Source organism: Pristiophorus japonicus, chromosome 1, assembly GCF_044704955.1.
Source record: "Pristiophorus japonicus isolate sPriJap1 chromosome 1, sPriJap1.hap1, whole genome shotgun sequence".
Classification (NCBI taxonomy): Eukaryota; Metazoa; Chordata; class Chondrichthyes; family Pristiophoridae; genus Pristiophorus; species Pristiophorus japonicus.
Genome location: NC_091977.1, coordinates 279,685,119 through 279,829,297, shown reverse-complemented (window position 1 = coordinate 279,829,297; position 144,179 = coordinate 279,685,119). Strand labels below are relative to the sequence as shown.

The window sequence follows — 144,179 nt, the reverse complement described above, 5'->3', positions numbered from 1 at the left end:
CCACTCATTTAGCTTGTCTATGTCCTTTTGCGGGTTTTTTGTGTCCTCCTCACACATTGCTTTTCCTCCCATCTTTGTATCGTCAGCAAACTTGGCTACGTTACACTCAGTCCCTTCATCCAAGTCGTTAATATACATTGTAAATAGTTGGGGTCCCAGCACTAATCTCTACGGCACCCCACTAGTTCCTGATTGCCAACCCGAGAATGAACCAAGTATTTTTCTGTTTCTGTTGGTTAGCCAATCCTCTATCCATGCTAATATATTACCCCCAAACCCATTAACTTTTATCTTGTGCAGTAAACTTTTATGTGGCATCTTGTGAAATGCCTTCTGGAAGTCCAAATACACCGCATCCACTGGTTCCCCTTTATCCATGCTGTTCATTACATCCTCAAAGAGTTTCAGCAAATTTGTCAAACATGACTTCCCCTTCATAAATCCATGCTGATTCTGCCTGACCAAATTTTGCTTTTCCAAATGTCCTGCTACTGCTTCTTTAATAATGGACTTCAACATTTTCCCAAACACAGATGTTAAGCTAACTAGTCTATAGTTTCCTGCTTTTTGTCTGCCTCCTTTTTTAAATAGGGGCGTTACATTTGCAGTTTTCCAATCCGCTGGGTTCTCTCTAGAAACCGGGGAATTTTGGTAAATTACAACCAATGCATCTACTATCCCTGCAGTTACTTCTCTTAAGACTCTAGGATGTAAGCCATCATGTGCAGGGTATTTATCCGCCTTTAGTCCCATTATCTTACTGAGTACCACCTCCTTAGTGATTGTGATTGTGTTTAATTCCTCCACCCCCCTATAGCCCCTTGACAACCACTGTTCAGACATTGTTAGTGTTCTCTACCCGTAAAGACTGATACAAAATATTTGTTCAGAGTTTCTGGCATCTCCATATTCCCCATCACAAATTCCCCGGTCTCGTCCTTAAGGGACCAACATTTACTTTAGTCACTCTTTTCCTTTTTATATATCTGTAGAAACTCTTGCTATCTGTTTTTAGATTTTGTGCTAGTTTACTTTCACAGTCTATTTTCCCTTTCTTAATCATTTTTTTAGTCATTCTTTGCGGGCTTTTAAAAGCTTCCCAATTTTCTGACCTGCCACTAGTTTTGGCCACTTTGTATGCCCTTGTTTTTAATTGATACCATCCTTTATTTCTTTAGTTAGCCACGGATGACCTCACCAATACCTTGTACAGTTGTAGCAAGACTTTGCTGCTTTTATACTCTATCCCCCTTGCAATAAAGGCCAACATTCCATTTGTCTTCCTGATTACTTGCTTGTGTTTCATGCACAAGGATGCCCAGGTCTCTCTGTACTGCAGCACTTTGCAATTTTTCTACGTTTAAATTATAAATTGCTTTTTTATTATTTCTGCCAAAGTGGATAACCTCACATTTGCCCACACACTTAGCCTGTCTATATCCCTTTGCAGTTTTTGTGTCCTCCTCACAATTTGCTTTCCCACCAATCTTTGTATCATGAGCAAACTTGGCTACATTACACTCGGTTCCTTCATCCAAGTCATTAAAATAGATTGTAAATAGTTGAGACCGCAATACCGATCCCTGCGGCACCCCACTATTTACTGTTTGCCAACCGGAAAATGACCCATTTATCCCGACTCTCTGTTTTGTGTTAGTTAGCCAATCCTCTATCCATGCTAATATATTATCCCCAACCACGTGAACTTTTATCTTGTGTAGTAACCTTTTATGTGGCACCTTATCAAATGCCTTCTGGAAATCCAAATACACCTTATCCACCCTGCGCGTTACATCCTTAAAGAACTCCAGCAAATTTGTCAAACATGATTTCCCTTTCATAAAACCATGCTGACTCTGCTTGATTGAATTATGCTTTTCCAAATGGCCTGCTATTGCTTCCTTAATAATGGACTCCAGCATTTCCCAATGACAGATGTTAGGCTAACTGGTCTATGGTTTCCTGCTTTTTGTCTGCCTCCTTTTTTAAATAGGGGTCGTACATTTGCAGTTTTCCAATCTGCTAGGACGGCCCCAGAATCCAGGGAATTTTGGTAAATTATAACCAATGCATCCATTATTTCTGCAGCCACTTCTATTAAGACCCTAGGATGTAAGCCAGCATCCGGGGACTTGTCTGCCTTTAGTCCCATTATTTTACCAACTACTACTTCTTTAGTGATTGTGATTGTATTAAGTTCCTCCCTCCCTATAGCCCCTTGATTGTTCACTATTGGGATGTTTTAAGGTCTTCTACCTTGAAGACCGATACAAAATATTTGTTCAACTTCTCTGCCATTTCCCTGTTCTCCATTATTAATTCCCCAGTTTCATCCTCTAAGGGACCAACATTTACTTTAGCCACTCTTTTCCTTTTGATGTACTTGTAGAAACCCTTAATATCTGTTATTATATTCTGTGCTAGTTTATCTATCTTCCTGCTCTTTATCATTCTTTTTAGTCATTCTTTGCTGGCTTTTAAAAGTTTTCCAATTCTCTGGCCTCCCACTAGTCTTGGCCACATTGTATGTCCTTGTTTTCAATTTGATACCATTCCTTATTTCCTTAGTTAGCCACGGATGGTTATCCCTTCACTTGCAGTCTTTCCTTCTCATTGGGATATATTGTTGTTGAGAGTTATGAAATATCTCCTTAAATGTCTGCCACTGCTCATCAACCATCTCATATTTTAATCTATTTTCCCAGTCCATTTTAGCCAACTCTGCCTTCATACCTTTATTGTCTCCTGTATTTAAGCTTAGGACACTGGTTTGAGATCCAACTTTCTCATCCTCCAACTGAATTTGAAACTCAACCACCTTATGGTCACTCATTCCTAGAGGATCCTTTACTAGCAGATCATTTATTAATCCTGTCTCATTACACAGTACCAATTGTAAGATAGCCTGCTCTCTGATTGGTTCCGCAAAGAGTAGGAATAAATGGGTCCTTTTCAGAATGGCAGGCAGTGTCTAGTGGGGTACCGCAAGGTTCAGTGCTGGGACCCCAGCTATTTACAATATACATTAATGACTTAGACGAAGAAATTGAATGTAATATCTCGAAGTTTGCAGATGACACAAAGCTGGGTGACAGCGTGAGCTGTGAGGAGGATGCTAAGAGGCTACAGGGTGACTTGGACAGGTTAGGTGAGTGGGCAAATGCATGGCAGATGCAGTATAATGTAGATAACTGTGAGGTTATCCACTTTGGTGGCAAAACAGGAAGGCAGAATATTATCTGAATGGTGACAGCTTAGGAAAAGGGGAGGTGCAATGAGACCTGGGTGCCATGCTACATCAGTCATTGAAAATTGGCATGCAGGTACAGCAGGTGGTGAAGAAGGCAAATGGCATGTTGGCCTTCATAGCGAGAGGAATTGAGTATAGGAGCAGGGAGGTCTTACTGCAGTTGTACAGAGCCTTGGTGAGGCCACACCTTGAATATTGTGTACAGTTTTGGTCTCCTAATCTGAGGAAGGACATTATTGCTATTGAGGGAGTACAACGAAGATTCACCAGACCCGGGATGGCAGGACTGACATATGAAGAAAGACTGGATCGACTAGGCTTATATCCACTGGAGTTTAGAAGCATGAGAGGGGATCTCATAGAAACATATAAAATTCTGACAGGATTGGACAGGTTAGATGCAGGAAAAATGTTCTCGATGTTGGGGAAGTCCGCAACCAGGGGTCACAGTCTAAGGATAAAGGGGAAGCCATTTAGGACCGAGATGAGGAGAAACTTCTTCACTCAGAGAGTTGTTAGCCTGTGGAATTCTCTATCACAGAAAGTTGTTGAGGCCAGTTCGTTAGATATATTCAAAAGGGAGTTAGATGCGGCCCTTTCAGCTAAAGGGATCAAGGGGTATGGAGAGAAAGCAGGAACGGGGTACTGAAGTTGCATGATCAGCCATGATCATATTGAATGGTGGTGCAGGCTTGAAGGGCCGAATGGCCTACTCCTGCACCTATTTTCTATGTTTCTATGTACTGTTCAAGGAAACTATCCTGGATACACTCTATGAAGGCAATAATAAAGTATTCATGTCTGTTGCAACTTTCCAAAGAGTTACAACACTCACACTTAGGATTTGTTGATCTACAATCTGCTTTTGTTTTTGCACAATGATCTGTGCAGTTTGTGCAATGATAATACCATTATTTTGAACTGAAGTAGGCAATCAAGAGATTACGGTGCGTGGGAGAGAGTAATAACTCTTAATGGCTCACTGCTGTAATTCACCTCACAAATCACAAGTCAGGATTCATTTGCACAGATGACATAATGCAGTGATATCTGAATTAGTATTACACCCTACACTACCGGCATAGGATCACATAGGATATACTGTACAGAAACAGACCATTCGGCCCAACCAGTCCCTGCCCGTGTTTCTGCTCCACTCAAGCCTCCTCCCATCTTTCCTCATCTAAATCTATCAGCATATTTCCTCATAAGCTCTATAAGCATAACCCTCCATTCCCTTCTCCCTCATATGCCCTTAAATGCATCTATACTATTAGCTTCAACCATTCCCTGTGGTAGCGAGTTCCACATTCTCACCACTCTCTGGGTAAAGAAGTTTCTTCTATTTGATTTCTTGGTGACTATCTTATATTGATGGCCTCTAGTTTTGAGTGGAAACACTCTCTCTGTATCTACTCTATCAACATGATTTTAAAGACCTCTATTAGATCTTCTTTTTTCAAGAGAAAAGAGACCTATCCTGTTCATCCTTTCGTGATAGGTGTACCTTCGCATTTCTGGTATCATCCTTTTAAGTTTACTCTGCCCCCTCTCCAGTGCCTCTATATCCTTTTTATAATATGGTGATATAAATTGTACGCAGTATTCCAAGTGCGGTCGAACCAAGATTCGATACAAGTTTAGCATAACTTCACTAATTTTCAACTCTGTCCCTCTAGAAATAAACCCTAGTTCTTGGTTTGCTTTCTTTATGGCCTTCTTAACCTGTGTCGATACATTTAGTGATTTGTGTATTTGTACTCCAAGATCCCTTTATTCCTCTACCCCATTTAGAATCGTATTTTCCAACTAATATGAGACCTCCCTGCTTTTTTTATCAAAATGTAATACTTCACATTCATCTGTGATGAATTTCATTTGCCAATGATATACCCGTTCTGCAAGTTAATTAATGTCTTCTTGTAATTTGTTGCAGCCTTCCTCAGTATTGACTGCTCCCCACCCCTCCCGCCCCCCATTTGGACATGTACGAAGAAGGCGTGATTACTCCCACTAACTAAACAAATACCACGTCTAATTAATGGTTTAGATTAGAAATTGCGGTTTTGATTCCAAAATCTAAATCGTTTATATAAATTGTGAACAACAGTGGTCCCAGCATTGATCCTCGTGGAACACCACTTCCCACCTTCTGCCACTCTGAATTTTACCCCCTACTCTCAGCTTTCTGTCTTGAAGCCAGCTAGCTATCCATTCTGATACTTGTCCCCTGACTCCGCATTCCCTGATTTTACAACGCAGGATTGTTTTTCTATATTCTTATTGTTTAGACTTGCTGTTTGTTTGGGAGATTTTCAAGCGTTATTTCGAAACTGTTTAGTCACCAGTCAAGCTGCTGCTGCAGTTCCATTGGTGTGCATTTAGCAGATAAAATTTGAATGTGAAAATTCAATATTTGAAAATAATACTGATAAGAACTCTGTTATTATGCACCTAAAAATATCAGTTTATATTTCACTAACATATTGCTTGGAATTTTAACCCCTAACAACGTTTGGGGTCAGTGTTAGAAATCTGAATCCCGACACCCAACCCATCTCCAACACGTCCACTTCTGGTTTTAACGGAGCCGGGATGGTGGGATGGGCAGCCAACCCATTCCCAAGAGGCATGTTGGCACTTTAAATATGACAATGGGTCTTGAAGCCTCGGTTTCAACCTGCTGTGCAGGTTTAACTGTGGCTGGTTGGGTTTCCGGAGGCTCGGGATTCCCGGCAGCAGCAGCGAGGCGTGGACAGCCTCAGGGAGCAATCCTCGTAGGCCAGAAGGACCAGGAGTGCTTCCTCCCGATACCCCAAGCTCACCCACCAGCAGCCTGCCCCATACAAACACCCCCACCCCTGGTTTGTGATCAGATCCCCTCCTGAGATCAGACCACCGCCCCCCCCCCCCCCACCCACGCCCTCCCCAGTTCGGAGGTCGGATCATGTCACCCCAGGATCAGACCTCCCCCCACCCCCACCCTCCCCATCACCTCTGGATCAGACCCCCCCCCCCCCCCCACCCACCAGTTCAGAGATCAGACCCCCACCCTGGGATCGGATTCCCCACCCCGGGATCGAGGTCCCGTCCCTGCCAGGTCGGGGCTCTTCTCCAGTGTTCCCGCCCATATGGAAATCAAGCCTGTCAATCAGACTGACTTCCGGGCAGCGAACCGGTCAGTGACATCGCGGGCGTGCTGTGGCGTTAAAACTCAACAGCGGTGGGGAGCCCCAGAGTTCTGGGTTTCCCGCGATTTACCGGGAACCTCCTCCCCCACCCCCGGTCCCAGTGGATCCAAAAATTAAATACCCCCGTTGTTGTGATAAACATGGTTAATGATTATAACCTGCATAAAACAAACATTTTCAACCCATATTGCTGTTATGTTGTTTTATATGTCAATGTCACAAAAGTTTTGTTGGCTTTTGAGGCATCTTAAAAATTCACTCATGGGATGTGGGCATCACTGGAAAGGCTGGCATTTGTTGCCCTTGAGAAGGTAATGCTGAGCCGCCTTCTTGAACCGCAAAAGATAGTTAAGAGTCAACCATATTGCTGTAGGTCTGGAGTCACATATAGGCCAGGCCAGACAGGGTAAGAACGGTAGATTTCCTTCCATAAAGGACATCAGTAAACCAGATGGGTTTTTACGACAATGCAGTAGTTTTATGGTCACCATGACTGATACTCCAGATTTTTATTTAATTAACTGAATTTAAATTTCCCAGCTGCTGTGGTGGGATTTAAACTCATGTCTCCAGATCATTAGTCCATGCCTCTGGATTACTAGTCCAATAACATTCCCATTATGCTAACGTACCCCTCTTAACAGGACTGGAAAGTAACAGCCTGTAACAGAACTATCGAAACTGGTCGAAGGCTACCAAGAACATCTGCAACTTTACTATAAATCTTGTTCCTAATGTAAGAATAGTAAATATTATCAAAAATTAAAAGATTGCAGAGGCTGGAAATCTGACAAAAACAGAAAATGTTGGAAGCACTCAGCAGGTCAGGCAGGATCTGTGGAGAGAGAGAGACAGAGGAGTTAATATTTCAGCTGTAAACCTTGGTCAGAAGTGAATAGATGTTGTTTTCCGCACTATAAGGTTGTGGTTGTGTTCAGTGAGTTGTGGGAAATATGTCACTTATCCAATAGCATTATTTCTCAAAGTATGTCCGTGCTGTCAGTAAACAACAATGTCAAATTTCAGAGATATCCATTCCCATTATGATTGCCTCTGGCCGCATGTTGCTTTTATGCTAGCCAGTACATAAAAATATATACTACAGCATGTGTCTCATCATTAGAGGGCACTACAGTACAATAATTTGAGTTTTGATTCTATCTCATTCAAACTACAAGAGTTGGAATTGTCTGCAAGTACAGCCACTGGATGCATTCTTTTGTTCTCAAGAATGTTCCAAACCTTAGTAGATACACAATATAAAAATACTGTTGCATGATCAGCCATGAGCATATTGAATGGTGGTGCAGGCTCGAATGGCCTGCTCCTGCACCTATTTTCTAAGTTTCTATGTTTCTATTAGAAAAGGATGTTCAATAGGTCTGTGGCATCATGACTCATATTCAGTAATCTTCATCAAGGACATTGCTTTCTCGAAATTAAAGTTTTGGATCATTCAAGAACTGTACCAAAATGCATCAGCAACTGATAATTTTCACACTTAAATAAAAAGAAAAAAGAAAGACTTGCATTTATATAGCGCCTTTCATGACCACTGGACATCTCAAAGTGCTTTACAGCCAATGAAGTACTTTAGGAGTGTAGACACTGTTGTGGGAAACGCGGCAGCCGATTTGCACACAAGCAAGCTCCCAAAAACAGCAATGTGATAAAAATCAGATAATCTGTTTTTGTTATGTTGATTGAGGGATAAATATTGGCCAGGACACCAGAAGTAACACCCTTGCTCTTCTTTGAAATAATGCCATGGGATCTTTTGCGGCTACCTGAGAGAGCAGACAGGATCTCAGTTTAATGTCTCATCTGAAAAACATCACACCTGACTGTTATGTCTTGGATAAAGAGTCAGACTAGATACTGCAAGCTCAAAGTAGGTGTGACCGTAGTCCATTATTACAGATCTCAGAGTGCCTCTCCAGCCTGTGAGGCCGCCTTATATACAGGTGCTCCCAAGGGATTGTGGGATCCCTTGGGATTCCAGGGGATAAACCTTCTGGTGGTTAGACATGGTAATTACAGGCTTACATACATAACAACGCTCTCCCCCCAAAGTCAATAGTGTAACTATTTACAATGTGAGTCAATCTGGGGCCTTCCTTTCTCTGGTTGATCGTCTCAGTGCAAATGCTGGTGTTGGTGAGTGTTTGTTGGGTCTTCGCTGGGCTAATGCGCAGCTGGCCTTGCTGGGCTGCTGGGGGTGATGGGTTCTGCTTTGTGGTCAACTGCTGGGTCGGTTGCACTTGTGTGTGTGTTGGAGGGTTGAAGAAGGTAGAATCTATTGTGGGTTGTTCTGGATAGTCCATAAATTTGAGTTTGGTTTGGTCCAAGTGTTTTCTGCAGGTGAGTCCATTTGCGAGTTTGACCACAAACACCCTACTCCCCTATTTGGCCAAAACAATGCCAGAAATCCACTTGGGACCTTGTCCATAGTTCAACACAAATACAGGATCATTTACTTCAATTTCACGTTACACATTTGCGCGATCATGATATGTATTCTGTTGAAGCCGCCTGCTCTCTACCTGTTCGTGTAGATCAGGGTGGACTAACGAGAGCCTTGTCTTAAGTGCCCTTATCATGAGCAGTTCAGTGGGAGGGACCCCGGTGAGCGAGTGGGGTCTTGTGCGGTAACTAAGTAGGACTCGGGATAGGCAAGTCTGCAGTGAGCCTTCAGTTACCCTCTTCAAGCTCTGCTTGATTGTTTGAACTGCTCGTTCTGTTTGACTGTTGGAAGCTGGCTTAAACAGGGCAGATGTAACATGCTTAACCACATTGCGGGTCATGAATTCCTTGAATTCGGCACTGGTAAAGCACGACCCATTGTCACTTACAAGGACATCAGGCCACGGTGCGCAGGACCGACTTCAGCAAGCTTTCCATGTTACTCTGGAATATCACCGCGGCCAATCAAATCCCAAACGGGCATCTGTTGTAAACGAAGAGACCTTTGTGCGTGTTGATGCAGGTGAGGCCTTTCGAAGATTCCACCAGCTCCTGTGTCATGTAGGCCGAGGTGAAGTCCAGCTTTGTGAACATTTCTCCTCCTGCCAGCGTCACAAATCGGTCATCTGCCTTTGGTAGCGGGTATTGATCCTGTAGTGAGAAGCGATTGATAGTTACTTTGTAATCACCACTGATTCTGACGGTGCCATCTCCCTTGAAGACTGGAACAACCAGACTGGCCCACTCATTGAATTCGATCGGCGAAATGATGCCCTCTTGTTGCAACCTGTCCAGCTCAATCTCAATCTCCCCTCTCTCTCATCATGTAAGGTACCGCTCTCGCCTTGTGATGGATGGGTCGCGGCCCCGGAATCAAATGGATCTGCACTTTTGCTCCTTGGAACTTCCCGATGCCTGGTTCGAACAGTGAGGGGAACTTGCTTAGGACCTGGGCACATGAGGTGTCATCGACGGACGAAAGCGCTTGGACGTCGTCCCAGTTTCAGCGTATCTTTCCCAGCCAGCTCCTGCCGAACAGCATGGGGCCATTGCCCGGTACCACCCGGAGTGGTAAATCGTGCACCACTCCATCATAGGAGACCTTTACGGTAGCACTGCCAATTACAGGAATCAGTTCCTTTGTGTTCATTCTAAGTTTGGTACGAATGGGAGTCAGGTCTGGCCTTGAAGCCTTGTTGTACCACAACTTATCGAAATTCTTTTTGCTCATTATGGACTGGCTTGAGCCTGTGTCCAGCTCCATGGACACCGGGAGTTCATTTAAGTCAACCTTCAGCATTATCGGGGGATACTTTGTGGTAAATGTGTGCACCCCGTATACCTCTGCCTCCTCGGTCTGAGGCTCTGGTTCGTCATGATCCACCGTGGATCTGTCCTCCACTGCAACATGGTGGTTTGCAGGATTAGCAGGGTACTTTGGAGGTGTCCCATTGTTCCACAGCCTTTGCAAATGTATCCTTTGAAGCGGCATGAATGTTAATTGCCTTGTATTCTCCACCCTTGATGGCGGACTCTGAGTCATCTGCGGTCGTGCAGCTACAGGCGTGTAAGTCCTGCCATGTACATTTCGATTCGAAAACAACATTACTTTGTTCACAGTACTTACAGCAGCATTAGTGTGCTGGGAAATTTGTTTGGTATTGTCACTGGTGAAGATAAACGCCTGGGCTATCGCTATGGCTTTACTCAAGGTTGGGGTCTCTATAGTCAAAAGTTTGCGAAGTATTACTTCATGGCCAATGCCAAGTACAAAGAAGTCCCTGAGCATATGCTCCAAGTGTCCTTCAAATTCGCAATATCTTGCAAGGCGCCTTAGCTCAGCGACGCAGCTCGCCACTTCCTGGCCTTCAGACCTCTTGTATATGTAGAACCGATATCTGGCCAGCAGAATGCTTTCCTTCGGGTTTGGATGCTCCTGGACCAGTGTGCAGAACTCATCGTACAACTTGTCTGTGGGTTTTGCTGGAGCAAGCAGGTTTTTCATGAGGCCATACATTGATGCCCCGCAAACGGTGAGGAGTTTCGCCCTTCGTTAGGCAGCGTTCGCTTCTCCTTCCAGCTCGTTGGCCACGAAGTATTGGTCAAGTCGCTCCACGAAGGTTTCCCAATCATCTCCCTCCGAAAATTTCTCCAGGCTACCCACAGTTCTCTGCATTGTTGCGTTGGGGTTCGTTATCTGTATCTCGTCGCCAGTTGTTATGTCTTGGATATAGAGTCAGACTAGATACTGCAAGCTCAAAGTAGGTGTGACCGTAGTCCTTTATTACAGATCTCAGAGTGCCTCTCCAGCCTGTGAGGCCTCCTTATATACAGGTGCTCCCAAGGGATTGTGGGATCCCTTGGGATTCCAGGGGATAAACCCTCTGGTGTTTAGACATGGTAATTACAGGTTTACACACATAACACTGACTCTACAGCATTCTTTAGATTTTTGTGTGCAAGTCCCTGGAGTGGGACTTGAACCCACAACCTTCTGACTCAGAGGCAAGTGCGCTACCCACTGAGCCACAGCTGACACTATAATGTAGCACATTGAATAGTAATATTTATAATCTTCTGATGGAATTTTTCTCTGTGTTACTCTCTATGTCAGAAAGATGAGAGAGGGACCATGTGTGTTGGAGTAAAACAGAGACATCGAGGAAGCTGTTGCAGGCAGACTGGTTAGGTTAAGTTATTAATTTGTCACTATAAGCCCAAAGATTTCTGTTGCCGTTATTAAGAGACATTGATATGACAATCCTATGTCCAATATTTGGGGCTGGATTTTTGGCTTTTAAGATTTCGGGGCCTAAATGACGACGGGGCAGTCCTGATAACAGTTTGCGCCTTTGTCCGTAAAATTCAGCCGAAAGTGAGGTTCAATGATCAGAGGCGCAAAATCAGGCATTACACACCTGAGTTTTTCCGCCCAGCCGAAAATCGCAGTGTTAAAAGACCTCTACATTTTTTCATGCACAGACGCATTCGAATCTTCCCGGGTGTAGACAAAATTTTAGGATATGCCGATTTACTTTGCACACGCGCAGATGCATCGGACCACTTCCCTCATATCGGGAGACATGGCGCAGCAGTAGGAAAGACAGAGAGCACACCGCTTCTCTGCAGCAGGCGCTGAGGTGTTAGTGCAGGCCATAGAAAGGAGGTGGCCTGCACTGCATCTAGTGGGTGGAAGGAGGCCCATGCCCAGTGTGTTTAAAAGGATATGGCAGGAGCTAGCCCTGGAGGTGTCAACGGCAGACACAGTGCCTAGAACTGCCACCCAATGTCGCAAGAAGTTTAATGACTTCACGAGGGTCGTCGGTGAATACCCTTCACATTTATGTAGCCCTGACATGTTTGCAAGATCAATGACTCGCACAATGTTAAGTCTTTGGTGGAGCTGCCCCTTTCTCTATGTGTTCCAGGCCATGGTGTGGGTTGCTGAAGCCACCTGAAAGCTGCAGGCTCATTTCTCCAGCCATGCTCTCTGCATTCAGGAATCACATACCCTCTTGCCCCCTAATCATTGTCAACCCTCCTCACACTCGCCTTCCACTTTGATATGCGTTGTCCAAACGTAACCCTCCGCCGCTATGCTAACTGGCTCTCACCTCCTCCCAGTCTTTCAACTTCCTCAGTCACTAGCCACACAGATTGAACTGTGCCAACTATTCCACTATGGAAGGCACATGTGACACGAGAGGAGATGCACATTTACTCAACCCTTCTTCATGCTCTTATTGCAGGCAAAGTTATCGCATAATCAGAGGGAGCAGCAGCGCACCAGGGGCAGACAGCCTGATCTACAGAAGCTGATCAAGGTGGAGCAGAGAGTGTCGGCCCTCATGGGCACCCCAGTTCGCGTGATGGCCGGTGACGAGCCTGAGCCCCCTTTGGGTAGTGAGGGTATGTGAATGGTTTTTGTGATTGATGTGACTTCTTTGACCCCTAATATCAAGTGGCCTAGCCCTTTTACATATACATGTCCAATGCCACCCTCCTCTTATTTGCCTGACCCCTCCCCTGCTGCTAACCACACATCTGTTGTTTTGTGCTTACAGATGACCAGCCAGAAGCGCAGCAGCCTTTCCCCAGATCTAACATCTGGCCGCGGGGGAGATGACGAGGGAGGGGAGGTCAGTGTGCTGCCTGAGCATGAGACCCCCCATCAGTCCCACCATGTGGAGACACAACCTCGGGGGAAGAGGGTGATTTCAAGTGGTTTGAGGACTCTGAGGCTCCTGGCCCCAGTGGCCTACAGCAACGCCGAGCGGGAGGGGAAGCTCGGAAGCCAGCTCCCCGGAGGGTGAGTCTGCACAGTAATCCTGCTCAGAGACAAGCATATGTGGACCTGGACTTGGTGGCAATGTTCAGGGAGGATATGGAAATGCACCGCGAGCTCATGGGTGCATTGGGGAGGAACCCCGAGAGCATCGACAAACTTGCTTTGAGTGTGGCGGAGGCCGCCTCATGCATTGTACATGCATCTGAGGACTCCAGGCTCCTCTTCACCATCCTCCTCCTCCTGAGCTGGGCCTGCAATCCCCACTGGCAATCCTGGCTCCTCATGATGGCCAAGCTGTGCAGCATGCAGCACACCACAATGAAAACTTGTTGAGGGGACTATTGAAGGCCGCCTCCAGAGTGTGCCAAGCATTGGAATCGCTGAGTGAGAGCCCCAATTGTCTGTTCAATAATGTTGTGGGTGGTTGCATGGCTCTCATTGAAGTGCTGCTCCGCTTCTGTGGTAGAGTTGCAGAGGGGGGGGTCATGAGCCAGGTGACTAGGCGGTATCTTTTGTCCCCAACCAGCCAGCCGTGCTGTTCCCTTGGTGGCTGAAACAATTGTGAGACAGTGCTCACACGCAGGTTGAAAGCATCGTGTGCGCTCCCTGGATAGCGGGCATTCACTGCGAGGATGTGCTGCATGTGGTCACACATCAGCATTTAGGGAGTGGTATTCCTTTTGGTTTCTGAATACCTCTGCGTTGTGTAATGGTGCTCGCAATGCTACGTGTGAGCAGTCAATGGCTCTTTGAATCCTCGGGAAGCCGGCAATTCTGCCAACCCCACTTGCCATTCATTCTGGCTCTCCCTGCTCATTGGGAACTTTATGAAGTCCATTCTGCGGGCGTACAGAGCCTTTGTGATGTCGCGAATGCAGCGATTCAGCATAAGTCCCCTGCTGCAGCCGGGAAGGAGCCGGAGGCATAGAAGGCCAGCGCCACAGTCACCTTCACTGCAACGGGCAGCACAGTCCTGGTGCTGATGTGAGGCTGTAGGTCTGCCTATAGGAGATGGCATATCTCTGTCAGCACTTCCTTTTGGAAGTGCAGCCTTCTCACACACTGCTCCACAGAGAGCTGGAGGCATGAGCGTTGGTCCTTGTAAACCCATGGGGGAGGGGGGTAAGCCCTCCGCCCTAGACATCTTTGGCCTCTCCTCATCCATGGGCCGACATGGCCAAGAGCCTTTCTTCTATCCCAATGCAGCCTAGCAATAGCATGGAGCATGATATAACCTTCCGGAAATACTAGGGGACCGAGGGTCTAGTGAGAAGGAAGAACTGAAGGAAATCCTTATTAGTCAGGAAATTGTGTTCGGGAAATTGATGGGATTTAAGGCCAATAAATCCCCAGGGCCTGATAGTCTGCACCCCAGAATATTAAGGAAGTGGCCCGAGAAATAGTGGATGCATCGGTGAACATTTTCCAACAGTCTATCGACTCTGGATCAGTTCCTATGGACTGGAGGGTAGCTAATGTAACACCACTTTTTTACATTACCCTCAATACCATGTGCTTTAATTTTGCACACTAATCTCTTGTGTGGGACCTTGTCAAAAGCCTTTTGAAAGTCCAAATACATCACATCCTCTGGTCCTCCCTTGTCCACTCTACGAGTTACATCCTCAAAAAATTGCAGAAGACTTGTCAAGCATGATTTCCCTTTCATAAATCCATGCTGACTTGGACCGATCCTGTCACTGCTTTCCAAATGCGCTGCTGTTACATCTTTAATAATTGATTCCAACATTTTCCCCCACTGCCGATGTCAGGCTAACCGGTCTATAATTACCCGCCTTCTCTCTCCCTCCTTTTTTAAAAAGTGGGGTTACATTAGCTACCCTCAAATCGATAGGAACTGATCCATAGTCTGTAGAATGTTGGAAAATGACCACCAATGCATCCACTATTTCTAGGGCCACTTCCTTAAGTACCCTGGGATGCAGACTATCAGGCCCTGGAGATGTATTGGCCTTCAATCCCATCAATTTCCCTCACACAATGTCCTGACTAATGAGAACTTCCTTCGGTTCCTCCTTCTCGCTAGACCCTCGGTCCCCTAGCATTTCCAGAACGTTATTTGTGTCTTCCTTCGTGAAGGCAAAACCAAAGAATTTGTTCAACTGGTCTGCCATTTCTTTGTTCCCCATTATAACTTCAACTGATTCTGACTGCAAGGGACCTACTAATCTTTTTCTCTTCACATACCTAGAGAAGCTTTTGCAGTCAGTTTTTATGTTCCCTGCAAGCTTACTCTCATACTCTATTTTCCCCCTGCGAATTGAACCCTTTGTCCTCCTCTGCTGAATTCTAAAGTTCCCCCAGTCCGCAGGTTTTCTGATTTTTCTAGCCAATTTTCTGCCTTTTCCTTGGATTTAACACTATCTTTAATTTCTCTTGTTAGCCACGGTTGAGCCACCTTCCCCGTTTTATTTTTACGCCAGACAGGGATGTACAATTGTTGAAATTCATCCATGTGATCTTTAAATGTCTGCCATTGCCTATCCACTGTCAACCCGTTGAATATCACTCGCCAGTCCACCTTCACCAATTCTCATCTCATACCATCGAAGTTACCTTTCTTTAAGTTCAGGAACCCTTGTCTCTGAATTAACTGTGTCACTCTCCATCTTAATAAAAAATTCTACCATATTATGGTCACTCTTCCCCAAGGGGTCACATACAACACGATTGCTAATTAATCCTCTCTCATTACACATCACCCAGTCTAGGATGGCCAGCCCTCTAGTTGGTTCTTCGACATATTGATCTAGAAAACCATCCCTTATACACTCCAGGAAATCGTCCTCCACCGTATTGCTACCAGTTTGGTTAGCTCAATCTATATGTAGATTAAAGTCACCCTTGATAACTTCTGTGGTTTTATTGCACCTCATCCCTCAATTTAAATCGCGCAAATACCAAATTCTGGACCGTGGGACCACCTGGTTTTTCAGGCGTCTCTTCGGCGAGCGTAGAATGAGGATTGAGACTAATTTTGCAGCCAGGGTGCTAGCGGATCATTGCACAATGATTGACGTCATGATCTCAGTGAAACTAGTGGGCGGGCGGTAAGCTTTTGTACCGCCGCAAACCCTGAGCCAAATTTGCCGGTCGGGCGCTAAGAACTAGCCGCCCGTCGTTATGCCTTCAGACATCCTTTACCGCCCCGACGGGGCGCTACAAGAGGTGCAAGTGAGCTGAAAATCCAGCTCTTGAACATTTATTTAAAATATGTGGCACCTCCACTAAAACAGAGAAATGTCATTCAGTTATCTCTAGGGTGTAGTATCTTACATAATCATGAATGGAGTAAGCTGACTGCATCTTTCCCACTTTATAAAATATGCTGATCCCACCAAGTTATGTCACTATGTAACAAATAGAAGGTAAATAAACAGTATTCTGAGAGATCTGGAATACTTAAGCAGGAGAACCAAGGAATTGCAAGATATATCTTAATACACTGTACAGCTAAATGTATGACAAAGTATGCTGTAACAGGAAAATATGCACATACAAATAGAATTAAAGCTGGGCAATAGCAATTAGGCCTATCAAAGCTCATTCAGCTGATATGCTAACTCTCCCATTATAACATCTGGCTAGAGCTGATCAAGGGGTCCGTCTGCGCCGCCGTTAAAACCTTGGCCGCGGGCGGGGCCTTGACAAAGGCGCAACACCTTGAGCTGCGCGAGCTCGAGGGACTCCTCGCTGGGCTGCGGAGGGAGCGGAGTTCAACAAAAGACTCCGCTCCCTCCCCCACAATAGGTTAAGGTAGAGGTTGCACTATGCTTTTGCCATGAAGATAACCATAGCCAGCCTCAACATCAACGGCGGCAGAGGGGCACGCCGTAGATTTGACAATTTTTCGCTCCTGCGGGAGGGGAAATATGCGGTGTGCTTCCTGCAAGAAACCCACAGCGTTCCGGGAGACGAAGCCACGTGGCTCCTGGAATGGCAAGGAGAGGTCCGCATGAGCCACCTCACCGCCATTTCTAGTGGGGTGGCCATCTTGCTGGGCCCGCATTTTCAGCCGGAGATCTTGGGGGTCGAGGAGCCCGTGCCAGGCCGCTTGCTGCACGTAACGGTTCGCCTGGGGGACGTGCCGCTCCATCTCGTGAACGTGTACGCCCCTCAGCCCGGCCTGCAGCAAACGCGCTTCTTTGAAGAGGTGTCCGCTCTTCTTGGCTCCGTCGACGTCGGCGACTGCATTGTCCTCGGGGGGGATTTTAACTGCACCCTCGAGGCGAGGGACCGCTCCGGTGCCCCGCAGTGCATGACGACGATGGAGAAGTTGAGGGACCTGGTCGGGTCCTTCGACTTGGTGGACGTCTGGCGAAATCTCCACCCCGACTCCAGCGCCTTTACTTGGGTGAAGCCTGGAGTTGGATGGTCTAGAGTCGACCGCCTTTACGTGTCTCGGGCGTACGTTTCCTGCGTCCCGGCGGCCTCCATGCGGCCGGTGCCGTGTTCGGACCACCACCTGGTGTGGGCGGAGCTCGCTTCGCTCCGCGCGAGGACGGGGTCCGCGTACTGTCACTTTAACAACCGGCTGCTGGAGGACGTGCGGTTCCAGGACTCGTTCCGTCGATTCTGGTCCGACTGGAGAAGGAAGCAGGGGGGCTTCCCCTCCTTGAGGCTATGGTGGGACGTGGGCAAGGCTCACGTCCGCGTCTTCTGTCAAGAGTACGCGAGGGGGTCGACCAAGAGGCGGGCGGCCAGAGTCGGGCGCCTAGAAAAAGAGGTGCTCGACCTGGAAGCCCGTCTCAGTCAAGTCGTCCAGGACCCGGCCCTGCGGACGGTGTACGAAGCGAAGAAGGCCGCGCTGAAGGACCTGCAGCTCGTCGGGTCCCGAGGCGCGTTCGTGAGGTCGCGGATCCGGTTCCTGCGGGATCTGGACCGCGGCTCCCCCTTCTTCTACTCGCTGGAAAAAAGGGAGAGTGTCCGTAAGCAGCTCTTGACGCTGCTGGCCGACGACGGCTCTCTCGTCTCGGATCCGGAGGGCGTCAACAACAGGGCCCGTGAATATTACGGGGCTCTGTTCTCTCCGGATCCGTCCAGCGAGGAAGCGCGTAGAGTTTTGTGGGAGGACCTGCTGAAGGTCAGCCCGGAGGGCGCCGAAAATCTGGAAGCTCCGCTAAGCCTGGCGGAGCTGACCGGTGCCCTCGCCCGGCTCTCGAGGGGAAAATCCCCGGGGCTGGACGGGCTGACCGTGGAGTTCCACAGGGCGTTCTGGAACGTCCTGGGGGGCGACTACGTGCGGGTCCTGGGGGAAAGTCTGGCGACCGGGGAGATGCCCCTCTCTTGGCGCAGGGCAGTCATCGTCCTGCTGCGTAAGAAGGGCGATCTCCGCCTCCTTAAGAACTGGCGCCCGGTCTCCCTCCTCAGCACGGACTACAAAATCTTCGCCAGGGCGATGTCTGCTCGCCTTGGTGCCGTGCTGGACCACATGATCCACCCCGACCAGTCCTACACGGTCCCGGGCCGGACAATCCACGATAACATCCATCTGGTCCGGGACCTCATCCATTGTTCCCAGGAGGCTGGTCTGTCGGTCGCCTTCCTATCCCTCGACCAAGAGAAGGCGTTCGACAGGGTGGATCACGACTATCTGCTCGGAACTCTGCGCGCTTTTGGGTTCGGGACGCATTTCGTCGCCCGGATCCGACTTTTGTACGCCGCCGCGGAGTGTCTGATTAAGGTTAACGGGTCCTTGACGGCGCCCCTTCGCTTTAGGAGAGGGGTGCGCCAGGGATGCCCCATGTCCGGCCAGTTATACGCCGTTTGCGTGGAGCCTTTCCTGCGCCTCTTGCGGACGAGGTTGACGGGACTGGCTCTGCAAGGGCCGGGCATGGAGGTCGTCCTCTCGGCTTACGCCGATGACGTGCTCCTCGCGGTAGAGGATCCTGCTGACCTGCGGAGGATGCGTGAGTGCCAGGAGATTTACTCGGCCGCGTCCTCCGCCAGGATCAACTGGGAGAAATGTTCCGGACTCCTGGTGGGTCAGTGGCGGGTGGACTCCCTGCCGGAAGAGCTCAGGCCTTTTGCCTGGAGCACGACCCATCTCCTCTATCTGGGAGTCTACCTTAGCCCCGACGAGGGAGCCTGGCCGGCGAACTGGCAGGAGCTGGAGGCCAAGGTCACCGCTCGCCTAGGGCGCTGGACAGGACTGCTCCGAGTGCTGTCCTACAGGGGTCGAGCGCTAGTCATAAACCAGCTGGTGGCCGCAATGTTGTGGTACCGGCTGGTCACTTTGACCCCTCCCCCTGCGTTTGTCGCCAAGATACAGAAGAAGCTGGTGGACTTCTTCTGGAACAACAGGAAGCACTGGGTCTCTGCCGCGGTCTTAAGTCTCCCGCTTGAGGAGGGCGGTCAGTCGTTGGTGTGCGTCAGCGCCCAGCTCGCAACTTTCCATCTTCAGACCCTGCAGAGATACCTTTACGTCGAGCCCCCTCCTAGGTGGTGCGCTCTGGCGAGGTATTTCTTCCGCCAGCAGCGCGACCTCAATTATGACACGCAGCTCCTGTTTGTGAACTTGGGGGGTGCCAGGACCGCCCTCCGGGAGCTGCCTGTCTTTTACAGGGAACTCATCAGGGTCTGGAACAAAGTCTCCACCAAGCGCAGCTCTCCGCCGGCTGGAGTGGCGGCCGTCCTGCAGGAACCGCTGCTCGGGAATCCGTACCTCCACGACCGAGGTTTTATGTGGCGGTCGGAAGAGAGGGCTGTGGCTGGTGAGGTGACCAGGGTCAGGGACCTTCTCGATGGCGGAGGAGCGGGCTGGATGGCGCCAGACACGCTGGCGCGGCGCCTAAACTCTGCCAACGTCCGCCACGCGGCCGATGCCATCGAGTCGCTAAAAACAGCTCTGGGCCCTGACTCCGTTAGGTGCATCAAGGAGGCTCAAGCACGTGGGGAGATCCCGTCCGAACTGACCCCCGTCCGGACGGAATTCCTCATCGGCGCCAAACCCCGGAACCTCCCTCGGGGGCCGGCGCCCCACAACTTGAGTCGCCTCGGGGAAATCCCCTCCGTGCCTTTCAATTCCGCGCGGAGGGGTTTCCTGTACGGGCTGCTCCTGCACACTCTCAACTTTGCCATCCTCGCCGGCCGTCCGGACACGCCATGGCGTACCATCTTGCCGTCCGGAGGAGGCGGGGGTCCCCGATGGAGGGCACTCTACGCAGGGGTCCTCCCACTATTCATCGGGGACTTGGCCTGGAGGGTGGTGCACGGAGCAGTGCCGTGCAATAAATTTTTAAGCCGGTTCACGGACTCCCAGGCCGCCTGCAATTTCTGCGGTCTGGAGGAGTCCGTGTTCCATGTTTTTATGGAATGCACAAGGTTGCAGCCCCTGTTTTATTATTTGAAGGGGCTGCTCCTGAAATTCTGGCTGCACTTCAGTCCCACTCTCCTGATCTTTGGGCACCCTGTGCGGAGGGGAGCGGGTAGGTCCGAAGGCCTCCTCGTAGGACTGCTCCTGGGCACGGCCAAGGGTGCCATCAGCCGGTCCAGGCAGCGGGCGGTCGAGGGGGTCATTCAACCTGACTGCCTGCCTCTCTTCCGCTCTTACATCCGGTCCAGGGTGTCCTTGGAGATGGAGCACGCGGTGTCCACCGGTACGCTCGCGGCCTTCCGCGAGAGGTGGGCACCGGAGGGACTGGAGTGCATCATCACGCCCAGCAACCAAATTTTAATTTGATTTTACGTTTTAAAGTTTAATTTGTTTTAATTGCCGGTGCTTTTAGTGTCCCCTTCCCTTTTATAGGGGGCACTGGAAAAATTTGATTTTAGCGCCCAAAAAAAACCACAAAAAAAATGAAAAACACAAAAAAAAAACCAAAAAAAGGAAAAAAGGGCCTTGTAAATGTCTGGTGTGTCACCCAGGTCGGGTGGCACGGTTTAATGTTTTATGTTTTTGCAGGTGAACTCCAAAAAGAGTTTATAACATCTGGCTACATTTTGAGGACTAATAATATTTTACCTGCACTATTCTTCCAAACTCTTAACATTCTTTGAATGAAGAAGTTCTTCCTTACAACTTATCTAAAACCATTTCGCATTGAATTAAATCTAAACCCTCTGGTCTTGCTTTTGTGATTTAATTTGAATATTCTCAGTTTACTCCAGACCATTTAATATTTTGTACACCTCAGTGAGGTTCCCCTTTCATTTCCTTCTTTCAAGACTGAACAACTTCTCCAAACTTTCCTTATGGCTCAACCCATTTATACTTAGCATTAATCTTCTTGCTCTTCTCTGCTGCACCCTCTCCATTCCTTGTCTGTGTTTTTGTGGCACAGTGAACAGAAAACAACACAATATTCGAAATATGGGCTCACCAGTGCTCTGTAGAGCTCTAGAAACTTGGGGAGAAATTCTCTTGGCTCATGACAGAAAATACAAGTGGTGGGGCCTATTGCCACCTCAGTGCCCTGACCAAGGCTTCCTTGTTCTCATCTCCACTGAGACCGCTGCTGGCCACTCCATCCCCACCCACTGCATGCAAATGGCAGGGGAGGGGGAACAAGGTCTGGAAGAGAATTCACTCCTGTCTGCCCAACTATCACAGCTTCCCAGTGCCAACATGTGGAAAGTGGCAGTTAAAGATCCAGGGTCTCTCAGTAGAAGGAAAGGGCCTGATCGCAGCTTCCTCTCCCTCCAGGTCAGGCTCAGCACATACCTGCTGGAAGCTCCAATCTCGGCCGTGGCTCTTGCTGCCATGTTTGAGGTGCTTCGGCCTTTTCAAGGCCCCTTACCATCTCTTCTGCCATTGTGATGATATTCCTGCTGCAGCATTGGCAGGACTCTCCACCCTCGCACTGGTGCAGGATTCCTCTCGATCATGGGAACGCCACCAGGAGCCCGCTGTGCATATGGGATAAACTCTGACCCAAAAAAATGGGTCAGGGCTGGGGCGGGCATTGATGGTGTGTGGAAAACTGTCCTTGCCAGAACTCTAACCCGAAGAAGAAAATCATCCCCTTGTACTCTGCTGCTCTGCCTATATATTCCAGTGAATGACAAGGTATCTATTAGCAAATGAAAAAGAGGAAATGAAGGATTTGGTTACATAAGAACATAAGAACATAAGAAATAGGAGCAGGAGTAGGCCATTTGGCCCCTCAAGCCTGCTCCGCCATTTAATAAGATCATGGCTGATCTAATCACGGACTCAGCTCTACTTCCCTGCCTGCTCCCCATAACCCTTTATTCCCTTATCGCTCAAAAATCTGTCTGTCTCCGCCTTAAATATATTCAATGACTCAGCTGCCACAGCTCTCTGGGGCAAAGAATTGCACAGATTTACAACCCTCTGAGAGAAGAAATTCCTCCTTATCTTAGTTTTAAATGGGTGGCCCCTTATTCTGAGACTATGTCCCCTAGTTTTAGTTTCCCCCCTGAGTGGAAATATCCTCTCTGCATCCACCTTGTCGAGCCCCCTCATTATCTTATGTTTTTGATAAGATCACCTCTCATTCTTCTGAACTCCAATGAGTTTAGGCCCAACCTGCTCAACCTATCTTCATAAGTCAACCCCCTCATCTCCGGAATCAGCCTAGTGAACCTTCTCTGAATAGCCTCCAATGCAAGTATATCTTTCCTTAAATACGGAGACCAAAACTGTATGCAGCACTCTAGGTGTGGCCTCATCAATACCCTGTACAGTTGTAACAGGACTTCTCTGCTTTTATCCCCCTTCCCCCATGAAAGCCCAGCATTCCATTTGCCTTCCTGATTACTTGCTTTACCTGCATACTAACTTTCTGTATTTCATGCACAAGGACCGCCAGGTCCCTGTGAACTGCAGCACTTTGCAATTTTTCTCTAATTAACTTATAATTTTCTTTTCTATTTTTTCTGCCAAATTTGCTTTTCTATTTTTTCCATATTATACTCCATCTGGTTGTGATTATTGATCATTCATTGAAATTATCTAATCGATGTAAAGCTGTTAACTGGCATGCATTTTGAGGAAATAAAGGTTAATTAAAGGCCATGGTATATCTGAGGGCATTTGCCTGTAATCAATATAATTTAAATATTGTAAATATCTGTGTTGTAATTGTGCACAAATCTAATCTTCAAAAAAGACATTGGCCCCGAATGTCCTTGTACTGTTTGCTGCTGTGCCGCCGTAATTTATATATGTTTATAAAGTAATGTATATATGAAACAAATTTCCGTTGATGCTGTATTCAATTAACTCTTTCAAAGCAGAGCTAATTAGCAACTAGTAAAGAATGAAATTGAAGTGATAGGGAAATATATAGATTGAGATGATCAAATATGCCATGTAACATATTGACACCGTGTTGCTGGGGCAGGTCTGGGAGTGTCATCTGTCCTCCTCAAATTCAGCTGCACTTAAAAGTTTGTCACTATCCTTCGCCTGCTTCATGATGACATGCAAGCCATGATTCTGACCAACAGATCCACCACAGACCCAATTCACATTTGGACTGGGGTCAAGTAAGGCTGTGTCATTGCACCAACGCTATTCACCATTTTCTTTGCTGCAATGTTCCAGCTCACCCTCAGTAAGCTCCCCGCTGGAGTGGAGTTACTCTACAGAACAAATGGGAAACTGTTCAACCTCTGCCACATCCAGGCCAGATCCAAGGTCGTCCCATCCTCTGACATTGAATTACAGTACGCAGACGACGCGCACACTCGGTGGCCGAACTCCAAGCTATCGTTAACACCTTCACCGACGCGTACAAGAGCATGGGCCTTACACTAAACATCCATAAGACACAGGTCCTCAACTAACCTACCTACAGCACTGCCCCCCGGTTATCAAAATCCATGACGAGACATTGGACAACGTGGACCATTTTCCATACATCAGGAGCCTACTGTCAACAAGGGCTGACATTGATGATGAAGTCCAGTGTGCCAGTGCAGCCTTCAGTCACCTGAGGAAGAGAGTGTTCAAAGACCAGGACCTTAAAGCCGGCACCAAGCTCATGGTCTACACCATGATAGCCGCCCTCCTGTATGGTTCAGAGACATGGACTATATACAGCAAGCACCTCAAAACACTGGAGAAGTACCACCAGCGCTGCCTCCGCAAGATTCTGCAAATCCATTGGCAAGATAGGCGCACCAACATCAGTGTTCTCGCTCAGGCTAACAACCCCAGCATAGAAGCATTGACCACGCTCGAACAGCTCCTTTGGACAGGCCACATCGTCAGCATGCCCGATATGAGGCTCTCAAAACAAGCGCTCTACTCAGAGCTTCGACACTGCAAGCAAGCCCCAGGTGGGCAGAGAAAACACTTCAAAGACCCCCACAAAACCTCCTTGAAAAAGTGCAACATCCTCACTGACACCTGGGAATCCCTGGCCCAAGACCAAAGTGGAAAAAAAGTATCCGGGAAGGCGTCGAACACCTCGAGTCTCATTGCCACGAGCAAGCTGAAGCCAAGCACAGACAGTGGAAGGAGGGCACGGCAACCCATGCACCCCACACAGCCGTATCTTCAATACCGTCTGCCACACCTGTGACAGAGACTGTAGGTCCCGCATTGGAATCATCAGTCACCTGAGAACTCATTTTTAGTGTGGAAGCAAGTCATCCTCGATTCCGAGGGATTGCTTAAGAAGAAGAAGTTGAACAGTAGAGATGCAGGCTGGACAGACAGATATTCTAGCATTTCAGTTGATAACCTTTATTGGATCAAACGGCATTTATAATTAACTTTTCCTCAGGAATCTAAATATGTGGCACAGAACAGGGGTTCTCAACATTTTCTGTTCTGAGGGCCCCTCTCCTAGTGTTATAAGAATTCCACTGACCCCCTGTTTGTGTTGGGGGGGGGGGTGTGAGAGAAGCAGGTGTGTGAGGAGCAGGGCAGGGGGTTCATCTCACATGGTTGATGTCATGTATCCAGACATGTTTACTGCTTGTACTATTACATAAGATGTGCCACCAGAGGGCACTACGATGGGATGCTTGTACACCAGCTGTATGGTCACTAAAGTGTGCCACCAGAGGGCACTGCAGTGGGAGACATGTAGGTTACCTGTACAGGTGTGCCTGGCCTAGTATAAAAGGCAGGCCACCATGTGTGATCCTCACTCTGGAGTTATATTAAATGGACTAAGGTCACTGCAGTTCAAGTGCAATACATTGCCTTGTGGAGTCATTATCCGAGCATCCAAAGACATAACAGTTGCCATTAACAACCGTCACAGTTCACTAGGCCTTGGCCCCTCAACGCAAACTTTCCACCTAGTTAACGGCGTCCGGAGGCACTCACGTCCAGGCCTGAGGCCTCACTCACCTTCCGATGCATTCGAAGCTGATCTTGAACTGAAACTATCACCCCTGGAACAGAGGGGTGCTGCCTTGCTGAGTCGCACCTGCAGGAAAAGAATCAGCTCTGCACAAGCTGGACTCACACGCGAGGGTGAGGGTGAGTCATTAAAATGAATCATTGCCCTTCAAATCAACCTGCTGACTGGCCTGCTACGCATGAGATTACTCATGCCATCCATCCTGCCCCCTCCTGTGCTGCTAACCATTTGACTGTTCTGTTGTATTTTGCAGAAGAAGAAGACAATCCTGAAGATCCTGAGGATCCACCAGAAGATCCAGATGCGTTCGCTCCAGATCAAGGCAGGTGGGTGGGGGGGGCGGGTGGTTGGGGTGGGTGAGGGGTCCATAGAAATGTGTTCACGGGAGAATGCTGATCATGATATGGATCAGTCCAGAGTACAGGGCATCACACTGCCAGAAACCTCCATGAGCTCCGCGGTGACATTCCATGGTTTCACACCTTCCCGAGGTTGCGGGTCCCAATGGCGGTGGTGAAATGCATCTTGGGACACCCAGTGCCCCTCCGTCCCAGCCTGCGCCTCGCACTGGAGGGGTGCCACTAGGCAGACCCACGGCGAGGGGAAGGAGAAGCTGACCAGTCTCTCCTGAGATGCAGCCATCATCAGATGTACATCAGGTTATGACAATGGGTGAGGAGACCAATGCCCTTACCCGATCACTCGTGGCGATTGTCAGTGGGGTGCATGATGAGTTGGCGACACTGTCGGGAGAAATATCAGCACTGAGACGGGAACTGAGGGCGGGCATTTCAGAGAGAGTGCAAACTATGGCAGAGGCCATGAGGGAGCTAGCTGCTGCAATAAGGGCACAAAGGCCGGATACTCAAATGCCACTCCCACTTCATTCCACACACCAGCCACCGGTGAGATCCAAGCCGGGCCCCCAACCGCCCCACCACCATCACCGATCCTATGAGGAAGTGCACATTCCTCGAGATGTGGGTGAGAGATGGGTGCAGCCTTTCTTTGCTGTTGTTCTTGTTGTTGTTCTTGTTGTTGTGGAAGTGCATTGTAAACTTTCCAATAAAAGATTTTTTGCATTAAAACTGAATCATGTTCCATTATCACCACACAACATTTAGGAACAACTGTAAAAGAAAACATCCCTCACTCCTACAGTCATGCGTGCTTGCCGCCCCTAGCCCTGGCCGGACGGCTAGCCGGTGCGTTCTGTAGTCGGCAAGGCAGGACTGCTCTATTTTCAGTAGCTGATTTATCTTTCATTTATTTTTGATGATGTCGTGAAGATGTTGTGCTGAAGTTGTTTTGATTTTGTGCTGATGCTGTGAAGGTGTTGACTGCTTTAGAATCCTCTAACTCACCTCCCCCCACCACCATCTCTGGCTACCTACGCTGATTACTTAAATGTAATTAAGATTTTTCTGTGCCTACAAAAGTGGCCACATACACTCGCCTAAGTTAGTTTGGAGTAACTTTCAGCTGGCCAAATTTGCGTCTATGTCCAAAAGAGATGTAAGTGGCTGGTCGCGCCCCCTTTTGGAGAAATAAAACTAAACTAAAAAAAAACCTAACTAACTGACTTACACTGGAGCAAGTTAAATGGGGAAATTTGCGATTTTTAAGTTAGTCCAAAAAAAGTTACTTGCTCCAAAAAAAGCAGGGTAATTCCTGAGGAAATTTGAGCCCTATGTGTGTAAAGGCTGCAGCACAAAGGGCCATCTCCAGCGAATGTGTAAAATAAATATGACTCACTGTGTTGATGAAGGGTCTGCAGATGGCCATGAATCCAGCGCGGATTATGAAGCGATAGTCAGAGAGGCAGCTCAGCCCCACGATCAAGTGTATGGCACGTTTACCTGCACCACAGAATGTTCCCCTTTGAGGACGGAAGTCGAGATAAACGGCGTTCCAGTCTTCATGGAAGTGGACACGGGGGAGAGTCAGTCAGTAATGAATCAAGAAGCCTTTGAGAGGCTATGGGACAATCAAGCTGAACAACCCAAGTTGGTCCCGGTTCAGGCAAAGCTGCGCACCTACACCAATGAACTTATCCCAGTCGTTGGTAGTGCGAATGTAAAGGTACCACATGAAGTGGTGGTACATCAGTTACCCCTGTGGATTGTTGCAGGTGATGGACCAACACTACTCGGAAGAAGATGATGAAGAAGTTCCATTGGAGCTGAGAAGATATCGTCCCTCCAGCGATCGACGTGCCCCGCGCTCAGAGACAAAGCAAGCCCCCACCTGAGGTTGGATCCGGCACCAGAGAGCAGGCCAGCACAGCACCCGAGGCACAGACCGCTCAGCACGACTGCGTGGAGATGTTCCAGCTGAGACGACCCGAACGCACCTTCCAGGCTCCAGTGGCAGGACTCCGGAGGAAGAAAATCGGATCCAAAGGTGACTTCCCAGCCTCGGTGGCAAAACCCGGGGAGAAGAGGATCACAGCAGTCGACATCATGGATGGAAGAAAGATGGCGCCCAAACCACGAGGTGAAGCGCCGAAGAAAAAGATGGCAGCGGCCAGACCACGAGGTGCAGCGCTGATGGAGCAACACGTGGTACCAAGTGAAGAAGAGGATTGGGGTCAAGATAGCAAGGCTCTCTTAAAGGAGGCCAGCAACCCACCACACTTAAAGGGACAGTCCCACATTCTCAATCAATGTAACAGCAACCGTGAGTTAAATGTAAAGCTCATAACTGATGATCAGAGTTGTATACATGTAATAAGCAAAGAAAAGTCGTGCGACTGCGATCGGAGCTACAGTTTATCTACAATGGGTAATGAAACGTTGTGCGATGTAGGATTTCAACTGTATGCAGATAATGTAGCAGGCAAACAACCATCGGGAGCACACAGGTCCAGCGGGCTAGCTGATGCTGTAACCTGCGTCCCTGGGACCAGAGTGATGCACCACGGAGTGTGGCCATAAGCAGCTGATATAGACAAGCTGCAGAGCAAGCGATCTCAGGAGGGAAACAGCACCAGTATCAATACCCTGCCCCTGATCTGCTCCACTTCTCAGGCACCCGGTGGCACCAACCGCCATGAGCCAGAAAGAGCAGACTGCGCGAAGGCGCAGCCTCCAGACCCTATTGCCACCAAGGCTACATCCGAAAACGAAGGGTCACCTGCAACGGTTCTCCAAAATGGGACTGGGACCAGCCAGGATCCCATACCAAATAACGCCCAGGCAAGCGAGTCAGCAGTTCCGTGCGCAGTGCCAGAGGACTACTTCTCAGGGAGCAGCAGTGACCCGGGGCGTAAGGAAAGGACAGGGAGGTCACAGGCTCTATCTGGTTGACCCTCCAAGGGTCAACCAGATAGAGCTAAGCCTAAAGCACAGTCACTGTATGAAGGCGATTTGCACTAAGGACTTGGGGGAGAGTAATGCGAGGAGTATTCGAAACCCAGTAGAGGGCTCTGAGCTAGTTAGAATGGGTGAGAGCGCAGATGAACAGGACCCCAAGAAAGAATGCAAAAGGCAGGAGGCAACAGAGCAGAGCAGCACTGGGGTAAGTGTAAACCACAAGGTGATAGGAAGGGACAATATGTATGAATATAAAGGGGCTGCAGGAGGGGTCAAAACTAAAAAATCATGGTTTAAAAACTAGTATTAAAACACTCTACCTAAACGCATGCAGTATTCGAAATAAAGTAAATGAGTTGACAGCACAAATCATTACAAATGGGTATGATTTGATGGCCATTACAGAAACGTGGTTGCAGGGTGGCCAAGACTGGGAACTAAACATACAGGGGTATCTGACAATTCAGAAGGATAGACAAGAAGGGAAAGGAGGTGGGGTAGCTCTGTTAATAAAGGATGATATCAGGGCAGTTGTGAGAGATGATATTGGCTCTAATGAACAAAATGTTGAATCATTGTGGGTGGAGATTAGAGATAGTAAAGGGAAAAAGTCACTGGTGGGCGTAGTTTATAGGCCCCCAAATAATAACTTCACAGTGGGGCGGACAATAATCAAGGGAATAATGGAGGCATGTGAAAAAGGAACAGCAGTAATCATGGGGGATTTTCACCTACATATCGATTGGTCAAATCAAATCGCACGGGGTAGCCTGGAGGAGGAATTCATAGAATGCATACGGGATTGTTTCTTAGAACAGTATGTTACAGAGCCTACAAGGGAGCAAGCTATCTTAGATCTGGTCCTGTGTAATGAGACAGGTATAATAAACGATCTCCCAGTAAAAGATCCTCACGGAATGAGTGATCACAGTATGGTTGAATTTGTAATACAGATTGAGCGTGAGGAAGTAGTGTCTCAAACAAGCGTACTATGCTTAAACAAAGGGGACTACAGTGGGATGAGGGCAGAGTTAGCTAAAGTAGACTGGAAACAAGGACTAAACGGTGGCACAATTGAGGAGCAATGGAGGACTTTTAAGGAGCTCTTTCATAGTGCGCAACAAAAATATATCCAAGTGAAAAAGAAGGGCGGTAAGAGAAGGGATAACCAGCCGCAGATAACCAAGGAAATAAAGGAGAGTATCAAATTAAAAACCAATGTGTATAAGATGGCCAAGTTTAGTGGGAAACTAGAAGATTGGGAAAACTTTAAACGACAGCAAAGAATGACTAAGAAAGCAATAAAGAAAGGAAAGATAGATTATGAAAGTAAACTTGCGCAAAACATAAAAACAGATAGTAAAAGCTTTTACCAATATATAAAATGGAAGAGAGTGACTAAAGTAAATGTTGGTCCCTTAGAAGATGAGAAGGGGGATTTAATAATGGGAAATGTGGAAATGGCTGAGACCGTAAACAATTAATTTGCTTCAGGCTTCACAGTGGAAGACACAAAAACCATGCCAAAAATTGCTGGTCACGGGAATGTGGGAAGGGAGGACCTTGAGAAAATCACTATCACTAGGGAGGTAGTGCTGGACAGACTAATGGGACTCAAGGTAGACAAGTCCCCTGGTCCTGATGAAATGCATCCCAGGGTATTAAAAGAGATGGCGGAAGTTATAGCAGATGCATTCGTTATAATCTACCAAAATTCTCTGGATTCTGGGGAGGTACCAGCGGATTGGAAAGCAGCTAATGTAATGCCTCTGTTTAAAAAAGGGGGCAGACAAAAGGCAGGTAACTATAGGCCAGTTAGTTTAACATCTGCAGTGGGGAAAATGCTTGAAGCTATCATTAAGGAAGAAATAGCGGGACATCTAGATAGGAATAGTGCAATCAAGCAGATGCAACATGGATTCATGAAGGGGAAATCATGTTTAACTAATTTACTGGAATTCTTTGAGGATATAACGAGCATGGTGGATAGAGGTGTACCGATGGATGTGGTGTATTTAGATTTCAAAAAGGCATTCGATATGGTGCCACACAAAAGGTTACTGCAGAAGATAAAGGTACGCGGAGTCAAAGGAAATGTATGAGAATGGATCTAGAATTGGCTGGCGAACAGAAAGCAGAGAGTCGGGATAAATGGGTCCTTTTCGGGTTGGAAATTGGTGGTTAGTGGAGTGCCAGAGGGATCGGTGCTGGGACCACAACTGTTTACAATATACATAGATGACCTCGAAGAGGGGACAGAGTGTAGTGTAACAAAATTTGCAGATGACACAAAGATTAGTGGGAAAGCGGGTTGTGTAGAGGACACAGAGAGGAAGCAAAGAGATTTAGATAGGTTAAGCGAATGGGCTAAGGTTTGGCAGATGGAATACAATGTCGGAAAATGTGAGGTCATCCACCTTGGGAAAAAAACAGTAAAAGGGAATATTATTTGAATGGGGAGAAATTACAACATGCTGCAGTGCAGAGGGACCTGGGGGTCCTTGTGCATGAATCCCAAAATGTTAGTTTGCAAGTGCAGCAGGTAATCAGGAAGGCGAATGGAATGTTGGCCTTCATTGCGAGAGGGATGGAGTACAAAAGCAGGGAGGTCCTGCTGCAACTGTACAGGGGCTTGGCGAGGCCGCACCTGGAGTACTGCGTGCAGTTTTGGTCACCTTACTTAAGGAAGGATATACTAGCCTTGGAGGGGGTACAGAGACGATTCACTAGGCTGATTCCGGAGATGAGGGGGTTACCTTATGATGATAGATTGACTAGACTGGGTCTTTACTCATTGGAGTTCAGAAGGATGAGGGGTGATCTTATAGAAACATTTAAAATAATGAAAGGGATAGACAAGATAGAGGTAGAGAGGTTGTTTCCACTGGTCGCGGAGACTAGAACAAGGGGCACAGACTCAAAATACGTGGGAGCCAATTTAAAACCGAGTTGAGAAGGAATTTCTTCTCCCAGAGGGTTGTGAATCTGTGGAATTCTCTGCCCAAGGAAGCAGTTGAGGCTAGCTCATTGCATGTATTCAAATCACAGATAGATAGATTTTTAACCAATAAGGGAATTAAGGGTTATGGGGAGCGGGCGGGTAAGTGGAGCTGAGTCCATGGCCAGATCAGCCATGATCTTTTTGAATGGCGGAGCAGGCTCGAGGGGCTAGATGGCCTATTCCTGTTCCTAATTCTTATGTTCTTATGTTCTTATTATGTTAATGTCATGTATCTTGACATGTTTACTGCTTGTACTATTACATATGATGTGCCACCAGAAGGCACGACTATGGGACACTTGTACACCAGCTGTATGGTCACTAAGGTGTGCCACCAGAGGGCACTGCAGTGGGAGACTTGTAGGTTACCTGTACAGGTGTGCCAGACCCAGTATAAAAGACAGGCCACCATGTGTGCTCCTCACTCTGGAATTATATAAAATGGACTAAGGTCACTACAGTTCAAGTGCAATACATTGCCTCGTGGAGTCATTATCAGAGCATCCAAAGACATAACTAATATGTCCTTACTATACAGTACAAATGCACTCGAGGCCCATATTAGACAGAAGGTCACTCTGTGACCAGTAACCCTTATTAGCCAGCACTGAAGTGGAGAAGATGGGTGAAGCTTCCCCTTTTATACCTGAAAGTCCAGGTTAGGAGTGTCTCCCACAAGTTCACCACCTAGTTGTCAGTGTTCTCACGGTGTTCAACTTAGGTCAGTTTATACATGGATTACAATGACAGTTGAATACATGACATCACCTCTCCCCCCAAAGTCTTATTGGGATCACAAGTTAAGTCTCTCTGGTGGTTTACGCTCCCTTGTCGAGTGCCTGAGTTGGGGCTCCGGTTGTTGGATGCTGGCCTGAGTGTCTGCTGTTTGCGGTGCCTCAGGCCTGTCCGGACTGCTCACAGTGACTGGGCTCTCCTCCACTTGGTTCCGGTGTTCGGTCACCTGTGGTGGAGTGAACTCTACATCGTGTTCTTCCTCTGCTTCTTCTATGGGGTTGCTGAACCTACTTTTTGTTTGATCCACGTGTTTGCGACAGTTTTGTCCATTGGTAAGTTTAAGTACTAGAATCCTATTCCCCTCTTTGGCAATCACAGTGCCTGTGAGCCATTTAGGCCCTGCAGCGTAATTAAGGACAAAGACAAGGTCATTGACATCAATACATCACACCCTCGCATTCCCGTCATGGTAGTCACATTGTGACCGCGCCTTCTCTCAACAATTTATTTCATGGTGGATTGTATAAGGGATAACCTGGTTTTGAGCATCCTTTTCATTAGCAGCTCTGCGGGTGGAGCCCCTGTGAGCGAGTGTGGTCGGGATCTATTGGCCAACAGGAAGCGTGATAAGCGGCTTTGTAGGGAACCTCCTTGAATTCTGAGCATCCCCTGTTTGATTATCTGCACTGCTCGTTCCACCTGGCCATTTGAGGCCGGCTTGAACGGTGCCGTTCTGACATGGTTGATACCATTTCCTGCCATGAAGTCCTGGAATTCAATGCTTGAAAAGCACGGGCCATTGTCGCTGACCAAGATGTCTGGTAGACCATGGGCAGCGAACATTGCCCATAGATTTTCTTCCGTGGCAGAGGATGTGCTTGAATTGAGAATGTCACACTCGATCCATTTGGAGTAGGTGTCTACTGCAACCAAAAATATTTTTCCCATCAAAGGACCTGCGTAATCCACATGGATGCGTGACCAAGGCTTGGCGGGCCAAGACCAGGAGCTAAGGGGGGCTTCCCTGGGCGCATTGCCCAGCTGGGCACATGTGTTGCACCTGCGAACACAAACACAAAAATCTATCCCTTGCCACCAAACGTGTGACCTGGCAATTGCCTTCATCATGACAATGTCTGGGTGCTCATTGTGGAGTTCTCGGATGAACGCCACTCTGCCCATCTGGGGCATGACTACTCAGTTTCCCCATAATAGGCAATCGGCCGAATTGAGAGTTCATCCTTGCGCCTGTGAAATTGTTTAAATTCCTCAGGGCAAGCCCCATACGTGGCTGCCCAGTCCCCATTCAGGACACATTTCTTGACTAAAGACAGTAGCGGGTCTCTATTTGTCCAGACTTTGACCTGACGGGCTGTCACGGGTGAGCCTTCGCTTTCGAAAGCTTCAACAGCCATGACCATCTCAGCAGCATGCTCGGTTGCCCCCTCGGTGCTGACTAGTGGGAGCCTGCTGAGTGCATCGGCGCAGTTTTCGGTGCCCGGTCTGTGCCGAATTGTGTAGTCATAGGCGGCCTACCTCTGTATGCGGGCCGACGCATTTGCATTTATGGCCTTGTTGTCGGCCAAAAGGGACGTTAGGGATTTGTGATCTGTCTCCAGCTCAAATTACCTGCCAAACAGGTGCTGATGCATTTTTTTTACTGCATATACACATGCAAGTGCTTCCTTTTCTACCATCCCGTAGCCCCTTTCTACCTGGGACAGATTTCTGGAGGCATAAGCTACCGGCTGTAACTGACCCTTGGCATTAACATGCTGCAACACACACCCAACCCCATAGGACGACGCATCGCACGTTAAAACAAGTTTCTTACATGGGTCATACAGCGTTAACAGATTGTTGGAGCATAACAAATTGCGTGCTCTATCAAAAGCCCTTTCCAGACCCATTCGTGAACTTTGCATAGGAACACGTGGAGCAGCTCTAACAGCGTGCTCAATTTGGGAAGAAAGTTACCAAAATAGTTCAGGAGCTCCAGGAACGAACGCAGCTCCGTTGTGTTACGGGGTCTGGGTGCTCTCTGGATCGCTTCCGTTTTGGACGCAGTAGGTCTAATCCCGTCTGCTGCTACCCTCATCCCCAGGAATTCTACCTCTGGAGCTAGGAAGACGCACTTCGCCTTTTTCAGTCACAGACCTACCCAGTCCAGTCTGCGTAGCACCTCCTCCAGGTTGTGGAGGTGTTCTTCAGTATCGCAACCCGTGATGAGGATGTCGTCTTGAAAAACCACCGTCCTTGGAATCGACTTGAGGAGAATTTCCATGTTTCGTTGAAAGATCGCGGTGGCCGAGCGAATCCCAAACGGACATCTGTTGTACTCAAACAACCTCCTGTGTGTCGTGATGGTGGTCAGCTTCTTCGACTCATTCGCCAGCTCCTTGGTCATGTAAGCTGAGGTCAGATCCAATTTTGAAAAAGGTTTGCCACCGGATAGCGTCGCAAAGAGGGCCTCCGCTCTCGGTAGCGGGTACTGGGCTTGGAGTGATACCCGATTGATGGTGGCCTTGTAATCACCACATATCCTGAACGACCCATCCGCCTTGAGCACCGGCACAATCGGGCTCGCTCAGTCACTGAATTCGACTGGCGAGATGATGCCTTCCCTCAGCAGGCGGTCCAATTCGCCTTCTATCTTTTCCTGCATCACATACGGCACCGCTCTGGCCTTGTGGTGTACTGGCCTGGCGTCCAGGTGTATGTGAATCACTACCTTGGTCCCCATGAAACTGCCAATGCCATGTTGAAATAGTGAGTCAAATTTGTCCAGGTCCTGTGAGCATGATATTTGTTTCACAGAAGAAATTACATTGACATCGCCCTATTTCCAGTTTATGACAGCAAGCCAACTCCTCCCCAGCAATGTGGGACCGTCCCCCGGGACAGTCCAGAGTGGCAACCTGTTCTCCAAATCTTTGTGGGTCATGACTACCGTGGCACTACCTAGCACCGGAATGACCTCCTTTGTATATGTCCGTAGCTGTGCGTCAATCGGCAATAATTTTGGCCTCCTGGCCTTGGACGCCCACAACTTGTCGAACTGTTTGATACTCATCAGGGACTGGCTGGCCCCCGCGTCTAGCTCCATTGATACTGGGATGCCATTGAGGAGCACTTTCATCATTATCGGTGGCGTCCTGGTGTATGAACTGTATATGTACTCCACATGAACTCGCTGAACTTCAGCTTCCAGCGACTTCCCCCAGTGTCCATTTGGCCTCGTAGGGCTTACATCGGGCCCGTCCTCCTCGTACATCAACCTTGCTGCAGGCTTCCTGCACATACACGCCAAGTAACTGCTGACGTTGCAATTTCTGCAGGTACATTGCTGATACCTGCAAGCTCTGGCTGTGTGTTTGCCTCCACACCTCTAACATGAAACGTTGTTGGAAACAAAAAGTCCATTACCAGTCGATCGTCTCTGACTGTCTCTGTAACTGCCCTTAAACGCACCATTGGCAGGTGTTGATGGCCCCATTACTGGCCGCATTGTCCCTTGCGATGGCATGAATCGCCATTCAGCTAGCCATTGTCTCTGTTGAATTCCTTCTTTGGGTTCGACTACATGCTCGGGCATGTCCGATTGCCCCTGTCTGCCTGGAGAAATGTGTGCCGTGTTAACAATGTTGATTTCCTGTCCATTTGCTGCATTTAAACCAAGATTTTTGTCAAACATCATTCTGATCTCTTACTCCCCTGAGATAAATGTTTGGGCCATCAAAGCTGCCGTTTCCAGGGTCAAGTCTTTGGTCTCAATCAGTTTCCTGAAAACCCCAGCGTGCCCGATGCCCTCAATAAAAAAGTCTCGCAGCATCTCCGCTCTGCATGCATCTGGGAACTTATATAGGCTCGCCAGTTGCCGGAGGTCTGCCACGAAGTCTGGAACGCTTTGCCCTTCTCGCCGCCGGTGCGTGTAAAACCGTCATGTGCATGCTGCTCGCCGGTTTAAAGTGTTCCCCGATCAACTTACTGAGCTCTTCAAAAGACTTGTCCACTAGCTTCTCTGGTGCTAGAAGGTCCTTCATCAGGGAGTACGTCCTGGATCCACAAACCGTCAGTAGATGAGCCCTGCGTTTGTCGACCGAATCCTGTCCCAGCCATTCCTTAGTGACAAAACTTTTCTGTAGTCTCTCAATAAAATCATCCCGATCATCACCAACACAGTACCTCTCGTCTGTGCTGCTAGTGGCCATGCTCACGTGGTGTAAATTCCCGTTTCTTGTTGCCAATAATATGTCCTTACTATACAGAACAAATGCACACGAGGCCCATGCTAGAGAGAAGGTCACTTTGTGACCAGTAACCTTTATTAGCCAGCACTGAAGTGGAGAAGATGGGTGGAGCTTCCCCTTTTATACCTGAAGGTCCACGTTAGGAGTGTCTCCCACAAGTTCACCATCTAGTGTTCAGTGTTCTCACGGTGTACAACTTAGGTCAGTTTATACATGGATTACAATGACAGTTGACTACATGACAATAACAGTTGCCATTAACAACTGTCACAGTTCACTAGGCCTCGGCCCCTCAACACAAACTTTCCACCTAGTTCACGGCATCCGGAGGCAATCATGTCCAGGCCTGAGGCCTCACCCACCCTCCGATGCACTCGAAGGTGATCTTGAACTGAAAAGCGGTGAGAAACGGCAAAGGGTTGTCCAGCAGCACTACTTTGTTCACCTGCACCTTCGTCATGGCTCCTTATAAACAGAAAGACTTGCATTTATATAGCGCCTTTCATGACCACCGGACGCCTCTAAGCACTTTACAGCCAATGAAGTACTTTTGGAGTGTAGTCACTGTTGTAATGTGGGAAACACGTCAGGCAATTTGCACACAGCAAACTCCCACAAACCGCAATGTGATAATGACCAGATAATCTGTTTCTTGTTATGTTGATTGAGGGATAGATATTGGCCAGAACACCAGGGATAACTCCCCTGCTCTTCTTCGAAATAATGCCAGAAGATCTTTTACATCCACCTAAGAGACCAGACGGGGCATTGGTTGAACATCTCATCTGAAAGACAGCAACTCCGACAGTGCAGCACTCCCTCAGCACTGCACTGGAGTGTCAGCCTAGATTTATGTGCTCAAGCCCCTGGAGTGGGACTTGAACCCACAATCTTCTGACTCAGAGGCAAGTGTGCTAACCACTGAGCCACAGCTGACACAGTGCAGTAATTTTGTGGGTTTTTCCTGCCCTGCAGCCCACCTACGCCGATTTGAAACAGAGACCGAGGCCCCCAGGCTGGCTTGACGGTGTGACGGGCCCCTAGTCAGTACTTTCCCACAGAAGCTCCGGCCCCTCCTCCTCCGCCACCTACCACTCACGATTGGTACGCAGGGAGGCCACAGGCAACGCGCGCCTCTACCGCCACCGGAGGCCCAGCCGCCAACCTCCCTGCACAGCGCCACCTGCAGGCGGCAGCAGTGAGTCGGGTCCACCAAAGCCACCTGCTAAAACTAGTCAATTTCGTACAGACCACCATGGCGGACCCCCGGTTGAGAACCCCTGGCATAGAGCACATCACATGGAGTCATTACAGCACAGAAGGAGGCCATTCGGCTCATCAAGTGCATGCCTAAATATAAAATTATAGTTGTTGCTCTACATCTACATAAGAACATAAGAACATTAGAATTACGAGCAGGAGTAGAGCTCATGGAGTTGCCCTTGGCTTCACTTCGACTGCCATGCTGATAAGCCTTCCTTCATAAGAAATAGGAGCAGGAGTAGGCCATCTGGCCCCTCGAACCTGCTCTGCCATTCAATAAGATCATGGCTGATCTTCTACCTCAACTTCACTTTCCCACCCGATCCCCATATCCCTTGATTTCCCTCGAGTCCAAAAATCTATCTATCTCAGCTTTGAATATACTCAATGACTCAGCATCCATAGTCCTCTGGGGCAGAGAATTCCAGAGATGCACAACCCTCTGAGTGAAGAAATCCCTCCTCATCCCAGTCTTAAATGGCCGACCTCTTATCCTGAGACTGTGCCCCCTATTTCTAGACTCTCTAGACAGGGGAAACAACCACTCAGCATTTACGCTGTCAATCCATCTAAGAATCTTGTATGTTTCAAGTAGATCACTGCTCATTCTTCTAAACTCCAGAGAGTATAGGCCCAATCTACTCAATCTCTCCTCATAGGACAGCCCTCTCACCCCAGAAATCAATCTAGTGAACCTACATCAGCCATACAAAGTGACAGTAGTATAGATTGTGCAGATGGTACATAACCTTTGGAAGGAACAAGTTTGAATGGGCTTTTCTCACTCTAAATCACTAACTGTCAAACACACATACTGCTTTTAGTTGGATAACTTATTTACTTTCACGAAACATAATAGCAAGTTCAAATGATTAAGTAGCAACAGTAAAACTGGTTTTATTATTACTTCAATAACAAGTGAAGGTCGTTGATAACGGCATTATCATTATCATCATCATAGGCGGTCCCTCGAACGAGGAGGACTTGCTTCCACGAGTTCACAGGTGTTTCGATGAAGAACCGGATGTTCCATTCCTGAACTCCAATTGAGGGGGTGGAAGATGCCTGTGCATGAATTTTTTTAACGTGTGGTGACCGTTGCACACCAGCCACCACACAGACTTGACAAAGCTAGGTCTTGGTCCAGTGGCAAGAATTAACCAAGACGACTGGAGACCTGCTTTGCTGCACGGACCTAGCGCGCACACATATCGCAGTGTGGGTTGGCCCGTGCCACCTCTCGGCCCTCGGCTCTTCTGGGCCCTGTACCCTCATCTGTCGCATTTCTGCCACAATCTCTCACTGCTCCTCTGCCATAAACATGCACCGCATCTCGCCACAAACACTCGCTGCTCATCTGCCCCGACCTTCCGACTCGTCTGTACCTGGGACCTGCCGATGTTCCTGCCACACCCCAAAATGGCGACCAGGGTTTTGATGACGTCACCCAGTCGCCATCTGAAAATCAGTGCACACTTGGAGCAGCTCGCGCTGGAGGTTGAAGTGGTATGCTGTTCCAGCTCTATAACAGCATTACATAGTGATGGTGAGTTCCTTTGTAATTCACCATCTAAAAGAAACAAAGAAAACAATACAATATACATCACTGCTTTAGATGAAGGAATTGAGTGTAATATCTCCAAGTTTGCAGATGCCACTAAGCTGGGTGGCGGTGTGAGCTGTGAGGAGGATGCTAAGAGGCTGCAGGGTGACTTGGACAGGTTAGGTGAGTGGGCAAATGCATGGCAGATGCAGTATGATCTGGATACATGTGAGATTATCCACTTTGGTGGCAAAAACAGGAAGACAGAATATTATCTGAATGGTGACAGATTAGGAAAAGGGGAGGTGCAACGGGACCTGGGTGTCATGGTACATCAGTCATTGAAGTTTGGCATGCAGGTACAGCAGGCGGTGAAGAAGTCAAATGGCATGTTGGCCTTCATAGCTAGAGGATTTGAGTATAGGAGCAGGGAGGTCTTACTGCAGTTGTACAGGGCCTTGGTGCAGCCACACCTGGAATATTGTGTTCAGTTTTGGTCTCCTAATCTGAGGAAGGACGTTCTTGCTATTGAGGGCGTACAGCGAAGGTTCACCAGATTGTTTCCCGGGATGGCAGGATTGACATATGAGGAGAGACTGGATCGACTGGGCTTGTATTCACTGGAGTTTAGAAGAATGAGAGGGCATCTCATAGAAACATATAAAATTCTGACGGGATTGGACAGGTTAGAGGCAGGAAGAATGTTCCCATTGCCAGGTCCCGTGGCACCTCCCCTTTTCCTAATCTGTCACCATTCAGATAATATTCTGTCTTCCTGTTTTTGCCACCAAAGTGGATAATCCAGGGGTCACAGTCTAAGAATAAGGGGTAAGCCATTTAGGACCGAGATGAGGAGAAACTTCTTCACTCAGAGAGTGGTTAACCTGTGGAATTCTCTACCGCAGAAAGTTGTTGAGGTCAGTTCGTTAGATATATTCAAAAGGGAGTTAGATATGGCCCTTATGGCCAAAGGGATCAAGGGGTATGGAGAGAAAGCAGTAAAGGGGTACTGAGGTTGAATGATCAGCCATGATCTTGTTGAATGGTGGTGCAGGCTCGAGGGGCCGAATGGCTTGCTCCTGCACCTAAGTTCTATGTTTCTATGTTTCTAACCCAGTATCCTGAGAGGTCCTGTTTCAGTTTGTGTCAACACTCTGAGGTTCTGCATCACTTTGAATCAACACCAGGGTGACAGTGTGATGAAGAAAGAGCAACAGCAAAAAAGCAGTGACAACAGCAGAGGTTAATGAAAAAGACAGATAACATTAAAATGCGGGGTGAACAGCTGATGAAGACACAGATTATTGAGTCCTGGAGAACAGATGACTAATAAACTGTTGATCTTTGCTTTTGTGGTTTTGTGCCTCCTGTTTGATTGCTACCTTGTAATCCATTTCTACCAATCCTGTATCTTCTGCGTATATACATCCACAGACTCTAAAGGGCCGAAATTCCCTATTGTCCCGATTGGTGGCGGTAATCTCTCCAGAGCCTGACATTCTGCATCTGGCACAAGTCCTGCCCCGGAAGAAAAATTGCGGTTACCGCCCCTCACAGGAAATGGAGTGCAATGTTGTGCACTCTGCTTCCTCTCAGGGCAGGATCGGGCACGCAACCCAGGCTTATCGCAGAGCATTAGCGCTGATGCATTTCAACGCCGCTCCCTTTCCGTTAAAGGAGAGGGAGGCGGCAAGCTCTGCAGGCCCTTTGATGGGCCTCCACTCAGCCACCAGCGATGCGTGGTGTTGTGGCTGCAGCCCAGCACCGAAACGGAGTACCCGGACCCTGTGAAAGGAGCGGCAATGGCTGGCCCGGTAAGGGGAGGTAAAATAAAAGATGCCGGTGAAAAGATCGCGGGGCAAAAAGGGGTCGCTGCGCACTGCGATGATGTCATTGCAGGAGGCGCAGCGGCACGGGGCACCACCATTGGGGTGCGCGCTATTGCAATCATGCAATTTTGCAGGAGCCAGTCGTGCCCTCCCCCTCCCCACCACCACCTGGGCGAAAACACATTCGTGCCCCATTAGTGTCCCCAGTGGCGTGAACAGGAGGTGCACAACAGGGGAATTTCAGCCCCGTAGATTTTTCAAGACAAATTCCTGTTTAATATTCTTTCTGACATTAGATTTTTAGTGCCTTGTGAAGTTTTACTAAGTTAAAGGCACCATATAAATGCAAGTTGTTGTTAATAAAGTGTAAATAATATTACAGTTATGAACAGACTGTTTTATTCAGAGACCTGTCTTAGCTTGTGGTTATATCAGGATTGCTCCGCTCAGGGGTTCTCTAATATTGTATTGATTCATAGGAAAATAATCTCTAATTTAAAAAACAATCTGGTCATTACAGTCATGTGAAAGGGATGATAATGTACTTACCACTTGTTGGAAAGTAAAGCTATTAATACAGCCATTTATCAAATTTGAATGTAATATATTAACAAGATTTTAAAACTAAGCTAAATAATTGTATTATACAGTTGAATATAAATCATTCATAAAATAAAACATAAATAACAAGGTTTATTAACCTTTGATTGGGAATGAAAAAACGTTAAGCTGCCACGATATATGTTTTCTAATCCTAGTGCTTGTCAAATGATTTCAAATATTTTCAGATGATAAATGTTAGAAAGCTGGGGCATTGACACCAAGTTTTCTCTATTTCTCTCCCTGGGATGAAAAGGTAGGCAAGTATGCTGCTCCCAGCATTCTACCCATGGCAGTCTGAACTAACATTCAGGAGGGTCATGAGGATGACGCTCTCCTTCCTTTCTCATGGGCACAAGCCTGGGTACCATGATTCTAATACCACAGAGGTCAAGAACTCATTGGATATGAGAACTGTAGGCTGGAACCCATGACCCAGCATCCCATGTTTCTGTTTTGTTCTCTATGGTATCTCTTCATCCCACCAAGCCATCATTGACTGCTGTTGAGAAGACAAATGACTATCCAACTTCTGAAGCTCCATCAGCATCACTCCAAGTCAGCCATTAGGCTGTACATGAGCAACTCAGAATTGATTTCCCCCCTCCTTTGAGGCAGTGAATCTCCATAACAGTATTGTTGCGATCAGGTGTGTGTGTGTGGGGATGGGGGTGATAGTTGAGGCATGAGAGAAGTTGGACTCTATGGACCCACACGTTGGCGCTCCAACATCCTGTGCAGTCTAATTTATACTGTTGAAATAACTTTTTAAAATCTGGTATATTTACATTTCAGTGCAGAAGTACCACTGCTGTCCTCAGCAATTGGTACATATTGGTTATCACTCTGGTGTGCTGCATTCTGGTTCAGGATATGAGTTTGCAAAAATGAGAATAAATTGAATTCTAACATCTCTCTTGAAAAAATATATTTTTAAATACTTCCAAGATATCCCCCCCCCCCCCAATCAGCCCCTTCGGTCCGCTGAGAATTAATGTATATAGGTATACTACAGATCCAACAGATCTTACTTCCAGCAGTCGTGTCTTTTATTATGGTATCGAAACTATTATTTCATTACATAGGATTACATGGGATATACGGCACAGAAACAGGTTATTCGGTGCAACCAGTCCATGCCGGCGTTTATGCTCCACTTGAGCCTATTCCCGTCTTTCCTCATCTAACTCTATCAATATAATCCTTTATTCCCTTCTTCCTCATATACTTGTCTAGTCTCCCTTTAAAAGCATCTATACTATTCGCTTCAACCACTCCCTGTGGCAGTGAGTTCCACATTCTCATTTCCAACAGATAGATTTTATGATGACAATTCTCACTAGGAAATGCATGGCTGAAATCTCTGTTCCCTGGGAAGAATGTGATTGTCAGTTGGTGCTTGATTTCAGTTTCCAGTGGCTGAAGATGTGTCTCTCTTTGCTTTTTGCCTGGCGAGCACGCAATCCCTGACGTCAAACAGCTGAGACTGAGAGGCAGCAGAAACGTGTTCGGGAGCCTCCAGCCCTTTCTGCACCACAAACAACCAGAACAACAAAAACCCTTCAGAATCGCCCCTCCGACAGACATATCATGATATGCTTTCCCTAATCCGGCCCGGCTCACTGAGTCAGGAAACAAGGGCATTCTGCTGCTGGTTCTGGTTTTGAGCTGCACATTTTGGAATAAGCTAGGGGAGCTCTTTTTTTGGAGGGAGGGAGGGAAGAATCCCAGGATGGGTTGTGGTGGAAGCCGGGCTGATACTATCGAGCCCAGGTACTACGAGAGCTGGACCCGAGAAACCGAGTCAACCTGGCTGACCAACACCGACACGGACGCGCCTCTGCTTCCCATCCCCAGTGAAGCCAGCACGGCGGACAAGGGCTCGCTGCCCGTGTGTTGCAGTGAGTATAAGTGCGGGGGCTGGCTTGGTTTGGTTGGGAAGGCGGTCTGTTTTTGCATTTCAGCCTGCGCTGTCGGATGTGTGTGTCAGTTACTTTCATAAACAGTAAATTCAAGGGGGAAGCCCGAATGTGGGGGCTTCTCACTCAGCTCATGGTTTGGGGTCAGGATCATGGTGAGCACAGCAGCTCTCTGTCTCCTACCCCCGGGACTCCCTGTGTGTGAGTTAACCTGCGATTTGCAACCTGCCCTGCCTGCCAGCAATTTATTCCCCGCAATTGTTTTTTTTTAGCATCATCCGCATTCGGTTTGGAAAGGCCGGATTGATATTAAACAGTTCATGAGGCTATTGAGCAAATGCTGTCTATTTCACATTATTTATTAGCAGCAAGAATTTAAAAACAAAAGATAGGCAGGAAAAAAGCACACACAGCTTGTTTGAAGCCGCCCCCCCCCCCCCCCGATCGCTATGGCAACACCACTGGGCTCACTTGCACCGATCCTCAACTGAAGGGAGAGAAAGTTTTTTAAAGTGGCGGTGCGTGGCTGGGGATTATGCTCCTGTTCCTGGGATGTGTTCCGGAAAGGAATAATTCACTTACGGTCCTGCTCTGTCACAGATGATATGCTCCAGTCCAGGTAATTCTCTCCCTTAGTTCATGTGGTGGGGGGAACAACCTGGAGATTGACAAATCCCTTTTTATCATTTTGATAAATTGGCTGCTGATGGTTTCTGTACACACGCCTTTAAATAATGTACTGCCATTTCACCCAGACGTTGACAAATAATTTTCTGCCAAAGGAGAATCTTGATGCTCTATGATTGGTGGTTTCAGTATGTCCCTCTCTCAGGCAGTCCCTCGGAGTGGAGAAAGACTTTCAGAGTGCACGGTCTGAACGGCAACACATCATCTAGTCATATTGCATTTGTTTTGCTTAATCATTTGGGATATTTTTGGTTTGACTCTTTAAGCCTTTTCAAATTAATCCAATGTTCAGAATATATATTCTTCCTTTCTTTCTAAGTGTCATTGGTATACGAGGTTTACATTGACACACACAATATTTCAATTTCTTTAACTACTTATGTTCCAGGCTGGTTGTTTTGAATAAGATTAGTGAGTGGTTTATCCCCTGGTTGGAGAGTCGAGAACCAGGGGGCACAGTCTCAGGATAAGAGGCCGGGCATTTAAGAAAGAAGAAAGACTTGCATTTATAGGGCGCCTTTCACGACCACTGGACATCTCAAAGCGTTTTACAGTCAATCAAGTATTTTTTTGGGGGTGCATCCATTGTTGTAATGTGGGACTGGGATGAGGAGGAATTTCTTCACTCAGAGGGTTGTGAATCTTTGGAATTCTCTGTCCCAGAGCGCTGTGGATGCTCAATCATTGAATATATTCAAGGCGGAGATAGATTTTTGGACTCTAAGGGAATCAAGGTATATGGGGATAGGGCGGGAAAGAGTAGTTGAGGTCGAAGATCAGCCATGATCTTATTGAATGGGGGAGCAGGCTCGAGGAGCCATACAGCCTACTCCTGCTCCTAATTCTTATATTCTTAAATCCCATCACAGTGATTACAACAATAACTTGTATTTATATAGCACCTTTAACGTAGTGACATGTCCTAAAGGCATTTTATACAAGAGTATAGTGAGACAAAAAAAAATTAACACTGAGTCACATAAGGAGAAATTAGGGCAGGTGACCAAAAGCTTGGTCAAAGAAGCAGGTTTTAAGGAGCGTCTTGAAGGAGGAAAGAGAGGTAGAGAGATGGAGAGGTTTAGGCAGGGAATTCCAGAGCATCATATCATCATAGGCAGTCCCTTGAAATGAGGATGACTTGCTTCCACACCGAAAAGGGATGAGTTCACAGGTGTTTCAATGAAGGACTTAATATTCCAGATCCCGAACTACATCTTGAAGGGTGGAAGATGCCTGTGCTTGGATTTTTTTTAACGTGTGGTGGTCATTGCACACCAGCCACCACACGGGGTTGACAGAGCTAGGTCTTAGTCCAGTGGCAAGGATTAACCAAGACAACTGGAGACCAGCTCTGCTGCACCAGAGCATAGGGCCTTGGCAACAGAAGGCACGGCCACCAATGATGGAGAGATTATAATCAGGGATGCTCAAGAGGACAGAAGTAGAGGAGCATAGACATCTCATGGTGTTGTGGGGCTGGAGGATATTACAGAAATAGAATAATAGAAATTTACAGCACGGAAGGAGGCCATTTCAGCCCATCGTGTCTGTGCCAGCCAACAAGAAGCTATCTAGTATAATCCCACTTTCCAGCTCTAGGTCCGTAACCCTGCAGGTTACGGCACTTTAAGTGCACATCCAAGTACTTTTAAAATATGGTGAGGGTTTCTATCAATACCACCCTGTCAGGCAGTAAGATAGGGAAGGTGAGGCCATGGAGGGATTTGAAAACAAGGATGAGAATTATGAAATCGAGGCGTTGCTTAACCGGGAGCCAATATAGGTCAGAGAGTACAGGGGTGATGGGTGAATGGGACTTGGTGCGAGTTAGGACACAGGCAGCTGAGTTTTGGATCACCTCTAGTGGGAGGCCAGCCAGGAGTGCATTGGAATAGTCAAGTCTACAGGTAACAAAGGCATGGATGAGGGCTTCAGCAGCGGATGAGCTGAGGCAAGGGCAGAAACAGGGGATGTTACGGAGGTGGAAATAGGTGGTCTTAGTTATGCTATGATATGTGGCCGAAAGTTCATATCAGGGTCAAATATGACACCAAGGTTGCGAATAGTGTGGTTCAGCCTCAGACAGAAGTTGGGGAGAGGAATGGAGTCAGTGGTTAGCATCCCGTCAGTAACTGTCCTATATTAATGGAAGGGAAAATCGGGAGGTTTCTATAACAGGTGGTCGTTCTACACCAGACCAGCAAGTTGAAAATCTAACCCCAATATTTTCAAACATGCCAGAGTGAAAGTGGTCTTGGTCGATGGGTAATCGTCAGGCATGATTTTACATGTCACATGATTTTTTTTCCATTGAAAAAGTAAATCAGATGGGGTATAAAACGGCTGCCAATTTGCTATTAAACATTTTACACTTCCGGCCAAAACCAGTTTTACCCCTTTTAACAACTTTTGTTCTGTCCTATTTGAAGAGTATGAGTATTTTACACCATATCACATGCTCAACGTTTACAATTGAAGCAGTAAAGGCTGGAATAAACGGAAGGTCTGTCCACATGTAAAAGAAGCTAGGGGAGTTATCATTCAGGGTTGCCTGTATGTAACAGTACCAAGAGCACAATTTGATGAAAATTAAACTTACGTACAAAAAAGTACAGACTTTCTGTGGTTAATGTTAAAGCATGTCATTCAGGCAGAGTATACAAAGCTGGGTCAAGCTACAATAAAAACATAAAATGTTGCAAACACTCAGCAGGTCAGGCAGCATCTGTGGAGAAAGAAACAGAGTTAATGTTTCAGGTCGATGACCTATCATCAGAATTGAAAAAAGTTAGAGATGTAACAGGTTTTTAAGCAAGTGTAGGGGCAGGGAAAGGGGGGAGGGGAGAAAGAACAAAAGGGAAGATCTGTAGTAGGGTGGAGGGAAGGAGAGATTAAATGACAAAAGGGACGATAGTGCAAGGTAATGGGACAAGAAAAGAAACAAAAGATGGGTCTAGCGAAGCTGCAAATGGCAACAACAGAATCATAACCAGCACTGCCTGTCTGAGAAATGGGAGCAGTGGTTATGGTCTGAAATTGTTGAACTCAATATTGAGTCCAGAAGGAAAGAAGAAAGAAAAACTTACATTTATATAGTGCCTTTCACGACCACCGGATGCCTCAATACGTTTTACAACCAGTGAAGTACATTTGGAGTGTAGTCACTGTTGTAATGTGGGAAACGTGGCAGCCAATTTGCGCACAGCAAGCTCCCACAATCAGCAATGTGATAATGACCAGATAATCTGTTTTTGTTATGTTGACTGAGGGATAAATATTGGAAGGTTGTAAAGTACCTAATCGAAAGATGAGGTGCTGTTCCTCGAGCTTATGTTGAGTTTCATTGGAACAGTGTAAGAGGCCGAGGATGGAGAGGTCAGAGTGAGGCAGAGAATTAAAATGGCAAGTGACCGGAAGCTCAGGGTCACGCTTATGGACAGAACGGAGGTGTTCAGCAAAGCGATAATCCTTTCAAGCAGGCTAGAGTGAAAGTGGTCTTGATCGATGGCAAATCAGCAGTCCGTTTTACATGTCACATGATTTTTTTTTCCCAGTGGAAAATCAGGTGTGGTTTCAAAAGATCAAGCTATATCTGACTGCTAAATGCTTAATGCTGATACTACAGCCAGGGAGTGTTTATTCCATAACAATGACATCCCTCACCTTAATACACAAACATAGTCTGGAAATATCCATTTTCAAAAGTGTATGGCTTCTCTAAATATGCAACTTTATTTAAATGCTGATGAATGAGGGGGATGTAATGCATTGATGTGCACTAGCTCTCAGACAGCAGAGTCATATTTCTGTGGCAAGTGGTGAAATAAACCATCAAATTTTACATTTTCTATATATTAATTAATTTTATTTTCTGAGAGTTGGAAGGTCCCCTCTTTGAAAATATTCTAGCCTCTTTGAAAATATGAAAATAAAGAAAGGGTAGGGCCTATTAGAGACCATGAGGGTAATCCTTGTGTGGAGGCAGAAGATGTTGGTAAGGTTCTTAATGAATACTTTGCATCTGTTTTCACAAAGGAAAGGGACAATGTAGATACTGCTATCGAGGAGGAGTGTGATATTCTGGATGAAATAAATATAGTGAGAGAGGAAGTATTAAGGGGTTCAGCACTTTTGAAAGTACATAAGTCCCCAGGCCCAGATGAAATGCATCCCAGGTTGTTGAGCGAAGTAAAAGAGGAAATAGCAAAGGCCTTGACCATCATTTTCCAGTCCTCTTTGGATTTGGGCATTGGTAGTGTTAGTGTTTATCAGAAGAATCACTCAACACTCAGAATCGGTTCCAACGCCAGTGAGGCCTTTATTGACGCCAGCGGGGAGGAAGCCTCAGGACTGGATCCAGGCTTCTCTCCGCCGAACAAAGAAACTCATCGATATTTATATGTTTTACAATAGTTCTTTACAGTTACTCAGCCCATTTCAGCTGGACACAATCCAATCATAACGATTATAGATTACATATAGGTTTCTTTAACCCAATAGAATTTCCCTGATACCTCAGGAACTGCATGTTCGGGTTTTGTCAGCTCGGGCTGATTAATGACCTCGTTATGTGAGGCAGATTCTCCCCTTATCTCTCTTCCTTGGACTTCGGCTGTGTGAAATCACTGGTTCATTGTATCCAAGGCATTCCTGATAGTGGGCCTCACAGGGTCATTGCTCGGTCATTGCTCGGTCAGTCTCAGTTCATTACTTGACTAACGGGGTTCCCATCATGCTTGGGCAGCCATTTTATATGTGGCCGTTTTAAACTTATATGAGTTTAGATATATTCAGCAGGTGCCTAATGCCTACAACAATTCCCTCCTTTCGGTAAAGGGACTAGTCCTAGACCCCCTTTAACCGACTGCCCTACTTTTATTAGATTCTGTGCACAGCCCGGTACTCCCTGCCTCAACGTGCTGGCCAGTCACGCGGTTTCAGGAGTCCCGGTTGCTTAAATCAAATTGACAAAGGCCAAATCCTCCTGCCCCTTCATTAGACAGGCTTGTTTAGTATTTGGGGACCGGTCATGGGTCCCTCTTCATTGTGCTTGGTGCCTGCATGCCTGGCAGGCCATTATGCCCCATGTTATCGCTAAGATCAATTGTATCCCGACCAGTATGTGTGAAATTATTCGAATCCAAGGATGGATTTTTACATTTATTCCCCAATCCCAGACCTTTCTCCACCAACTCTGACTTTGTAAGTCTACATCGATATCTTCTTCCAGTACTTTGATTTTAGTTTGCAGTTGGTGGTAGAGCTTTACGGATTGACCCACTCTGAGCCTCAACTCTCGTAATACTTCGGTTAGATGTGGGATAGGGACCTGATCTGGCTCGTCATAATCCTGTAAATGATCATGGAGCTGATCGATTACCTCAATAACTTCGGACTTCCGGCGCCTAACCTGGGTGATATGCGCTTGCCCGATCGTGACAGGTCGTAGTGGCGTAAAGCAAAAGTTTGGCTGTGGTATAGGGCACTGCAGGTCATTATACTGGTATGAACGCTCTGTGGTAGAGACGCAGTATCTTCCCTTCCCTCAGTAGCCTGCCCGCACGAAGTGCCTGTGTGCGAGCACTATTTCTAGTACACACCCGTCGGTTCGGTTAAACCCGCACTCGTCTAGCTCACCTCGGCCTACCGGGTGAGGGCATACTGTGATCTTCCCCCTTTGCTTGCAATCTGTTAGGGAAATCCCGGTAAGTATGTTGTTTCGACGAACGGCGGAGGTGGTGGTCAGATAGTAACGCATGGAGACATTTTCCCGTATTACTCCAGTATTCTCTAGTTGGTATAGGGGGAACGGCCCTGAGTCCGGCGTGGCTATAGGGATCATCAGGACTATCCCTATCCCAGTATTCCTACCCATCTGGCAATCTGGAATTGCTGGGTATACTCGGGTCAGTCCCTTCAGAGTACAATTATCCAGTGTCCCCCTCTGGTTAGCCAACTGAGCCAGATGTGAACTGTCTATCCAATCGGGTACTTCCCCGCGTTCGATCTGGTCGAGATTGTGGCGGACTGTCCCACCATCCACAGACCATAAGCGTGACAGAGTTGCCCCTGCCTTTGCTTTCCTGTATCTTCTTTTTCTCTATCAATGAGGTGATTGATGGTTTTGGCGTGAGCTTCCAGGACTGAGATGCCATCCAACTGGATTTCGGCACCCTCCTTTCCTAGGTTGGCTTGGTCTTCCTGGTTTTGCTCCACCCTCTCTAATAACCCCTTCATCACCCCTCTAAGCTGTTCCACCCTCTCATTTAACCCTTGTATGTCTATCGAGTTTATTACGGAGGTCCCTGTATTGAAAACGGTAGCAATGTCATTAACTATTTCCCTCTTTATCCTGGGGGCTGACCCCTGTCCTCGGAATCTACTGGCACCCATTGCATCGGCAGCCTGCTGCATTACAACTTTATTTAATACATTGTACATTTTCCTTGACTGTTCTGTACAGTATTCCGGCATCTGGATGCCTGAAATATTGATCAGGACAGGCACAATTTCATGTTTAACATTATCATACAATAATTCCCGTTTGTTGTACATTACAATCCCATTTTCTAGTCCCTTAGTAGTTATGGGACAAGGCAGTTCCTCGGGCAATGTAGTGGTTCTTATGGGGCGCAGTGTCAGAGCGGGTGAGAAGCATACATACAATGATATTGCAGCCGCCCCCACCTCCTCGTAGTACCCACACAGCCCCACTCCCTTTTTGCGGATGACTGATTGCTGGGATTGTCCCGGAGGCGCGCAAATTATGCCGAAAGTACATTCATCAGGCCCTTTGACATCCCTCCGTTTAATGCGGCTGCTCCTTATACCCGTGGAGCACTGTACACATACTCTTATTCTTATTAGGATTCTTATTAGGATTCACTTGTAACCATGCATTAAAATAAGTCCTGTCCTTGCTCCAGTCCTTGGCTGCTGGGATGCACATTCCATCCGTTAAATTAAACAAGACTCCATAGTTCATGTAGTTGTTTATTTCCTGAGTGTGCTGCAATCCGTTGGTGTCGTCCAGGGTACGTGCCTGTCGCAGGGCTATCCATATTACGAGGAGTGCCGTTCGTATTCCCATTCTGGTAGGTATTATCTGTAATTTTAAACAGACGGCCTGGTTAGGTTTTGCTCTACGAGTATCCCTGTCACCCTGCGAAATCAGAAGCACAAGGTTATAATCGAACCATTTCGAGTTGAATCTGTGGGGCGTGCGCCCGTGTCTTTACCCACTTAAATATTACCCAAACTCCTATTATGACCAAGGCCAAAGCTATTCCTCCGAACATCGTTGTCTGCTTTACCATTAGGTTGGGTTTGTGGACTACACCTACCCACCGTGGGGTACATTGGCTCTATTGCCATAGATGATGGTGCTATGGCTGTGCACTGCACTATCTGTCTAGTCCCGTTATCTCTTCCAGCCTGTTTATCTTAGCTTTTAACTCTTCAATTTGTTTTATTGAGTATCTATTTCTTTATTGTATCAGGCAAGTATTATTACATAAGCTAGTTCTGTTTTTATTTTTCTTTCCTCTGTTAGGTGAGTCTTTTTTTTCTATTAAGAAATCCAAACTAATAATGTTCAGTATCTTAAACGGCTGTCAATGGAAAGGGTTAACTCCTTTCCAGGTTTGTAAGAAGACCTGATGTCATTACGTGACTTCACGTAATCATCTGAAAAAAAAAGTCTTTGTGCCTTCAAAACTTACTTAGAAATTAGGAATCCGTTAAACAGCATAAATAATAAAAAATCTTCTCATCAGGGAAGACGGCATTTTAGAGTAAACTCCAATGTTTTCTTAACTTCTAATTCAAGTATTTGCCAAAGAAATCTTTTTTTTTATATAAAACGAGACCACACATTTTTAATAGCAATATTGTTTACTGAAATTAAATTTTTTTTTTATTTCTTTCTTTCTCCTCGTTATCTTCAAAACCCTCCTGCTTGTTTAGACTGTTCGGGACTTTTCTTGATAAACACTGTCCATTTTGGAAATCTTTTCAAACTGCATTGAAACTTTCTCATAATTTAAAATCATTATCAATGTTGAGTGTTTTTTACCTCTTCCAATTTTTTTTTCTTTTTCTAATTAAACCAATATCTTTTTCACAGCAAACATCAACTAGTATTTAGTAAGTTATGTCTTTTTCCATCACAAACACATTTTTTTTTCAGCACTTATTTAGTCCGTTACATTTTTTTTTTCTTTCTTCAAATTAGGTTTTGTATTTTACATGGAGGGTTCGTAACTGCATAAAGTTGTCAATTTAAAATCATTTGTTTACTTTCAAAGTGGCGTCTTTATCTTTTTCTTTTTTTCCTCCATAACTGGAATGGAGTCTAGCTTTGAGGGTTTGAGGGCTGCTTTTTGTTATCTCAAAATGCTCCAGTTTCAAAGTCGTTACTAAAGCTTGCTGTTTTTAACATTTTCCAAAAGTCCCTTTTACAACTTCGCAGATAGCTCGTCACTCGCCCAGGACTTTGTCCTGATCAGATTTAATTTAATATATATATTTTTTTTAATCCACCTCAGTATTTTCTGTGCCTTCTCTGAATATCTCAAAATCCCAATTCAAACTTTGTAATTTCAATCTTTATTTAAAACTTTTTTTTTTGCTAGAAGCTCTTTTTTTTTTAAAGCATTCTTTATCTCATTCCGAGACTAAATTTATGTCTTTCAACCCAATCAATCATTGCATGTTTTCTTTCGGCAAGTAAGTGAGCGTGTCAAATAAATCTTTTGCTCAACAAACCTATCCTTTGTACATTTCCTAGCTCCATAACTTATCATCCGAATAAATCCACACCTGCGTTTCTAACTTAAATGTCTTAAAACTTCCCACATACAGGACAACACGACAAAGAGTTAAAAAAAACTTTCACTCTGTTTCTAAAATAAACAGACACTTGCATTCCTCTTCCAACCAGGCTTTCGGAACATGAAAACATAAATATTCATTCCGCAGTCAAAAATCACACAGGCACTTCTCATTTAAAACAGACGTTCACAAAAGTCTCTCTTCTTTCCTATTAATTGTTTTGGCCGGCTCTATTCCTCTTACATACTTCACTTAAGACAATCACCGTCAGTTTTTTTAAAATCTTAACTTCCTAAACTAATTTACATGGGCTCGCAGTATCAAGACCACAGCCTTTTTTTTTCTTTTTGACTTTCCGTTCCTTCTCCCACCATTCCCGTTGGGCTGCTGGCAGGTCCTGTGTATCCCACCCTGCTCTAATCATTTTCTCGATTAGTTTCTTTTGCTTTTCCGCCAGATGGCGGGTAATGTACCCTTCTGATCCCCACTCGAGTTTACTTGCTTTCATGGCCATTCCTGGGTTGGACTAGAACCGTTAGGAATCTACTCTCAGAGGTTTGCCTTTTACCTCGCACAACTTGTAGTAGACCGTCTCTGGGCTGCTGTCAGGTCACAAGTCTGCTGTTACACAAACTTATACAATTCTTAAAACGCGTTTAAGTAATTCCCGCAGTGCTCTACGTATCCTTAACGACTACCTACCACCGCTCTGCCCGTTGGTCCAACCCTGTTCACAGGTTTGGATTCCGTTAGCCGCTGTACACCGCTTGGTTCTACCCCGGGGTATATCTCAAATTACACTACTGGGTCCGGAAGATGTCTTTCAGTATCACGATCCCACGGTCCAAGTGTGTTCCCGGCACCTACTTAATTCCTGGCCGTCACGTGGGACTAAAGTCCTCTTAATTCAGGCTCAGGCGAGGTGTTTGAGATATTGGACCGTCCCCTCGTGTCGATCAACCAGCATCCACCTTCCGCACCCTTTATAATTAAAAATCGTTTTGTATACTCACCCGGGTTTTTCCAAGGGCGCCCAGTGACCCCAAAATCCTGTTCGTGACGCCACTGTTAGTGTTAGTGTTTATCAGAAGAATCACTCAACACTTAGAGTCGGTTCCAACGCCAGTGCGGCCTTTATTGACGCCAGCGGGGAGGAAGCCTCAGGACTGGATCCAGGCTTCTCTCCGCCGAACAAAGAAACTCATCGATATTTATATGTTTTACAATAGTTCTTTACAGTTACACAGCCCACTTCGGCTGGACACAATCCAATCATAACGATTATAGATTACATATAGGTTTCTTTAACCCAATAGAATTTCCCTGATACCTCAGGAACTGCATGTTCGGGTTTTGTCAGCTCGGGCTGATTAATGACCTCGTTATGTGAGGCAGATTCTCCCCTTATCTCTCTTCCTTGGACTTCGGCTGTGTGAAATCACTGGTTCATTGTATCCAAGGCATTCCTGGTAGTGGGCCTCACAGGGTCATTGCTCGGTCATTGCTCGGTCAGTCTCAGTTCATTACTTGACTAACGGGCTTCCCATCATGCTTGGGCAGCCATTTTATATGTGGCCGTTTTAAACTTATATGAGTTTAGATATATTCAGCAGGTGCCTAATGCCTACAACAGGCATATTGCTGGAGAATTGGAGGACTGCTAATGTAGTACCCTGTACCCTTGTTTAAGAAGTGAGAAAGGATAGGCCGAATAATTGCAGGCCTGTCAGCCTAATTTCAGTGGTGAGAAAATTATTGGAAAAAATCCTGAAAGACAGGATAAATCTACATTTGGAAAGGCAAGGATTAATTAGGGACAGTCAGCACTGATTTGTTCAGGGAAGATCGTGTTTGACTAACCTGATTGAATTTTTTGAGGAGATAACCAAGAGAGTCGATAAGGGTAGTGCATACAATGTAGTGTATATGGATTTTAGCAAAGCTTTTGATAAGGTCCCACATGGTGGACTGGTCATCAAGGTTAAAGCCGTGGGATCCAGGGAAAAGTGGCAAGTTGGATCCAAAATTGGCTTAGAGGTAGGAAGCAAAAGGTAATGGTTGATGGATGTTTTTGTGAACGGAAGGATGTTTCCAGTGAGGTTCTGCAGGGCTCAGTATTGGATTCCTTGCTTTTTGTGGTATATATCAACGATTTAGATTTGAATATAGGGAGTATGATTAAGAAGTTTGCAGACGGCACTAAAATTGGCTGTGTGGTTGATAATGAAGAGGAAAGTCATGGGCTGCAGGAGGATATCAATCTACAGGTGAGCAGAGCTGTGCCAAATGAGAAGTGTGAGGTGATGCACTTTGGGAGGGCTAATAAGGAAAGGATATACACATTAAGCGGTAGGCCACTTAATAGTGCAGATGACCAAAGGAACCTTGGAGTGCTTGTCCACAGATCCCTGAAAGTAGCAGGCCAGGTGGATAAAGTGGTTAAGAAGGCATACAGAATGCTTGCCTTTATTGGCCGAGGCATAGAATATAAGAGCAGGGAGGTTATGCTTAAATTGTATAATACTTTGGTTCGGCCACAGCTGGAGTACTGCGTAATGTTCTGGTCACCGTATTATAGGAAGGATGTAATTGCACTAGAGAGGGTACAGAGGAGATTTACTAGGATGCTGCCTGGAATGGAGAATATTAGTCATGAGGACAGATTGGATAGGCTGGGTTTGTTCTCATTGGAACAGAGGAGGTTGAGAGGAGACCTCATTGAGGTGTACAAAATATTGAGATTACTGGACATAGTGGATAGTAAGGGCCTATTTCCCTGGTGGAGAGGTCTATTACGAGGGGGCATAGTTTTAAGGTGGTTGGTGGAAGGTTTAGAAGGGATTTGAGGCAGGGGCTTCTTTACGCAGAGGGTTGTGGGGATCTGGAACTCACTGCCTGGAAGAGTGGTGGATGCAGAAACCCTTACCACTTTTAAGAGATGGTTGGATGGGCACTTAAAGTGCCATAACCTGCAGGGTTACAGACCTAGAGCTGGTAATTGGGGTTAGACTGGACAACCTTCTGTTGGTCGGCGCATGATATGATGGTAAGTACTGCAGGGAGTTGAATACGGCCAGGGTGATCTCCTGGACTAGTTTCGATCACCTGGATGGGTCGAAGAGGAATTTTCCCAAATTTTTTCTCCCTAAATCGGTTTGGGTCTTTATCTGGTTTTTGCCTCTCCCAGGAGATCACATGACTCCGGTTGGGGTGGAGTGTAGAATGCTTCAGTGTAAGGGGCGTCGCAGTTGTGTGGGGCGGATTGGTTGGGCTGTGTGCTCTTTACCTTGCCACCATTGTTCATAGGTTTATATGTAACCTTCAGGACTGCTGACCGAGGGCTGTGCGGCTCTTTGTTGGCTGGTGCAGACACGATGGGCCGAGATGGCCTCCTTCTGCGCTGTAAATTTCTATGTTTCTATGTTCAGGAGGGAAGAATTCGAGGAGCACAGACATCTCAGCAGTTTGTGAGGCTGGAGGAGATTACAGAGATAGGGAGGGGCGAGGCCATGGAGGGATTTGAAAATAAGGATGAGAATTTTGAAATCGAGGCATTGCTTAACTGGAAGCCAATGTAGGTCAGCGAGCACAGGGGTGATGGGTGAGCGGGACTTTGGGCGAGTTAGGACATGGGCAGCTGGATTTTGGATCACCTCTAGTTTCCGTACGGTAGCATTTAAGATGTGAAATCACTACGTTTCAGATAACTCCACTGTAGTACAGCAAGGAATGACCACCTATGCAGCACAATCTCCTGATTTCTAGATTGACACGAATATTTTCTTACCAACATATTGGTGTAGCCCCATTCCACTTCCCACATCAACTGAAATGGATCTTAGTAGATGGATTATACATGATGTGCATTTTAACTGATTAGCCACCAGGAGTAATATTCACAATGAAGGACCCAAATACTGAGGATGTCAGGGAAAGCATTAAAGCAAACACATCTCACATCAATGAGCACAAAATTGAGAAAACAATGTAAAATAACTAAAATGGATACCCAGAGAGAGTTAAAGGCAATAACATAATGCTGGATATTATTGTTGCCGATATCAAGTGTGCTTGTAGAATGTTACCTTATACACTATTGTATTGGAGGCATTAAATCATAATGCCTGTTCAAATAACAGACATAGCCATGTCATATGCATGGAGTAAGTGTCTGTATGCTAATATCAGAGTACTTTCCAGGCTCTAATCCCACAGAACTATTTGTATGAACTACAAACACTTTTAAGGCTTACAGTGTTACCTGAACCCCTTAAGTGTATTAGTGTTATGACATTCTTCATTTCCTGTATGTTATTAGGTAACTAATGTGCAAATGCCATGAATATATCTGTGACTGTTGCCAAAATATTTCCTGTGCTGAACTAGCTGCAGTCGGGAAGCTACAATTGGGCTCAGTGGGTCCGGGAAGCTAAGATTCAGTCATAATGCCGCTTCCTGACTGTTATTCAATGATAAACAAAGGGCCAAATACTGTAGGTGCTGTAAATCTGAATCTGAAATAGAAACTGCTGGAAACACTCCAGCCGGCATCTGTGGAGAGAACAGGCATGCTTCAGATGCAGCTCTTTCAGCAGAACTGGCAAAAAAATACAGATGAACAGCATTTAGCTGCAACAGCAACAGTGGGACTAGCTGAGGTGCACTTGCAGAAAGCCGGCACGGGCTCGATGGGCTGAATGGCCTTCTTCCGTGCTGTAACCATTCTCTGATTTAAAAAGCAGTAGAACAAAGGGAAGGAGGAGAAAATACACACACATAAATGTGCGCATGCGAGAGAGGAAGTAGAATGACTTGTAAAATTTATAAATTGGAAAAACGAGATTGTTAACTGGTTGAAGTGATATTAACATGCAACGACAGGAAGAAGCAAAATGAAAGAAATTAAAGACATTTAAGAGGTACAGAGAACTCAGATCGCTGAGGTAGTGAGAATGTAGGCAGGTCTGAAATGGAAAAAGCTGGCAGTGTGGAGTAAACTCCAGCAGACCAGGAGCTAAAAAGAAGATAAAAGGCAAGCCACCAAGGATGTGGACCGTCCCACCAGCACAGTATTCCGACAGAAGGTGTCACCCCAAGCACCATTCCTTGGGGTGATTTTTTTTTAGAAGTTAGTTCATCTTTATTTCAGGTTTATCTTTTCTCTATGTGAGAGCCTCCATCTTTGTTTAGCTCTATAAAACATTCATTGGCTATAAAGCGCTTGAGGACGTCCAGTGGTCATGAAAAGGCGCTATATAAATGCAAGTATTTCTTTTCTCTTTTTAAAAAAAAGTTAGAATAAAAGGAGCTTATTCACTTCCTGATTTCTGCCTTGTGATTGGCTGCTTAGACAGCTGTTGACGTCACAGCAGCTTGTGCTGTGGTCTGCACTGATCTCAACTGAACTGTGGAAAAGCCGAACTTCTCACAACAGAGATCGGGAGATCATTTTGGGGGAAGCTTACTTCGGGGCTAGCGGTGAACGTCTTCGCTTGCTGCTGACCGCAAATTATAGGCCATTATGTTTCTCTCCCTCACACACTCCACATACATAGTTTTTACTTCCTTAATTTGGCCTCCTATGCTATATACTACTACCCAGTTAAAGGACAGAGAAATTAAGCATTTTCCAGGCTTCTGCCAATGGCCATTGTTTATCGATCTACCAGGAGTAATGCTAAGACCCATCCATTGATCTTCCTCTCATGATGCACTCTAGCGATCTTCAACATGGACTGAAATTGGAGAGTCATTGCATATAGAAACATATGCAAAAACCTACATTCTCTAACTGTCACAACAGCGTTGAATCAAAACACTACCTGCCATTGTTAAATTTAAGGCCACCATGCTCCATCCACCCTTTGTCTATGATTGATCCCCTTGGATGATAAGCCACACTCTGAAATGTCACTGGAATGTGTAACTGGAACCGCACATCCCAAGGTCTCACTGACTTTGCAAATTGTAACTCGATCCACTTTGACTTCCTGAAGCGACAGAGGACAGAGCTCCCCAGAAGACAGCAAGGGCCAACCAAAATGCCTTACCCAGTCCAAGTACATCTCTCCCCCAGCCGAAGTCCCGTACCCCAGCATAAGTGCATCCTCCACACCGTCCCCCCCCCCCCCACTCCACCATCGATGGGGCATTGTGTACGGAATGTTAACAGGTTTATTGGGTATGAAGTGAATAGTGACAGTGTCATGACTTCTGGATATCATCCACTTCAACGATGTCCCTTGTAGGGGGTTGGAAGAACGTGATCCGTCTTTCCTGAGTTCCCTCTCTTCTCTTCGATCCCCCTCCTCCACCCGTGCCTCTCCCCCTCCCCCAGACTCTCTCTCTCCCTCTCTCTCTCTCCCCCAGTCTCTTTCTCCCTCTCTCCCAGCCTCTCTCTCACCCCCAGTCTCTCTCCCTCAGTCTCTCTCACTCCCCCCGTCTCTCTCACTCCCCCCAGTTTCTCCCTCCCCCAGTATCTCCCTTCCAGCCCCTCTTGGCCCCTCGCTGTTTCTCTACCTGCTGCCACCACTCTCGGCTGCCCGCCACCGCTCTCAGCCCCCCGAGCTGTGGTACTTTGAGAAATGGTTGAACATGCGAGAGAGGGAGCACCAAGGTTTTCAGACACTGCACTGGAGGTCTTGGTGCAAGAGGTGGAAAGAAGGAGAGACATCCTGTATCCATACGGGGTCAGGAGACCTTCCAGACAGTTGCTCAGGAGGTAGCGGGAAGAAGTAATGATGGCGGTCAATGCCAGGAATGTTGCTCCAAGAACATAGATGCCATGCAAGAAGAAGTTTAACAATCGCACACGAGTTGTCAAGGTCAGTCAATTTACCTTCAAATGGCATATTCTACCAACTGCATCACTAGCCTCATCCACTAAACCCCCATCACCCATCCTTCACCAATCTCTGGCCATCAGTACTCAATCCTTCAATTCATATGCTTTACCTCACCTTCACACATTTAGCCCTGTTGCAAGCTTTGCACCCACAACTCACAACTCGCACACACTGGCAGCTATTCCACCATGTCAGCCACATCACCCAAACATACTGCAGGACACTCACTAACACATTTCCCTCATTCTTGCAGGATAAGGTAGCACCTAACAACGGGAAGCAGAAATAAAGAATTGGAGAAGGACAAACATGCCTGCATGTTTTAACTCCCATGGAGGAGACAGTGCCGGCCATCATGGGACGTGGCATCGCTGAGATCATGGGCACTGGTGGGGCTAGAGAGAACGATGATGAGGGAATCTGCATACCTAATCCTCCTTCTCTCATCCCACTTCACCCTCATCCCTCAATCTCTTCTGACTTAGAAGCGGCAGATGGTGTAAGCACACACTTCTCACTTTCTTCTCTCCCCTCATAAGCCTTATCCCTTTTTCATTTCAGATACCCAAGAATTGGAACCTTCCCAGTCAATGGAGGAAGAGGAAAAAGACAGTGAAGATGAAGGGACACCATAACTCGTTCTTACACTCTCAGCCAGCAGTTGAGAGACTGACACTGCACCTGTTTTAGAGCCCTAGATAGAGGAGGGATCTGGATGTGGTGAGATACTGGACACAAATGCGCAGGAGCCAGGGCGGGGAGGAAGGATGGCGCAGGTACCAGCTCGCCGGAGGGCGAGGTCGCACACTAGTTCTGCTGTGGAAGACTCAGATGAGGACTTCGATGGGCCAGGCTACAGAAGAAGGCTGAGGGGTGTACATAACCAAATGCTTGGTGCATTGGAAAACCTACCAGAAAGCAGGTTTCTCAATGTCAAGGAGCATGGGGGAATCCAGCACTAACTTGGCACAGGGCTTTGCAAAGAGCTTGGAGCCCAACCTTTCCAACATGGAATGGGTGATCTCCTCCATCAGCAAACCTGTGAAACCTACCATGATGCAATGTCTGATGGTTGATCTCAAAGCTTTCATTGCAGCACAAGTAGCCTCCATTGAAGGTCTGAGTGCTGCAATGGAAGCTCAGTCTGCTGCCATCATTGGCCTCACAGCAGTCCATCAATCTGTTCTCCAACCGATCAGTAAGATTGCTGAGGCACCACCCCGGGATAGTGGCAGTGCCTCCATGGAGCACGAACCTGCTTTCCTCTCTCAGGATGACAGCATTCCATCTCCCACCCCAGCTATTCTGCCGGTGCCATTGCTGTTGCCTTTCAGCCAGCCAGCCCAGACCGCCCAGGCCAAGTTGGTGCAGTCTGAAGCCGGGCCTTCTCGGGCCAGAGCTGCTTGAGGTCGCCGTCGAAGGCCATCTGCAGTCTGCTCAATTGGAGGTCAGCAACCTCCAACCACCCATGCTGCAGCCACTGGGGACGCACTTCATAGGAGCACAAGAATGGGCAAAGGCACATGGAAGATAGACACTAAGGGAATGCACAAGGGTGATTAGTTTATTTTTGTTTGCATTATGTCATGATTAAATTTATAAATTGGGATTGGAATGTGAATTTCTTGGTGGTCTTTATTTTTGTGTTGTCAGAAATAAGATGACGTGATGGTCATTGATAGAGGAAAGGTAAGGAGCATGGAACCATTGCTGAAGGGGAGGTGTGGCTGAGGTTAATGGTATTGCATTTAATCGCATGGAGCCTAGGCATAAAGGTGCTGTCTACATTGTATCCTCCCTTCCTCTTTGTGTTCCTCCACTGTCTGTTGTACTTCCTCCTCCTCCTCCTTAAACTCCTGCTCCTCAGCTTCTCACCTGATAGGTGGTACCAAGGGCTGTTCCCTCATCATGGGCAGGTTGTACAGCATGCAGCACATTAGCACAAATCTTGATACCTGCTCAGCTAAATACTGCAGGGTCCCTCAAGAGAGGTCCAGACAGTGGAAGCATTTGCTTGAGGATGCCGATGACTCTGCAGGAGTCAGAGGTGAAAGTGGGATCTGACAATGGGGAATGGAGGCTCCACAGAGCTCCACAGAAGTCAGCCCCAGCTCCAGAGCCTATGAGCTCTGTTCTCTAGGATCCTATTCTAAAAAGAAGAATGCTGGCTTGCTCCCTGGAGCAAGTGTAAAATGCTGATTCGCTAGTGGTCATTTTGCATTACCACCAAAGACCAATCTCAGTCTCATTGTATCTGTGAAGAGAGAATTGGATAAATATTTGAAGCACAGGAAGATACAGGGTTGTGGGGAGAGAGTGGCACAGTGGGGTTAGTTTTGGATTGGTCTACCAAAGGCCGATTGACCTGCTTTTGTGCTGTAGACCTCTGATGTTCTAAAGTGCCTATCTGCCATGCCATCATCATCATCATAGGCAGTCCCTCGAAATGTGGATGACTTGCTTCCATGCCAAAAAAAAGGATGAGTTCACAGGTGTTTCGAATGAAGAACCCGAACTACATCCTTAAGGGTGGAAAATGCATGGCGTGGATTTTTTTAACGTGTGGTGGCCGTTGTACACCAGCCACCACACGGGCTTGACAGAGCTAGGTCTTGGTCCAATGGCAAGGATTACCCAAGACAACTGGAGACCAGCTCTGCTGCACGGACCTAGTGCGCACACATATCACAGTGTGGGCTGGCCCGTGCTATCCCTGGGCCCCTGGCCCCGAACTTGCACTTCCACTGGGCCCCTATCACATCTCTCTACAATCTCTCACTGCTCCTTTGCCCCGACCTCGCCGCTCCTGCTGTATCTGCCCATGCTCCAATCACTGACCTAGACCATGCTGACATTGCCCTCCTGCACCAGCTCGCGCTGTACCTTGTAGTGGTACACCTCCACGCTGCCCATGGCCACCACTCGCCGCTCCTTTTATGGCCCCGACCGATGCCGCTGCCATGCATGCATTTCTTGAGCACATGACTGCAGTGAGGGCAGGACCCTTGCCATCTGGAATAGAAGAGGTGGCATGGTTGTTTTGTTTGCTTATCCTGGTTGTTTCAGAAAAGAAAAACTTGGATTTATATAGCGCCTTTCATGACCACCGGAAGTCTCAAAGCCAATGAAGTACTTTTGAAGTGGAATCACTGTTGTAATGTGGAAAACACGGCAGCCAACTTGTGCACAGCAAGCTCCCAAAATAGCAATGTGATAATGACCAGATAATCTGTTTTTGTTGTGTTGATTGAGGGATAACTCCCCTGCTCTTCTTCAAAGTAGCACCATGGGAGCTTTTACACCCACCTGAGAGAGCAGATGGGGCCTTGGTTTAATGTCTCATCTCAAAGACAGCTCCCTCAACACTGTATTGGGAGTGTCATCCTAGATTTTTTGTGCTCAAATTTCTGGAGTGGGACTGGAACCCACAAACTTCTGACTCAAAGGCAAGTGTGCTACCCACTGAGTCACAGCTGACACTGCTATATCAGACTAAAAAGAAACCAGGGATAGGTCAGTAGTTCTGTCACTGCTCCAAGTTTGGATACTCTATTACTTCAAGCATGGGCACAAAGACAATGGTTTTAGCTGATGATTTTATAACCAGGCAAAATGCATTACAAAACTGAGCAGTGAATGAACCATGAAGTTATTCAGTTTAATAGTTTAATGTTTTGGAAATGAATATTAAAAACCGTTTTGTAACAATGAAAATGATGTCACTTCGACGTTTAATTCGCTCTCGGAGCACGGCTGTTCTTGGCTCAGTTGGGTTTCTCATTTCATTATTCTAAGTTGAAAGTGCAGAATAGATAACCCAAATTTTCTAATAATGTAAACTAAACCTCAATACATAGAAGGTGAGAGGATGCAAATGCCATTGGTTTTAGTTCCATGAGTCGGAGAATTTTTAGTCAGAATTTTGAGTCGAAATCTATATTGTATAACACTGACATATATTCTTCATGAGTATTTTCTGGGTGGCATTGTTGAATTTTGTTGTTAATATTTCTTAAGTTTAGTCTGAAAAACCAAACTACCCGAGAGGGTATGTTTTTGTTTTGCGCATAAAATTGAAGAAAAAATAGTTATGCCACGGATACATGGCCAGAAGCTCATTTCAGGGTCAAATATGCGAACAGTCTGGTTCAGCCTCGGACAGATGCTAGGGAGAGGGTTGGGGTCGGTAGCTAGGGAACGCAGTTTGTGGCGGGGATCAAAGAAAATTGCTTTGGTCTTCCCAATATTTAATTGTATAATTAACAAAGTACAAGGTGCACACCTTGGAGCTCCCATTGCACATAACTACTCCGGATACACTGCACTGCCCCACAAGACAATAAAAATGGTGAGTGCTCATTTTACACAAGTTTTCAAGGTGGAGCAGAACAGCTTGCAAGAAATGCCAGCACCACGCAGTAATATTTGGTAGTAGAGACACAGATACGTATGTCTTTGTTCTTTTTTAAATCACTACTCCAAAATCCCAGTATCAATATCAGCAATAAAAAGGTTTGTTTCCAAAGTGACCTTTTCCATGAGCTCTGCACCTTTCCTGGCCAGGTTGGAAGGCTGGAGGTCTGCCATTCTACAATCAGCTGCTGGAGATGTGCTCAAAAAGATGCCTCACTAATTTATTTCCCCTCCCCTCAATGGAGAAGTACTCGTTTGCCCTCTACACCTCCACAAGGAATTGAAGTAATGTGCCACTATTCTTTGTCACGCCACTCCAGAGCACACTGCAACCATGTCCAGAGCGCTGTCAAGGTGCTTTTATGTTGCTGCGCTGGTTTCAAGAAAGGGGACAATGCTAGTTGACAAGTGCCCTGCTTCACCCACCTACTTTGGTACTGGTGCTGTTGTAATTCCAATTCCAGGAGACTAGGGTCTATGGGGCCAAGTTTCGGCCTGAGTTGCTCCTGTTTTTTTGGAGCAATTGGTTTAGAATGGAGTATCTTAGAAATTGCAATTCTCGGCATTTAGTTTGCTCCAGTTCTAGTCAGTTAGAACAGTTTCAGTTTGGAACAGATTTCTTTTTTCAAAAGGGGACGTGTCCGGCCACTTATGCCCATTTTGAAAGTTTAGGCAGTGAAAACATACTCCAAATGAACTTAGAATAGAGTAAGTGTAGATTTTTGTACGCTCAGAAAAACCTTGTCTACACTTAGAAAATCAGGCGTAGGTTACAAATCAGGCGTAGGGAATGGGGGGGGGGGGGGGGCGGTGTTTAAAGGGAAGTTTACAAACATTAAACACTTCAGTTTTACAAATAAAGAGGCATCATCAATAATAAATGGTAAATACATCAATAAATCAACCAATAAATCAATCAAAAAAAATTAATAAAAAATTAAAAAAATTAAAAAATCAATGTCGAGGAAATATTTAGCTTAAATTAACTCAGGCGGAGACTTTCAGAACTGCACTTCGAGAGAATTTATTTTAAAAAGCAAGATATATCTCGGAGAGCCTGCTTGGACCGTACCAAGGCAAAACTCTGACATACAAGCAAATTGCACTTATCTTTATACAGAAATTGAATACAGAAATAGAAGAGGAATCTTATTCATTAGTCCCACGAGTACAAAGGCTGTCTCGGGAGGTGCACACTCTATCTGTCCTTGCATAGTTTTTCTCTGTTCACAGTCTAATAAGCAGAATCAAAAGGAGACTCCCTTTTAATACCAGATGGTCATTTAATTGCATCTCTAAGTTTCAAGGCTAAAAAGCGTGGCTATTTTTCTAGTCCTATTATTTCTTTAAGCATTTCAAAAAACAGAATTTAACCCTTCCCTTTTCCATAAGCCATAGATTCATAGATTCTTTCTTCCACAATTCCCTCCTTGTTGATCTTTTTATTTTTTAGATCAACACAATTTCCTATATTCTCTTCTTGAGCAAAATGGGGTTTATTACTTGACTAATTACATTTTTTAATTTTATCCACATTCCGCAAAGGATTATTAATAATACAAGCATAACCACGCTTACGATTACTATGGGGTGTATAGCAAGCTTCAGTACTGCTGTAGCTTTTGGGGACCATCCGGTAAACACATCCCACCAGTGGTGTACTGTCAAAGAGGTGACTTCGTCTGCAATTCTCACTAGTTGCCCCTTCTTGTAACTCATTTCGACTCTAAATTGGTGGATGTCTCTGCCTTGCTTTGACAGAGCTTCCTCAATTTTCTTGTCATTACGTATCAAATTGTGCAGTTTGGTCAAATTAATTACAGGGGGTAAGGGTTCAATCTTGTGCATAGACAGATAATTTTCTACATTTTGCCACTGCCCAAAGGTATAAGTTCTTTTTATTTCAGGGTCATACAGGGTATAGACTCTTCTCACGCATTTATTAATGGGGGGTTTATACAAAATTCCATCCAGAAAGACAGGTTTATTTCCTGTCACACAGATCTCATTCTGTCCTATTTCCGTTATTTCAGTATCATTTGTTGGCTTTAATTCCCATTTACATACTCCAATGGAGTGCTGCAGTGAGCATGGTTCGTATATGGCGGTCTGATAGGGACATACCATTCCGAATGGCCACCTAGCACATCCCCTCTGGTGATGTGTCATATTCTTCTCATCGACCCAATCTCCTTTAAATTCTGGGTACCAGAAGTTCTGTCCAAACAGCTGGGGCATTATTTGGAACTGACACCAAATTTCTTTTCGTGTCATACTTACTATCTCTCCAGTAACATTACATCCTTTTGAATTACAACTGGTATATCTTTTTTGAGGGTTAATGGTTAAATTAAGAAGCTTATCTCTTTTGTTAATTTCCAGCAACCTTTCCCATGTGTTAGCATGGAAGGATAATATTTTCCTTTCTAACTCGGCTCTTAATAGCTGTCTGATCATTTCTTTAAACAGGCAATGGGTGTACTTGTTTACTCCCTGTTGTTCTTTCATTAGGTTCTCTATTTCCTTCTCTATCCCTTCATTCTGTTGCCAGGTCATTTCATTTAGGACGTAACCTGATATCTGTAATTGCTGTAATCCTTCATCCCAGGCATTTCTGATTTTTATATCTTCCCCTACCAGTCCTCCGACGGCCTGGATTTTATTTTGTAGGGTCTCGATATCCATGGAGTTCAATGCTCCTATTCCTGCTCCCACTCCACCTAACACAGTCCCTAACACATCCCGTTTCTTTCTTTGGGGTCTTTCTTTTTCAAAAGATACCTTAATACTGGTTGTGTGGCAACCATCTTCTTTCTTTGGGGGATATTTAATTCGTATTGTTAGATTTAATACACCTGGGGATCTTACCACTGGGATGCAAGTGGTCAGTATCCTTTTTAGATGTCCCGGGTCCCGGTCTTCTGGGTGGCCGGATTCTTTTACTGACCATTTTACCACAAATGGGTCTCCTCCATTCACCAGGGTGTTATTCATGCACAACATCCGCTGCCCTTCTACCATACTTGTATATGAATAACGGAGGAAGTCTTTTCTCTCGTCCGGCCCTCCTATGTACCCCCATCTCTTGTTTTTCCCTGTGCTCCGGGTACACTTCATCCACACATTGGCCTGGTATTCTATGAACAACTGATACCCTTTCCCCAATATAAACTGGAACTCCCCTCTTTCTTCCTTCATTCCACATGCCTCACATCGTGCCGTAAAATTCCCTACTTTACAACTTTGGCCTACTGGGCATATAAAATTGCCTTGCTGCCTTATACTATTACTTCTTTCCCATACCATATTTTTCCTTCTTTTAGGACTTCTTCCTCCTGCCGGGAGTTCCCTGTCGCTAAAATGATCAGTATACCTAACGTCCATTTATAATTTTTCCAAGAGTCCCTTCCCATCTTCCCTTTCTTGTTTGTTTCTATACCACTCTTGAAATAAGTTGTTACTATCGTGTGGACGTGTTGTTATTGTAACAGTGACCTAAATAATAAAGGCCCAAACTGGCACACAAATGAGCTCTGACATCCGTCCGTGAATTTTGGGCAATATTTTCAAGTCCAAATATTTAATACAAGAGCAGGTACAGTTCTTCAGCGAGAAGATGGCTGTTTTCTTAGTCGGGCGACCGTAGTATGTCCTGGTTCAATGCCTTTTCCTTCGGCTGTAATTCCTCGGGGAAATAATATTTACAGCGGGTTGCATGCACCCAGTTCGGGTGCTTTTCCAACTTCAAAGCGGTTCGTGTTGTGAGAATTATCTGATACGGTCCTTTCCACCTAGGAGAAAAGGATTCTTTATTTAATGTTTTTACTAACACTTGATCTCCAGGTCTGAAAGGGTGCATATTTCCTTCCGACGGGGGCACCTGTGTCTGCTTTATTTGTTCATGCAGACTTCTTGCTATTTCACACATGGCCTGAGCATACTTTAATGATTTTTCATCATTCCAAATTAATGCTATTTTTTCATCTGACAGTGGTGGTTTTACGCCAGTAGGCATTGGTCTTCCCAATAAGGCTTCATGTGGTGTCAAATCAGTGTTTCGGTTTTTCTGGTTTCTCATTGTATACAATACTAATGGTAAGGCTTCTGGCCACTTCAGTCCAGTCTCCTGACATATCTTGGTAAGGGTAGATTTTATTATCCTATTTACTCTTTCTACCATTCCCGAGGACTGTGGCTGATATGGAATATGTAACTTCCACTGGAACCCTAACGCTTCTGCAAGGTTTTGCACTATTTTTCCGGTGAAGTGGGTTCCCCTGTCACAGTTGATTCCCATAGGTATCCCATATCTTGGTACTATTTCTTTAAATAAAATTTTTACTACTGTTCGGGCATCGTCTTTCCTAGTGGCGTACGCTTCTACCCACCTTGTGAACATATCTACTATAACTAATAGATACTTAAGACCTGATACTGGAGGCATGTGGACAAAGTCAATTTGCAAATTTTCAAAGGGCATACTTGGTTGGGGTAGATGATCATATTCAGCAGGTGTTTTACCTCTGTTACAAATTTGGCATGTTCTAGCAACTTTCTCAATTACTACTGTTATTCCTGGTGCATACCACTGTGCATTAATAGCATGTATCATCCCTCCTTTACTCATGTGAGCCTGACCGTGTGCTAGGCAAGACAGGGGCAAAAATAGAGATCTAGGGCAAACAGTTCGCCCATCAGGGTGATACCAAATGTCGTTTTTTTTAAAACAACCCTGGTTTTCCCAAGTTCTTCCTTCCTGCATGGTAACGTGTTGTTGGGCTGTTTGAAGTTGTTAGATGTCAAGTACCTGTGGAAGGGAGACTGAGACTGCTTGAAGGCAGTCTACCTGTGCTGAAGCGGCCTGTTTGGCTGCCTCGTCAGCCCTCCTATTTCCTACTGATACTTCATCCTCACCGGTTGTGTGAGCTGCACATTTGATAACGGCTACCTTACTTGGCAACTGAATGGCGTCTAATAGATTAAGCACCAGTTGAGAGTGCTTAATATGCTTTCCACCAGAGGTGATAAAGCCTCTGTTTTTCCACAGTTGTCCAAAATCATGGGCCACACCGAATGCATATCTAGAATCAGTATAGATATTAGCAGTTTGATCTTTAGCTATTATACAAGCTCTAGTGAGGGCCAACAATTCAGCAGCCTGAGCCGAGGTTCCGGGAGGCAGGGCGAATGCTTCAACAGTTTCGTAGGGATTTACAATAGCATAGTCTGCCAAAAACAAATCATCCGACGGCCTATACGATGATCCATCCATATAGAGAATAAGATCAGGATTGTCCATGGGCTCTGTGAGCAAATCTGGTCTTGGTAAGGCGGCTAATTCCACCGTTAACAGACAATCATGCTGGTCTGGATCCTCTACTTCTTTAGTGGGGAGAAAGGTGGCTGGGTTCACTACCGGTGTACGTCGAAAGGTATAGTTAGGGTGTGACAGCAGTAATACTTCATAACCTGTTCTTTGAGACGCTGTAAAGTGTTGTGTGGCAGCTGAATTCAAAAGTAATAACACAGCATGGTCTGTAATGACAGTACATGGATGATCCAAAACAATGGATACCGACTTCTCCACCATGACCGCGGTAGCAGCTACAGCACGTAGACATGCTGGCATTCCCCTTACTACTGGAGGCAGCAAAACCGAATAATAAGCAACTGGTCTATTTCCCCCACCATGTTCTTGGGTTAGTACTGCTGCTGCATATACTGCGGGGCTTTCAGTGTATCCTTGGGGCAACCTGGTCCATGTGTACTGCTACTTCTTGTGGGTGAAAGCAAACAGATACTGACTTTCTTGCTTTAACGGGATAGAGTAAAAAGCTGAACACATGTCTATTACAGTAAAGACAGTTGCTGTTGGTGGTATAGCAGATAGTATAATGTTGGTGTCTGGTACCACAGGGGTGATGGGACTACTATCTTATTAATAGCTCTCAGATCTTGCACAAATCTCCATTCATTCGGCCTATTAACCTTTGGTATGGGCAGTATCGGAGTGTTACACGGGCTCTGTGTCTTTTCTAAAACTCCTTGTTCCAACAATGCAGAAATAACTGGCTCTATCCCATTTTCTGCCTCTGGAGGCAGTCTGTACTGCCTAATGCTTGGTAACACGGCGTTCTTTATTAATTGTACCCGATGGGGTACTGCAGAACGTACTTGCCTAACATGATTCTTATGCTTTGCCCAAAGTTCAGGAGATACTTGATTCAATGCCATTGGCAGCTTAGGGCTTGGTTGTTCCTGGGGTTGCTGTTTTTCAAAAGTGGAGGCATGATTTTTACCTTTCCACTGGAGAATCCCCCTGTTGTGGGTGATAAAGTCTATCGGAACATTTCCCAATTTTATTACTGCCCAAGGTTGATAGCCGTGTTGCTGTTTTTCTCTTTCTATTCCTACAATCATCGGACCCATATCTTAAGGTTTCGCTGGTGGTTTTACAGTCAAGGTCAGATGAGGTGTCGAGTTCGCTTCTCTAAACCGCTGTTGCTGTAAGGGTGTCAAATCGATGGCTACCCCCAATCCTTCTGATCCAAAATAAATGCGGGGCATAGCTTCTACTATTTCTTCTCTATTTAAAAAGGATTGTACCAAACACTGGTAAGTTTCAGCCTTTTGTCGAGTATACCAGGCTGTACAGTGAAGCTGAACTGCCTCAAAGCTTGTCAAAATTATATACATCAATTCTTCAGTATTAGAGTCAAATTTAGCTTTTAAGTTTTGTATAACTTCATGTATCAAGGGGGAATAGAAGTTGCCATTCAATTGCCAACAATAGAGGGCAGCCTTTTCTTTGTTATCCTCCCTTTTCTCTTTTTTAATCCCATTAAAGAACTGATGAATATTATTTGGAGGGAGCTCCATGTACATTCCTTCCTTTGTGCAATAAATTGTGGCTCCTAGTTTGCACAAAGTCTGTCTTCCCAATAAAGGGAGCGGTGTTGTTTTAGAGACTATCAAAGTCTCATCATTAACTGATTGTCCTTCAATTATCAATTTGGTAGGTTCAGATAAAAATTCTTTCATGGGGATACCGGCCACACCCATACTTAAGACGGTGGTGTTGCTTACAGGTAATCCCACAGAGGATGGTACAGAAGACATAGTAGCACCGGTATCCACCAGAAATTTCACATAAGTGTTTCCTACTTTTACTACTGCCAGAGGGTTTTCTTCTATGTCTGCCGATAAGCGGAGGGCTGCCGCCTGTACCACTAAGCCTCCGGGGCATCCCTATGCTGATTATTCTGTGCCTGTCCTCGTCCCTTTTGCTGATTTACTGACCTGTTTTAGCCATATTTTCTTTATAGGTAAATAGTCCCTCTCTATCCATGTTAGCCAGTACTGTAACTGTCTCTTTCCAACTTTTTCCTTGCCAGTCCAAAACCCTTATTTTGTATGTTCTTGCTTGTTGTGGCAACATACAATTTAACAAGGTTTGCACTGCCAAAGGTTCATTTTGATCCATTGGTATTCCTGCATGCTCGTCCCAACTATTTTTCCATCTGCCTGCAAAATCTATTCTTCTGCTTTCTGCAAGCAGCGGGTGACTTCCCCTATATCTCCATGCTTTTTAGCTCCCTTTAATAAATGGTACAGGTTTGCTCAAGCCAGTTGTGAAAGGCTACTGGCTTCTTAACAGGATTAGGGGCAGCTGATATCATATCCCGAGCTTCTCCCGGTGTCCAGGGCTTTAGGACAGCCGTTGTTCTGATCATTACACGGGGGCTTGTGTCGTGGGGGTAGTGGAGGAATCGGCCTATCTTATCCAGCTGAGCGGCCACTATTTCTATAATCTCCTGCCAATCATCCGGCTTGGTGGTTGGAAGACGGGGGTATAAGCCGACAGGGGAAGCGGTCAAAACCGGGGCACTCGGGGGGCTGTAAGAGGGAGGGGGCTTCTCCTTACCCTCCTCCTCTTTCTTTTTATTTTTAGGGGCTGGTGCCTCTTTGCCATCTCTGTCCATTTTTTAAAACAATTCTCCATATAATCTTTATCCCAACTGGGGTCCCCTGTCCTATTTTTGGTGGTCTGTCTCCATTCCTCAATTAAGGACAATTTAAAACTTCCTCCATATGGCCAATCCCCATCAGACCAACCGTACAAATCGCTACTAAATGTTACCGCGTATCTGTCGTCTCCTGTTTCTTTAATTACAGTGTCCGCCGGCGAGCCGGGCGGCACAATGGGATCTCCTACCTTCTCTCGTTGCTTTACTACCTTACTGATTCTTTTCTCAGTCTTAGGATGTACTTTCATTCTTTCAGTTGAGAGGTCGTCCTTCTTTCCTTTTCTAGGAGCTGGGCGCGAGCGCCCTGCTCGACTAGAGCCGTTTTCCATTCTTCCGGGTGCAACGTCTCGCGATCTTTTCTGAAATGAGAGTTAGGACACTCCCACAAAATATACAATAATTTACAAAGCGCTCACTGGTGTTCTCTTTTCTGCTCAGCTCGGGGTCTCCTTTTGCCTTTTTGTTATTTTAGCTGCTTAGCGGTAGCTACCTTAAATGCCTCACCCTCTAGGGGATCTCGGCGGCCCGTCCCCCTTTCAGCTAGGAAGGTCCTTAAAATTCCTCTTTTCTCTTTAAAAGTTAAATAAAACATTTTCTACTTACCGACTGCAGCACCGGGAATCCTCCAACAGTGTGCTGGGACAGCCCCCCCAGTGTGTCTCTGTCAGTGTCTCTCTCTCTGTCTGTCTCTGTGTGTGTCTCTCACTCTCTGTCTGTCAGTGTCTGTGTTTCTGACTGCGAGGGGCGGGGGAGAAGGGGGTGGGGGAGGAAGGAGGAGGGAGGTAGAGGGTGGGGGGGCAGGTAGAGGGGTGTGGGGGGGGAGGTAGAGGGGGGGTGGAGGAGAGGGAGGGGGAGGAGGAGGAGGGAGGGGAGGGGGGAGAGAGAGAGGGGGAGAGGGGGGGAGAGAGAGAGGGGGAGAGAGAGAGAGGGGGAGAGAGAGAGAGGGAGGGAGAGAGAGGGGGGAGGGGAGGGAGGAGAGGGGGGGAGAGAGAGAGGGGGAGGGGAGGTAGGAGAGGGGAGGGAGGAGAGGGGGGGAGAGAGAGAGGGGGAGGGGAGGTAGGAGAGGGGAGGAGAGGGAAGGAGGCTGAACGGCCGGGCCCAAGACTTCGGGCTGGATTTACACGTAGGTGGCGTCGGGTCTGGGGGGGGGGGTCACGGAGATCGGGGTGGGGGCGGGGAGAGAGTCGCGGAGGTCGGGGAGGGGGAAGAGAGTTAAGGAGGTCGTGGGGGGGGGGAGTCGTGGAGGTCGGGGGGAGCGGGGGTCGGGAAGAGTCTCGGGGGGGCAGAAGGAGTGTCTCGGGGGGGGGAGGAGAGTCTCGGGGGGCGGGGGGAAGAAGAGTCTCGGGGGGGAGGAGAGTCTCGGTGGGGGGAAAGGAGAGTCTTGGGGGGGGGTGGTGGGAAGAGTCGCGGAGGTCGGGTCGGGGTGGGGGAGCAGAGGTCGCGTCGCCGGGGCGGGGGGGAGGGGGCGGTGGGGAAGAGTGAGGGTCGGGTCCGGGGAGCGGGAGTCAAGTCGGGTCGGGTCCGGTCGGGTGGGAGGTGAGCCTTAAGCACGCAGCCCCAGTGAGGCCATTTGGCCAGGGCTAGGGGCTGCGTGCTTCGGGCCCCTCCCACAATTTTTTGGGCGCCTGGAGCTACTGCACATGCGCGCCCACTGTAGCGCATGTGCAGAGGTCCCGGCACTGTTTTCAGCGCAGGGATCTGGCTCCGCCCTGCACAGCTTGTGCTGCGCCGCGCCCAGCTCCAGCAGGGAGCCGGAGAATAGGTGAGTTTTTTTAGGCGCACTTTGTGGCGCGAAAAACGGGCGTCCAGGTCCGGGCTGCGCCGTTTTAGGCGCGACCCGAAACTTGGGCCCTATGAATTGGCACTCTGTGCTTACTGAGCTAAATCCCACTTCCTTATCCAAGCAGCAGATTCACAGACTCGCAGGGTGTACAAGCCATGCCACCAGGATTAAGGAGTCGGGAGTGCGAGGGTACAGAGAGGGCACATAGGAGATTTACGAGGACATTGTCAGGACTGGAGAATTTTAGCTATGAGGAAAGATTGGATAGGCTGGTGTTGTTTTCTTTGGAACAGAGCAGGCTGAGGGGAGACTCATTGAGGTGTATAAAATTATAGGGGCCTAGCTAGAGTGGATAGGAAGGATCTTAGCAGAGGGCTCAACAACTAGGGGGCATAGATTTAAAGTAATTGGTAGGAGGTTTAGAGGAGATTTGAGGGGAATTTTCTTGACCCAGAGGGTGGTGGGGGTCTGGCACTCACTGCCTGAAAGGGTGGTAGAGGCAGAAACCCTCACCACATTTAAGAAGTACTTGGATGCACACCTGAAGTGTCGTAACCTACAGGGCTACGGACCTAGAGCTGGAAAGTGGGATTAGGCTGGATAGCTCTTTATCGGCCGGCGCGGACACGATGGGCTGAAATTACCTCCTTCCATGTTGTAAATTTCTATCATTCTATGATTCTATGATTGGCAGAGTAGGTGCGGTGACCAAGTCACCAGCATCTGGCGCCTAGAGTCCCAATTTAAAAGCACCAATATAAAAGCAGCGAAAAGTATAGCCGATGGGTGGGTAATCTGCAGGACTGCTGTCACTATAGAGCCACCTGAAGAAACAGCTCAAGCCAACTGCATTCTGAAGTAATTTGTTCTTTGGAAAAAAAATTTACAAGGATGTTCTAAGTTGCACTGCTTTGATCTTCAGTCTGTTTAGCTGATGCACCTCAGGCCAGAGCGAGCATATTGGGATTCAGTGGGACGAATTTTAACTTGCCAACGCATTGGGAGCAGGGGATCCAGTAGCAACAAGAAACCCGGAAGTACATGCAATGCGCCTGTCAGTGCCTTTTTAACCCAGCCATTGCATTAGCATATGATTTGCCAACCAATAGGTTGAGCGGCTGTAATAGCGACCCGCACGAGTCGATTTGAACGGATATTGCAAAGATGACATTGATGGATTCTGGAGTTGGGAGTAGAATACAAGGAGAGAAAGCAGAATTAACAATGCTCTGACGAAGGGTCATCGACCCAAAACGTTAACTCAGCTTTCTCTCCACAGATGCTGCCTGACCAGCTGAGATTTCCAGCATTTTCTGTTTTTATTCCAGATTCCAGCATCCGCAGTATTTTGCTTTTGTGTTGTTGTAGTAGAGTACAAGGGATTGACAGAATGGAGTCTAAATGTTCAAAATCTGCACCTAGGTTTAGTGACACCTCCCTGGATGTGCTGCTGGGGGCTGTAAGGGCCCACAGGGAGATACTATTCCATACTGATGGGAGGAAGATGCCTGCCAGTGAAACCAAGAAGGCGTGGCTGGAGGTGGCCCATGAGACCAGCAGCAGGACCATGGTGCCACACTCCTGGGTTCAATGCCGAAAGCGGTATAATAGCTTAAGTATAGCAGAAAATATGAGTACAGTGCACATACTGATGTGTGTATCACCCCAACCCCCTCACTCTGCCATTCCAAGCCTATTCCAGCACATTACTCCTCACACCAACCTACTTTGCAGGTGCACCCATCCCTCTCTGTCTATGCACTGCCTCACATAACCCATCAGTCCGTTCACGACTCCCACTCAACCTCATCCTTATGCAATGTCATGTCGCTCCCTCATAGTCACCCTCAACAAATGCTTTCGATTTTTCCATTCAACACACTCTCACTCAGAGATTTCTTCTTTCCTGTCTTGAAGGAGAAGAGAGCGCAGAACATAAGGGAGAGACAGGGAACCAGCGGTGGCCCTCCAGCCAATTTGCAACTGACAGGAGGAAACGCTGGACATCAGTGGAGTCCTGGCATGCTTGGCCGTCGGAGATGGGGAGGTGTGAATCTGCCTCAGATACTACCCGGTGACAGAATTAAATATCAAGCAGCCACAAAGCATACAACACTCACTCATGTTGACTTGATGTCAGCAGCAAGTGAAATATGATCATGTGCATAATGATCACTTAAAACATTCTTACCTTGACAGTTGTAATTCATGTCGTTAATCTCCCACAGGGCTGTGAAGCGTCCCGCAGGAGGTACTGCAGGAGGATGAGGACAACTATTCACACTGAGGATGCACCGTCACAGTTCTCATGCAGGCCACGCACCAGCTCAGACACACGGACTTCGGTGGAACCAGTAAGACAGATAGTTGGGTTTTCACCTGGTGACTCACACATCACAAGTGAGAAGCAGCAGAGGGTGGAGTCAGGGACAGCAGTGGAGAGTCCATGTCGGAGGACTGCAGGAACTCCAAGCTCTGCTCAGCTGGACGCAGATGCTGAACCTCGGGGGCCATAAGAACATAAGAATTAGGAACAGGAGTAGGCCATCTAGCCCCTCGAGCCTGCTCCGCCACTCAACAAGATCATGGCTGATCTGGCCGTGGACTCAGCTCCACTTACCCGCCCGTTCCCCGTAACCCTTAATTCCCTTATTGGTTAAAAATCTATCTATCTGTGATTTGAATACATTCAATGAGCTAGCCTCAACTGCTTCCCTGGGCAGAGAATTCCACAGATTCACAACCCTCTGGGAGAAGAAATTCCTTCTCAACTCGGTTTTAAATTGGCTCCCCCCGTATTTTGAGGCTATGCCCCCTAGTTCTAGTCTCCCCAACCAGCGGAGACAACCTCTCTGCCTCTATCTTGTCTATCCCTTTCATTATTTTAAATGTTTCTATAAGATCATCCCTCATCCTTCTGAACTCCAACGAGCAAAGACCCAGTCTACTCAATCTATCATCATAAGGTAACCCCCTCATCTCCGGAATCAGCCGAGTGAATCATCTCTGTACCCCCTCCAAAGCTAGTATATCCTTCCTTAAGTAAGGTGACCAAAACTGCACGCAGTACTCCAGGTGCAGCCTCACCGATACCCTGTACAGTTGCAGCAGGACCTCCCTGCTTTTGTACTCCATCCCTCTCGCAATGAAGGCCAACATTCCATTTGCCTTCCTGATTACCTGCTGCACCTGCAAACTAACCTTTTGGGATTCATGCACAAGGACCCCCAGGTCCCTCTGCACCGCAGCATGTTGTAATTTCTCCCCATTCAAATAATATTCCCTTTTACTGTTTTTTTTCGACGTCGGTGAACAGGATATTTCTGGAGCAGCAGCAGAGAATATGCGATGTACTGGCAGGCGTTCCAACCGCACTGTGCACCATTGTAGAGAGATTGCAAGAATCCGTTTCAAGCATGAGTGGCATGATGCCACAGGACTTTGAGATTGTGTTATATCCTTACGACATCACTAAGAAACACACTATACAAGATGGCGCTTACAGAAAACTGTCATCATGTGATTTTGCCACATGACCCTTTTATTTTATTTACATCAGTAGTTGCATTGCCACAGTGGTCCACTCGGGGGAGCAGTAGTCCACTGGCGGTGGAACTCTATTGCAGCGATGTTGTCTACATCCATGGAAAGAGTGGCCACCTGCACGGAGCATCAATCATGACAATCACACAAATGCATGCAGGCCTTCAACAATGGCATGAACACATTGAATGCAAGTAGGACTGATGAAACCCTAGCTGTTATGTCTCAAATAAAGCAATGTGACTGAGTATTGTAGACTTGAGTAAGTGTGACCTTAGTCTCTTTATTCTGACTCCAGAGTGCTGGCACAGCATGGGAGGCCTGCTTATATCTCCCCTTGGGACTCCAACAGATGTGCCCTTTGGTGGTGGTAGAATGCTGGTTACAAGGTGTTGCATACATAACATCACACCCCCCCCAAAGTCAACAGTACACTTGTTTACAGGGTGAGACGATCTGGGGCTTTCCGCTCCTTAGTTGATTGACTCGGTACATACACAGGTGCAGGTGAGTTGGGCTTTCGCTGGGCTGCTGCGCAGCTGGCCTTGCTGGGCTGCTGGGGGTGATGAGTTCAGCTTCGTGGTCAACCGTGATGTCGGTTTCCACTTGTGTGTGTCGGAGGGTCGAAGTTGGTGGTGTCCTCTTCAGGTTGCTCGTTGCTGTCTGTGAATCGCAGTTTGGTTTGGTCCAAATGCTTTCTGCAAGTTAGTCCATTTGCAAGTTTGACCTCAAACACCCTACTCCCTTCTTTGGCTACGACAGTGCCAGCAAGCCATTTGGGACCATGTCCATAGTTGAGTACAAATATTAACCTCAATATCGTGTGACAAATTTACGCGATCATGGTACATGCTTTGTTGATGCCGCCTGCCCTCGACGTGATCATGGAGATCAGGGTGGACTAGAGAGAGCCTTGTTTTGAGCGCCCTTTTCATGAGCAGTTCGGCAGGGGGAACCCCGGTGAGCGAGTGGGGTCTTGTGCGGTAGCTGAGCAGGACTCGGAACAGGCGGGTCTGCAGGGAGCCTTCCGACACGCATTTCAAGCTTTGCTTGATGGTTTGGACTGCCCATTTTGCCTGGCCATTAGTGCGGGCTTGAACGGGGCAGATGTGATGTGCTTGATCCAATTGAGGGTCATGAATTCCTTGAATTCAACGCTGGTGAAGCACGGCCCATTGTCGCTGACAAGGATATCAGGCAGGCCGTGTGTGGCAAACATGGCTCGTAGGCTTTTGATGGTGGCAGTGGACGTGCTTACAGACATTATTATACATTCAATCCATTTTGAATAAGCATCCACAACAACCAAAAACATTCTGCCTAGAAATGGGCCAGCGAAGTCAGCGTGGATCCCAGACCACGGTTTGGAGGATCATGACCACAAACTTAACGGTGCCTCCCTGGGGGCATTGCTCAGTTGAGAGCAAGTGTTACATTGGCGCACGCAAGACTCCAAATCTGATTCGATGCCGAACCACCACACATGGGATCTGGCTATAGCTTTCATCATTACTATGCCTGGGTGGGTAATGTGTCGATTGCGTATGAACGTTTCCCTGCCTTTCTGAGGCAAAACCATGCGATTACCCCACAAAAGACAGTCCACCTGTATGGACATTTCGTCTTTGCGCCACTGGAACAGCTTGATCTCTTCATGCATCTCCGCTGGGACGCTGGATCAGTTCCCATGGAGGACACAGTTTTTTACAAGGGACAGTAAAGGATCCTGGCTGGTCCAGGTCCTGATCTGGCAGGACGTAACGGGCGACTTTTCATTTTCAAATGCATCCATCACCAAGAGCAGTCTGCAGGCTGTGCCATTTCTACCCCGGCATCAGTGCAGTTCTCTGTGCCTGGCCTGTGGCGAATTACATAGTTATATGCAGACAGCGTGAGCGCCCATCTTTGGATGCGAGCAGAGGCATTGGTATAAATACCTTTGCTCTCTGAGATTAATGATATGAGTGGCTTAAGGTCAGTTTCTAACTCGAACTTAAGCCCAAACAGATACTGGTGCATTTTTTTCACCCTGTAAACACATGCCAGAGCTTCTTTTTCAATCATGCTGTCGGCCCTTTCGGCCTTGGACAAACTCCTGGATGCATAAGCAACCGGCTGCAATGTTCCCGATTTGTTTGCTTGTTGTATTACACACCCGACTCCATACGAAGATGCATCGCAAGTTAGCACTAAATGTTCATATGGGTCATACAGAACAAGCAGTTTGTTGGAACATAACAGATTTCTGGTTTTCTCAAAAGCAGCCTCTTGTGATTTCCCCCATACCCAGTCATTTCCCTTGCATAGCAACATGTGTAGAGGTACTAGCAAGGTACTTAACCCGGGTAGGAAATTACCAAAATAATTGTGTCCCAGGAACAACCGCAGCTCCGTCACGTTCTGTGGTCTCGGCGCATTCTTGATGGCCTCCGTCTTGGCGTCGGTGAGTTTGATGCCATCTGCCGCGATTCTTCTCCCTAAGAACTCGACCCATGTCGCCAGGAAAACACACTTCGAGCATTTCAACCTGAGTCCCACACGATCTAGCCGACTTAGAACTTCTTCCAGGTTCTGCAAGTGTTCGATGGTGTCCCAACCTGTGATCAATATTTCGTCCTGGAAAACTACGGTGCACGGAACTGACTTTAGCAGGCTCTCCATGTTCCTTTGAAAAATAGCCGCGGCCGATCGAATCCCAAACGGGCATCTATTGTAGATGAACAGACCTTTGTGCGTGTTGATGCACGTGAGGCCTTTCGAAAATTCCACCAGCTGCTGCGTCATGTAGGACGAGGTCAGGTCCAACTTGGTGACCATCTTCCCTCCTGCCAGCATCGCAAATAGGTCGTCTGCCTTGGGTAGTGGGTACTGGTCCTGCAGCGAAAAATGGTTAATCGTTACTTTATAGTCCCCACAAATTCTGATTGTGCCATCGCCCTTGAGAACCGGAACAATCAGACTGTTCCATTTGTTGAACTCAACCGGCGTGATGATGCCCTCTCGTTGCAGCTTGTCCAGCTCGATCTCCACTTTCTCTCACATCATGAATGGCACTCTACGTGCCTTGTGGTGGATGGGTCGTGTACCGGGAATGAAGTGGATGTGCACCTTCGCCCCAGAGACATTTCCGATGTCTGGCTCAAACAACGACAGGAACTTGCTCAAAACCTGGGCACATGAGGCGTCGTTGACGGACAAAAGCGCTCCGATGTCATCCCAGTTTCAGCAGACTTTTCCCAGCCACCTTCTGCTGAACAGTGTGAGGCCATCTCCTGGTACAATCCATAGTGGTAGTTCTTGCACCGCTCCATCATAGGAGACTTTTACTGCTGCACTGCCAATTACAGGGATCAGCTCTTTGGTGTAAGTTCTCAGCTTGGTATGAATAGGGCTCAGCTTGGGCCTTTGTGCCTTGTTGCAGCACAGCCTCTTGAAGGCATTTTTGCTCATGATAGACTGACTCGCACCCATGTCCAATTCCATGGATACTGGAATTCCGTTCAGTACAACATGATCGGTGGACATTTCGTGGTGAAGATGTGTACACCGTACACATCTGCCTCCTTGGTTCGTGTCTCTAGTTCAGTTTGATCCACCATGGATCGGTCTTCCTTTGCAACGTGGTGGTTTGCAGGGTTTGCAGCTCGTCTGCACAGTCGCTGGAGGTGTCCCATTGTTCCACAGCCTTTGCACGCATAGTGTTTGAAGCAGCATTGATGGGCTCGATGATCACCTCCGCAGCGCCAACAAGGTGTTAATTGCCTCATATTCACACTTGATGGCGGACTCTGAGTCATCTGAGGTCGTGCAACTGCAGGCGTGTACGTTGAAGGGTTGACGGTGGATAGGCAATGGCAAACATTTAAAGATCACATGGATGAACTTCAACAAGTCTACAACCCTGTCTGGAGTAAAAATAAAACAGGGAAGGTGGATCCACCGTGACTAACAAGGGAAATTAAGGATAGTGTTAAATCTAAGGAAGAGGCATATAAAGTGGCCAGAAAAAGCAGCAAACCTGAGGACTAGGAGAAATTTATAATTCAGCAGAGGAGGACAAAGGGTTTAATTAAGGGGGGGAAATAGAGTATGAGAGGAAGCTTGCAGGGAACATAAAAACTAACTGCAAAAGCGTCTATAGATATGTGAAGAGAAAAAGATTAGTGAAGACAAACGTAGGTCCCTTGCAGTCAGATTCAGGTGAATTTATAATGGGGAACAAAGAAATGGCAGACCAGTTGAACAAATACTTTGGTTCTGTCTTCACGAAGGAAGACACAAATAATCTTCTGGAAATACTAGAGAGTCTAGTGAGAAGGAGCAACTGAAGGAAATCCTTATGAGGCAGGAAATTGAGTTAGGGAAATTGATGGGATTGAAGGCCGATAAATCCCCGGGGCCTGATAGTCTGCATCCCAGAGTACTTAAGGAAGTGGCCCTAGAAATAGTGGCTGCATTGGTGATCAGGTTCCAATTGTCTATCGACTCCAGTTCCTATGGACTGGAGGGTAGCTAATGTAACACCACTTTTTAAGAAAGGAGGGAGAGAAAATGGGTAATTATAGACCGGTTAGCCTGACATCACTCGTGGAGAAAATGTTGGAATCAATTATTAAAGATGAAATAACGGCACATTTGGAAAGCAGTGACAGAGTCGGTCCAAGTCAGCATGGATTTATGACAAATCTTCTAGAATTTTTTGAGGATTTAACTGGTAGAGTGGACAAGGGAGAACCAGTGGATGTGGTGTATTTTGACTTTCAAAAGGCTTTTGACAAGGTCCCACACAAGAGATTGGTGTGCAAAATTAAAGCAAATGGTATTGGGGGTAATGTACTGATGTGGATAAAGAACTGGTTGGCAGACAGGAAGCAGAGAGTCGGGATAAATGGGTCATTTTCAGAATGGCAGGCAGTGACTAGTGGGGTGCTGCAGGGCTCAGTGCTGGGACCCCAGCTATTTACAATATACATGAATGATTTTGATGAAGGAATTGAGTGTAATATCTCCAAATTTGCAGATGACACTAAACTGGGTGGCGGTGTGAGCTGTGAGGAGGACGCTAAGAGGCTGCAGGGTGACTTGGACAAGTTAGGTGAGTGGGCAAATGCATGGCAGATGCAGTATAATGTGGATAAATGTGAGGTTATCCACTTTGGTGGCAAAAACATGAAGGCAGAATATTATCTGAATGGTGGCAGGTTAGGAAAAGGGGACGTGTAAAGAGACCTGGGTGTCATGGTACATCAGTCATTGAAAGTTGGCATGCAGGTAACAAAGGCAAATGGTATGTTGGCCTTCATAGCTAGGGGATTTGAGTATAGGAGCAGGAAGGTCTTACTGAGGCCTCACCTGGAATATTGTGTTCAGTTTTGCTCTCCTAATCTGAGGAAGGACGTTCTTGCTATTGAGGGAGTGCAGCGAAGGTTCACTAGACTGATTCCCGGGATGGCAGGACTGACATATGAGGAGAGACTGGATCGACTAGGCCTTTATTCACTGGAGTTTAGAAGGATGAGAGGGAATCTCATAGAAACATATAAAAGTCTGATGGGCCTGGACAGGTTAGATGCAGGAAGAATGTTCCCGATGTTGGAGAAGTCCAGAACCAGGGGACACAGACTTGGGATAAGGGGTAGGCCATTTAGGACTGAGATGAGGAGAAACTTCCTCACTCAGAGAGTTGTTAACCTGTGGAATTCCCTACCTCAGAGAGTTGTTGATGACAGTTCATTGGATATATTCAAGAGAGAGTTAGATATGGCCCTTACGGTTAAAGGGATCAAGGGGTGTGGAGAGAAAGCAGGAAAGGGGTACTGAGGTGAATGATCAGCCATGATCTTATTGAATGGTGGTGCAGGCTCGAAGGGCCGAATAGCCTACTCCTGCACCTATTTTCTATATTTCTATGTTTCTGCCATATGCATTCCTACCTGAAAACGATGTTACTTTGTGTACAGTACTTGCTGATGCATCTTTATACTGCGAAATTTGTTAGGTGTTATCGCTGGTGGACATAAATGCCTGATCTATCATTATGGCTTTGCTCAGGTTCGATGTTTCAACAGTCAAAATTTTGCGAAGGAGAACCTCATGGCCAATGTCCTGCAAGGCGCCTTAGTTTGGCGACGTAGCTCGCCACTTCCTGGCCTTCAGACCATTGACATGTATAAAATCGATACCTTGCCATCAGAACGCTCTCTTTCCGATTTAGGACCAGCGTACACAGTTCTTCATATGATTTGTTTCTTAGTTTCTCCGGAGCAAGAAGATTCTTCATGAGGCCATAAGTTGTTGCCCCGCAGACGGTGAGGAAGATCGCCCTTCATTTGGCAGCGTTCTCATTCCCTTCCAGCTCGATGACCACAAAGTATTGGCCGAGTCGCTCCACGAAGGCTTCCCAATCGTCACCTTCTGAGAATTTCTCCAGGATTTGTGAAAGGGAAATCATGCTTGACAAATCTTCTGGATTTTTTTGAGGATGTTTCCAGTAGAGTGGACAAGGGAGAACCAGTTGATGTGGTGTATTTGGGCTTTCGACAATGTCCCACACAAGAGATTAATGTGCAAAATTAAAGCACATGGGATTGGGGGTAGTGTGCTGACGTGGATTGAGAACTGGTTGGCAGACAGGAAGCAAAGAGTAGGAGTAAATGGGGACTTTTCAGAATGGCAGGCAGTGACTAGTGGGGTACCGCAAGGTTCTGTGCTGGGGCCCCAGCTGTTTACATTGTACATTAATGATTTAGACGAGGGTATTAAATGTAGTATCTCCAAATTTGCTGATGACACTAAGTTGGGTGGCAGTGTGAGCTGCGAGGAGGATGCTATGAGGCTGCAGAGTGACTTGGATAGGTTAGGTGAGTGGGCAAATGCATGGCAGATGAAGTATAATGTGGATAAATGTGAGGTTATCCACTTTGGTGATAAAACAGAGAGACAGACTATTATCTGAATGGTGACAGATTAGGAAAAGGGGAGATGCAACGAGACCTGGGTGTCAATGAAGGTTGGCATGCAGGTGCAGCAGGCGGTTAAGAAAGCAAATGGCATGTTGGCCTTCATAGCGAGGGGATTTGAGTACAGGGGCAGGGAGGTATTACTACAATTGTACAGGGCCTTGGTGAGGCCACACCTGGAGTATTGTGTACAGTTTTTGTCTCCTAACTTGAGGAAGGACATTCTTGCTATTGAGGGAATGCAGCGAAGGTTCACCAGACTGATTCCTGGGATGGCGGGACTGACATATCAAGGAAGACTGGATCAACTGGGCTTGTATTCACTGGAGTTCAGAAGAATGAGAGGGGATCTCATTGAAACGTTTAAAATTTTGACGGGTTTAGACAGGTTAGATGCAGGAAGAATGTTCCCAATGTTGTGGAAGTCCAGAACCAGGGGTCACAGTCTAAGGATAAGGGTTAAGCCATTTAGGACCGAGATGAGGAGAAACATCTTCACCCAGAGAGTGGTGAACCTGTGGAATTCTCTACCACAGAAAGTTGTTGAGGCCAATTCACTAAATATATTCAAAAAGAAGTTAGATGTAGTCCTTACTACTAGGGGGATCAAGGGGTATGGCGAGAAAGCAGGAATGGGGTACTGAAGTTGCATGTTCAGCCATGAACTCATTGAATGGCAGTGCAGGCTCGAAGGGCCGAATGGCCTACTCCTGCATCTATTTTCTATGTTTCTATGCCAACAGTTCTCTGCATTTTCGCGTGATGGTTCGTTATCTATTACTCGTCGCCAGTTGTTATGTCTCAAATAAAGCAACGTGACTGTGTACAGTTGACTTGAGTAAGTGTGACCTTAGTCTCTTTATTCTGACTCCAGAGTGCTGGTACAGCACGGGAGGCCTGCTTATATGCAGTGCACCCAAGGGATGCTGTGATCACTTGAGGCTCCAACAGATGTGCCCTTTGGTGGCAGTAGAATGCTGGTTACAAGGTGTTGCATACATAATATTAGCCTTGGCTGTTCTTCACCCCACTAATCTACAGCAAGGTGCTCTCAAGCTCAGTGCTAGCAGAGTCGTGTAGGTGGGCCATGAGAGGGATGATGGTGAAAGGGGATGTGGAAGCGGGGACTCGGCTCAATGTGATTCTACTTCTCACCCGTTGGACCTCCACTCATCCCCAGTCAATGCTGCACACACTGCCTCGTGTGCCCATGGCCGAGTCTGTCTTGCGCTGGTGCAGATGGAGCAGTATTTACCCGGGCCCTCACAGGCTCCAAAACATCAGCCAAGTGTATCTCAGCATTCAGAGCAGGGATCTGAGCAGCACTGTCTCTACCTCTGCTCAACCCACAGGGCTTGCACCACGTAGGATCGATAGGAAAAGGAAGAGTAAAGATTTGCAGTTGCACAAGTCTGGGTGTGTTATACATTGTTAAGTTTCTTTCATTTTTGAGCTACATAAATATTTTTTTCCACTACTTTCCTGTCTTGTCCATTTTTGGCTGTTGTCTGGCAAGTCATCTTTTCACTTGTGTTTTCAGACAAGAATTAACGCCATGCAATGGGGTGCTGTGAAAGGGATGCTTGGCTGTTTGCAGGACTACTTTGCTTTAATGGTATTGGTGTGCAGGTGGGGAGGGGAGGGGGATGTGGTGGCGGTGAAGTGGCTTTTGCATCTGGCTGCCAGATAGTGGAAACGAACTGAACCTCGCAATAATGAGGGTATCCCAGGCAACAATGTACGCCGCTGCTGGTGCATTGGCCACATCACATTCCTCCTCCACCTCAGAATCATCTGAAGAGACTCTGTGTTCTCCACCTTGTTCCACCTGAAGGTCCAAACCTCGCTGCTGTGCATTATTGTGCAGGGCGCGGCACACCATGAACATTTTGGAGACCCTAGCTGGTATATATTGAAGGGTGCTTCCAGATCTGTCCCAGCACCTGAAACGTATATTCAGCATGCCGATTGCTTGCTCAATGACAAAGCTGGCTGTCATGTGGCTTTCATTGTATCGTTCCTGGGCCTCATTGGTTGGGTTCTTCACAGATGTCATCAGCCCATTATAAGTGGGTATCACTTGTCTCCGAGCCAGCCGGTAAGTCTGCTTCGAGGTGTGAAGAGTTCAGGGAGGGTGGATTGGTGCAGGACAAACGCATCATGGCAGCTGCCCTAGAATCTTGCGCACTCCTGCATAAAGATCTTCTTGTGGTTGCACACCAGCTACACGTTGATGGAGTAGAAGCCCTTTCAGTTGATGAATACTTCTGGGTGATCTGGGGGTGCGCGGATTGCCACTTGTGTGCAATTGATGACACCCTGCACCTGTGTGATGCCAGCCAGAGGCGCAAACCCGAGTGCCTGCTCATTCTGACTGGTGTCGTCGCAGGCAAAGTGGACATAATTGCTGGCCCTGTCTTATGCATTTGTGGGCCACCAACTGAGAGATCCTGCAAATGTCTTCGGCAGAGCCCTGGAAGGAGCCAGAGGCGAAGAGGTTGAGGGTGGTGATGACTTTATAACAGCCACTGGTAAAGCGTGGCCACTTGGCAGCAGGTCTTGTTCCAGCAGGCTGCAAATGTCTGCCACACCTGGCCCAAGACCCTGAGCCTCCTGAGACACTGGTGTTCCGACATGTCGAGGAAGCACATCCTGTGCCTGTGGACCCTATGTGCAGGGTGTGTCCTCCCGTGAGCTGCACCTCTCTGCTGCTCCCCTCTCTCCTGGTCTGTCAAGAGCAGGCTGTCACTGGTCCTGCTGTTGCTGCTACTATTGATGCTGCTGGTTATCTTGGTTCTCATTTGAGGTCCAAAGTAAAACAGCATAAGCAATACCCATGCTGATTTAATAGATCACAGCACCAAAGTGGAGATCAGACGTACAAACCTCCAAAGTTGTGAAAGTAATCTCTAAGCACAAGTACTGGGCCTTACGCTAAACATCTGTAAGACAAAGGTCCTCCACCAACCTGTCCTTGCCACACAGCACTGCCCCCCAGTCATCAAGATCCACGGCGCAGCCCTCGACAACGTGGACCACTTCCCATAACTTGGGAGCCTCTTATCAACAAGAGCAGACATTGATAACGAGATTCAACACCGCCTCCAGTGCGCCAGTGCAGCTTTCGGCCGCCTGAGGAAAAGAGTGTTCGAAGACCAGGCCCTCAAATCTGCCACCAAGCTCATGGTCTACAGGGCTGTAGTAATACCCGCCCTCCTGTATGGTTCAGAAACATGGACCATGTACAGTAGACACCTCAAGTCGCTGGAGAAATACCACCAACGATGCCTCCGCAAGATCCTACAAATCCCCTGGGAGGACATTCACACCAACATTAGTGTCCTTGACCAGGCCAACATTCCCAGCAATGAAGTACTGATCACACTTGATCAGCTCCGCTGGGCAGGCCACATTGTTCGCATGCCAGACACGAGACTCCCAAAGCAAACGCTCTACTTGGAACTCCTTCACGGCAAACGAGCCACAGGTGGGTAGGGGAAACGTTACAAGGACACCCTCAAAGCCTCCCTGATAAAGTGCACCATCCCCACCGACACCTGGGAGTCCCTGGCCAGAGACTGCCCTAAGTGGAGAAAGTGCATCCGGGAGGGCGCTGAGCACCTCGAGTCTCATCGCCTAAAGCATATAGAAATCAAGTTCATGCAGTGGAAAGAGCGTGTGGCAAAGCAGTCCCAACCACACTTTCCCTCAACGACTATCTGTCCCACCTGTGACAGGGACTGTGGTTCTCGTATTAGACTGTTCAGTCAACTAAGGACTAATTTTTAGAGTGGAAGCAAGTCTTCCTCAATTCCGAGGGACTGCCTATGATGATGACGGTGTGAAAGGCTTTGTTCACATCATCAGGCAAGAAAGTAGCTGTAAGGTTCCATAGCTTCAGCCCCCTCAATTCCCACTGTGCTCTCGCCTTGCCCTCACTGGCAAGTTCCTGGAAACCCAGGAAATCCCAAAACCCATGTTAATATCACTATTAATGAGCGATTAACATATTGAAATTGACAACCCGCCTCTCCCGAAGGGGTTGCTCACACACAGCCTAACGCATTGTGGAAATCGACGGGTTGGAGCCAGCTTCCCTACACACTGTTAATTTCGACGCCCAAACCCAAGTCTCTCAGAAGATGCTTGCTGTTGATAAATCACATCACTGTGCTCATTGACCTCTATCTCTGAATAATTAATGGCCATGCTAAACTCATTGCAGATAAACCTGGTGTACATACGCGTGAAATACTTAATGCATTAAATTCCTGGGGTAAGATTATGCTGCAGATACCCCACTGAAGGTTCCCTTTATGTGACACTGGCTGTTTGTCTGCATTGCTCTTGTTTTTATTGATTGAATGTGAGTGAAACAGTCTCAAAAACAAATCCTCTTTTTAACAGATTCTTTGGAAGGAGGAACTCAAACTCACGCCCACGTAACTGTGTCCTCTGCTGTGCATGAGAAAGTGAGCACCGATAAAATGACATCGACTATTGGAACCAACACACACAGTGGAAAACATCAGCTGACACACGTCCCAGGTACTACACTTCAGAGAAGACGAATATGCAGAACAGATGAGGTATGTTTACGGTGTCTCAACAAAGTTACTAATTTAAAAAAAAAATTTTAATTGCTACCAAGCACATTTACAACATCACTTTTTTAAAGTTAGTTCCATCTGTCAATGTATTTTTGTTTGTTTTGACCAATTGATTGACAGTTTCAATGCAAATCGTCAAAGAGATACACAGGAGAACTGAGCCCAATATGTTTCTTTACGTTCTCCCATTATATTCAGGCAATGTCCTGTTTAGATGTTTATGGTATGTGTCCTTAAGTCCTGGAATTTACTTTGGATTTTCCTCTGGATTTGCCTTTGGAAAGGCTCTGGATTCTACTCTGTGTAGCCTCTGGAATTTCCTCTGGGGAAGCTCTGTATTTTGCTCTGGAGAGGCTGTGAATTTTACTCTGGAGAGGCTCTGGAATTTGCTCTGGGAAGGCTCTGGAATTTCCTCTGGGCAGGCTCTGGATTTTGCTCTGGGGGGGTTCTGGATTTTACTCTAGGGAGGCAAAGCCATTTTTCACCTTGTCAACTAACAGAATTCAGTCTTCTGAATTTTTTAAGCATACAATTATCCCGATATCTTCTCCCCAACCCTTCCCATCCCCAACTCCCCTGCCACTCTTCAGTTGCTATTTGCTTTCCCCTGGATTAATATATACAGATAATGGTTTATGAGTTCTGCTTTCTCATTCCATTCTCAAATTCCACAGCCCCAACTCAATGCAATGATTCCATATTCCTCCTTCTCCATGGCAACTCTTGGTACTGGCACAGCAAATTCAAATGGGGTTTAATTTCTTTTGGTAGCTTCATTCATTTGCGTAAAATTTCTTTGTGCTTTATTCTAAGATAATATTTTTTGAATTTATTTGTTCCTGGGATGTGGGCGTCACTGGCAAGGCCAGCATTTATTGCCCATCCCTAATTGCCCTTGAGAAGGTGGTGGTGAGCCGCCTTTTTGAACCGCTACAGATTGTGGTGAAGGTGCTGACTTTGTTGAAGCGGTTTGGTACAACTGAATGGTTTGCTGGGCCTTTTCAGCGGGCAGATAAGAGTCATGGAATCATAGAATGGTTATAGCACAGAAGAAGGCCATTCAGCCAGTCGAGCCCATGTCGGCTCTCTGCAAGAGCACCCCAGTTCGTCCCATTCACCCGCCCTTTCCCCATAGCCCTGCAAATCTTTTTCCTTCAGGTACTCAGCCAACTCCTTTTTGAAAGCCACAATTGAGTCTGCCTCCACCACCCTTTCAGCCAGTGCATTCCAGATCTTAACCACTCATTGTGTAAAAACGTTTTCCCTCATGTCACTTTTGGTTCTTTTGCCAATCACCTTAAATCTGTGTCCTCTGGTTCTCAACCCTTCTGCCAATGGGAACAATTTCTATCTACTCTGTCTAAACCCCCTCATGATTTTGAACACCATGATCAAATCTCCTCCCAACCTTCTCTGCTCTAAGGAGAACAACCCCAGCTTCTCCAGTCTATCCATGTAACTGAAGACCCTCATCCCTGGAATCATTCTCGTAAATATTTTCTGCACCCTCTCCAAGGCCTTCACGTCCTTCCTAAAGTGCGGTGCCAGGATTAGACACAATACTCAAGTTCAGGCCGAACCAGTGTTTTATAAAGGTTCATCATAATATCCACACTTTTGTACTCTATACCTCTATTCATGAAGCCCAGGATCCCGTTAGCTTTTTTAACTGTGTTCTCAACCTGCCCTGCCATCTTCAGCGATTTGTGCACATATACCCCCAGGTCTCTCTGTTCATGCACCCTCTTTAGGATTGTACCCTTTTGTTTATATTTCCTCTCCTCATTCTTTCTACCAAAATGTATCACTTCATACTTTTCTGTGTTAAATTTCATCTGCCACATGACTACCCATTCCACCAGCCTGTCTATGTCCTCTTGAAGTTTATCACTATCCTCCTCACTTTTCACTACACTTCCAACTTGTATGTCATCTGCAAAAAAATACATCACTGTGGGCCTAGAATCACATATAGACCAGACTGGGTAAGGATGGCAGATTTCCTTCCCTAAAAGACATCAGTAAACCAAATGGGTTTTTATGACAATCCGCTGGTTTCATGGTCACCATTACTGATACTATTTTTTAATTCCAGATTTATTCAATTAATTGAATTTAAATTCCCCAGTTACCGTGGTTGGATTATGAACTTACTTCTCCGGATTATTAGTCTAGGCCTCTGGATTACCAGTCTAGTAACATAACCACTATGCTACCGTATGACTAATTTAAAATTAATTCATTAATGACTGTGATAAAATGTGCACAAAGGAAATTTGCACAAATGGATTGGGTAGCTTGCTACGAGAGTAAATCGAACCCCGTTCTAGGGAATTGTGTTTGCGAATCCACATCCTACCACTCCATGTTGCAACTTGTCAGAACATCAATATGCTGCCTCACCTTTGCCCATATTAAATCTTTAGACAGCCTTCAGCAAATTTACTTTGATTTGACTGAATTAGACATAACCGAACAAAGTCTATCTGAAGTCAGACTGATCTCTTGGGGATGATAATTACTCGTAGTGCTACTTTCCTCCTGTGGCCCCATTCATGAAGATATATTCAGAACTGTCAATAGTGGGGAAATATGATGAGTGAAATTTAGGATTAAAAAGAGCGAGGCAGATTACTAACCCGTTTAAACACATGACGGGCCTCATTATCTTCAAACCGGCGATCACCAGACACGAACCGGCAACTGGAAAATGGGCGCTTCACAGACGAATTTCTAGCCCGTGGGGTGAAGATTTCCTCTGTGCACTAGGTGTAATAAGATAATGAATCGTTCTTTTTAAGCAAGGATTTAAACATCTGGAATAGGGAATATATCCAGGTTTGCAGATTATACTAAACGAGGAGGAAGAATGTAAATGGATTTAAAAAGTGGGCGGAATGATGCAGGATACAAATCGCTATAACAACGTGTAGAGTAAGGAAGTCAGAAGGGAGTATACTAAACAATGAAGTGCTAAGGGGGCTAGATGAACAGAGAGATTGAGGGGCCTGGGTATATAATTCATAATAAAAGATGGCTCCGAGATGCAAAAAGTAATCAAAAAAGCTCATGAGAAATTGGGCTTCATCACAAGAAATTTAAAATATAAAGGAAAGGAAATACTACCAACATTATACAAAATATTGGCCCAACATAATTTGGAATATTGTGTTTCATTTTGGATGCTGCATCTTAGGAAGGACATACTGTCCAAGGATGGTGTCTAATGGTGATTCCCCAGGATGATACTTGGCATGAAGGTGCTGAGCTACCACAACAGACTGGGCAAACTTGGGTTATATTCCGTGAAGTTACTAAATTTAAAACAATAACAAGAATTAAAAGAATAGGTAAGAAATGATTCCTTCCTTTAATAAAGAAATCCAGAACAAGGGGACATAAATAAGAATAAAGGCAAATACTGGAAATCTAAGGCAAAAACAGAAGATGCTGGAAACACTCAGCAGGTCAGGCAGCACCTGTGGAGAGAGAAATAGAGTTAGCGTTTCAGGTCATTCATCAGAACTGGTTAATTTGTTTTAAATTAATTTAGAAATTGGGTAGAAATTCACCACCATCGGAAACCTGGCGCACTTACCGTTTTCCAGGTGTTTTACCGTCATGTCAGATGAGGCAGACTCTTGATCCATTTTCAGCTCTTTAGCAATTTTTTTGGAGCGGACTGGAGGTCGGTCATAATGGGGGCGGAGGTGCGGTGGTAAGTACTCTAGAGGGGCGGAATTGGGGGCGGGACAGAATCTCCACCACTGTCAGTCAGCGGCGGAGTGGTGCTGACGTCATTGCACATCTGCTCCACCACATTTAAAGCGGAGAGAAGAAGCGATTATTTAGGTTCTGCCACTGGGTCACCAGTGAGGGTTTCAGCTGGGCCAGCAGCCTGGCACTTAAGAGGGGGTGCCAGGCTGCCTGTTGGCGGCCCGGCTGAACCCGCGGCCATAATTGTCCGGCTGATCGGGAAGTCGGCCGGCAAAAAAAAACATGGTGGCCGCGGCAGTGCACCCTCCCCTTGAAGGGCCACTATGTTGCCATGACTCACAGAGTGAAAGGAAGGTGCGTCGAGAGAAAAAGCTGTTGGGGGCCCACGCGGCGGATCTATGATTTTTCCAGCTTAATTGCGCGGGGTGTGCCATGGAGGCGCGGGGGAGCGGTGGTGCGCACTTTGATAACACGCTTCGGATGGTCCGCAACAGCGGGGCGGAAGTGGGGACCACCAGAATAATTCCCGAGGTGAATTTCAATCATGGCGGCCATTGGACCGGAAGTCGGCGGCCACTCAACTCCGCAACCCGGCCGTCACTTTAGTGGCAGTAAGTGGCCTTTTTGGGAGGCTGAATGTCATCCCCCTGTGAGTTAAAGCAGTTACAATGATTCCAGGAAAAAAATGTCCTCACACAAAAGGTGAGACTGTGGAACACACTGCCCCAGCAGGCCATAGATGAAAAACCAATCAAGATGTTTAAAAGGGAGATGGAAATTTACTTTAGAAATAAGGTTATTAAGGAATATAAAGGCCATTGTGACTGCAGCAAGTTTTATCCCCACCAGCTCATTCAGTTACTCTGCTCTTTGGGCCTTTGGTCTTGCTAGTACCCTGTTCATCATCCTCTATTCAATTCCTCTTGCCTTGCTAACAGTCCACCTTTTGGAAATTTGCTCATGTTTACCCTACTCTTAAGAAAGGTAATCCTGCTTGCCTTTCCAACTACTACCACATCTTCCTTACTTTGGTACTTGCTAGTGATACAACTTGGTGTGAACACTCAAATTATGTACACTTTGAAAGTCGTGGCCGAATCCAGGGCTGTATTTTCCATTCACGGGATGTGGCCGTCGCCGGTAAGGCCAGCATTTATTGACCATCCCTAATTCGAGAAGGTGGTGGTGAGCTGGATGGCAGGCTAGGCCATTTCAGAGGGCAGTTAAGAGTCATCCACACTGCTGTGGGTCTGGAGTCACATATAGACCGGGTAAGGATGGCAGATTTCCTTCATTAAAGGACATTCGTGAACCAGATGGTTTTTTACGGCTCATGGTCACCTTTACTGATACTAGCTTTTTATTCCAGATTTATTCAATTAACTGAATTTAAATTCCCCAGCTACCATAGTGGGATTATTCATTTCTGCATATTATTAGTCCAGGCCTCTGGATTACCAGTTCAGTAACATAACCAATATGCTACCCATACCCCTGGATACCAGCTATTAAAACATTTTCCACATCGTTGGATCTTTCCAGCTACACACCTTAGGAATTCCTCTCTGTAATCAGCTTCAAAGAGATGTACAAAAACAAAACAGGGGTTATTCCCTCCCCACCCTCAACCTCACATGCAAAAGGGTTTGGTCTCCCCTGTGAGACCGCATCTGGAGTATTGTGTACAGTTTTGTTCTCCTTACCTAAGGAAGGATATACTTGCCATTGAAGGAGTGCAATGAAGGTTCTCCAGGCTGATTCCTGGGATGGAGGGATTGTCCTATGAGGAGAGATTGAGTAGTCTAGGTCTATATTCTCTAGAGTTCAGAAGAATGAGAGGTGATCTCATTGAAACATACAAAATTCTTACAGGGCTTGACAGGGCCTGACTGAGAAGTCTAGAACCAGGGGTCACAGTCTCAGAATAAGGGGTCGGCCATTAAGGAGAAACTTCTTCACTCAGAGGGTGGTGAATCTTTGGAATTCTCTACCCTTGAGGCCTATGGTGGCTCAATCTTTGAGTATATTCAAGACAAGATCGATAGATTTTTGGATATTGAAGGAAGTAAAGAATATGGGGATAGTGCAGGAAAGTGGAGTTGAGGTTGAAGATCAGCCATGATCTCATTGAATGGCGGAGCAGGCTCAAGGGGCCGAATGGCCTACCACTGCTCCTAATTTTTATGTTCTTATGTAGACCATATAAGATGATAAGCTCAGTGTACGCTGATTCACAAGTGTGAATTGCATACTGCCCGAATCACATACAGGGCTGGAAATTCTCCAACCTTGCGCTATTTTGCTGTTTTTGCCGATGGACAATGATCTAATAGTTTCGGTGAAGTCTTGCGCCGGCGGTTTTGAAATACCACTGAACAGCGGACTGCTGGCGTGCAAGACTGGAAATACCGCTATCGCCGTAGTTTGGACACTTGGCACACCTGTATTCTGGGTGAAAAAAACGCCCGAGAAAAACCTGCGTTGCAGTCCCAAAAACGGCGGTACATATGAAGACCTGCAAAAAAGGTAAGTTACAGTTTTTATTTTTACATTTTTTTTACAGTGATTACTTAGTTAAGGGTCTTGTAAATGTTTTGTGATTTTTTATTTTTTGTTTTTTGCATTTTTTGTGTTTTCTTCCCTCCCAGGGCCTGTCTTTTAGCGGTAATCGGCCTCGGACTAAAGTTGGCGAGGACTGTGGTTTCCACCATGAATCCTTATCCGACGCTAATTTTTACCGTTGGCCACATTTTTTAATGAAACTTAGGCCTTTAAAAAATAGCAGTGTGATTAGCGGTATTTTTGGCGATAAATACCGAAAAAATACCGCTATCACCAAAAGATGAATTTCTTGTCCACAGTGTGCTAAAGCATCAACACACAGTACCAGCGGAAATCTTAAACAGATTCTATTATGGATATTGATAATAATTACATACTTAATTGAGGTGATAATTAACTGTAATAAAAATAACAATGCTAACTATATCCAGATTATTATTTAACAGTCGGTATTAAGTGGCATGCATGTAAAAACCAGAGGGTAAATATAATCAACTCATGGGCACGGTCTACATAGTTCATGTCAGGGGTTCATCTTACTGATGTTTGCAATCCTTTGCTAATTACAGCAGAGTTTTTGATGGGACCAGAGAAAATATTTGTTCAAGTAAGAAGATTTTTGTAAAACAATACAGAGGTGAATTTCCACAGAGGTTATCCCGCTTGTCCTGGGAAAACGGAGTTTCCGTGGTTCTTCAGTTAACATTACAGCAGGTGATCGGGAAATCCCCCCCGGAAATCCACCTACATATTGGAGTATTATAAACCTGTCAAAGGATCAGTGATGGACCGTTTACTATTCATATTGTATAGTAATGATTTGGAAATGGGGATAGAGACAAGACTGGCAAAACTGCCCTAAAGTGACCATTTACTCGTTTGAACCTGTGCCCTCTTGTCCTGCTCCCACAGTTTAATTTAGAATAATATTCCAGATTAACCTTCCAAATAAACTATTTATTATCCAAGGGCTCAATTTTCCCCAGTATTTGCACCATTTGTTTTGGAGCAGGCTGCTTTTTCTAGCCTTAACTTAAAAATCCCCAGTTTTCTCAATCAATTTGCACCAGTGTAGCTCAGTTAGTTACAAATTTTTTAAGTCAGTTTTTTTTCAGCCAAAGGGGGCGTAACCAGCTTAGGGAAGTTTGGCCAGCTGAGAGTTACTCCAGTTCTGATTATGCCAGCGTATGTGGCCAGTCCTGAAAAAACTTCCCTAGAGTTAAGGAAATTGGCGCAGGTAAGGAAAGCAGCGCAGCAGATGCCCGGACACACTGAAAGAGAGAGAGAGAGAGAGAGGACCAGACAGCCTTTGGATGAGGTTGGAGGTAAGGTAGTGCTATGTGTTTTTCAATTCTTTTAATGTGTTGCGAGGTGCTGTATGCTTCACTATGCAGCCTCGCATTGTGTCCCTGGTTACCATGGCAGCCCGATCTTCTTGGTGCAGATCAAGGCTCCACCCCCCTCGGGTTAGGCCACGTCAAAATGAAGAGATCCAATGGGGAAACTTAACAATACTTTTTTTTGGCGTACTTGGCCCACAAAATATCGAGCATAACTCTTCAAGTACGCCAAAAAAATGCTTTGGGGAAAATTGAGCTCGAAAATACCTCTATAAGATCCCCTCTCAAATGTCTCATTTTCAAGCCCTCGGCTCTTTTCTCATCATGCTGACTCTAGGATCAGCTTCATAGTCCCTCGCTGTGCTTTCTCCAGTGCTTGAATGTTTTCTTTGGGGGAGAAATTGGGTGCATTTGCGCCTCCCGATAGCACCCTCGGGGGGCAAATGAGTTTGCGACCGATGGTGGTGCTGCTAACGACTCTCGCTAATTTCAGGCGGGAGTTCAGTGACGGCACTATGGCGTTGCGTCCTGATCTCCTGCGCCTAGAAATCGTGACATCATCGCCGTGAGCATCGCCCCATTAGCGCCCCGGAACCTAAATTGGGTTTCGCCCCCTGAAGCTGCGCTGGGCGATGTGTACCGGGCAGCTGGCCGCTCCCGGAGCGAAAATCAAATGTGAGGTGGCCAGCTGCTGTGGAAAAAAATCTACCCTTTACCATGCCGCTCCAATCGTGGTTTGGTCACGGGGTCAGTGCCGCGATCGCTCAGTGCTCTGCTTGAGTGCCGGGCTGATCGCACGGCACCCTCGCTCCCCGGTTGTCCAGGTAGGTTGGTTGTCCTTATGCAGAGTGTGCAGCTTGGGCCCTTCCCTTTAATTGAGGGAAGAGCCCCTTATATGCGCCCCGTTAGTGCCACAGGAAGTGGAGCGCTTGATTTAGCGCTGCACTTCCTTCCGAGGGCGATAACCCGAATTTAACCTGAATTCTGCGCCTGACGCAAAGTCTTGCAATTCCCAATTTCGAGGCCCTTGTGTCTTGGTGGCCAGAAATGAACACAGTAATCAAGCTGTGCACTGTACAAGTCTGAGCATTCCCTTTACAAAAGTTCGTCCAGGAATTTTAACTCTCTATTTGGGAATTAAACCTTAAAGCTTGAGTCAAATAAAAGAATATTGCCAAAAACAGAAAAGGGATTCTTATATGATTTATTCTTGACCATAAGTGGTATAATGGTCTGTACCTTTAAAGGTATAATGCTGAGCAAGCAAAATTGCCAAAATCAACAAGCTCAGACTAAACAACATGACCCTAAATGAGTTAACAAAGTAAAAGAGGTAAATGGTCTGTAAAAAATCGTGCAGGGAGGAAGGAGAAGGGGCTCAGCTTTGACTATACTCAATGACTGAGCAGCCACAGCACTTTGGGGCAGAGAGTTCCAAAGATTCACAACCCTCTGAGTGAAGAAATTCCTCCTCATCTCAGGCTGACCCCTTATTCTGAGACTATGCCCCCTAGTTCTGGACTCTTTAGCCGGGGGAACCAACCTCTCAGCGTCTACCCTTTCAATCCCTCTCAGAATCTTCTATATTTTAATGAGATCACCTCTCTTCACCTCCTATGTGGCTCAGTGTCAAATTTTGTTTGATATCGCTCCTGTAAAGTGCCTTGAGATGGTCTATTATGTTAAAGATACCATATAAATGTCAGTTGCTGTTGTTGACTCTGCTGTGTGTAAATTGCTGCTGAGTGTGTCTACGTAATAACAGTGACTGGACTTCAAAAGTAATCAGTTAGGTGTAAAGCACTTTGAGACATGCTGAGGATGTGAAATACGCTATATAAATCCGTCCTTTATTTTCTTTAATGATTAGATATTGTGCATAATTACATGACTACAACAGATCATTAGGAGCGTGGGGGCGAGGCCATGGAAGGATTTGAACACAAGGATCTGAAAGTTGAAATTCGGAGAAGTGTGAGGTAATGCATTTGGGGAGGGGCAACAACGCAAGGGAATAGACAATAAATGAGAGGATACTGAGAGGTATAGATGAACAGCGGGACCTTGGAGTGTCCACAGATGCTTAAAGGTAGCAGGACAGGTCGACAAGGTAGTTAAAAAGGCATATGGAATGCTTTTCTTTATTATAGGAAATAGAATATAAGAGCAAGGAAGAAGCAGGAACTATATACAACACTTGTTAGGCCACAGCTATAGTACTGCGTGCAGTTCTGGTCACCACATTACAAGAAGGATGTGATTGCACTAGAGAGGGTATAGAGGCGATTTATGAGGATGTTGCCAGGACTGGAAAATTTTAGCTATGAGGAAAGTTTGGATAAGCTGGGGTTGTTTTCTTTGGAATAGAGGTGTCTGAGGGAAGGTTTAATTGAGGTGTATAAAATTATGAGGTGCCTAGATAGAGTGGATAGGAAGGACATATTTCCCTTAGCAGAGGGGTCAATAACCAGGGGCCATAGATTTAAAAATGTTGGTAGAAGGATTAGAGGGGAGATGGGGAAAAAATATTTCACCCAGTGGGTGGTGGGGTCTGGAACTCATTGCCTGAAAGGGGGGTAGAGGCAGAAACCCTCATCACATTTAAAAGTGTACTTGAATGTGCACTTAAAGAGCTGTGCCTGACAGGGCTATGGACCTAGTGCTGGGAGGTGGGTTTAGGCTGGGTAACTCTTTTTCGAATGGCACGGACAAGATGGACCAAATGGCCTCCTGTGTCATAATTCTTCTATGATTATATGATTCTAAGGCAAGGGATCATTGAATAAATCCTGGAATGCAGCTAATTTGCACAAAGACAGGCTCCTCGTACAGAAATAAATGAGTGAATTGCCAGATCTTTTGACTTTAAGGTTTTGGTTGAGGGAGCAATGTTGGCCAAATAAATGCAAACATCAGCTCAGTAGCTACATCCCTATCTATCACTAAAAACAAATTCAAATTAGTTCACACTTCTTTGCCCGTGTTACAAAGCTATTTATAAACATCAGCCATCAAGGTAATGATATGCAGATCCTGCTGTCATCTGCAAAGATTCAGGTCAAAGATAGCAGAAAAAGATATTAAAGAGATATTTTGCCAAAAAACAAAATGCGTAGTGAGTTCCAAGCTGTAATCTGATGATTTAAGAACATAAGAATATAAGAAATAGGAGCAGGAGTAGGCCATTTTGCCCCTCGAGCCTGTTCCACCAATCAATAAGATCATGGCTGATCTGATCCTGGCCTTAACTTCACTTCCTCACCTGCTCCTCATAACCCTTGACTCCCTTATTATTCAAAAATCTGTCTAACTCCACTTTAAATATATTCAAAGACCCAGTCTCCACAGATCTCTGAGGTAGAGAATTCCAAAGATTCATGACCCTCTGAGAGAAGAAATTCCTCCTCATTTCTGTTTTAAATGGGCAACCCCTTATTCTGAAACTATGCCCCCTGGTTCTAGATTCCCCCACGAGGGGAAACACCCTCTCTGCATCTACCCTGTCAAGCCCCCTCAGAATCTTATATGTGTTAATAAGATCACCTCTCATTCTTCTAAACTCCAATGAATATAGGCCCAACCTGCTCAACCTTTCTTAATATGTCAACCCCTTCATCTCAGGAATCAACCTTGTGAACCTTCTCTGAAGCAACTTGGGCCAAAGATTGTGGCCTTGCGAAGAGTGCACGGACTTGGCGAGGCCTCACAAAAGCCAGTTTTCGGGACGCGATGCGCATGCACCAAGAAACGGCTTTTCCGGTCTGTCAAGATTTCCTCCACATTCCCGAGAGAAGAACATCCGCGCGGGAGAGATTGGGCTATTTGTCCAACTCATGCCCAGCGAATCTCCTTCAAAGGTTGATGCCTGGTAAAAGCAGGCATATATCCTACTTTTACCATCGTAACACTTTTAAAACATATAAAAATTAAATTTAAACACTCAGTTTTATATTAAAAACCCTGTCCATTAAGGTAAGCTTAACACTAATAAAACACATAACAAAAATTCCCCAAAATATATTTTTTCTAAAACATTTAATTTCAATTCATTTTAAATATGTGGGGTGTTTTATTTATTTATTATGCTGTGTTTCGGTGTTTTAGGGGTTTTTCTCGTTGATAGTAACGGGAACTTGTACAAACGGAGTTCCCATTTGTATCAATGAGAATACTGCATAGCGATTGGTGGTCCAGGCCCACATGACTCCAGCTTGTACGTACCTACCTCGAAGTCATCTTGCCATGCACTGCACAGTGAATCTAGGCTTCCGGCCAGGATCCTACGGTCCTTCGGGACCACCAGGTACCCTCGTAGATTTTTTTCGGGTCGGAGGTGTTCGTACGAAGGAAGTCTCCGACCACAATTTTCCCCCCTTGTGTTTGCACTCTTGAGTGCTGATTTTAGGGCGGTCATGAAATTCATTCATGGCATGTGGACATCGCCGGCTAGGTCAGTATTTGTTGCCCATCCATAACTGCCCTCGAGAAGGTAGTGGTGAGCAACCTTTTTGAATACAACCGAGTGGCTTGCTGGCCATTTCAGGGAGCAGTTAAGAGTCAACCACATTGCTGTGGGTCTGGAGTCACATCCAGGCCAGACTGGGTAAGGACGGTAGGTTTCCTTCCCTAAAGAGCATTAATGAACCAGATGGGCTTTTAATGACAATCCGGTAGTTTTGTGATCACCATTACTGATACAAATCCCCTGGGAGGACAGACGCGCCAATGTTAGCGTCCTCATCCAGGCCAACATCCCCAGCATTGAAGCACTGACCACACTTGATCAGCTCCGCTGGGCAGGCCACATAGTTTGCATGCCAGACACGAGACTTCCAAAGCAAGCGCTCTACTCGGAACTCGTTCACGGCAAACGAGCCAAAGGTGGGCAGCGGAAACATTTCAAGGACACCCTGAAAGCCTCGCTGATAAAGTGTGACATCCCCACTGACACCCGGGAGTCCCTGGCCAAAGACCGCCCTAAGTGGGAGAAGAGCATCCGGGAGGGCGCTGAGCTCCTCGAGTCTCGTCGCCGAGAGCATGCAGAAATCAAGCGCAGGCAGCGGAAGGAGCGTGCGGCAAACCAGACTCCCCGCCTACCCTTTCATTCAACCACTGTCTGTCCCACCTGTGACAGAGACTGTGGTTCTCGTATTGAGCTGTTCAGCCACCTAAGAACTCATGCTAAGAGTGGAAGCAAGTCTTCCTCAATTCCGAGGGACTGCCAATGATGATGATGACTAGCTTTTTAATTCCAGATTTATTTAATTAACTGAATTTAAAGTCCCCAACTGCCATGGTGGGATTTCAACTCATATCTCTGGATCATTAGTCCAGGCCTCTGGATTACTGGTCCAGTAACATAACCACTCTGTTAGAGTTGCACATTTACTTGGGCTTTCTGCTGGGTGGCCCACGAGAATCAGGTGAGAGCATCATTGGGCTGAAAATTGCAGCCTCTCCGGGTGCATACAATGTGTGCACGTACCCGAAGAGGCCTCGCAAATGCCGGTCTCGGGGCGGGATGCACAAACGCCAAGAACCGGCTTTTCCGATCTGTCAAAATTTCTTTTGACCAATCGCCGCATGCCCGCAGGAAAGACATTCGATGGCAAAGATTTGAGCTATTTGCCCAACTCTTGCCCAGCGTATGTTCTTCAAACTCTTATGCCTTATAAAAGTAGGCCTACTTTTACCAGAATAAGAGTTTAAAAATATAGAATAATTGAATTTAATCAATAATTTTTATATTAAAATCCCTGTACTTTAAAGTAAATTAATTTTTTTTTCCAAAACATTTAATTTCAATTAATTTTAAAAATGTGAGGTCATTTTTTTAATTAATTCTGTTGTGTTCATGTTTTTGGTGGATATTCTCACTGATACTAATGGGAACTCATACAAATGGAATTCCCATTATTGTAAATGAGAATACTAGATGTTCACTGGTGGTCCAGGCCTATGTGATCCCACGATCCGAATACGTATCTGGAAGATATGTTCCCATATGCTGGACTGCGAACCTAGGCCTCCAATCGCAATCCTACAATCCTCCGGGACCACCTGGTATTTTCATAGATTTTATTCCGGTCGGAAGGATTTGCCCGAAGGAAGCCTCCGACTGCAATTTTCCCCCTAAGATTACGGGCGAATCGGTGTCCTGTGACGTAACTATAGAAAAATAGAAACATAGATGCAGGAGTAGGCCATTCGGCCCTTCGAGCCTGCACCATCATTCAATATGATCATGGCTGATCATTTTTGCAACTTTAGTACCCCATTCCTGCTTTCTCTCCATACCCCTTGATCCCTTTAGCTGTAAGGGCCACATCTAACTCCCTTTTGAATATATCTAACAAACTGGACTCAACAAATTTCTGTGGTAGAGAATTCCACAGTTTCACAATTCTCTGAGTGAAGAAGTTTCTCCTTATCTCAGTCCTAAATGGCTTACCCCTTACCCTTAGACTGTGACCCCCTGGTTCTGGACTTCCCCAACATCAGGAACATTCTTCCTGCATCTAAGCTGTCCAATCCCGTCAGAATTTTATATGTTTCTATGAGATGCCCTCTCATTCTTCTAAATTCCAGTGAATATAAGCCTAGTCGATCCAGTCTTTCTTCATATGTCAGTCCTGCCATCCCGGAAATCAGTCTGGTGAACCTTCGCTGCACTCCCTCAATAGCAAGAATGTCCTTCCTCAGATTAAGAGATCAAAACTGTCGACAATATTTAAGGTGTGACCTCACCAAGGCCCTGTACAACTGCAGTAAGATCTCCCTGCTCCTATACTCAAATCCTCTCGCTATGAAGGCCAACATGCCATTTGCCGTCTTCACCGCCTGCTGCACCTGCATGCCAGCTTTCAATGACTGATGTACCATGACACCCAGGTCTCGTTGCACCTCCCCTTTTCCTAATCTGTCACCATTCAGATAATATTCTGCCTTCCTGTTTTTGCCACCAAAGTGGATAACCTCACATTTATCTACATTATACTGCATCTACCATCCATTTGCTCACTCACCTAACCTGTCCAAGTCACTCTGCAGCCTCTTAGCATCCTCCTCACAGCTCACACTACCACCCAGCTTAGTGGCAGGATACATTTCCGAGCAACAACTGGGAGGAGGATGTGCCATGCATGCACTACCCAGCTGAGCCATCCACCCAGTTGCAGAGGACGAGACCAGCAGAACGTTAGGAAATCTTTATTTGCATGGTTCAGGATGGAGCAATAGTGCTTGTACGGGCTCCACGTGAATAATGTGGGCCTGCTGCTGCCCCAAGTTTCCCCCCTCCGCAGTTTCCCCCACTGATCAACCTTCCTGCCAGCTGGGCCTGCCTCAGGGCTGCCCAATACAGTGCCTATTCGTCGCCGAGCTGCAGTGGGACACCCGTTCAGGGTAATGCCTTTGAAATGGCTCGAGGAACAAGCTGGCATTTCACCTGCAGCTCAGCCGTTCCATGCCTGGTGCTAAAATCTACCCTCTGATTTCCATGTTATTACAATTTTTGCAACTAGATTGTAGTCTTGTAACCTGGTCTCCGATATCTAATTTTCTGTAGTGTGCTCCAACTACATGAATGTCAAACCCATAAAGAAAGAAAAAAAGAAAGATTGCATTTATATAGTGCCTTTCATGACCACCGGACATCTCAAAGTGCTTTACAGCCAATGAAGTACTTTTGGAGTGTAGTCACTATTGTAATGTGGGAAACGTGGCAGCCAATTTGCGCACAGCAAGTTCCCACAAACAGCAATGTGATAAATGACCAGATAATCTGTTTTTGTTATGTTGACTGAAGGATATATATTGGCCAGGACACCGGGAATAACTACCCTGCTCTTCTTCAAAATAGTGCCATGGGATCTTTTACGTCCACTGAGAGGGCAGACAGGGCCTTGGTTTAACGTCTCAACTGAAAGGGATTAAATAGGTGCTTTGTTCAACATCCAACAATCGTTTTTCCATACCTCCTCAGTTCTGCATTATAGTCTGATGTTCTTAACCATTGTTAAAATGAATAACCTATTTCTGCTTACTTAGAAGAAGAAACGGGAGGCCAACAAAATGCCAGCAAAAGAAGTCAGCATTCATGTCACAAAAAATATCTGCTCAATTGAGTCGGATGGAAGAAAAATGGAGAACTACGTGAAGTAAAAAAAGCAATTAGCGCAGGAACTTACAGGGCAAAGAGATCAATACCGTTTGCACTTTACAAAGATCCATTGCCTCAAGAAGTCTTTGAAGAAATGAAATGCTTAAAAACCTTCAACGCTGAGCGGAAAATAATTATGTTTCTGTGCCTTGAGAACCAACACCTGAAGACTCATTGCAAATGTAGAACATCCTACATGATTTTTAAGAAAAACAAAATAGAGCTGTAATCAATGTTCCAATATGTATGTATGAATTTATCTGGAATTCTGAATACATGCAAGATCTAAGTAACTAGAAATATGCATGTAGGTTTTCCAATGGATATATTGATCTTCTTTGCAAATGGAGTCAAACTTTTACGCTAATTAAAAAGACTTCTTCACTTTTGATTGATCTACATAGGCTGGTTTTAAACCTCTTTAAAATGCTTTTGATCATCTTTTACTGCTTTCCTACTGCCCGGGTTTTGTCCCTAAATGTTGATGGATGGAACAAATTCCAACATAATGCAACTTAGTACTGTAGACAATGAGTAAGTGTAACCTTAGCGCTTTTATTCATACTCCAGAGTGTTGGTACAGCATGGGAGGCCTGCTTATATACAGTGCTCCCAAAGGATGCTGGGATCCCTTGGGACTCCAACAGGTAAGCCCTCTGGTGGTGGTATGATACAGATTGCCTAGGGTTGCATACATAACATCACTCCTTCCCAAAGTCAATGGTGCACTTATTTACAGCGTGAGACGATCTGGGGCTTTTCGCAACCTTGTCTCAGTACAAATGCAGGCGTGGGTTATTTGGGTTGGTTCTTTGCTGGGCAGCTGGCCTTGCTGGGCTGCTGGGGATGGTGAGTTCAGCTTCGTGGTCAACCGTGATGTCGGTTGCCACTTGTGTGTGTGTGTTGGAGGATCGGGTTGCTCGTGGCTGTTTGTGAATCGCAGTTTGGTTTGGTCCAAATGCTTTCTGAAAGTTAGTCCATTGGCAAGTTTGACCTGAAACAACCTACTCCCTTTTTTGACTATGACGGTGCCAACAAGCCATTTAGGACCATTTCCATGTTTGAGTACAAATACAGGGTCACTGACTTCAATATCACGTGACAAGTTTGCGCGATCATGGTACATGCTTTGTTGATGCCGCCTTCCCTCGACGTGATCATGGAGATCAAGGTGGACAAGAGAGAGCCTTGTTTTGAGTGCCCTTTTCATGAGCGGCTCAGTTGGGGGAACTCCGGTGAGTGAGTGGGGTTTGGTGCGGTAGCTGAGCAGGACTCGGGACAGGCAGGTCTGCAGGGAGCCTTCCGACACATGTTTCAAGCTTTGCTTGATAGTTTGGACTGCCCGTTCTGCCTGACCGTTGGATGCGGGCTTGAACGGGGCAAATGTGATGTGTTTGATCCCATTGTGGGTCATGAATTCCTTGAATTCAGCACTGCTGAAGCACGGCCCATTGTCGCTGACGAGGACATCAGGTAGGCCGTGCGTGGCGAACATGGCTCATAGGCTTTCGATGGTGGCAGTGGACGTGCTTACAGACATTATTACACATTCAATCCATTTTGAATAAGCATCCACAACAACCAAAAACATTTTGCCTAGAAACGGGCCAGCAAAGTCAACATGGATCCTAGACCACAGTTTGGAGGGCCATGACCACAAACTTAGCGGTGCCCCTCTGGGTGCATTGCTCAGTTGGCAAATGTTGCATTGGCGCACGCATGACTCCAAATCTGAGTTGATGCCGGGCAACCATACATGGGATCTGGCTATAGCTTTCATCATTACTATGCCTGGGTACTGTGTAGGTCGCGTATGAACATTTCCCTGCCTTTCTTAGGCAAAACCACGCGATTGCCCCACAAAAGACAGTCCACCTGTATGGCCATTTCGTCTTTGCGCTGCTGGAATGGCTTAATCTCTTCCTGCATCTCCGCTGGGACACTGGACCAGCTCCCATGGAGGACACAGTTTTTTACAATGGACAGTAAAGTCCTGGCTGGTCCAGGTCCTGATCTGGTGGGCCGTAACAGGTGACTTTTCGTTTTCGAATGCATCCATCACCAAGAGCAAGTCTGCAGGCTGTGCCATTTCCACCCCTGGTGGTGGGCAATGGTAGCCAACTGAGAGCATTGGCGCAGTTCTCTGTGCCTGGTCTGTGGCGGATTACATAGTTGTATGCAGACAGATTGAGCGCCCATCTTTGGATGCGGGCAGAGGCATTGGTGTTAATCCCTTTGCTCTCTGAGAATAGCGATATGAGCGGCTTATGGTCAGTTTCTAACTCAAACTTGAGACCAAACAGATATATTCAAGAGGGAGTTAGATGTGGCCCTTACGGCTAAAGGGATCAAAGGATATGGAGAGAAAGCAGGAAAGGGGTACTGAGGTGAATGATCAGCCATGATCTTATTGAATGGTGGTTCAGGCTCGAAGGGCCGAATGGCCTACTCCTGCACCTATTTTCTATGTTTCTATACTGGTGCATTTTTTTCACCCCGTAAATGCATGCCAAAACTTCTTTTTCAATCATGCTGATGGCCCTTTCGTCCTTGGACAAACTTCTGGATGCATCGGCGACCGGTTGAAATGTTTCCGATTCGTTAGCTTGTTGTAACACACACCCCACCCCTTATGAAGATGTATTGCAAGCTAGCACTAAACTTTTACATGGGTTATATAGAACAAGCAGTTTGTTGGAACATAACAGATTTCTGGCTTTCTCAAAAGCAATCTCTTGTGATTTCCCCCATACCCAGTCGTCTCCCTTGCGTAGCAACACGTGTAGGGGTTCTAGCAGGGTGCTTAATCTGGGTAGGAAATTACCGAAATAGTTGAGGAGTCCCAGGAACGACCGCAGCTCCGTCACGTTCTGTGGTCTCAGTGTGTTCTTGATGGCCTCCGTCTTGGCGTCGGTGAGTCTGATGCCGTCTGCCACGATTCTTCTCCCTAAGAACTCGACCTCTGGTGCCAGGAAAACACACTTCGAGCGTTTCAACCTGAGTCCCACACGATCTAGCCGACTTAGAAACTCTTCCAGGTTCTGCAAGTGTTTGATGGTGTCCCGACCTGTGACCAGTATGTCGTCCTGGAAAACCACGGTGCGCGAACCCGACTTTAGCAGGCTCTCCATGTTCCTTTGGAAAATTGGCCGATCGGATCCCAAACAGGCATCTATTGTAGATGAACAGACCTTTGTGCGTGTTGATGCAGATGATGCCTTTTGAAGATTCCGCCAGCTGCTGCGTCATGTAGGCCGAGGTCAGGTCCAATTTGGTGAACTTCTTTCCTCCAGCTAGGGTCGCAAATAGGTCATCTGCCTTGGGTAGTGGGTACTGGTCCTGTAGCGAAAAACGGTTAATCATTACTTTATAGTCCTCACAAATTCTGACCGTAAGAACCGGAACAATCGGGCTGGTCCACTCGTTGAACTCCACCGGCCGATGATGCCTTCTCGCTGCAGCTTGTCCAGCTCAATTTCCACTTTCTCTCGCATCATATATAGCACCGCCCGTGCCTTGTGGTGGATGGGTCGTGTACCGGGAATCAAATGGATCTGCACCTTCGCTCCCGAGAAACTTCCGATGCCTGGCTCAAACAATGATGGGAACTTGCTCAGAACCTGGGCACATGAGGCGTCGTCAACAGACGAGAGCACTCTGATGTCGTCCCAGTTCCAGCGGATTTTTCCCAGCAAGCTTCTGCCAAACAGTGTGGGGCCATCTCCTGGTACAATCCATAGTGGGAGTTTGTGCACTGCTCCATCATAGGAGACTTTTACTGCTGCACTGCCAATAACAGGGATCAGCTCTTTAGTGTAAGTTCTTAGCTTGGTATGAATGGGGCTAAACTTGGGCCTGTGTGCCTTTTTGCTCATGATAGACTGACTCACACCCGTGTCCAATTCCATAGATACTGGAATTCCGTCCAGTTTGACTTTTAGCATGATCAGTGGACATTTCATGGTAAAGATGTGTACCCCGTACACTTCTGCCTCCTCAGTTCAAGTCTCTAGTTCAGCCTGATCAGCCATGGATCGATCCTCCTCTGCAACGTGGTGGTTTGCAGGGTTTGCAGCTCGTCTGCATATTCATTGGAGGTGACCCATTGTTCCACAGCCTTTGCACACATAGTGTTTGAAGCTGCATTGATGGGCTCGATGATCACCTCCGCAGCACCAACAAGATGTTGATTGCCTCGCATTAACGAATGATGTCGGACTCTGGGTCATCTGCGGTCGTGCAGCTGTCGGCGTGTACGTTCTGCCATATGCATTCCTGCCTGAAAATGTTACTTTGTGTACAGTACTTGCTGAAACCTCTTTATGCTGCAAAATTTGTTTGGTGTTATTGCTGGTGGACATAAATGCCTGGGCTATCGTTATGGCTTTGCTCAGGTTCGGTGTTTTAACAGTCAATAGTTTGTGAAGGATAACCTCATGGCCAATGCTAAGCACAAAAAAGTCTCTTAGCATTTGCTCAAGGAATCCATCGAATTCGCAATGTCCTGCAAGGCACCTTAGTTCGGCGACGTAGCTTCCCACTTCCTGGCCTTCTGACCGTTGACACGTGTAGAATCGATACCTTGTCATCAGAATGCTTTCCTTCGGATTTCTGTGCTCCCGGACCAGCATACAGAGTTCTTCAAACGATTTGATTGTTGGTTTCATCGGAGCAAGAAGATTCTTCAAGAGGCCATAGGTTGTTACCCCGCAGGCGGTGAGGAGGATCACCCTTTGTTTGGCAGCGTTCTCATCCCCTTTCAGCTCATTGACCATGAAGTATTGGTTGAGTAGCTCCACGAAGGCCTCCCAATCATCCCCTTCTGAGAATTTCTCCAGGATACCATCAGTTCTCTGCATTTTCGTGTGGTTGTTCGTTATCTCGTCTCCAGTTGTTAAGCTCATAATATGGTAATACAACTGAGTACTGTAGGCAATGAGTAAGTGTGACCTTAGCTCCTTTATTCAAACTTCAGAGTGTTTTGTCCAGTATGGGAGGCCTGCTTATATACAGTGCTCCCAAGGGATGCTGGGATCCCTTGGGACTCCAACAGGTAAGCCCTCTGGTGGCGTTATGATACAGTTTGCCTAGGGTTGCATACATAACACAACAGGGCTCACTCCGTATTGCTTTGCGTTGCCGAATAGAAATACTCAATACACTATTGTCATCACTTCTTCCCTTTCCGCATGAGAAGTGTTTTCTTAACATGAAGTGTTCCATCTGGCTAACCTTCCAAATTTCATATTTTGTAGAACATAACTCAAGCGATATTCTCCTCTCTTTTTCACTGGTAGTTGCCACTCACAGCCTCATGTTATGCACACAGCAGAGTGGGACTAAAGAGTTTTGCATGGCTGTTGTCAGTGCTGATGTAAGACTGCATACTGAGGAGCAGGATTCATCACAGCTCTCCCTGAGTCAGAGCACCTTGCTATCGCCCACTATCGGACAGCTCATCTGACCTACATGATTCGCCCACCATATGGCAGGACGGGGCATGTGAGAGACAATCCTGAAACTTGAACTAACTTCGGTTTATTTTCCTCCAGTTACTGATTTGAGCATTAATGACAATGCGGTGGCTTTTTCCCTTAGCAACCGAAGACAAATATATCCATTCGTCTCCTGATTGGAGGATCAGGAACTGGGGAGGGCACAAGGCAAATTCACGACTGCTTAAATTTGTGTTACTCCTGTAACATTTACTTTTTATATTTCAACTGTCTTTAAATGTGTGCTTTTAATGTGGAGATCAGTATTATGATACTGGATAAATTTGAATCTTTTTATTCCATGGCAAAATATTTGCTAAAATATTCCATCGCATACTTAATACATTTATAGCACTCTTCATAACAAAATTTTGCTTCTATAGTTCACAGTTTGAATTAATGATGTACTCAAACCAAGTCCCTTGTTCACCCCTCATTCATGTGCTCGTTGACCTACATTGACTCCTGGTCCCCAAACATCTTGATTTTAAACTTTTCACAATGGCCCAGAAATCCCGGCCTCCCTGGGAAGGCCTCGCAAAAGCTGGTTTTCAGTGCACAATGCGCATGAATGGCACTTATTTTCTATGTTTCTATGTTTCTATGCGCTGAAAACCGGCTTTTCCGATCTGTCAAGCTCCAGCTTGACAGATCCTCCGTATCTCAGGAGCGAGGACATTTGTACGGGCAAGATTGACCCATATCTTGCCCAGCAAATGTCCTCAAAACTCTTGCGCCTGATAAAAGCAGGCACATAGCCTACTTTTACAGGTGGAAGAGTTTTAAAACACACAATGACATAATAAAATATAATTTAAAAAACACATTTTATTGTTAAAAACCCTGCCCACTATGGTAAGTTTATTTTAAACCATATTTAAAAAAACTTTTTTAAAAATCGGGAAACAAATTTTTTCTCAGACATTTATTAACTTTAATTTCAATTAATTTTAATTATGTGAGATGTGTTTTTTATTTTTTATTGTGGTGTTTAGTGTGTTTGTTTTTTTTTCTCATTAATAGCAATGAGAACTCGTAGATACGGAGTTCTCATTGCTATTAAGGAGAAAGCTGTGGAATACTGTACCTGATTGGTTGTGCAGTGACATGTGACTGCACTTTCTGTGTCCGAACCTGGCGGATGGGAGCACGCTTTGCAGTGCGAGAAGAGAAGGCCTCCCCACCGGAATCCCACTCTCCTCCGGGACCACCAGGTACTTTCGTAAAAATTCTCCAGTCGGAGGCGTTCGTCCGAAAGAAGCCTCCAACTGGAATTTCAGGGCCATTGTGTTCAAATCCTTCCATGGTCTAGCCCCATCCCTAACCTCCAGCCCTACAATCCTCCAAGAACTCTGTGTTCCTCCAATTCTGGCCTCTTGTGCATCCCCAACTTTGTTTGCCCCACCATTGGCGGCCGTGCCTTCAGCCGTCTTGGCACCAAGCTCTGGAATTCCCTCCCAAAACCTCTCCACCTCTCTTTCTTCCTATAAGATGTTCCTTCAAACCTACCTCTTTGACCAAGCTTTTGCTCACCTGTCCTAATGTCTCCTTATGTCAATTTTGTTTTCTGACGCTTCTGTGAAGTTCCTTGGGATGTTTTACTGCATTAAAGGCGCAAGTTGTTGTTGTTGATACCATGTGGGAATATTTAACTCTTTCCCACATTGTCTCTGCAAACTAGCATCCCAGTTACAATCAGGAATTAATTCAATGGAGAATTATATACTGGTTGCCTTCACATTTTACCTTTTATATGTGTGTATTGAAGGGATTTTCCCTCTTCAATTGACTCCCCTTTTCTCTAGAAGGAGTTACCTCATGCTGAGCTACAGCACATGGGAACCAGCGGACCGCCAGTATCTACCTCAAGTGTGTGGTCATAGAAATACAAAGGAATTACAACACAGAAATAAGCCATTGGGCCCAACCAGTTAATGTTATGTTTCATCATCATCATAGGCAGTCCCTCGGGATCGAGGAAGACTTGCTTCCACTCCTAAAGTGAGTTCTTTTGTGGCTGAACAGTCCAATACGAGAGCCACAAACCCTGTCACAGATTACCCTTCACATGAGCAAGTAGTCCTAATCACATTTACAACTCCCTTTTATCCTCACCAAACGACCACACTTGCACAGGTTCCAGTCGCAATACTGGGTAACAATCAAGATTGGGAACCTCAGCTGAGTTTTCCCCCTGCGAGCCCAGCGATGTGTAGTTCCCTACTCAGCACAGGGATCGGAATTGGGTCCTTCCTGTTCCATGAGACTCAGTCATAAATGAGACAATACACAAACTAACCGAGCCATCGAGGAGGTAGGTACTTCAGGCATTCATTTAAGACGTTCTTGCTCACTGAAATGCCATAAAATCAATGTGCATTTTTTTTTCTTTTAAGATAAATGTTTACAAAGTTTAGGAGGTAGCATTTCTGCCAATTTGCCCGAAATTGGCCAAACCATCGCGAAAGATGGAGAAATTTCAAGCGCCAGTTGCATCCAACACAAATTGAATTTCCACGATCTTTTGCACTAGTTTACAGAACATCGCGCTGGAAGCAGGCCCCAGCCAAAAACTAATCACCATGGCGAACTTCCGCTAATATGGCCCATTTGCGGGCCTTTGAAGAGACTCATGAAATTAAGCTGTCTTTTTTAGGTGCAAGGGCACGGGTCATCATCATCATAGGCAGTCCCTCGGAATCGAGGAAGACTTGCTTCCACTCCTGAAGTGAGTTCTTTGGTGGCTGAACAGTCGAATACGAGAGCCACAGACTCTGTCACAGGTGGGACAGATAGTCGTTGAGGGAAGGGGTGGGTGGGACTGGTTTGCCACACGCTCTATCCACTTTCTGCGCTTGATTTCTGCATGCTCTCGGCGTTGTCTCGAGGTGCTCAGCGCCCTCCCGGATGCACTTCCTACACTTTGTGCGTTCTTGGGCCAGGGACGCCCAGGTGTCAGTGGGGATGTCGCACTTTATCAAGGAGGCTTTCAGGGTGTCCTTGTAGTGTTTCCGCTGCCCGCCTTTAGCTCGTTTGCCGTGAAGGAGCTCCGAGTAGAGCACTTGTTTTGGGAATCTCATATCTGGCATGCAAACTATGTGGCCTGCCCAGCGAAGCTGATCGAGTGTGGTCAGTGCTTCAATGCTGGGGATCTTAACAGATATGATGTGATTGGGATTACAGAGACATGGCTCCAGGATGATCAGGGCTGGGAACTCAACATCCAAGGGTATTCAACATTCAGGAAGGATAGAATGAAAGGAAAAGGAGTTGGGTAGCATTGCTGGTTAAAGAGGAGATTAATGCAATAGTTAGGAAGGACATTCGCTTGGATGATGTGGAATCTATATGGGTAGAGCTGCAGAACACCAAAGGGCAAAAAAGCATTGGTGGGAGTTGTGTACAGACCTCCAAACAGTAGTAGTTATCATGGGTGACTTTAATATGCATATAGATTGGGCTAACCAAACTGGAAGCAATACGGTGGAGGAGGATTTCCTGGAGTGCATAAGGGATGGTTTTCTCGACCAATATGTTGAGGAACCAACTAGGGGGGAGGCCATCTTAGACTGGGTGTTGTGTAATGAGAGAGGATTAATTAGCAATCTCGTTGTGCGAGGCCCCTTGGGGAAGAGTGACCATAATATGATGGAATTCTGCATTAGGATGGAGAATGAAACTGTTAATTCAGAGACCATGGTCCAGAATTTAAAGAAGGGTAACTTTGAAGGTATGAGGCGTGAATTGGCTAGGATAGATTGGCGAAAGATACTTAAGGGGTTGACAGTGGATGGGCAATGGCAGGCATTTAGAGACTGCATGGATGAACTACAACAATTGTACATCCCTGTCTGGCGTAAAAATAAAAAAGGGAAGGTGGCTCAACCGTGGCTATCAAGGGAAATCAGGGATAGTATTAAAGCCAAGGAAGTGGCATACAAATTGGCTAGAAATAGCAGCGAACTCAGGGACTGGGAGAAATTTAGAACTCAGCAGAGGAGGACAAAGGGTTTGATTAGGGCAGGGAAAATATAGTACGAGAGGAAGCTTACAGGGAACATTAAGATGGACTGCAAAAGATTCGATAGATATGTAAAGAGAAAAAGGTTAATAAAGACGAATGTAGGTCCCCTGCAGTCAGAATCAGGGGAAGTCATAACGGGGAACAAAGAAATGGCAGACCAATTGAACAAGTACTTTGGTTCGGTATTCACTAAGGAGGACACAAACAACCTTCCGGATATAAAAGGGGTCAGAGGGTCTCGTAAGAAGGAAGAACTGAGGGAAATCCTTATTAGTCGGGAAATTGTGTCGGGGAAATTGATGGGATTGAAGGCCGATAAATCCCGAGGGCCTGATGGACTGTATCCCAGAGTACTTAAGGAGGTGGCCGTGGAAATAATGGATGCATTGACAGTCATTTTCCAACATTCCATAGACTCTGGATCAGTTCCTATGGAGTGGAGAGTAGCCAATGTAACCCCACTTTTTAAAAAAGGAGGGAGAGAGAAAATAGGAAATTATAGACCGGTCAGCCTGACATCGGTAGTGGGTAAAATGATGGAATCAATTATTAAGGATGTCATAGCAGCACATTTGGAAAATGGTGACATGATAGGTCCAAGTCAACATGGATTTGTGAAAGGGAAATCATGCTTGACAAATCTTCTGGAATTTTTTGAGGATGTTTCCAGTAGAGTGGACAAGGGAGAACCAGTTGATGTGGTGTATTGGGACTTTCAGATGGCTTTCGACAAGGTCCCACACAAGAGATTAATGTGCAAAGTTAAAGCACATGGGATTGGGGGTAGTGTGCTGACGTGGATTGAGAACTGGTTGGCAGACAGGAAGCAAAGAGTAGGAGTAAATGGGTACTTTTCAGAATGGCAGGCAGTAACTAGTGGGGTACCGCAAGGTTCTGTGCTGGGGCCCCAGCCGTTTACATTGTACATGAATGATTTAGATGAGGGGATTAAATGTAGTATCTCCAAATTTGCGGATGACACTAAGTTGGGTGGCAGTGTGAGCTGCGAGGAGGATGCTATGAGGCTGCAGAGTGACTTGGATAGGTTAGGTGAGTGGGCAAATGCATGGCAGGTAAAGTATAATGTGGATAAATGTGAGGTTATCCACTTTGGTGGTAAAAACAGTGAGACAGACTATTATCTGAATGGTGACAGATTAGGAAAAGGGGAGGTGCAACGAGACCTGGGTGTCATGGTACATCAGTCATTGAAGGTTAGCATGCAGGTACAGCAGGCGGTTAAGAAGGCAAATGGCATGTTGGCCTTCATAGCGAGGGGAGGTGTTACTACAGTTGTACAGGGCATTGGTGAGGCCACACCTGGAGTATTGTGTACAGTTTTGGTCTCCTAACTTGAGGAAGGACATTCTTGCTATTGAGGGAGTGCAGCGAAGGTTCACCAGACTGATTCCCGGGATGGCGGGACTGACATATCAAGAAAGACTGGATCATCTGGGCTTGTATTCACTGGAGTTCAGAAGAATGAGAGGGGATCTCATAGAAAAGTTTAAAATTCTGACAGGCTTCGACAGGTTAGATGCAGGAAGAATGTTCCCAATGTTGGGGAAGTCCAGAACCAGGGGTCACAGTCTAAGGATAAGAGGTAAGCCATTTAGAACCGAGATGAGGAGAAACTTCTTCACCCAGAGAGTGGTGAACCTGTGGAATTCTCTACCGCAGAAAGTTGAGGCCAATTCACTAAATATATTCAAAAAGGAGTTAGATGTAGTCCTTACTACTAGGGGGATCAAGGGGTATGGCGAGATAGCAGGAATGGGGTACTGAAGTTGCATGTTCAGCCCCCAGTGCAGGCTCGAAGGGCCGAATGATCTACTCCTGCACCTATTTTCTATGTTTCTATGTCCCTATGTTAGCCTGAATGAGGACGCTGATGTTGGTGCACCTGTCCTCCCAGGGGATTTGTAGGATCTTGTGGAGACATTGTTGGTGATATATCTCCAGCAACTTGAGGTGTCTACTGTACATGGTCCATGTCTCTGAGCTATACAGGAGGGCGGGTATTACAAAAGCCCTGTAGACCATGAGCTTGGTGGCCTGGTCTTCAAACACTCTTTTCCTCAGGCGGCTGAAGGCTGCACTGGCACACTGGAGGCGCTGTTGGATCTCGTCATCGATGCCTGCTCTTGTTGATAGGAGGCTCCCGAGATATGGAAAGTGGTCCACGATGTCCAGGGCCGCCCCGTGGATCTTGATGACTGGGGGTCAATGCTATGCGGTGAGAATAGCTGGTGGAGGACATTTGTCTTACAGATGTTTAGCGTAAAGCCCATGCTTTTGTACGCCTCAGTAAATACATTGACTATATCCTGGAGTGCAGCCTCTGTACGTGCACAGACGCAGGCATCGTCCGCGTACTGTAGCTCAACGACAGAGGTTGGGGTGGTCTTAGATCTGGCCTGGAGACGGCGAAGGTTGAACAGGTTCCCACTGGTTCTGTAATTTAGTTCCACTCCAGCGGGGAGCTTGTTGACTGTGAGGTGGAGCATGGCGACGTGAAAGATTGAGAAGAGGGTTGGGCTGATGACTGTTTGACTCCAGTCCGGATGTGGATTAGGTCTGTGATGGAACCGTTGGTAAGGATCACGGCCTGCATGTCGTCATGGAGCAGGCGGAGGATGGTGACGAACTATTGGGGGCATCCGAAATGGAGGAGGATGCTCCATAGACCCTCGCGGTTGACAGTGTCAAAGGCCTTTGTCAGGTCGAAGAAGGCCATGTATCAGGGCTGGCGCTGTTCCCTGCATTTTTCCTGTAGCTGTCGCGCTGCAAAAATCATGTCCGTTGTACCCCGTAGGGGACGAAATCCACACTGTGACTCCGGGAGGAGCTCCTCGGCCACGAGAAGAAGATGGTTGAGGAGAACTCAAGCGCCGACTTTCCCAGTGGCTGATAGCAGGGAGATTCCTCTGTAGTTGCCGCAGCCAGACTTGTCCCCTTTTTTAAAGATGATCACGATTACTGCATCTCTGAGATCCCCGGGCATGCTCTCCTCCCTCCAGATGAGAGAGATGAGGTTGTGTATTCGTGCCAGCAGTGCCTCTCCGCCATTCTTCAATGCCTCTGGTAGGCACCTTATAAAAGCTTTTAACTGTTAAAAAATATTTAATTGGCTAAGAAACAGGCCAATGTAACTTGTAAATGGTTCTATTAAGCTATTTAAAGCCATTTCCAGTTATTTAAAATCGGGTTACTCACAGGTAGTGGACTAGATACTATGATAAAAAAAATCTTTTGTGATAAACCTACTTTCAGTTGTATTAATATTGCACCAGGTTATAACTCTTAAATAAAACAAGGAATATTGTTTAATGCAGGAAAAAAAACAATTACGTTCTAAAATGCCCGATTGCACTGTTTCATCGAAGATTTTATGGCCAAAATCGTCCCAGCCCCGTGAGTGCGGGTTTGGAGGCGGGCCCACTGTCAAAATAGCCCTGATTGACAGTAGGACTGGATCCCGCTCTCAACCCGCCTCCTGGTCAGTTTCCAAAGTGCCGGGTCTGGCTGCGGTTCACGGACCCGACACCAAGCGACGGGCCAGCCAATTAACATCATTTAGAGGTACTTTAAAGGTATTTAAAAATAATTTTACCAGGTACTTAACATTTTACCAAGTTTTTTACGACCTTCACGTCTCCCGGGGAACACATCAGATACATGTGTAGGGTTCTCAGTAATTCCCCATTGCTTTGACTCGTTGACAGCTGCAGAAGTGGTACAAAAGCTATCATTTAACAGCTGTTCACTTTCCAATCTCTGCAGGCAATTAGATTTGAGGTAGAAGATCAGCCATGATCTCATTGAATGGCAGAGCAGGCTCAAGGGGTCAAATGGCCTACTCCTGCTCCCATTTCTTCTGTAGAAGCTGAAGCCTTCAAGATTTGGAAGAAACTTTTGAGCTGTATGCAAGTTGGAAGTGTTTGCAGTGAACTCTCTATTTACTGTCACCTCCTTGGAGCAACCTCTCTCACCATTGACAGATCGCTTCTGTCATTTCAACCTCACCTGCCATCTATTCCATCAGCATCGGTGTCCTTGAAAAAATCTCACCTTGGTCCTCAGAATCCCACCACAATCAGCCCCAACACCAACATCACCAGGCACACCAGCATCACCAACAACAACACCAATCTTCACAATCACCTAATGCTGCACAGGACACATGGCATCAGCACTCGACCACATTGCTGCCCGGGAGGCCAGGGATGGCCTCACCATGGCCAGATTTACTTCACAATGCTGTACATCCTGGCTACCACATGATGCACCAGGTTGCTACCACCCCACACCAACACCATAAAGCATCTCTGCAATGCCCAAGCCATTCCTTTCACACTTATCACCATTGCAGGGAGTACTCTCATATATCACCATTCACTACAATTCACTGAGCCATGTCCAAAGATGCACACAAGTCTGCCCAAGAACGCAAAGTGTTCAAAATAAAGATTACATTGTTTGTCAACACATTAGCAGAAACTCTACATGAACATTGGCTAAAAGACCCATGTGCCTACCCTTGTGTGTTGTTAGTTGGTATGAGTGGACAAGGATGAGGGTGAGGTGTGGCTAGTGAGATGAGGATGTGATAATGTAGAGAGGGATGTGTGAAGGTGCAAGGTAAGTTGGTGTGAGTAAGGATGTGCAGGGGTAGGGTAGGGAAGGCAGAATGGTGGGGATGTGATGAGTGGCACAGCAGGATGAGGTTAAGTGTGGCTTTGCAGTGGCTTTTTGAGATCTATTGAGATCATTGAAAGGTTTGCGCCACTGCAGCCTGCTCCTCCTGACGAAATCCCTGCTTGTGCCCTCCTGTATAATGTGCAACCAGGCTGCGTTGGTGGAGAGGTGTCTTCCATCCATTGGAAGGGAAGAGAACCTCCCTGCATGCAGTGACTTCCTATAAGCATATGGAGGGAGTGATGGGAGAGCCTGGGTGCAGCCATGCACCTCTGTGCAGTGCTTGTCTGTGTTTACAGCACCTCAATGCTGTAGAACATTGACAGAACAACTGCCAAAATCAATTTGGACATGGTCCCTTTAAGGAAACCGGCTGATGACACGTCATCAAATGATGTCATCAGTCCCACTTCCTTTTAATTGGCCGGGAACCTCGCAGGGCCAGCTTAACAAGCCCTATCTAGGGAAAATTCTTTTAACAGTGCAGGATGGAGCCAGGAGAGGGGTCGCAACTCGCCACCTTCCCCCGTCCTCCCAGGACCTACCACGGTTGGCGAAATTGCAGCCTATGTGTATGATTATGCAAATGAGCTTGAGTGGAAATTTGAATCAAAGATCAACTCGGAAAACTAGCACTATGTTGAACACAATATGCGCCCGTATTGCCTTTTGCGCTCAAAGCAGAAACGCTACACGTAGATGTTTTTGTGGCTAGATGGAAAGAATGACATCTGATTATGGGCTCCTGCTTTATTCATGCGCACAATGCTAGACAGGGATCTAACAAATTTTATTCAAGTAGAGCTATCTGTTCAGTGATGGATGGTTTCTTCAGTGACATTTTTTGGGTAGAATTTCTGTCGCTCAGTTAATGTTACTCTACGGCATTGATTGCAGTCAATTCAGAGGACTTTTTGAAATATTTCAGTATTGCTTATATTTCTTCCTTGATATTTGGATCGAAAGCTCAGTAAATTGACTTGTATATTTTTCTGTACGGTTGACACTTAGCGTTAATGGTGTATATACACGCTGCAGAGGAGGTCTAAATAGATCTAAATAACTGTGTTTATGTGATTAAAACCATTAAAAGTTTTATTTGAAGAGATTTATCACACATTTGCTTGCAAGACAAAAGGATACTTAAACCATAACTGATTAATTTTATGACCGTGAACTATTATTACATTACATGGGATTCCATAGGATGTACAGCACAGAAACAGGCCATTCGGCCCAACCAGTCCATGCCGGCGTTTATGCTCCACTCGAGCCTCCTCTTGTCTTTCCTCATCAAATCTATCAGCATAACCCTCTATTCCCTTCTCCCTCATATACTTGTCTAGCCTCCCCTTAAGTGCATCTATACTATTCGCTTCAACCTCTCCCTGTGCTAGCGAGTTCCACATTCTCACCACTGTTTGGGTAAAAATGTTTCTTCTGAATTCCCCATTGGTTTTCTTGGTGACTATCTTATGTTGATTGCCTCTAATTATGCTCTTCCCCATAACAACATCAACAACAACAACTTGTATTTATATAGCACCTTTCACGTAGTGAAACATCCCAAGGCGCTTCACAGGAGTATTAAGCAATAAAAATTTGACACTGAGCCGCATAAGTAGAAATTAGTGCAGGTGACCAAATGCTTGATCAAAGAGGTATGTTTTAAGGAGTATCTTGAAGGAGGTAAGAGAGGTAGAGATGTTTAGGGTGGGAGTTCCAGAGCTTGAGTCCTAGGCAAAAGAAGGCATGGCCACCAATGGCTGAGCGATTATAATCAGAGATGCTCAGAAAGGCAGAATTAGAGGAGTGTAGACATCTCGGGGGGTTGTGGGGCTGGAGAAGATTACAGAGATAGGGAGAGGCAAGGCCTAGGAAGGATTTGAAAATGAGGATGAGAATTTTGGGAAATCGAGGCGTTTCTTAATCGGAAGCCAATGTAGGTCAGCGAGCACAGGGTGATGGGTGAGCATGACTTGGTGTGAGTTCGGACACGGGCAGTCGAGTTTTGGATCACCTCTAGTTCATGTCAGGTAGATTCTGGGAGGCCAGCCAAGAGTGCATTGGAATAGTCAAGTCTAGAGGTTACAAAGGCATGGATGAGGGTTTCAACAGCAGATGAGCTGAGGCAATTGCGGAGTCGGGTGATGTATTGAGGTGGAAATAGGCGGTCTTAGTTATGCTGCAGATATGTGGTTGAAAGCTCATTTCAGGCTCAAATATTACACTAAGGTTGCGAACAGTGTGGTTCAGCGTCAGTCAGGAGTTGGGGAGAAGGATGGAAGTAAAACAAGTGGAAACAGTCTCTCTGCATCCACTCTATTAAAACCTTTCATAATTTTAAAGACCTCTATTTGGTCACCCCTCAGCCTTCGTTTTTCTTATAAAGTACAATTTCCATTCTGAAAGCAAAACAGCTGTTTGGCAATGTCCAAAATGGCAGTGGAGTACAAATTTGGCGTGAACATCTTTTCTGCGGCTGTTTTCTCAAGAATTTGGATAGCACAATTCTCTCCTCGAGCCTTCTGTGCAGGTGAATCAATGACAATATTGAAAAGGATATTGTCTTCACATGCAGATTCTATAATTTGATGCAGATTTGCAGCCCCTGCATTGTTACCCCCACGCCAGCCTCTCTCTCTCCCCCCACCCCAGCTTCTCTCTCCCCACCCCAGTCTCTCTCTCTCTCCCCCCCAACCCCAGCCTCTCTCTCTCCCCCACCCAAACCCAGCCTCTCTCTCTCTCTCCCCTGCCCCCCCCAGCCTCTGTTTCCCCCCCCCGAGCCTCTCTCTTCCCCCCTGCCCCCAGCTTCTCTCTACCCCCACTCCCAGCCTCTCTTCCCCCCCCACCAGCCTCTCTCTCCACCCCCCCCACTCCAGCCTCTCTCTTCCCCCACCCCCAATCCCAGCCTCTCTCTCTCTCTCCCCCCCTCAGCTTCTCTCTCCCCACCCCACCCCAGCCTCTCTCTCCCTTCCCCCAGCCTCTCTCTCCCCCCTCAGCCTCTCTCTTCCGCCCACCCCCACTCTAGCCTCTCTCTCTCCCCCCTCCAGCCTCTCTCGCTCCCCCCCACCCCTGCTCCAGCCTCTCTCTCTCCCCCCCACCCCTGCTCCAGCCTCTCTCTCTCCCACCCACCCCTGCTCCAGCCTTTCTCTCCCCCCTCCAGCCTCTCTCTTCCCCCCCGTCACCCCCAGCTTCTCTCTCCCCACCTGACCCCAGCCTCTCTCTCTCTTCCCCACCAGCCTCTCTCTCCCCCCACCACACCCCCCCCCCCGCCCCACTTCAGCCTCTCTCTCCCTGCTCCAGCCTCTCTCTCCCTGCTCCAGCCTCTCTCTCCCCCCCCAGCCTCTCTCTCCACCCCCAAGCCTCTCTCTCCCCCCCCAGCCTCTTTCTTTCCCCCCACCCCCAGCCTCTCTCTTCCCCCCCACCCCCAGCCTTTCTCTCCCACCCCCAGCCTCTCTCTGCCCCCCCAGCCTCTCTCTTCCCTCCCCCACCCCAAGCCTCTCTCTAACTCCGCTTCCCCACCCCAGCCTCTCCTCCACCCCCCCAGCCTTTGCAGCACAACAGCTGCAGAAAAAATGCAGGGAACAGCACCAGCCCTTATACATGGTCTTCTTCAACCTTACAAAGGCCTTTGACACTGTCAACCGTGAGGGTCTATGGAGCGTCCTCCTCCATTTCGGATGCTCCCAAACGTTCGTCACCATCCTCCGCCTGCTCCACGACGACATGCAGGCCATGATCCTTACCAACGGATCCATTACAGACCCAATCCACGTCCGGACTGGGGTCAAACAGGGCTGCCCCAACCCTATTCTCAATCTTCCTCACTGCCATGCTCCACCTCACAGTCGACAAGCTCTCCGCTGGAGTGGAACTAAACTACAGAACCAGTGGTAACCTGTTCAACCTGCGCCGTCTCCAGGACAGGTCCAAGACCACCCCAACCTCTGTTGTCGAGCTACAGTAAGCGGATGACGCCTGCCTCTGTGCACGTACAGAGGCTGACCTCCAGGACATAGTTGACATATTTACTGAGGCGTATGAAAGCATGAGCCTTACGCTAAACATCAGTAAAACAAAGGTCTTCCACCAGCCTGTTATCACCTCACAGCACTGTCCCCCAGTCATCAAGATTCACGGCACGGCCCTGGATAACGTGGACCACTTCCCATATCTCGGGAGCCTCCTATCAACAAGAGCAGGCATCGACGATGAGATCCAACACCGCCTCCACTGCGCCAGTGCAGTCTTTGGCCGCCTGAGGAAAAGAGTGTTTGAAGACCAGGCCCTCAAAACTGCCACTAAGCTCATGGTCTACAGGGCTGTAGTAATACCCGCCCTCCTGTATGGCTCGAGAGACATGGACCATGTACAGTAGACACCAAGTCGCTGGAGAAATACCACTAACGATGTCTCTGCAAGATCCTACAAATCCCCTGGAAGGACAGATGCACCAACATTAGTATCCTCGACCAGGCCAACATCTCCAGCATCGAAGCACTGGCCACACTTGATCAGCTCTGCTGGGTAGGCCACATAGTTCGCATGCCAGACACGAGACTCCCAAAGCAAGCGTTCTACTCGGAACGCCTTCACAGCAAAAGAGCCAAAGGTGGGCAGCGGAAATGTTACAAGGACACCCTCAAAGCCTCCCTGATAAATGCAACATCCCCACTGCCACCTGGGAGTCCCTGGCCAAAGACCGCCCTAAGTGGAGGAAGCTAAGCACCTCAAGTCTCAATGTCGAGAGCATGCAGAAATCAAACGCAGGCAGCGGAAAGAGCATGCGACAAACCAGTCCCACCCACCCCTTCCCTCAACGACTATCTGCCTGTCTGTGACAGAGACTGTGGTTCTCGTATTGGACTGTTCAGCCACCTAAGAACTCATGTTAAGAGTGGAAGCAAGTCTTCCTCGATTCCGAGGGACTGCCTATGATGATGATTTGCTTAAACCACTGCAGGGAGCAACGCGTGTTGCTGTAGGAGGGCGACGGCTGTGAAGCCAGGTCACTGATTGCAGTGCGAGCAGGTACAGTAGGAGGGGCGAAGGAGTGGCAAGAGTTTGTAGATGGAAGTGATCGGGGCCCAGGAGAGGCGTGAGTTTGGGGCTTAGAAGAGGCAAGGGCCCAGGAGCAGCACGGGCCAACCCACACTGCGATATGTGTGCGCACTAGATCCGTGCAGTAGAGCTGGTCTCCAGTCGTCTTAGATAACCCTTGCCACTGGACCAAGACCTAGCTCTGTCAAGCCTGTGTGGTGGCTGGTGTGCAACGGCCACCACACGTTAAAAAAATCAACGCACAGGCATCTTCCACCTTCAAAATGTAGTTCGGGGTCTGGAATATTAGGTCCTTCATTGAAACACCTGTGAACTCATCCCTTTTTGGCGTGGAAGCAAGTCATCCTTGCTTCGAGGGACTGCCTATGATGATGAGGCATTTGAGGTTTGTCTCACTGTGTAACCTTCCCCACCAGGACAGTCCTTTAACGTCTGGATTAATCTGGTTAACCTAGATTTAAAATTGTATATATTTGGTAGTTAACTGATCTTGTTTCTATTCCTGAATGGAAATGCTTTATTGACTTATTTAACCTGATTTTTATCTTACTGACTTGAAATAATTATTTTTCTGTGTTACATTTGACGTAATAATATTTCCACAAGTGAATTATTCACAATATGCCTAATTGCACCACTGTCTATTGGCTGACAATTATGAATTCTATATTATATTGAAAGATCATGAATAATGGTATGGCCACAAATGCAATTTTGGCTACTTGAAAGTATAAAATAAATTAATTTTCATTTGTAAATAAAAATGCAGTGGCTATGGACTCTGTTTTAACATAAGAACATAAGAAATAGGAGAAGGCCGTACGGACTCTCGAGCCTGCTCCGCCATTTAATACGATCATGGCTGATCTGATCATGGACTCAGGTCCACTACACTGCCTGCCTCCATAACCCCTTATTCCCTTCTCGTTTAAGAAACTGTCTATTTCTGTCTTAAATTTATTCAATGTTCCAGCTTCCACAGCTCTCTGAGGCAGCGAAGTCCACAGATCCACAACCCTCTGAGAGAAGAAATTTCTCCTCATCTCAGTTTTAAATGGGCGGCCCCTTATTCTAAGATCATGCCCTCTAGTTCTAGTCTCCACTATCAGCAGAAATATCCTTTCTGCATCCACCTTTTCAAGCTCCCTCATAATCTTATACGTTTCGATAAGATCATCTCTCATTCTTCTGAATTCCAATGAGTAGAGGCCCAACCTACTCAACTTTTCCTCATAAGTCAACCCCCTCATCTCTGGAATCAACCTAGTGAACCTTCTCTGAACTGCCTCCAAAGCAAGTATATCCTTTCGTAAATATGGAAACCAAAACTGCACGCAGTATTCCAGGTGTGGCCTCATCAATACCCTGTACAACTGTAGCAAAACTTCCCTGCTTTTATACTCCATCCCCTTTGCAATAAAACTCAAGATTCCATTGGCCTTCCTGATCACTTGCTGTACCTGCATACTATCCTTTTGTGTTTCATGCACAAGTACCCCCAGGTCCCGCTGTACTGCAGCACTTTGCAATCTTTCTCCATTTAAATAATAACTTGCTCTTTGATTTTTTTCTGCCAAAATGCATGACCTCACACTTTCCAATATTGTACTCCATCTGCCAAATTTTTGCCCACTCACCTGTCTATGTCCTTTTGCAGATTTTGTGTGTCCTCCTCACACATTGCTTTTCCTCCCATCTTTGTATCGTCGGCAAACTTGGCTATGTTACATTCAGTCCCTTCCTCCAAGTCGTTAATATAGATTGTAAATAGTTGTGGTCCCAGCACTGATCCCTGCGGCACCCCACTGGTTACTGATTGCCAACCCGTGAATGAACCATTTATCCCTACTCTCTGTTTTCTGTTTGTTAGCCAATCCTCTATCTATGCTAATATATTATCCCTTTTCCTTATTCTGTGTCAAATGTAGTTTATTGAAGATTGTTACCATGTCAACAAAACAGATTGGAATTAATTTGACTCATTGATCTATATAAAAAGCAGAACATTGCTGTGCCCATTCACCACAGCAATAGATGGTTTCTTCATCATAATCTCAAGGATATCTGTTTCGCTGTATAGTGACAATGAGGATCAGCTAAGTTTAACACTGACAGCATACTCATGGAGGTACTTGAGAAATAGTCAAAGATAGGTGAATATGTCATATACATATATCATTCACTGACATAAACCACAGGTCTACATTAACTTGATATTGATCTCAAAATGTTACTGCTTAGTAGCCTCTTGCATCTGCATTTCATAAGTTTCAATTGAAAATTGAGTTTCAAATCTATGCTAAAAATTACTGTTAGTGGGACAACACTTAACACACCATTATTTTAATGCAGACATCAGACATCAGCTTGTTTATTTTAAATGGCTTCAAAATGGCTGTTACCATTCTTAAAAAGAAAACATCCTTGAATCCTCTATTCTTGAAAACTGCTGCCCCATCTCCAATCTTCCTTTATTCTCCAAAGTTCTAGAACGTGTTGTCACCTTCCAAATCCGTGTCCATTTTTCCTGCAACTCCATGTTTGAATCTCTCTAATCAGGTATCTGCCCATCACAGCAATGATCATCATCATCATCATAGGCGGTCCCTCAAGCGAGGATGACTTGCTTCCACGAATTCACAGATATTTCAATGAAGGACCCGATATTCCAGTCCTGAACTCCAGTTGAAAAGGTGGAAGATGCCTGTGCGTGAATTTTTTTAACGTGTGGTGACCGTTGCACACTAGCCACCACACGAGCTTGACAGAGCTAGGCCTTGGTCCAGTGGCAAGGATTAACCAAAATGACTGGAGACTAGTCAAAATGCACGGAACTAGCGCGCACACATATCGCAGTGTGAGCTGGCCCGTGCTGCCCTTGGGCCCTCGGCTCTTCTGGGCCCCGTACCCTCATCTGTCACATCTCCGCCATGATCTCTCACCACTCCTCCGCCACGATACAGCCTTAACCACAGTCAGAAATAACATCATCTGTGATTGTGACCACAGTGCATTCGCCTTCCTCGACCTATCTGATCACTCTGCAACCTTTGAACCAGTTGACCACACTATCCTCCACCAATGCCTCTCCTCTATTGTCCACCTTAGTGGAATTGCCCTTGCTTGGTTCCACTCTTACCTAGAGGATCATAGACAGCATCTTTAGCAATGCTTTCCCTCCCCATCCCCACACTGTTACTTCTGGAGTACCCCAAGGATCTACCATACAAGTGGCCAACTTTCACAAGTACACTGATGACACCCAGCTCTCCACCACCTCTCTACTGCCTCTGTGTTGTCAGCCTGCTTATCTGTCATCCAGTTTTAGATGAGCTGCAATTTCCCCCCTTGGAACGATTAGCGTCATTGTCTTCAACCCATGCACAAATCCATACTCTTGTCATTGATTCCATCCCTCTCCCTGGCCACTGTCTCAGGCTGAAGCAGACTGTTCATAACTTTGGCATCCTATTCATCCTTGAGCTGAGCTTCAAATGCCATATCTTCTGTATCAGAAAGAATGGCCACTTCCACCTCCATAACATCGCCTGCCTCGTTCCTTACCTTCTGTGCTGAAACTCTCGTCCATGTGCTTGTCACCCCCAGTGTTCTCCTGGTCAGCCTTCACACTGCCACTCTTCATAAATATCAACTCATCCAAAAATTTGCTGTCCATTCCCTATGCCACGGCAAATCCTGTTGACCCATCACCCCATCTTTCCTTTGTTACTATCCCTCCCTGGCTAGTCTCTCTAGTCATCATGCCGCCTTTCATCTCCAGCATCCTCAGCATCGAAGTACTGACCACATTCGACTAGCTCCGTTGGGCAGACCACATTGTTCGCATGCCCGACACGAAAGCAAGTGCTCTACTCGAAACTCCGACACATCAAGCGAGCCCCAGGTGTGCAGAGGAAACATTTCAAGGACACCCTCAAAGCCTCCTTGATAAAGTGCAACATCCCCACCGACACCTGGGAATCCCTGGCCAAAGACCACCCTAAGTGCAGGAAGAGCATCCGGGAGGGCGCTGAGCACCATGAATCTCATTGCCGAGAGCATGCAGAAAACGAGCACAGGCAGCGGAAGGAGCATACGTCAAACCAGACTCCCCACCCACCTTTTCCTTCAACGACTGTCTGTCCCACCTGTGACAGAGACTGTAATTCCTGTATTAGATTGTCACCTGAGAACTAACTTTTGGAGTTTTGCTCAATTTCGAGGGACTGCCTATGATGATGATGATTTCATCTCTCTTTCTCTTGGATACTCTGTCCCCCCAAATCCCTACCACAACCCTTCATTACTCTTCGACCTTCCTACTTTCCTGCCGCCATCCAGGTTTGACTCACTCTTCGATAAGCCCATAGCTTCCCTCTGTGCCTCTGTTGGCATCCTCCCCAGTGCCCATCAAGCCACTCGTTGCTGTCTCCTCATAAGTGGCAACCCCAACTGTCCCATCCTACTCTCTCAGCGATCTTGCCGCCCAGCTTGCCCGGGGGGGGGGCTAACCTTGTCAATCTCCTCCCCACCCAACTCATCCCTCCAAGTGCTCAACCTGTGGATGCTGGCAGTGGATTAGCCATCAACGACTCTCTCCACATTTCCTTCCAGGACATCCATTCACTTGCAAATAAGGCCTTTGCTTCCATGAGCTTATCATGGATGATTGCATCGACAGCATAACCCTGACGGAAACTTGGCTGAGGGGTGATGACACCTTACCTTTAAATCAGACCGTCGTGGTGGCAGTGTGGCTCTCATTACCAAATCATACCTTGGTCTGTCCCCTACTGCTTTGGCACTTTCTCCTCCTTTGAACATCTCACCTTATTCCACCCTTCCCATCTTATTTAAAATTCTTGTTCTCCACCACCCACACAAGTACCATAAACATTTTCTCACCGAGATATCTTCACTACTTTCCTCCCTCAGCCTCTGCACCGGGCGACCTCTCGTCCTCGGTGATTTCACTCTCCATATCAATTCATCATGCTCTCTCCTCTGAGTTCACTTGCCTCCTATCCTCCCTTAATCTCTCCCTCCATGTGAATTCCAAACCCATATTCACGGCCACCCACTTGACCTTGCCATCTCTCGTGTCCTCGCTATTCCTATCATGTCAATTGCAGATAAGGCCATCTCTGACCACCTCCTTGTATCGTTCTCCACCCACATCCCCCTCCTCGCACCCAACCCTACTTCCTTCTGTGTCCGGCCCTGGAAAAAACTCTCAGACAACTCTCTGACAACTGCACTTATCATCTCAAAACTGTCCAGCCTTTGACCCTCCATTCACCATGACATTTCTGCAGCCACCGATCAGCTCAACCACACCCTCATCACCACCTTTGAAGCCCTAATCCCTACCCTACATCACCTTGGCCATTCCCCCGGCCTTCATCTTCGCTCCCTCAAGTCCAAGGGGCGCAGACTTGAATGGTTATGGCAGACAACTGATTTAGACATTCGCCACCAGATCTGGCTGGACCACAAAAAGCATTATGGGCTCCTACTCTTGTCTGCCAAAACTACTCACTATTCCAGGATCATAGTGAGATAAAAGATAAAACCAGGTTACAATTCTCGACTACTCAAAAAACCAACCCTTTACCCCGACTGTGCTTGCAAACTACCGGCCCATCTCCAACCTCCCTTTCCTCTCCACAATCCTTCAACGTGTTGTCGCCTCCCAAATATGTGCCCATCTTGCCCGGAACTCCATGTTTATATCCCTTTAATCAGGTTTCCACCCCTGCCACTGTACCGAAACAGCTCTCATCAAAGTCACAAAGGACATCAAAGCACTCTTTGTGACTGTGACAAAGGTAAGCTATCCCTCCATCCTGTTCCAATGCCGCTCCACCACCATCCAGGGTTCAATTCTTATCTATCTAATCGTAGCCAGAAAATCACCTGCAATAGCTTCTCTTCCCACTCCCATCACCCCTGTACTCACCAACCTAAACTGGCTCCCGGTTAAATAATGCCTCGATTTCAAAATTCTCATCCGAGTTGACAAATCCCTCCATGGCCTCACCCCTCCCTATCTCTGTAATCTACTTCAGCCTCACAATGCCCAATGATGTCAGCGTTCCTCAAATTCGGCCCTTTTGAGCATCCCTGATAATAATGCTTAAACATAGGTGGCCGTGCCTTCAGCTGCCGAGGCCCCAAGTTCTGGAACTCCCTCCCCAAACCTCTCCACCTCCCTACCTCTCTTTCCTTCTTTAAGATAGAAACATAGAAACATAGAAAATAGGTGCAGGAGTAGACCATTCGGCCCTTCGAGCCTGCACCGCCATTCAATGAGTTCATGGCTGAACATGCAACTTCAGTACCCCATTCCTGCTTTCTCGCCATACCCCTTGATCCCCCTAGTAGTAAGGACTACATCTAACTCATTTTTGAATATATTTAGTGAATTGGTCTCAACAACTTTCTGTGGCAGAGAATTCCACAGGTTCACCACTCACTGGGTGAAGATGTTTCTCCTTATCTCGGTCCTAAATGGCTTACCCCTTATCCTTAGACTGTGACCCCTGGTTCTGGACTTCCCCAACATTGGGAACATTCTTCCTGCATCTAACCTGTCTAAACCCGTCAGAATTTTAAACGTTTCTATGAGATCCCCTCTCATTCTTCTGAACTCCAGTGAATACAAGCCCAGTTGATCCAATCTTTCTTGATATGTCAGTCCCGCCATCCCGGGAATCAGTCTGGTGCACCTTCGCTGCACTCCCTCAATAACAAGAATGTCCTTCCTCAAGTTAGGAGACCAAAACTGTACATAATACACCAGGTGTGGCCTCACCAAGGCCCCTGTACAACTGCAGTAACACCTCCCTGCCCCTCACTATGAAGGCCAACATGCCATTTGCTTTCTTAATCGCTTGCTGTACCTGCATGCCAACCTTCAATGACTGATGTACCATGACACCCAGGTCTCGTTGCACCTCTCCTTTTCCTAATCTGTCACCATTCAGATAATAGCCTGTCGCTCTGTTTTTACCACCAAAGTGGATAATCTCACATTTATCAACATTATACTTCATCTGCCATGCATTTGCCCACTCACCTAACCTATCCAAGTCACTCTGCAGCCTCATAGCATCCTCCTCACAGCTCACACTGCCACCCAACTTAGTGTCATCTGCAAATTTGGAGATACTACATTTAATCCCCTCGTCTAAATCATTAATGTACAATGTAAACTGCTGGGGCCCCAGCACAGAACCTTGCGGCACCCCACTAGTCACTGCCTGCCATTCTGAAAAGTACCCATTTACTCCTACTCTTTGCTTCCTGTCTGACAACCAGTTCTCAATCCATGTCAGCACACTACCCCCAATCCCATGTGCTTTAACTTTGCACATTAATCTCTTGTGTGGGACATTGTCGAAAGCCTTCTGAAAGTCCAAATACATCACATCAACTGGTTCTCCCTTGTCCACTCTACTGGAGACATCCTCAAAAAATTCCAGAAGACTTGTCAAGCATGATTTCCCTTTCACAAATCCATGCTGACTTGGACCTATCATGTCACCTCTTTCCAAATGCGCTGCTCTGACATCCTTAATAATTGATTCCATCATTTTACCCACTACCGATGTCAGGCTGACCGGTCTATAATACCCTGTTTTCGCTCTCCCTCCTTTTTTAAAAAGGGGTTACATTGGCTACCCTCCACTCCATAGGAACTGATTCAGAGTCTATGGAATGTTGGAAAATGACTGTCAATGCATCCGCTATTTCCACCTCCTTAAGTACTCTGGGATGCAGTCCATCAGGCCCGAGGGATTTATTGGCCTTCAATCCCATCAATTTCCCCGACACAATTTCCAGATTAATAAGGATTTCCCTCAGTTCCTCCTTCTTACGAGACCCTCTGACCCCTTTTATATCCGGAAGGTTGTTTGTGTCCTCCTTAGTGAATACCGAACCAAAGTACTTGTTCAATTGGTCAGCCATTTCTTTGTTCCCTGTTATGACTTCCCCTGATTCTGACTGCAGGGGACCTACGTTTGTCTTTACTAACCTTTTTCTCTTTACATATCTACAGAAGCTTTTGCAGTCCATCTTAATGTTTCCTGCAAGCTTCCTCTCGTATTCTATTTTCCCTGCCCTAATCAAACCCTTTGTCCTCCTCTGCTGAGTTCTAAATTTCTCCCAGTCCCCGGGTTCGCTGCTATTTCTGGCCAATTTGTATGCCACTTCCTTAGCTTTAATATTATCCCTGATTTCCCTTGATAGCCACAGTTAAGCCACCTTCCCTTTTTTATTTTTACGCGAAACAGGGATGTACAATTGTTGTAGTTCATCCATGCGGTCGCTAAATGTCTGCCATTGCCCATCCACTGTCAACCCCTTAAGTATCATTTGCCAATCTATCCGAGCCAATTCACGCCTCATACCTTCAAAGTTACCCTTCTTTAAGTTCTGGACCATGGTCTCTGAATTAACTGTTTCATTCTCCATCCTAATGCAGAATTCCACCATATTATGGTCACTCTTCCCCAAGGGACCTCGTACAATGAGATTGCTAATTAATCCTCTTTCATTACACAACACCCAGTCTAAGATGGCCTCTTCCCTAGCTGGTTCCTCGACATATTGGTCTAGAAAACCATCCCTTATGCACTCCAGGAAATCCTCCTCCACCGTATTGCTTCCAGTTTGGTTAGCCCAATCTATATGCATATTAAAGTCACCCATGATAACTGCTGCAACTTTATTGCATGCACCCCTAATTTCCTGTTTGATGCCCTCCCCAACATCATTACTACTGTTTGGAAGTCTGTACACAACTCCCACTAATGTTTTTTGTCCTTTGGTGTTCTGCAGCTCTTCCCATATAGATTCCACATCATCCAAGCTAATGTCCTTCCTAACTGCTTAAAACCTACCTCTTTAACCAAGCTTTTGGTCATCTGCCATAACTTCTTCTTATGTGGCTCAGCGTCAAATGTATTTGTTTTGTCTTAAAACACTTCTGTGAAGTGCCTTGGGATGTTTTACTACATTAAAGGTGCCATATAAATATAAGTTGTTCTTGTTGTTCTTGTTGAACTACATTGACTCCTCATCCTCTAACACCTCCAATATAAAATTATCATCCTCACATTGAAATCCCTTCATTGCTTCGCTCCTCCTTACTTCTGCAACCTCTTGCAGCCCTACAGCTCCCCGGGAGACTCTGTTCCTGCAGCTCTGACCTCTTGTCCATCATTCTCTTCGCTCCTTCATTGGCAATCAAGGCTTTAATCACAAAGGGCACAATTTTCCCCAATTATCTGCACCGTTTTTTTGGCGTGCACTGCTTATTTTGGAGTAAATCAAAATCTCCAAGATTCCCCAAAGTCTGCGCCAGTATAATTCACTTAGGTACGATTTTTTTGCGTCATAGGGGGCGTAACCTGATGACTGCGGTAGTTTTTGACATTTAAGCAAGTTTGGCTAAATTACATTTTTCAACGACGGAGTATGTGACCACTCCCAAAACACCTTCTGGGCACTTAACAAAAATCAGCACACATTACAAAATTGGTGCAGAAAGATGCCATGGTTTTAACCGAAGTTTTGGAGGGAGTGAAGAAGACAGAGAATATGCACCATAAATCTTCATTTTTTGAAAGTCAAAAGGAAGAAATTGGAAGTGTAATGCAACTCTTGAATTTTTGATTTTTTTCTAAGTGCCACCCCACCACCTCTCCTCTCCTCACCGGACTCGAGGGTCGGAGCGTCGGCCAGCAGAATTGCTCCCTCGCCCGGACGCAAGGGCTCAGGGCTCGGCTTCCACCTATCTTCGCCCCCACCCATTCCCCGCCCCCCCCCCCGCCTCCCGGGCTTATTTTGAAGTCAAGCCACAAGCCCCTGTGTCCGGGTGAGGGAGCGATTCTGCCAGCCAACACTCCGACCCTCAAGCCCGGTGAGTAGAGGAGAGGTGGTGGGGTGATACTTTGAAAAAAATTTAAAAATTCAAGAATTGCATTACACATTGTTGCCCCAAATGTCTTCATTGAATGCCTAGCTTCCATTGTAAGCAAGCCTATTGTGCATACGCAGACCAGGGTGTGGTCCATACTGGGGCAACCACCTTGGAGAGAGAGGGAAGAAGAGGTGTGAGTGCTTTGTCCTATGTTTTCAGGTTGTTGCAAAGCTACAATTTAATTATGGGGGCAATACTGACAATGCCATACCTTCTGTATGATGGTGCTGCGGAGGAGAAGATTGATTAAACAGCATCATCTGAGGAACCTCAGAGTACGTAGGATGATGGGCTTAAGGCCTTACCTACATTGGGTATATCAAGACAGGCGTTCGTACCTGCACCTGAGTGAGGCAGACTGTGTCAGAAGGCTGCGTTTCCGCAAAGAAGTTGTGACCAATATCTGTGAGTTAATAAAAGCAGACCTGCGCCCTAGAAGCGTCAGGAGGACTGCTTTGTCAGTTGATGTAAAGGTTACAGCTGCACTTTTATTTTATGCATCTGGATCATTCCTGGCCACAACTGGGGATGTGAGCGCCATTTCTCAACATGCAACACATATCTGCATTCGGCAGGTGACTGCTGCACTATATGCCTGGAGGAATGACTACATAAAGTTCCCCATGATTGCCCAGGCAATGCCTGAAAGGGCTGAGGACTTCTCCAGGATTGCTGGCTTCCCAAAGGTACAGGGCTGCATTGATTGTACACACATTGCCTTGCAAGCACCTTTGGAGGATTCTAAGATGTACAGGAACAGAAAAGGCTTCCACTCTGTGAATATGCAGCTCATCTGTAACAACATGCATCGTATCATGTCATTCGATGCAAGATACTCTAGGCGAGAGTGCTATATCTGCCATGCTTCAGCCCCTACACGTAATCCGGATGGAAGCTGAGCGGGAATACTACATGTCGAACATTGCGACACGCAGCATAATAGAGAGGACAATTGGCATTTTGAAGCAGCATTTCCATGCCAAGACCATTTCGGAGGCTACTTGCAATACTCCTCTGAGATTGTCAGTCAGTTCACTGTTGTCTGCTGCATGCTGCTCAACTTAGCCATCATGAGGCAACAGCAGCTGGTAGGAGAAGACCAACCTGATGTGAGAGAGGCTGATGATGAGGAGGAAGATGCAGATGACGAGGAGGAGGAGGACGAGGAAGCCATGCAACTACCTGAACCCGGAGCACGACGGCTGAGGAGGGCGGACCGTCATGCCCCTTTAACGATTGCTCGAGCCTTGTGCCAGCAGCTCATCCATGAACGCTTTGCTGCCTGAAGGCACAGAGGCAACTGTTCCAAATGGACCATGTTTACTGTTTGGACCTGTTCTGTAATGTTGTGCTGTGTTAATAATGGAACAAATAATGGAAATGATTCTGCATTAGTTCAAAAAGTTGTGTTAATAATGGAACAAATAATATAAATGATTCAGTTATAATTTTAAATATATTTTATTCAAAATGTTAACACTTGTTTGTACTTAACTTGTATCAAACTTTAAACTATTCAGTTATGATCACTTACAAACTTTAAGATCATTTACAAACTTTTAAACTTGTAAATTTACATCACCTACAAAAAACTTTTAATTTGAGAACAGTTATAACAGTAACAACAATAATAATAACAGCAGCAAACAAAGGCTGCACCCATCTCTCCTCCACCTTATTCTAAGACCACCTGCTGCGCTTGGTCTTTGTAACTCCACCCCTGCCCACAGGCGGTGGCGCAGCGTTTCTCGGGTTGGTACCAAGCTTATTCTTTCGAGCATCTCGGGTAATGTGCACTTCTTGTTGGGGGGGACAGGGGCAGGCGGTAATGTGGAAGGCCAAGCTTGAACCTCTTCAGAGGTTGGTCTGGGGATTGGAGTGTGAGTGGCAGTTGTCATCAATGCCGTCAATGGCTGCAGGAACTGGGCGTGTTCCCTTATTGCAGCTGCTACCCCCAACATTCCTTCCTTTATGTGCCCCGCCAGCATCTCAACTACCTGTGGCATTCCCTCCCTCATGTTCACCGACAGTATATCAGCAACCTGCAACATTCCCTCCCTCATGTTCACCGACAGTGTATCAGCAACCTGCAACATTCCCTCCCTCATGTTCATCGACAGTATATCAGCAACCTGCAACATTCCCTCCCTCATGTTCACCGACAGTGTATCAGCAACCTACAACATTCCCTCCCTCATGTTCACCGACAGTATATCAGCAACCTGCAACATTCCCTCCCTCATGTTCACCGACAGTGTATCAGCAACCTGCAACATTCCCTCCCTCATGTTCATCGACAGTATATCAGCAACCTGCAACATTCCCTCCCTCATGTTCACCGACAGTATATCAGCAACCTGCAACATTCCCTCCCTCATGTTCACCGACAGTGTATCAGTTACCTGCGACATTCCCTCCCTAATGGGCCTGGACAGTGTTCCCATTTCTCACGAGAGTGTTGTTACCTCCCGACAGTCCCAATACCTCATCACCGTCCCCCGCCCCACCAATGGTGTCCAGGAGTGATCGCGTAAGGTCAATGCTCTTCGCACTCATTGCCATCATCTGAATCACATCTGTGACATCCTGCATCTCAGGAAAGTACTGTTGAGCTCGCCTTCTCCTCCTCACCCTGGGTGTGGCTTGCTGCACCCCACTGGAACCCGCAGCCTCCGACGATGTGGCTCTGGGTCTGGCTTGCTGCACCACACTAGAACCCGCAGCCTCCGACTGTATGAAACAAGGAAATGTCCCAACACTCGCACCACTCAGGAAAGGGCCTGACACCTCAGTGGACGGCAGCTGCACCTCCTCCAGAATGAGTACAACATTGGGAGCTTCATCCTCCCCCTCCCCCTCACTCACACCCATGCTCTTGCTCCAGAAGGTGGGATTGGAAGATGTTCTCCTCTTCAGGCTCATCAGCGTTTGAACCTTCTTCTGCGTCAGCTTCAACTTCGTCAGGGTTGGCCTCACGTTCTGCAAAATATAACAGAACAGACAAATGGTTAGCAGCAGAGGAGGGGCATGGTGGGCATGAGTAGGCTCACACAGCGCAGGCAGAAGGGTCATTTGAAGGACCATGATGAATGATAGCACATTGCATCAACCGAAGCGTAGCAGGCGGAGACATCCCCAGGAACCGAATCATGTCTAGCCCACGTAGTATTTAACATTTAGCAAAGCAAGACTGTGGAATTTGCAGGACTTACCCTTTCCCTTGAGTGTGGGCCCTGTCATGTATTCAACTACCATTGTAACCCATGTATAAGCTGACCTAAGTTGTACACCTTGTGAACATTGACCACAACGGGCGAACTTGTAGGAGACACTCCTAACCTGGACTTTCAGGTATAAAAGGGGAAGCTCCACCCACCTTCATCACTTGAGATCTTGGTAATAAAGGTAACTGGTCACAGAGTGACCTTCTCTCAAGTATGGGCCTCGTGTGCATTTATACTGTATAGTAAGGACATAGCATTGGCGACGAGAAACTGGGATTTAAACCACCCGAGCATGGCCACTAGCAGCACAGAAGAGAGGCACTGTGTTGGTGATGATTGGGACGACTTTATTGAGCGACTACAGCAAAGTTTTGTCACTAAGGAATGGTTGGGACAGGATTCGGCCGACAAACGCAGGGCTCATCTCCTGACGGTTTGTGGATCCAGGACGTACTCCCTGATGAAGGACCTTCCAGCGCCAGAGAAGCCAGCGGACAAGACGTTCGAAGAGCTCAGTAAGTTGATCGGGGAACACCTTAAACCGGCGAGCAGCATGCACATGGCGAGACACCGGCGAGAAGGGCAAAGCGTTCCACACTTCGTGGCAGATCTCCGGCGACTGGCGAGCCTATGTAAGTTACCAGATGCATGCAGAGCGGAGATGCTGCGAGACTTTTTTATTGAGGGCATCGGGCACACTGGGGTTTTCAGGAAACTGATTGAGACCAAAGACTTGATCTTGGAAGCGGCATCGCTGAAAGCCCAGATATTTATCTCAGGGGAGGAACAGACCAGATTGATTTATGGCAAAAATCTTGGCTCAAATGCGACAAACAACCATTGAGTCAACATTGTTAACGCGGCACACAGTTCTCCAGGCAGACAAAGGCAATTGGACATGCCCCAGCATGTAGTCGAACCCAAAGGGGGAATTCAACAGAGACAATGGCTAGTTGAACGGCGATTCATGCTATCGCAATGGACATTGCGGCCAGTAATAGGGTCATCAACATCTGTTAATGGTGCGCTTAAGGACAGTTACAGAGACAGTCAGAGATGATCGACTGGTAATGGACCTTTTGTTTCCAACAACGGGGCCTCCAGCTTATGTTGGAGGTGTGGAGGCAAACAGCCAGCCAGAGCTTGCAGGTATCAGCAATATACCTACAGAAACTGCAACGTCAGCGGTCGCTTGGTGCGTATGCGCAGGAAGCCTGCAGCCAGGTTGATGTACGAGGAGGACGGGCCCGATGTAAGCCCTACGAGGCCAAACGAATACTGGGGGAAATCGCTGGAAGCTGAAGTCAGCGAGTTCATGTGGAGCACAAATACAGTTCATACACCAGGACGCCACCGATAATGATGAAAATGCTCCTCAATGGCATCCCAGCATTAATGGAGCTAGACACAGGGGCCAGCCAGTCCCTGATGAATATCAAACAGTTCGAAAGGTTGTGGATGTCCAAGGCCAGGAGGCCAAAATTATTGCCGATTGACGCACTGCTACGGACATATACAAAGGAGATCATTCCGGTGCTAGGCGGCGCCGCGGTAGTCGTGACCCACAAAGATTCGGAGAACAGGTTGCCACTCTGGATTGTACCGGGAGATGGTCCCGCACTACTGAGGAGGAGTTGGCTTGCTGTCATGAACTGGAAATGGGGCGATGTCAATGCAATTTCTTCTGTGGAGCGAGTATCATGCTCACAGGTCATGGACAAATTTGACTCACTATTTCAACTCGGCATCGGCAATTTCATGGGGGTCAAGGTAGTGATTCACATAAACTCGGATGCCAGGCCAGTACACCACAAGGCCAGAGCAGTGCCGTACGTGAACATTGTTAACGTGGCACACAGTTCTCCAGGCAGACAAAGGCAATTGGACATGCCCCAGCATGTAGTCGAACCCAAAGGGGGAATTCAACAGAGACAATGGCTAGTTGAACGTGCGGGAAAAGATAGAATGCGAATTGGACCGCCTGCTGAGGGAAGGCATCATCTCGCCAGTCAAATTCAGTGACAGGGCGAGCCCGATCGTGCCGGTGCTCAAGGCGAATGGGTCGGTCAGGATATGTGGCGATTACAAGGCCACCATCAATCGGGTGTCACTCCAAGACCAGTACCCGCTACCAAGAGCGGAGGACCTCTTTGCAATGCTATCCGGTGACAAACGTTTTTCAAAATTGGACCTGACCTCAGCTTACATGACCCAGGAGCTGGCGAATGAGTCGAAGAAGCTGACCACCATCACGACACACAAGGGGTTGTTTAAGTATAACAGATGTCCTTTCGGGATTTGTTCGGCCGCCGCGATCTTTCAGAGAAATATGGAAAGCCTCCTCAAGTCAATTCCAAGGACAGTGGTTTTTCAGGATGACATCCTCATCACGGGTCGCAATACTGAAGAACACCTCCACAATCTGAAGGAGGTGCTACGCAGACTTGACCGGGTAGGGCTGTGACTGCAAAAGGCAAAGTGCATCTTCTTAGCTCCAGAGGTAGAATTCCTGGGGAGGAGGGTAGCAGCAGACGGGATCAGACCTACTGCGCCCAAAATGGAAGCGATCGAGAGAGCACCCAGACCCCGTAACACGACAGAGTTGCGTTCGTTCCTGGGGCTCCTGAACTATTTTGGTAACTTTCTTCCCAAATTGAGCATGTTGTTAGAGCCGCTACATGTGCTCCTACGCAAAGGTCGTGATTGGCTCTGGGGGTACTGCCAGGAAAGGGCTTTTGATAGAGCATGCAATTTGTTATGCTCCATCAAACTGTTAACGTTATATGACCCGTGTAAGAAACTTGTTTTAACGTGCGATGTGTCGTCCTATGGTGTCGGGTGTGTGTTGCAGCATGTGAATGCCAATGGTCAGTTACAGCCGGTAGCTTATGCCTCCAGATGTTTGTCCCAGGCAGAAAGGGGCTACGGGATGGTAGAAAAGGAAGCGCTAGCATGTGTATATGCAGCAAAAAAAATGCACCAGTACCTGTTTGGCAGGAAATTTGAGCTGGAGACAGATCACAAGCCCCTAACGTCCCTTTTGGCCGACAACAAGGCCATAAATGCGGATGCATCGGCCCGCATACAGAGGTGGGCACTCACGTTAGTCTCCTATGACTACACAATTCGGCACAGACCAGGCACTGAAAACTGCACCGATGCACTCAGCAGGCTCCCACGAGCCACCACTGAGGGGGCAACTGAGCATGATGCTGAGATGGTCATGGCTGTTGAAGCCTCAGGCCCAGCTTGTGAAGTGGTGGTTGCTTTACTCCAGGCAGGACCCTGCAAAGCAGCGACCCTCTTTTCCAAGTGTGTCAGTGGGTGCAGATTTGCTAGGCCTCCTCCTGTTAGCATTCTCTCTCTTTTGTTGTGGGCCATCTTCCTCTGCAAAGATGAAAATATAACTTTTTAGAGAGGATGTCTTTCTGTTGGGTGGGACATACAGCTGGTCACATTTATAAATACATTCCAGTGAATAAATGAAAATATTACTGACACCAACTGCTTGACCAAGGTCCTGCCACTTCTTTTTGTACTGGCCTCCGGACCTCGGGGTGGTCACCATTGTACAGTATTCTTGTGAAAGTTGGTTCCAGCGTTTCTTCATTTATTTTGGTGAAACTTTTATTTGACATCTGCTGGTGTCCAGCTCATGCAATCTGGCCTCAATTACAGTAACTAGTGCCTTCACTTCGTCCTGTGAGAAATTTTTGGGGCTAGGTTTTACACTTTTGTGCAGATCGCCCAAAAATGGGCGTTATTTCTGGCGTGGATGGTAAAAATGGGTTTTCAGATCGCCGGCTTGTTGCCCATTCTCAAAGCCCCTCATCTCCATTTTTAAAATTGGGCGTTACCGCGAGCGACATGAAATGGGCGTTAGCGTTAAATCTCTCTGACCTTCTGCCGTAAAGTGTCGCCATCCTTAGCAACAGCATGGCAATGCTTGATTCCCACGATTCAAGAGGTCAAGGGTCATCATGAGGAGACAGAGAGATAGGGAGCTGAGAGGGAGTGAAGGCATGTGTGGGTTTGGTGTGGCTGCTTTGAGAGGAAGGAGGGAGAGTTTAGAGCTTTAGAGCAAATTGGGGAAAAAAAATTAGCTGTTACCAGCCAGATATTTGCCTAAATTTGGTGCCGAAAATGGAGGGAGAGGAGGAGGCGACACAACACACTGTGGAGACTGACGCTGGTGAGAGCAGTGAGCTGGGAGAGGAGCACATTGGAGGGCGCAAAAGAGCGAGGAGGTTCTCGGACGAGGCAAATGCTTCCCTCCTACCGGAGGTCGAGTCACGCTGGGGTGATTTGACCCAGGAGGGTGTGGGAAGCCCACCCCAAAGGCCTACCAAAAGATATGGACCGAGATAGCAGAGGTGGTCTCGTCGGCGACCAATGAGGTGCGTGAGGGCAAACAATGCCGCAAGCGATGGAATGACCTTGTTGGATCCGCAAGAGTAAGTATTACATTTATTTACATGTACTTATGTATTAATATAATTTGATTTGTAAGTGTTATGAGTGACTATCATCAGATGTGAGGACTTTCACTTTTACCGGGAATGTCACGGTGCACGTCTTTAGGTAAAGAATGATAATTATCATAATAATCATGATTACATCAATCGGTTATGTGTTGTATCAGTCTCTGTGACAGTACCTAGCAATGATATCATGCAATGATCTCATGCCATGTCGTCCTGTTACCTTTTACAGAAGAAGCTATTGATGATGGGGATCTTGCAGAGGCGAACGGGTGGGAGGCCACCAGTCACCAGCGACATCACTGACATGGAGGAGCGGGTGCTCGCACTTGTGGGGAAGCATCACCGGATGGCCACGCAAGCAGCTGCAGACCCAGGAGTGATGCCAAGTGACTAAAGTTTACATCATTACGTGATGTAAAGTCAATAGATGCCACACCCGCTCATATCCGAACAATAATATATGATAGATGATTTATAAAATTGACCTATAAATAATGCTGGCCGAATGAAAATCATTGCAATGCAGAATGTGTTGATGGTCATGAAATGTGATGTCTGTGATGATTTTGATAGCGGTGGTGCTTTTGTCATGCATATGCTGTGTGTAGCGCTGGACTCAACTTGTCACCCTACCACCCACTTCTCCTCTAATAAGCTCATTTGTGTTTTGCAACTCAGCCAGCAGCGCAGCCCCAGGCAAGACCACAGAGGCCAGAAGCTGGGGGCGCAGGGCTGGACTTGCTAGACGATCCTACTATCTGGTGCTGAGAAGCTCCGATTCTCATCCGTCAATCCGCTAGGTCTGTTCTCTACAGATGAGAGCGTGGACTTCGAGGAACCTGCATCGCCAGGCTCCAGAAGGCATTCCACACCAAGGCCATCTAGTGCTCCTCCGGCCATTCCCGCCTCCAGTCTGGAGGTACCGGGCCCAAGCACCTTACCACAGGGCATCCCATTTGTCCCCAGGACGGCGCTGACCTGAGGGGCATATCCCGACAGCTGGCCACCATGACTGAATACGTTCCGCAGATGACGGAGGCCCTGGAGGCGATAGCTAGGAACACTGCTGGCACAGTTCTCCCAGTGGTCCCGGAGCGCGGCACTCCACCCCTAGGTTCCGCACCCTCAGTGCCAATGACAGATGAGAGGCAGGACCAAGATCCTGCTTCTGGATCCGAGAATGTTCCCAGCTCGGCACCCCCGCTCCCGTACCCGTGCAACCACCACCTCTGCCTTCATCCCCCCCCAATGAGGCACGACTTGAGGAGCTCTTCGGCCAGGCGACATGGAGCGAGGAGGGGAAGGGATAGAGGTGGGGAGAAGAAGGGGAGGGGGTACGGAAAATGAGGTGCATGTCTCAGGTGATGGCTGTGTTATATCTCTATCTCGGTGTATGCAATTTGTTGTAATGTATGGGGGGAGGGGGACACTCTCCTGCTTTGCATTTGTATTCTGTGTTGCTGGACATGTTGACCATTTAATTGATGTCAATGGTCAAAAAAGTGGGGTGGGGGTGAGGTGTTTTTGCCCGTGAAACTTATGATTTCAGACCAATGGGCGTATAAAATGTTTTTTATTCTACATAACCTTGTTGCGCATTGTCTCAGATAGCTAGACTGTTACACACTAGTGATTCCTTAACATGAAAGGGTAAAATAAAACTTGACTTGAATCAACTTAAACTTTAACTTGATGCCAACCATTGATGTCTGAGCTGCACACACACAGCAGTGTGTCAGCGTTGTCAATCACAGCAACATTCTTTCAGGCAA

General features: G+C 46.7%; 1 protein-coding gene across 1 annotated transcript; it reads left to right on the top strand.

Annotated features, from left to right (window-relative positions):
• The first annotated feature begins 43,534 nt into the window (after positions 1-43,534).
• LOC139270735 (brain and acute leukemia cytoplasmic protein-like) lies at positions 43,535-105,819 on the top strand. Its single transcript, XM_070888463.1, has 3 exons — positions 43,535-43,933; positions 89,448-89,629; positions 105,319-105,819. Exons 1-3 carry the CDS (start codon positions 43,765-43,767, stop codon positions 105,430-105,432), a joined length of 465 nt encoding a protein of 154 aa, XP_070744564.1. The 5' UTR covers positions 43,535-43,764; the 3' UTR covers positions 105,433-105,819.
• The last annotated feature ends 38,360 nt before the right edge of the window (positions 105,820-144,179 follow it).

Coding starts and splice junctions, on each gene's coding strand:
- LOC139270735 (XM_070888463.1), top strand. CDS start 43,765: ATGGGTTGTGGTGGAAGCCGGGCTGATACTATCGAGCCCAGGTACTAC. Junction 43,934..89,447: donor CTCGCTGCCCGTGTGTTGCA/GTGAGTATAAGT, acceptor TCTTTTTAACAG/ATTCTTTGGAAGGAGGAACT. Junction 89,630..105,318: donor GAATATGCAGAACAGATGAG/GTATGTTTACGG, acceptor CTGCTTACTTAG/AAGAAGAAACGGGAGGCCAA.